The 105,782-nt window shown below is 42.3% G+C and overlaps 4 protein-coding genes and 1 long non-coding RNA gene across 6 annotated transcripts; 3 read left to right on the forward strand and 2 right to left on the reverse strand.

Annotated features, from left to right (window-relative positions):
* Positions 1-23,848: 23,848 nt before the first annotated feature.
* snx33 (sorting nexin 33) lies at positions 23,849-46,100 on the reverse strand. Its single transcript, XM_010735182.3, has 2 exons — positions 43,404-46,100; positions 23,849-27,301 (listed from the first exon to the last, which is right to left on the reverse strand). The coding sequence occupies exons 1-2, from the start codon at positions 44,833-44,835 to the stop codon at positions 27,048-27,050; spliced, it is 1,686 nt and encodes a 561-aa protein (XP_010733484.1). The 5' UTR covers positions 44,836-46,100; the 3' UTR covers positions 23,849-27,047.
* Positions 46,101-47,245: 1,145 nt separating this feature from the next.
* On the forward strand, positions 47,246-53,871 carry snupn (snurportin 1). The gene is made up of 9 exons (XM_010735184.3): positions 47,246-47,378; positions 48,431-48,595; positions 48,878-49,061; positions 49,262-49,366; positions 51,496-51,592; positions 52,269-52,366; positions 52,542-52,619; positions 53,122-53,202; positions 53,363-53,871. The coding sequence occupies exons 2-9, from the start codon at positions 48,438-48,440 to the stop codon at positions 53,681-53,683; spliced, it is 1,122 nt and encodes a 373-aa protein (XP_010733486.1). The 5' UTR covers positions 47,246-47,378; positions 48,431-48,437; the 3' UTR covers positions 53,684-53,871.
* Positions 53,872-58,124: 4,253 nt separating this feature from the next.
* Positions 58,125-59,866, reverse strand: LOC109142538 (uncharacterized). The gene is made up of 2 exons (XR_002042998.2): positions 59,737-59,866; positions 58,125-58,427 (listed from the first exon to the last, which is right to left on the reverse strand). It is a non-coding gene; the product is annotated as an uncharacterized LOC109142538 (long non-coding RNA).
* On the forward strand, positions 58,419-81,297 carry ptpn9a (protein tyrosine phosphatase non-receptor type 9a). Of its 2 annotated transcripts, none has more exons than XM_027289215.1 (13): positions 58,419-59,727; positions 67,666-67,809; positions 72,365-72,454; positions 74,225-74,349; positions 74,483-74,588; positions 75,130-75,240; positions 75,618-75,934; positions 76,238-76,325; positions 76,690-76,759; positions 77,816-77,894; positions 78,007-78,157; positions 78,533-78,740; positions 78,920-81,297. In XM_027289215.1, the coding sequence occupies exons 2-13, from the start codon at positions 67,756-67,758 to the stop codon at positions 79,108-79,110; spliced, it is 1,590 nt and encodes a 529-aa protein (XP_027145016.1). In that variant the 5' UTR covers positions 58,419-59,727; positions 67,666-67,755; the 3' UTR covers positions 79,111-81,297. The 2 variants fall into 2 exon arrangements, with proteins under 2 accessions (XP_027145016.1, XP_010733487.1); XM_010735185.3 differs by lacking the exon at positions 58,419-59,727 and adding an exon at positions 59,983-60,507.
* Positions 81,298-89,036: 7,739 nt separating this feature from the next.
* On the forward strand, positions 89,037-104,686 carry sin3aa (SIN3 transcription regulator family member Aa). Its single transcript, XM_027289214.1, is given in 23 exon segments — positions 89,037-89,056; positions 89,357-89,573; positions 89,855-90,037; positions 90,558-90,664; positions 92,162-92,456; positions 92,548-92,796; positions 93,161-93,313; positions 93,612-93,767; positions 93,873-93,962; positions 94,073-94,191; positions 94,321-94,531; positions 94,662-94,778; positions 94,941-95,179; positions 95,624-95,807; positions 95,966-96,542; positions 97,835-98,004; positions 98,130-98,303; positions 99,213-99,305; positions 101,076-101,170; positions 101,448-101,467; positions 101,470-101,611; positions 101,613-101,637; positions 102,746-104,686. Coding segments are annotated over 22 exon segments (3,816 nt in total). The 5' UTR covers positions 89,037-89,056; positions 89,357-89,387; the 3' UTR covers positions 102,977-104,686.
* The last annotated feature ends 1,096 nt before the right edge of the window (positions 104,687-105,782 follow it).

Genomic DNA, 105,782 nt, shown 5'->3' on the forward strand with positions numbered 1-105,782 from the left:
ATTAACCTTCACAAGCTCAGAAAAACTGAGAGGCACCAAGAAAAAAAATATGAACCACAAAGAAGAAAGAAGATACTCAAATTAAAAGACAGGCAACACAGCCACGCACACGCTGTGATTTTAGATGCAAATCACATTTTATTGCATTTCACATTAAAGCTTTTTGTCATATTTTAGATATACATATACATATATATAGATCACACATTTCTTTGCATTTTTATAAAGGTATAAGGTTTAATAAAGGTCCAGTGTGTCAGATTTAGAGGGTTCTTCTGCAGAATATAGTAGAAATTGTCACACTGCGGTGAGGTCAAGCTGGGTTTTTGTCTTGTCTTGTCACTTCCTGTTTTATTTTGAAAGATAACTCTCCTCTCGTTTCAGGTCACTTGCCCTTCCTCATGTGTCACCGGTCTGATTGTCTTCCCCGCCCTGATTGTTTCCACCTGTTCCCCATTACCCTGTGTATATATTGTCTGCGTCTCCCTTTGTCCTGTGCCGAAGTGTTTTGTCTGTCTCAGCGTACACCAAAGCCTCGTCTCCTGAACCATAGCCATAGCCTTGCTTTTGTGATCTTCTTGTTTTCCTCTTCGTAATGATTTTTTGTTTCTCTTTTTTCAGGCCTACTTTTATAGCCTCACTCTTTCGAGGGTTCTTGAAGACCCGAAATAAAGCTCCTCTCTGCCTAACTCTGCACCTGAGTCCTCATTTGAGTCCCGGCCTGACAGTACACTTCGGCCAGTATGGACTCAGCAGAGGCTGGCCAGTGGGCGGCTACGCTACGAGCTCAGGAAGCCCGCATTGCCCGTCAGGAGGAGCTACAGACGGCGATGGCTTCGCATTTCGGAGAGCTCTCGTCCCAGGTGAGAGAGCTGGTGCACCACCTACGGCAGGCCACCCAGCCACCTGCGGCACCGGAGTCTCCAGCAGCTGCAGCGACTCCATCCCTGGGCGCAGGGGTGGGAATCAAGCTGGCACCCCCGGAGCGTTTCTCTGGGGAACCAGGACAGTGCAGGGCTTTTCTCATTGACTGATCGATCCATTTTGAGCAGCTTCCGCAGGCTTTCGTCACCGACAGGTCTAAGATTGCTTTCATTATTTCCCACCTGACAGGGAGAGCCAGAGCTTGGGCCACCGCAGAGTGGGCTCGTGACTCTCCGCTCTGCTTCTCCCTCATGGACTTTAAAGCTGCCCTCATGAGGACTTTCGATCCGGTGTCCACAGACAGGGAAAAGGCCAGGGAGCTGAGTGGACTGACACAGGGCAGGGACTCTGTGTGCGACTACGCCATTCGCTTTCGCACCCTGGCGACGGAGAGCGGCTGGAATAACACGGCCCTGTACGACATGTTCCTGAAGGGGCTGGCGGCTCACATCCAGGAGATGCTGCTGCCCGTGGACCTGCCTGCAGACCTGGAGACCTGGACTCCCTTATCTCGCTGGCCATCCGGACAGACAACCGGGTTCGTGAGCTCCGGCAACCGCGGCACGGTGGTTCGACGTCGGAGAGGTCCCCACGCTTCTCAGCCCCGGACAGGCAGGCTGTTCGTTATTTGCCGCCTGAGCACGGTCTTCCCTCGTCCACCGCCAGGGAGGAGGAGCCCATGCAGCTTGGCAGGACGAGGCTGACGCCAGAGGAGCGACGACGGCGCCAGCAGGAGGGCAGCTGCTTTTACTGCGGCATACTCAACCACCTCGTCGCCGCCTGTCCGGCCAGAAGACCCCAAGAGGAGAGTCATTCCCCAGCCACAGCCATTGTTACGCGCCGCCTGACTCTGGTTAAGGTAACACACCATGACACCACACTATCGACATTAAGGCGCTCATAGACTCTGGGGCCGACGAGAGCCTGATCGACAGGGGTTTGGCGGAGAAACTGGGGTTAAAATCTAAACCCCTGGCCAGCCCCATCAGGGCCAGAGCCCTTAATGGTAAGGATCTGTTTCTGATCACGCACATAACAGAACCATTGGAGCTGCAGATCCAGGAGCATAGGGAACTTCTGAACTTTTATGTAATTGAAACCGCCTCTCAGACTCTAGTCCTAGGAAATCCCTGGTTGTGTCTACACAACCCCCACATTAACTGGAAGACAGGGGCGGTTGTGGGTTGGGGGGAGGATTGTGAGAACCACTACCTACCTGTTTCGGTCCAGGGGCTTAACATAACCTCCGTTAACAATTTGTCTATCACACCTTCCACAGACTCTGAGAACCCCGACCTGAGATCCGTGCCTCCCTGCTACCACCACCTCAGCGAGGTTTTTAACAAAGCCAAGGCTTTGTCTCTTCCTCCACACCGTCCTTATGATTGCGCTATAGACCTAATACCAGGCTCCTCCATTCCCAAGGGCCGGTTATACTCCATCTCCGGTCCGGAGAAGGCGGCTATGAAGGAGTACATCGAGTCATTGCTGGAGGCGGGGCTTATTCGTCCTTCCTCGTCTGCAGCGGGGGCCGGGTTTTTCTTTGTGGGGAAAAAGGACGGATCTCTTAGGCCCTGCATTGACTACAGCCCCCTTAACGCCATCACCATAAAGAATCGTTACCCCCTGCCACTCATGACATCAGTTTTCGATCAACTTCAACAAGCCAAGGTATTTACCAAGTTGGATTTACGCAACGCTTATCATTTAATCAGGATCCGGGAGGGGGATGAATGGAAGACCGGGTTTAACACTCCTAGTGGCCACTATGAGTATCTGGTCATGCCTTTTGGTCTTACCAATGCCCCAGCTGTTTTTCAGGCTATGATAAATGATGTGCTCCGGGACTTTTTAGACCGGTTTGTGTACGTATACCTTGATGACATTCTCATTTACTCACCAGATCTAGAGTCTCACAGAAACCACGTGTCCCAGGTCCTCCAACGATTGTTGGACAATAAGCTCTATGTAAAAGCAGAAAAGAGCGAGTTTCATGCCGACACCATCTCCTTCCTGGGCTTCATCGTAGCCCCTGGAAGGGTGCAGATGGATCCGGCTAAAGTGAGCGCTGTGGCTGAATGGCCCACCCCGATAGCCGCAAAAAGGTCCAGCAGTTCCTCGGTTTTGCTAACTTTTATAGGCGGTTTATCAGAAACTTCAGTGCGACAGCAGCCCCGCTCCATGCTTTAACCTCCACGAAGGAGCGTTTCCACTGGTCCCCGGAGGCGGAGGCTGCTTTTTGACATCTCAAGACCCGCTTCACCACGGCCCCCATCCTCACGATGCCTGATCCCCGGCGGCAGTTCGTGGTTGAGGTGGACGCCTCCAATGAGGGGATCGGAGCGGTCCTCTCCCAGCGGTCTGAACTAGACGGGAAGATGCATCCCTGCGCCTTCTTGTCGCGCCGCCTGTCCCGGGCAGAGCGGAACTATGATGTCGGCAACCGGGAGCTGTTGGCGGTCAAGCTGGCCTTGGAGGAGTGGAGACACTGGCTTGAGGGGGCGGAACACCCGTTTATCGTCTGGACCGACCATAAAAACCTGGAGTACATTCGCAAAGCTAAGAGACTGAATTCTCGCCAGGCTAGGTGGGCCCTCTTTTTTAACCGCTTCTCGTTTTCCCTTTCTTACAGGCCGGGGTCCCAAAACGGCAAGCCAGATGCCCTGTCACGTCTCTACGACCCCGAGCCTGTTGCCAAAGAACCAGAGCCCATCCTTCCACGAACCTGTGTGGTTGGAGCGGTGATTTGGCAGATAGAAAATGAGGTCAAGCAGGCTAACGGTGAGAGCCCGCCACCTAGTGGGTGTCCTGAGAATCGATTGTTCGTTCCAGTTGAGCTGCGCCCACAGGTGATCCACTGGGCTCACACCTCCTCGCTGCTTACCTGTCATCCGGGGGTTCGCCGGACCATGTTTGTTATCACTCGGAGGTTCTGGTGGTGGTCCATGGAGCGGGACGTCCGGGAATATGTCGAGGCTTGCTCGGTCTGCGCCAGGAATAAGACGTCTTCCGGTCGGCGAATGGGACTTCTCCAACCGCTTCCCATCCCCACCAGACCGAGGGCCAACATCTCCATGGACTTTGTCACGGGGCTCCCGGTCTCCCAAGGTAATACCACGGTTCTCACGGTGGTGGACAGATTTTCTAAAATGACTAGATTCATAGCCTTGCCCAAACTGCCTACAGCCAAAGAAACAGCTGATATCATGATTAACAATGTCTTCAGAGTCCACGGGTTTCCTAGGGACATCGTTTCCGACCGGGGGCCCCAGTTCATATCATGCTTCTGGAGGGAGTTTTGTCGTCTCATCGGAGCCACGGTCAGCCTCACGTCGGGCTATCACCCGGAGGCCAACGGCCAGACCGAGCGCCTCAACCAGCAGCTAGAGACCGGCCTCCGATGTCTGGTCTCCCAGAACCCCTCGACGTGGAGCAAGCACCTGGTCTGGGTGGAATACGCTCACAACTCCCTGCCTACCTCAGCTACGGGTTTTTCGCCCTTCAAATGTGTATACGGATATGAGCCTCCTATCTTCGCAGACCAGGAGCCTGAAGTGTCGGTGCCCTCTGCCCGCGCCATGATCCGTCGATGTCGACGAGTCTGGGCAGCCGCCCGGCAGCTCCTCATCCGCCAGGGGGACCGGGTCAAAAAGGCCGCTGACCAGAAAAGACGACCCGCTCCGGCGTACCAGCCAGGCCAGAGGGTGTGGCTCTCTGCCAAGAACCTCAACCTCATTGTCTTCCCCGCCCTGATCGTTTCCACCTGTTCCCCATTACCCTGTGTATATATTGTCTGCGTCTCCCTTTGTCCTGTGCCGAAGTGTTTCGTCTGTCTCAGCGTACATCAAAGCCTCGTCTCCTGAACCATAGCCATAGCCTTGCTTTTGTGATCTTCTTGTTTTCCTCTTCGTAATGATTTTTTGTTTCTCTTTATTCAGGCCTACTTTTATAGCCTCACTCTTTCGAGGGTTCTTGAAGACCCGAAATAAAGCTCCTCTCTGCCTAACTCTGCACCTGAGTCCTCATTTGAGTCCCGGCCTGACAGAAATAGCATTTAATATTCATAACTTTGTTTAAACAATACATGAGAGTTCAAAGCCTGTATCATTTGCCTTACAGCGTTTGCTCTTCTCTAATTTGTCTAGGTTGGCTGATGTCGTATGAGCACACCTGGAGGTTTGTGCTGAAGTACACTATATAAACAAAATCTGTTGTTTTTCCGGTAAAAAAAAATAGCAGCTGTGGTTGCCAGAACTTTACGGTAATAAATATGGTATCACCTTTTCTAATATTACAGTAATAGCACTATATTATATACTATATATATATATATATTATAGATATATATATATATATTAGCACTGTTGATTTTACAGTGTTTTGTTACATATTTTACTGTATAATTACAAAAAATTTCCATTAAAATATTTCATCTCAATTGAGGATTTTATTTTGTTAGTGCCACTCTGACTACCAGGCGAGATGGAAAGAAACTGAAGAAAGAATGTCAGGGAAAAATCCTATTCAGGCAGGGTTAGGAGATAAAAGACTGACTAGAAACTTCATGGAAACAAGCAATAAATGGATCAATTTGAAAACTTGGCTAGGCATTCTTGGTAAAAGTGGCCTACTTGAAGAGATAAAGATCCTGAGATGGTGTTCGTATGACCTCAACTTTATTCCGAGTAAATGAGATATTAGCTCTAAGAGACAGGCTAAACAAGGACTCTCTTCATATTGCACCTTTTTCATTCAGGGGTCAGTGAACAGCTTTGAGGCATTGAGGAGACAACATGGTTTAAACAACAGACTTCTTTAGATTTCTTCAGGTACGTCATCATATTAATAGTTCAATTCCTGAAAGCCAAAAAGTGTTTGGAATGAATTGTTCAGTGTTTTTATTAGTGCCTACGGGGCTAACTCAGGGCTTTACAAGACTTTAGGCTTTAGGTACTTCAAGGAGTTAAGACAACTAGGAGCACCTACATTAAACAAAGATGGGATGGGGAAACTAACAGCTGTATTACAGAGGAAATATTAAAATATAACAAAATATTGTGAATTTCAATGGAAGATTTCAAGCTCAACCTTTTGGAGAGTGTTTGGCTGCAAGAGTCTCAATTGTAAATGCTTTCTGCCGTAAGATCTACACAGAGTTAGTGACGATATTTGGGACAAAAGTTCCTTTGCATTGGGATGAACTACTCTTTGGGTTTCTACATTCAACATCTGCTAATATTCAAACAAAATACCTGTTTGGCTTACTGAGTGTAGCAGCTAAGAAATCGATTACAAAGAAATGGCTTAAGCCCATCAGCCCATCTATAGAGGACTGGTATGATATTACTCATGAGATCTTTGTGATGGAAAGAATCACCTTCTCTGTGAAAACTAAATTTGAGGAAAAGTGAAAAAGGTATATTGCTCCTAAGCACCCTTCTTTTGTTTAATTCTTTTTTTATATATATATATTTTCTTGTGTAAATGTGAAACACTGCATATCCTTTCTGTTAATATTTGTATATTTCATTTTTTAAAAAGTCCCAGTGATGGGATATAAGGACAATCAGATTACTTCAGATAATAATCACCTTCCACAGAGTCCGACATATTGAACCACCATGATTCTACAGCAGCCCAGAACAAAGAACACTAGCACTACATACTGTAGGGTAGGTTCATCTCCACACTAGGAAGCTGGTGTATACAGTGCAGCATTTAGCAGCTTTAGGAGTTAGTAGAGAGCAATGAAAGCTAAAAGGAGAGTGAATATTTGACTTAAATTTAGGTGGAAACAGACATGACACAGCGAGTACACAGTGCTGTAGATTTGTCAGTAAACTGTTTGGGTAATTATGTTTCCACTTGTTTTAGTTTCCTCAACCTAAAAAGATTCACTGCTCTTTCTTCCCCTAAATGACTGTTTAGCTGCAGTCACAGATCTTAGGCTAAGTTCCATGTTATTATTTTGGTTAGGAACCATGGTGGAACTGGGATAAACTGGAGTCATCTTTGAAAGGTACAAACGAGTTAAAGTAAGACTTCCCAACCTTTATGACATCAAATACTGTATGCGCAGAATGATAATCATAACTCCAGTATAGTTCACCTGGTTTGCTCCACTCAGCTTCTTTATGGGGCTTTTCTAGTGTCTCATGTGGACAGAATGATGGAACTACAGCACAGTTTCTATGTGTTTTCGACTTGTTTCTAGTGACTTTCACTGAATGAAAGTTAATTAATCCAACACAATTTATTCCTCAACTCACCACAGACCCAGACAAGTAAGCCACCTCCCCCGAGGGTCTGCCTAGACACCAGCTTGCTCCTGAAGTCACACAGTTTATTTGGTTTTGTGCCCCAACCAGCGGAGCAGATGATTCCTTGGATCCAGCCCAGAGTGAGACTTAAATCCTCTCCTCCTCTGTGAGAAATGCACTATGGTCACCCTCCATTGTTACTCCCACTGGCTGGAACACTATTGTCATGGAAATCTCTGTTGTGTTTTGCTTGTGTGAATGTGTGTGTGTGCCCTGCTGCAGGGTATTACACACACACACACTGTGTGTAATACCCTGCAGCAGGGTGGGACAGACTACAGAGTTAGCCAAGAATAACATAGCACGGGTCTAATATTGCCTCCCACCCTCCTTTCATCCCTCCCTACATTGCACCTCATCTTTTCTCCCCTCCTTCACCACCCACCCTCCGTCCTCTCCATCCTCTCATCTGCCCCAATGCCCTCCAAAAAGCATGGAGAAAGCCCGACAGTCTGGGCAGGAAATCTCCAGGGTGGACGCCCCATCACCCCTTCCTGCAACCTTTAGATTCATGCCTTCAGATCTGGTTCGTGTTGTGGCTCCTTCCAGCTGATAGGGTGTGTCACTACATGAAGCAGGGAAAGGAATTGCATCAGTTTGAATGCACACATGCATGAACAATGCAAAACAGGTTTTGGTTTCTTTTCCTCATTGGAGAATATGACACATACTCCACACACTGATGATGTTCTGCATGTTGGCAGGAAGTTTTTCATAATTTGCCAAAAGTTCCCGTCCTTGTTATTCTTCACAGGCGGGTTTGTGATTAAGATGAAAAATTGTGCAAGTTCCCCTCTGTTGATTTAAAAGAATGAACTGTAATATGATCAGCATGGTCCTGAGGTGGTCCTGAAAGGTGTATTGAGCAGGGTGAGGTGGTGGTCACATCGGGGAGGGCTTGGCTCTGGCACACACAGAGACGTGGTATGCAGGACTTTACTGGAAGTTATTTTAAGGAAGAGCACTTCTGGAAATTCACTCAGAGCTGTCTGCCTCTGCTGATTTTCATCACCAAGGTTGCTATACAGACCACCACATAACAAAGTCATACAAAGATGGAAAAGAGCTGTGCTCTTCAATGATGTCCAAAAGCACTTTACAATGTGTACAGCATGTCAGTGCGCTGGATAAAATGCACTTCAAAGCAGCTATGATCAATATAATCTTCTACATTCCTTACACATGATGTACTTCAATGTAGCAATAATTAGAGGCAGCACAACAAGCTGTAAACACAACACAGAGGCAGCAGACATGGAGATATATTAGCTTTTATTTAGAGTTGTGTTAGTCCATTATTCACTCTAGCTCTGATTTATTCGCTTCACCAACTTCTAAGAGAAATAGCTAACTTCACAGCTGCTGAATGATCCACTATGGTCAACAGCTAGTTGCTAGCTTTAGCTGACATTTGTTGCTTGACACAAAATTCCTGAAAACAGCTGGCCTGCTGTGGCTGAAAATGACATCGCTGAGAAGAAAACATGTGCGTGGAAGACCACAAAAATGAAAACAAGGAGCTGAAAGACACTAAAAGATAGAGATAATAGATAGATAATTCTCTGTGGGTTTGTTATAATAAATGACACTTTTAAATCATACCATAGACTGTACAGAACGTGGACAAAGTCAGATGTCACCCACAGGTTTCTGAAGAGCTGTTGTGAAGCTCAGTGTTTGGTATCTCATTTTGGCTGTCCTGCCTCTGCTGACACCCAGGTAATGAGCAAAGATGTGGAGCCAGTTCTAAAGACACCCACCTGTCAATAAAATCAGCCACATTGTCAATTCTGTATAACATTAAGCCTTAAAGTCTGTGTAAAGTCAGAATAAATCTGTGTTCTGAGTTTGTCAGACGAAAGAAGAAAGTGTTATTAACCACCCAGTCAAATTTGAATGGTTAAAAATATTAACAAGTTTATGAAATTAGGTGTTAAAATCAGGTAAAAATGAATTCTCAGCTCCAGGACTGTGGGGGCGTGTCCTCTAAATGTGCTGAAGCCCCGCCCACTCGTGGGAGCAGTCAAGCGGCCATTTTGAAGCGACTGAAATATGTCAGATGAGTTCAGAAAATTACATGGCTAACTTTGAAACAGCAACATGAATTCATATCTGTCTCTCTGCTCAGGGTGGCCTCAGCGTGTCATCGAGCCACCCTTTAAGGACCGCCCACAAAATCCTGGACTGAAAACTGGTGGAAAACTGTTTGAATCTCTAACTCCACATTTTGAAAGAAATCTTAGAATTCCTTTTACACAGACTTTAATACCATTTGAACAGGTGAGTTTGAAAAAAAAATCACCCTCAGTATAGTTTGTACCAGGCTGTAAACATGTTTATTTCTACTGTGAAGTTGGACATTTTTACAGTTTTACAATTTTTACTTCTGCATAGGCTTCACTTCACAGCCACGGAGGTTGCCGCTTGAATCATACGTAGAGATTTCCACCTGTTATTAATATAAAAACATTGACAACATTGTTTTTGGAGCTAAAGTGTTGCGTCATATGCGTATATGCGTCATATACTATACAAAGTGCATTATAGAGTGTTTCCTGCTTTTCATAAGAAAAAGATCAAGGACATATCTGACTGTAAAACAGCTGTTAAATAAAGAGCAGTGAAGTAAAAATGTATGTGGACAACATGAGACATTAATGATGTGTCACCAGTGTTTTTAACACAAACTGTTCATCATATGTTCTTCAGATTCAGAGTACATAGTATGTTAGTTGTTGCAGCAGCTGTTTTGCAACATTCATCTTTCTAAGGAATTGTTGGGTGTTCAGATATTCACCAGAATACTTACTCTAAGGGCAAACAACTGGGAATACGACTTGTTGACAAAGTGGGTGGATGTTTTCTTTCAATTTCTTTCTCTGGAAGATTCGTTGGGGTCTGTCTAATTGCTGATAATATCTGTTCACAGTTTAGTCTCCAACTATCCAGGAATGCTTCAAACCACAGTCAGAGAGAATGTGGGGAAGAAAAAAGAAAATCACCAAGCTGCAGACGAGAGGGGAAAAATGTTGGCATGCCTCCACTGCCGAACAACCAGGGCAGAACTTTTTTTCTTTCTGTTTTTTTCTTATCTTATTCCCTTTGCTCTGTGTCGGAGCTCTGACATTTGCACAGGGCATAATGTGAGCAGATTAACTACGTCAGCCTGTACACTCCTGCATTGTGTGCCTGATTTGTGCACTGTTTGATAATGCTATCTTGGGCTTGTATTTCCCTACTTTAAATTTCACCTTTGAAGAGTTATTGGCCAACTCCGTCGGCTTCACTGCGATGATAAAGAGGTATTACGGCTCTGGGCTTGGTCAAGCAGTGTTTTCCAAATCAATGTGTGGGTGTAAATCCTATCTGGTGAAGTAATAACATACACTATTACTTCATACATTGCTAATGGAATATTTCACTTGATGTAACTTTTCCATCTATTTTCATTGCCTGAATACAGTATGTTGCCCTCAGATGCTAACAATCAGGGCTCTACATTTTTGTCTTTCATCATAAATGATAACAAAAACAGGAGAAGCGTCTCATGTGTTTTTCCTCTCGTGCATTCAGACAAGCAGCCTGAAGGAAGTTGAATTAGCACCCTCAGACTTTGTGTTTAGTGATGGATGTTCCTGCAGATTTTCCTCCCAACATTAGACATGCACTATTTCAAAACTGAGTCACACTCTTACCAAAACACTGCGGACGATATTAAATACAAGTGATGCATGAAGTCATTCTTTAGCTGTGGCTAGTCGTCTGTTCTCTGGAAATATGAAGCAAAGTGAGCAGGGAATCACAGTGCATAGATGTCTGTGTTGTTGGAATAAAACCTTTTAATCACGCTTGGCTGTATGCTATCTACAGTCTGATGTTAGTTTTCCACTGTTGATGTTCGCTCTGCCCATTTCACGGACAGAGTAGACTGTCCCCGGGGGGCTGAGGGTGGGGGCAGTTTGGTATGAGACAGTTTGACCAAATAGACGACTGACACCGTCATCCCCATGTTCATACATGCATTTTTCCTCTCCTCTTAGATTTAAATGTTAGAGCTTTTAATGCCTTGTTAAAATATTATAAACCCTTGCAGATATATTATCTACAGGGGTTTATTGATCAGTAAGAGTGACATGGTTTGGCTAATTCCTCAGATTTTTTCAGTTCAAAACTTTTTGTTTTTTTTGGCTGGTGTAAAACCAAAACATCCTTCCCACTTGTAGCACTTGAAGTTGCAGAACACAATGTTACAAGCAAGACATCTAACTGATACTGACTTGCGGAAAGTGTGCATAAAGGATTCACAAAGTCATCCAGAGAACATTGAAACACTGTGCCAATTTTGCAATGGGACATCCAAGTAAACAAACAGTACAAACTCTATGAGCAAGGGAAGACATTGGAACTGCTCCCGTCCATTGATTGCCACCACAGACCCTTTCAATGGGTGCAGATGCGCCGCATTCCATTTGCGCCGTGGCCACTGGAGCCATAGCCGACCTTTCTAGTCAATGTTTTAAACCTCACTAGCCCCACTAAGGTCTGGTTCATAATTTTTGATCTACGCTGAGAGCTGGTCAATTTTCAAAATAAAACACAAACTGCCAGTCATAAAAACTGACAAAAACAAAACAGTTTAACTGTGTAGCATAATTATATATTTAGAAGCACCTAAACCAAAAAAAATAAATAAAAAACCTGTGCAAGTAAACAAAGTTGCGCAAACTGCTTCTAAAACACTTCTGGTGGGCTTTAAAGTTGCATGGACCAAAACAGCGTAAAGGTTGCGATGTGACAGAGATGTGACATGATTGCTGTATTCCATTTAGATGTTCCTGTATTGAGGCAACATCCTGCTATGACAAATCAAAATGTCTGTTGTTTTAAAAGTTTTATTCCCCACTCATCTTCTCTTTGCCCCCACCATAAGCAGCAAGTTCTCTGCCAAATTGTCCATTGTGCCACCATAGCCGTAGTAGTTCAGCCTCTGTTCATGTTTGCCTGCCTGTTATTTAATGACTCCTTCCTGTTTTAGGGTTGTTGTTTTTTTATCTGCCTCCTCCTTTTTTGAATTAATTTGCTTTCACTGACTGCTAACTTGTCAGCGGTTTCTGCCCTGTACCAAAACCAAGAAACTTTAGAGGGAAAACTCTGGAATTTCTCAACTTAGGTCAGTGCAGCTGGTGAACTGCACAGCAATGCCATAGCTGCAGTTAAACATTAGTTTTAGGTGTGCTCAATGGAACAAGAAGACTTTATTTCCATGAATTTCACAGTTGGAGTTTGTGTAGTGTCAGTTCTATCTGACCAAAACAGCCAACCGAACAGTGCAGATGTTAGCTGTGGCCAGGTAGCAACATATGATTTGTAAGAGCATTAGGTGGCTTCATTCATCCCCATGATTAGCAAAAATACTTCTCTAAAGATAATTTGTATCTTTTCACATCCACTCACATCTTTCCACTGATATCACATGCAATCACACTTTCAATTTAGCTCGTGTGTAAGTTACATAAGTAGTACCAAATGCAAGAAGATGGTGCATGGAAGTTTCAGAACTGGACTAATAGAATGCCAAGGACACAATGATGTTTACATCAACTGTAACTCTACAATAAACAGAGACTCCAGTTGTGGATAATTGCTTGATATCAGCTACAGGAAATAAATAACATGTTGTGACCAATGGTCCCATTGGGTATAAGAACAAGCCAAACTGTAAATTAAAGGGTCTCAGTTGTGATTACGTGATTTCATTGTTCTTCCGAGGCTCAGGGACACTGAGGATGTCGAGGGCTTGGAGTCATGCTGTGTCAAAACTAAAGAGGATGTGAATATGGGTTAAAGGTTGTCTACAGTCGAGGTTAGACATTGTCACAACAGTTTTCAATAAATGTTGGAAGCATCCGGAAACAGAACAAAAATCGCTCATTAGTGTAGGACAGAGAAAGATGGTGAAGAGGAGGCTTTTTGGGACACTGAGATAATGTTTTTTTGTGGCTTTTGTTTCCTAAAGCAGGAATGTTGTTTACAGAGATTGGACAGCGTCTCAGGAATGTAGACTGTGTTCTGAGGAAATGGTTGTTGTCTCTAGAGGGAGCTTCTACAGCCAGGCTCGACATCCAGAGGGGAAAGGTTGATAGGGACACACAGAGAACATGTTGAACCTTTCCCTCCACATCAACAGATATGATATAACATACCTGTTTATAACCTCATAGATGTCTGGGAAGCATCCTCTGAGAATCAGTTCACCAAATCAGCTAACCATGGAGAACGTTTAAAGAAGACTGTTTTTGCCTCTTACAAATTGCTATTAAAGTTAAGTTTTACACACATAAAATGAGCCTGAATCTGCAACTTTATGGCCTCAAACTGGCCTTGGATTTATTAAGAAGCTGATCTTCGTAGATAGTTTAGAAGAATTTCCAGCCACATGTTTTTACAGCTTGAAAATTAGAAGCAGCACCAATGACAGCCCAGTTAAAGTAAAGGAAGGCGAAAGGATTTGTGTTTATTTAAAGAAGATAACTGTCAATCACATGTTGCTCAGCCCACTTAGGTACGTAGTAACGTCTGTCTTGGGTCAAATGATCCATGGTGACTTATGTGATGGTTTTACCAGCCTCTGTGATGGAAATACGTGGTTCTCCTTCCAACAGAGCTCAACCGCCTGTTGAAGATCCTTTTATAGGCACTGGTGGATGCTGGTTAACTGGTTTGCTCCTTCATGTCATTCTTGATGATCACAGAGAATAATAGGTGGTTAGAAAATCGCTGTTAATGAGCAGTTAAAGACTTTATAGACTATGAGGACTATGATAGACTATGAGGTTTGTTGCCTTTTATTGAAGTCTATTTTAAACAGAATGCTATAATTTCTTCCAGATATCATGTTTGGGTGTTTTTTATTGTGATTTTTGCATCTCAGTTGCCACTGAAGCAAACTTGTAGAAAGCACTGTGACATTTACATCTTGACTTTATTAGGTAAACTGCGAACTAAAGCATATTTATTAGACATTGCTCCAGCATTACAAGTTGAAATACATTTTTAGGAGGACATGAACTAGCTCTTGGCTCACAAATAGTGAAATGACCCATCATCTCCAGGCAAAAGTCCCTATTGTATCTCTGCAATCATCTCCCTCTTCTCATATTTTCCCCATGTGCACATTGTTCTTTACAAAACAGTATCTTAATATCTTCTTTATCTTTCTTGTTTTCTTCCCCATCATTTCTTCATGCGTGATCATACAGATTCACTATTACATTTCATGACATTTTACAACAACTTTTCAGGCCCAGGATCTATTTTTAAAAATATATTTATACTGAAAACATACATTTTGGATGGAATATCTGTTTCAAATACGGTTGGCAGTCACATTGGATCTTGCAACACTTCATCACTTCAGCACAAATGAGCGATCTCTGGCAGCTGCTCAGAGGCCTTCAGAATGCAGGAGGTGATCAGAAACATCTACATGTTCACAAGCAGTCACACAAATGTTAGAACCGCCTCTGAGTCGTCTCCTGCTGAAACCCTTTACTGTGTGAATCACTTCAACGGATCTATTTATACCAACTGTAGTCTGTTTCTGGATGAAAACAACAGGAAAATTCATCTAACAGGGGAGCAGTCAAGACCACTTAAAGATATCTAATATTTCCACATTACAGTGTCTATAAACTCTAGACCCTGTAGTTACATTACCCCAAATGTTTCCTACATTGTTTAAACCCAGAGAAATCCATAATTATATTCGGGTAATTGTGTGATTCCTTGCCAAGTGGCAACCTGTAAAAATTAAGCCAATGTATAAGTGCCAAAAACTCCAGTTCCATGAATGTCCACTTGAGGCTGGCTCCAGAAGTGAGTCAGTCTCCATGAGTCCCCATGTCCAAATGTCCAACTTCACAGCAGAAATAAACATGTTTACAGCCTGGTACAAAAAACTGTTTTGGTCTCTGTAGCTAATTTCCCCGTTCATGACAACTGTACTGAGGGTGAATTATTATACAACTCACCTGTTCACATTATATTAAGGCTTAAAGTTATGCAGAATTAAGAGTGTGGACACTTTGAATGACAGGTGGGTGCCATTAAGGATGGCTTGTTTAAGCAACCAGACATCTATGGCCCACTTCAGGTCTACCAATGATCCAATTTTTACATTAGCCGATAGGCAAAAGAGGCAGGACTGCTAAAATGGCGATGGCCAGACACACTGAGCTTCCTGTGGGGTAAACGCGGCATACGTCAGATATGTCAGCAAACAAGGTAGGTCTGCAAATGTGAGTACACGTAAGGTGAATAAAACTTGAATTACCTCATTCGTAAACAATTTCAACAGTTGAGGAGGTGGTGGTTGTCACATGGTACACTGTGGAAAGTAAGCATTACTTACAGTATGTTCAGAATTTTGCATCTTTTGAGGAACTGACATTGACAACAGCCAAGTCGATGCAATACCCAGCTAATACTTGAGTATATATCTATGTAATGAAGGTTGCCTTCATTACTTACCTTTCATAGCAATAGGAATTTGATATCACTGTAAGTTAAATATATTAAAGAATGAGGCACAAACCAAAGTAGTGAATGTTTTATTTTATTGGACTTGTGTAACTAATGTGTTAACAATGTGTGTGTGTGTGTGTGTGTGTGTGTGTGTGTGTGTGTGTGTGTGTGTGTGTGTGTGTGTGTTCAGGTTCTGTGTTGCCCTCAGTAGGGACTGATTAGAGACTAGGCCCTGCAAGAAAAGAACATTCAGTTAGTCTGGCTAGTTTGGTAGCCTGAACAAAGATACTCTTTGTGGTAATGTGCAGCTGAAAGTAAATGTGACGTGACTGTGCAGTATTATAAATGAAATGTGTGCGTGTCTCTCACCTGTTGTCTTCTCCCCAGGCTAGCTGAGCACTACTGAAAGGTTCCGGACCATACCATGAGCTGATTGGTGTAGGGGGGAAGTGCACTTTAATCAGATCTTAATAGTTAATAGTTTCTTTGGTAATGTTCAGCACAGTTAGAACATATAGAGTAATTGATAATATAGACTAGTGTAAATGTATTTTAAGGTTCTGTGTGATGTTGGGATGTAATGTGGGGGGCAGATTCATTCACCCATATTGTGTCAGGGCCTAGGTTGGTATCAGCAGCAGGTTATATAAGGCTGCCAGTTCCACCACAAACAGCTGCTGGTAGGACCACTTGTGCCTGGTCCACAGTATGTCTGTATGTCCAATATGTCAATGTCAGTGAAATAAAACACCTGGTTGGTTTTGCACACAACCTCTGCCTCAAGCCTCCTGTTTTGTGAATCCAACAATCTAACATCCAAATCCAAACACGTATGTCTGGAACAGAAATGTAGTTTTAAATAGCACATTTGAAAGGTTGATGGAAGCTTTATAAAGATACAGAAGTGCTCGGATTAGAACTACCACCGCTGCAGTTTCCATGTGATGACACAGCAGTGCTGAGGCTATACTTACTTCATTCTTAGTCTTACTCAATTAGTGTACTTTGGTCCGGATGTAACAGCAGCATTTACTGTAGTGCCACCGACAAATTTGGTAACAAGCCCTGTTTTTGTCTGATCTAAGCCTTAGCTCTCTCTCTATTTTCCCAGCAGTCCCACACAAGTATTACTGCTGCCCGACTTGCTCGCTATCTGAAGATCTCTGGATTTCACAATTATGTTCACTTCTGCAGAAACAAGTCTGCCATGTGACATCCTGTAAACGCTCTGCAGAGAACTTACGCATGCATTACCTGTCCGGGCTTGTGGCAAGGAAAAGATTCATTTTAAGACAAAATACACACACACACACACACACACACACACACACACACACACACACACACACATTTACAGCCCAATTAGACATCTGCTAGGTCCTGGGATTTTTTTTCCTCACCACTTGTGTAGGAGCCAAAAGCACAGGTATTACAGTGTGTAAAGTATGTTGTAAGCACTCACACAGTATGCACTTCGAAGATAAGATATATTTTATTGTCCCTGTGGAAAATTTTCCCCTAACAAATAACACTGTCAGCAGTATAAAACGTTTCATGACGTTTTTGTCAAAAACCTGTCAGAGGAGTCTGTCACACCCTGATGTCACATGAACATACAGTGCTTGAGGACCATTACCTCAAATAAAATATGATTCTGGCTCAGGAATTTACTCCATGAGTCCATAAAATCAGTTTCCTGACAATTGTACGTGGAGCGGCTCCAGGCTGTACCTCAGTCTGACTTCTTGGCTCTTTCGTCTGGTTTTTCATTCTGCCAGAGAATTGTTTATGCTGATTAATGCTGAGTGGACTATCCTGAGAGCAAACTGATGAATCAGCATTCAAACGCATGTTTTCACTGTGCAGCAGAGAGAACAGAAAAATAGGTTTTCATGATACATCCTCTCCTCTGTGGACGCCACTGATGTCACCCAGTGGTGACAACCATACTGAGGCTGCTGTGGCTTGATTAACTTGTCAGGCGATCTACTTGAAGAACAGCAAAACATTTTGGGGGGACTTTCCGGAAGAATGTGGAAGCATTTTGGGCCCAACCCTCTAGAATGTCCTCTCTCTCATAGCCAGGCAAAGGATAAATAAATTGGAATTTTGATCTGTTTATATGAGCTTAAGATGGATACTTTTATTCAACGTGGCCTCCAGGACCATGATCAAACATTCATTGGAACAGTGGAGCCAGCAGAAATGTGACCTTTAACCTCAGAGTGTTGGCACTTTTGATCTACACTGAACAAAATGGAAACTGAGTGGTTGTGTGTGTTGTAATTATACAAAGGCCACATCTTTAAGAGCTCTGTGCAGCTCACCGGCGTTGACATTGCATGTTTTCACTTGTATTGTAGGGCAGGTGACCCTATAACATGTTATAGGTGGCATGACTACAACTGGAATTTTTATTAGGTCAAAACAAAAGCCCTTCAAGCCAACTGATGTGCACTTTGCTGATGGGTCTGGGCACTGAAATGCATCTGGAACCAGTCAGTCTGAGGTCTGGGCAACCCACACTTGTCAGTATGTGTGAGTGGATGGTAATAAGACAGGGAGGACAGGCAGACAGAAAGGCAGAGACATTAGAAAGACATAATGGTGTAAGAAATTAAATGACATACTGACACTAAGAAGTACATCAGATTGTTACAGTGGTAAGAAAGCAATACTTATATTTATAAGTTTTATTGATCTTCATTAAAACCAATAGCCATTTTATCAGCTTTCCTTTTTTTCTAGCAAATACATATATAGAGCAGGTTTCATTTGTAGCCATGCTCGCTACCAGTGTTGTAGTCAAGACCAACTAAACTGAGACCATGTCATGACCAAGACCAGAATGCATCAAGATCAAGACAAGACCAAGACTCTGAGGGGTTGAGACCAAGTTAAGACCAAGACCAAGGGATTGCGAGGCCCAGTCAAGACCAAGACCAGACAGTATATAGCCTACTTAAGTAGCTAATATTCATGAAAACTGAAGCGTGGTTGCTACGTTGAGTCACTTCATGAAGCTTTGCCTTGCAGCATTTACAAACCGCTGTGTGTTTTTTCTCTTTGCAGTTTAGGAAAGCTGATTTTATTCTAGAAGATTTGGCTGATGTCTCCTCCCAAACTAATAAATCAGACGATGCACAGACAATTAAGTGACATCCCTGCTGCTGTGGTCAGCTGGTCCTGAACTAAAATCCAGAGTCCTCTTTGTCTGAGTAAGAATGGGGTCAATTCCGAAATGAGACAGAGGCCTTTAAAAAGTGGTCTTGAACCCAGTGTCCAAGATTGATCTCAGGTACTATAAAACTGCTGGCTACACATCCTATGACTATCTCCTCTAGCGCCACCATGAGGTTTGGTAGAGCCTACTCACAGTCATGGCCTAACTATGTATTGTAGGAATTGTAGTGATCATCTAACATCATCAACAAATCAGTGTTTTGTGTTTTATGCTAAGACACTAAACTAAGAGGGTGCACATTTTACTGGCTAAAAAAATGCATGTTAACATTATATTAAGACTGTGTTAGCATGCTGATGCTCAAAGCACAACTGTGCCAAATACAGCCTCACAGAGCTGCTAGCAAGGCTCGTGTTCTCTGTCTTTCTTTCCATTTATTTCACTGCAGCTGGGTTTGTTAACTCTCGTGCAAAACCTCAAAGTGTTTCATTAATAATTTCCATATGTTTTAAAAGCACATCTCAGCTCTACAGTGGCCACACTCTCATGAGTTTTAAATCCCCTCTGCCTCTGGATATATGCTGTTGTCAACTGTAAATTAAACTATTAGCTGACAAGTCAAACACTGACAGGATTAGGCAGCAGAAGTGATAGTAACATCTGCGTACTGTTTACTCTCGGAGGGCTTTGATTCAGGATAAAGAATAAATGTTCAAGCAAGGAAGAAACATGGTTCATTATTTAGCGAGAGACTCCTTATGAATGTTTGTGTCAAACACAAAGCGATACTTTAGCTTTTCTAAGTTAAACATACCACAATTCACAGTAGCTGTAAGCCAGTGGTTTCCAAAGCAGGTGTCTGGACCTTCCAAGAGTCCGTATTTTTGAGAATTACTACATGATTAAAGGCAAAAATGGAGAAAATTAAGCTTTTCTGTTGCATAATGTTGTAAATTAGTTTTTTATTGCATTTTATCTAATTTTTGCTAATGTTTTTACCTCTTCAGGCCTTCAAAAGTTCTTCAATAAGTACAATAAATGCATTTGAGAACTATTTTACCTATAATTATTAGTAAATATAGTTATAATTATTAACTATTCACAATTTGTGTCCACACTAAAAGGTTTCAAAATAACTCCTCATAAGTTCTCCTCCTCAGAGAGAGGACAGTAAATACCCCCAAAGACCTACAGTGTCAGGATTCCTCCAAACTAACTCAATGGAGCCACAATTCTGCCCTGAAATGTTGGCTTTTAGCCCTGGTGTGACGTTGGCCCCAGCAGAAAGCAGCAAGGAAAAAAGAGGAGGAGGATTACCCAACCCCAACATGTGTGTTGACTCGACCATCTGTTGCCTTTGTTTCACTCAGATGGTTGGGGAGGAGGCCGCTGTAATACTCTGCACGGCGGAGGTCAAGTCCGTGTCACTCAACTGACACTCGTCTCAGTCCAGAAGTGAAACAACAATTGCGTCTGGTAAACCATGAAAGTGATCGCAACAACAAATTCTTAATTCTCGTACCTCTTTAACAACTGTGCAGACGGTCGAATAGCTTTTCTCATTTAAGACTTGGAAGCTCGACATGTTTGAAAAAGTCATGTGTGATTCATGTCTGCAGTCAAACTGTTGATGCAGACAGCTGCACTGCTACTGGGACCTAAACACATATGCTGCTGTGCTCTGGAGCTCAGACTGATTTTTCATTATGGGTAACAAATGAGGACTCTGGGTACGTCGTGTCCTCTGAGGTATGTTGTTGAGGGGCTGGAGGTGCAGTTTTCCCTCCCCAGACTATGCAGACATGAAACTGCGCCTTTCCTTCACTCAGCATTTTGTTGTTTTTTTCTTTTATAGACATCTGCTGGCACTTTGGGCCATAACGCTTTTACCATGTGCCCCTGCAAGCGGTGCTACAGAGAGAAGTCCACGCTTTTCCCCCCTTCAGACCAGCCAAATGAGCTGTTTGGAAGTTTGGGGCAGGAAAAGAAGTTGAGAATGTGCTAAGCGATGTAAATGTGATTTGCCACATGACGCTCAAGCATGACTAAACCAGTAGCAACAGGTACATTACAGTGTGATAGCTGAAATGCTGCTCTGCCTCCAGACATTTTCATGATATAACGTCCTATTTCCGCACCACACTGGAGCTGTTTCAGTAGCTGCTCCCCTCTCCTGGAAAAGAGGTAGGTTAGCTCACCCGGGCTTCACATGTGACTGATGGAAAAAGCCTAAAAGAAGGCAAAGTTGACCGGTTTTTCATCTCACCCACTTCCTCGCGCACACAAATTGGTTGCTGCAGAGAAGTGCACTGTTAGCATTACTTTGGCAATACCTCAAGGTTTTGGAACTTTTTCCAAGGTGTCATTTTACTGCCATTGAGGCTTTTTTTTTTTTTTTTGCTTCACTTATACTCTGCGGTGTACATCGCCGAAGTGTGTGGCAGACAAACTTAATTATTCTGAAAAATACCCTCTAAATGTGCTTTCATCACTGTAATTCGTGCGGTGATCTATGCTTCATATTTAGATTCTCATTCTTCTGTCAGTCCTGGGTTTGTAAGTGAACTTGATGATGTCTCCTCTTAGCACATATCATGAAGATGACATCATCGTCCCGCTGCTCCAGTTGCATACCAAAACCCGAGAGGACCTAAAACATTACAATCAGCCCCGGGCCTGGGGTCAAATAGAAACATCTGGATTTAAAAAAAATGCAAGTCATCAAGTGCATCTGTAACGCACACTGATACTTTGTTCTTGACAGACAGTGGAGTAATTGTGATCCTTTAGCATCACTACATGTCAGCACAAAGGATGTGTTAATATAAATGTACACAGCAGTATCATTAAGATGCCTGCTGTCAGCGTTAACGCAGAAGAGGGAGCTCAATACTCAGAAGGCCCATGCCAACACTTCATTCACTTTAAAAACAAAGCTGTTGACTTGAGCTGTCCAGAAGTGCTTGCTTCTCTGGAACAAATTAAAGAGCAATGCCTTGGTTTCACTGTAACTAGGCTATAGTTTGGCATTCATCAGCTGTCTCAAAAAATCAACCCAGCAGGAGAGCCTCACTTATGTCAGGAAACTTTCAGTAAACTGTTGTTAGACTTTATATCAACTTCAAAAAAGCTCTCTGTATAGTTCTTGCTGGATTTTCCTCCAGATCCATTCATCTAAAGAACAATTCTTATATGTTTAAATAACTAACAATAGAACAGTGTGTAGCCTTGCTAGTGGCTCTGATGGGTACACTTAAGAGTTTAGAATCAGAATCAGATTCAGTGGCAACCTTCATAGCTGTGAAGTGAAGCATCCACTTGAGGCTGGCTCCAGAAGTGAGTCAGTCTCCATAAGTTCCCATGTTCAAATGTCCAACTTCACAGCAGAAATAAACATGTTTACAGCCTGGTACAAAAAACAGTTTTGGTCTCTGTAGCTAATTTCCCTGTTCATGACAACTGTACTGAGGGTGAATTTATATACAACTCACCTGTTCAGATTATATTAAGGCTTAAAGTTATGCAGAATTAACAGCACGTGTCATTCAGCCCGCCTCAGGTCCGCTGATTTTTAGATTAGGCAGAAAATGGAGGACTACCAACATGGCTGTGAGCACGGCAAACACACTCTGAATGTCTATAAAAATAGACATTTAGTTTCAGTAAGTTAACAATGACCTGAAAATTTTTTTGTGACAGTACTCACCTTAAGCTTCCTGCTGTCTGTGGCGCATCAGCAACACTATGTGTGTGTGCGTGTTTGTATGCGTGGTATGCAAGAATGTGCCCGTATCAGTGAAAACGTGGACTGGAGTTTCATTGATTCATGTTTTATATCAATAAACAAGCAGAACAGATTCAATAATGAAGCTCTGACACAGTGTTCTGGAAACAAACTGATGTAGCCTACTGATTTTTGACATGGTAAAAGAGAGGAGGTCTAAACTAATGATTTAAAAAAAAAAAAAAACCTCTGGTGACGTCACACGTATATCGTCCATTCTTTATACAGTCGGTGACTCAGACAGGGCAGTGAGGTAACTGCTCATGTCAACATGCTATCAGTGTTGGCGCTAAACACGTACAGTACAAATGACAGAATAGAATTTGTTTAGTAAAAATGAAAGATTGAGGTCACAGATTCATCCTTTACCCCTTAATTATCTGTAGCACCTCTGTAAGGGTCAACTTCTAAACCAAAGGAACTAATGGAGGAACAACGGTCAGAGCATCACAAACCTCAGTCGACGTCATCTTGTGTCTGTACAAAATGTCACTGCAATCTCAATGCTCGAAGTGTTGAGATAGTCTGGTTGACAGACCAACAGCAGCCACAGTGTTACCATGGCTGAAAACACACACAAAAAACGTGTTTTCTGTTCAAAACACACAGATGATAAACTCAACAGATTGCCTAATCCAACCCTAACGTTGGATTTGAAATATTCTTCTCTGTTTAGCCGCCTGGAACGTGCACACATTGCTTTGTGTCTCATTTATTTTGCTGTAACGTCACTGCGTCACTGTGTTTATATGTGTGCAGAAATGTGGCTCCTGTCCTTGTTTTGGTTATATTCAGGACAAACTGTTTGTATGCGTCATCACATCCTGCTCTCAAATATCCTGCTGTACCGAGTATGGACAGATGAAAACAGTAAGAATATGACAACAACAGGCATGAAAACAAAGGCTCTGATCAGGCTGATGGATGCTTTTTCATTGCTAAATTATTAGACAGAAGTTATACGGGTCACTGTAAATAAAATATGATGCACACAAGCTTCAAATATGAAAGAGAATTCCTAACTTGTCCAGATTGAATATGTGCATGGAAAAACAAGAAATACTGATTGATATTTCAGTTCTATAAATCCACAAAGAAGAGAAAGACAGTCAGCGGTCACCATCATTACTTTTATTAAGATTTTTAAGTCCCCTTCCGTGGAATCAAGTAACAAATGACTTACTGAAAATCACCATCTGTTATTTTCAGAGACTGAAACCTGAAGCACAGTTACTCACCAGGTCACACATCCATGTTAAGAAACAGTCACTTGTGTGAAATGCCTGGCACTTAACTTATCACGCAGCTTTGGAACATGAGAGGGAAGTGTCATTATGAAACCTGATTGGGACAGCGAGCACTTCTTTGAATTGTTTTTCACTCTCTCTCCTTTTGCACCCTGCACATCTTTCTTTTGCCCAAAGATCTGTCTTTTTGCCTTTGGTGTCCTTTTCGAGTTTCTTTGTGGAATGTTTTCCAAATGCTCTCTTCACATGTTCCTCAGATTCAAACAGATTCAATTACAAAACCAGAGAGCACATTTCACTACAAAAAAAAAAAAAAAAAGGAAGCCCAGTAGAAAATGTCTTCTTTGGTCTTAGAAAAACTGCGATGAGTGCAAATGTTGAGATAAAAGAAATGAAGTATGAAAAGTTTGTTCAAAAATAAACAACAGCACATGTAGACAGCAAAGGGTTAAAGGCCGCAGAAGTGGACTAAACAGTACCAGTGACTGATACAACACTCATATCTGAGTCACGCACAAACACACAGGGGCCATTTGTTTACCCAGAAACCTGCTCTCTGAATCAGCACTTCTTTGTTACAGAAGCACCATAATGAGGCTCTAACTTCGAATTCTAAAACTCACAAACACCAGGCACTGACGTCACAAAAACATTTGTCATTTCACTTTTCATCCATGCCCAAACACACCGAGAGATCAAACCCTCTAACCAAACATACCCCGCATGTCTTGAGGTATAATTGCAACGCAGACTGCTCATAAACCTCTAAAGTTAATGTGACGCTAAAGATAGCCTCGTTAAACTTTCTGTTCTGTTCCTGTGAAATTTTTCTCTCGTTAAACAGGATGAGTAATATTACAGGAACAACTCTTATTAGTGACACCCAGCCAAACACGGAAGAGAAGAGTGGGAAGTTCACTAAATGTTAAAAAAGTGACACTTCACTGTGATCACAGCTGAAATAAGAACAAAAGCGATATGTAGGCCTATCATTATTAATATTACTGAAGAAATAGTTCATGGCAAAATTCAAATTTGTTTTCTTGTGAAGAGTCGGATGAAAAGATTAAAGATTAAAGATAACATTCTCATGCCTGCTTAGCTTAGCTTAGCTTAGCTTAGCATGCAGGGGGAACAGCTAGCTGGGTAGCACCTCTAAAGCTCACCGATTGACACATTTTGTTTGTTTCATCCATACATCAACGATGATAAAATGTGGTTCAACACGAGGTTTTGTGCTGGACTACTTCATGGTTGCAGGGTCATAACCCCCCCGCTGCCCCAAAGCCACAAATTGATGTAGAGATGTTGTACAGACTAAACAAATGTCATGTAACATTTTTGTAACATTAGTGAGTATTAGTCAGAGCCAGGCTAGCTGTTTCCCCTGTTTCCTGTCTTTATGCTATGCTAAGTGAATGTGCTGCTTAACAGACATGAGAGTGGAAAGTATTTTCTCATCCAACTCAAAAAGTCTATTTCACAAAATGTTAAACTACCTCTGTAAGTTATTATGGGTACAGTATGAAGATAATCTGAATGATATGTGAAGGTTGATACCACACTCACGCCTGGTTAGCTTAGCTTAGAATACATGGGGGAACCGCTAGCCTGAATTTGTCCAAAGGCAACAAAATCCTCTAAAGCTCACTGACATTAAATTTTGTTTGCTTAATTCATACATAGTAATAGTATAGTAGTAGTATAGTAATAGTAATTCATACACACACACAGTTATGTGTGGACTACTTTATAAACGGGGGCAGTGTCATAACCCCCCATCATCGCAGAGCCAGTTTCCCTCTGGTTCCAGTCTTTATGCTAAGCTAAGCTAACTGCCTGCTATTTAACAGACATACATGAGCATGAGCGTCATACAAGAAAGTGTATTTGACAAAACATTAATCTATTTTTTAGTTATTATGGGTGCAGTATGGAGATAATCTGAATTATATGATGAGGTTTTGTGACATTAGATGTTGACCCGGTCTACATTAAACTCTGATAATAGGAAGAGTCTTCTGTCAACTAAATGAATTAATGTAAATACTGAAGTGCCAAGTTCATGTTCCGCCTCACTCAACCAGTTAATCCACTTCAACTGTCAGACTGCTCTTCATACTACCTGGCTACCACAGAAAAGGGATCTGATCAGCACACTAGTTGACTCATTTCACTCGCTCGCCCACTCATAAACACACCCCAACATACACTATGACCCAATAGTTCATAAAAACATGTGCAAACTTATCTCTAAATATAATTAATTCCAGAAAATGTCCCTGTAAAACACAAGCTATGCTACAGACAAATGGTCCATTTCAAAACGTTTCCATTCCATCAGAATGCCTCAGATCCTTAAAGGCACATGCTGCATGAAAAACAGTAAAATTATGCTATTACACGGTACTGGTGCAAAGTGAAGACAGACATTTGCTAAGAAACTGAAGTGATTTGGAGGCGAGATGAGCACTCTACAAAATAATGGTGAAATTTCACTATGCAGCACTTGTTTGGCCAGAAATACTAATGTTTCATGATCTGTGGAGAAAATCACTGATTTCAATAAAAATCCTAAAATGCTAAAAAAACAAACAAACAACAAACATCTGGAATGTTTAAATTTCCATATTAGAATCCACTTGAATCAGTCCCGGGAGAAGCCAAAGTGCATGATGATGGAGAGGGGACAATTTCAAACCAGAACCCGTTTCATGGCGTGTTACGCTAAACAACGTTCTATGAATTTATAACCTATATTCCTATTTTAATGTTACAAACACCTTAAATTATGTAAAATAAACAATACGCTGTGACATTGCCTATGTGATGTGTATTTCAGAAATCAAACGTACAGTAGGTCATTAAAAAAAACAAAAGATTTGACTTTGAACTCATCAAAGCAAAGGACTGACTGACTTTGTCTTTCCGGTCTCTGCTGCTTCACCTCAATGCAAGTCTTTTCAAACCGATCAAGACTTGGAATTTCCTTTTCCTTCTCCTCTCTGGTTTTTGGCATCTTGAGCTGAGCAGCAGTTCAGGGGTCTTTTTTTTTTTTCTTTTTTTTACAGACAGTCGTACATGCGCAGGGTGCGCTCCAGTTGCTGGACAACACGTTGGTAGAAGGCTATCTGCTCCCTGAGGTAGGCCTGCATCATGTCTTTGAAGTCCACCTCGCGCTGCTGATGGAAGTGGCTCATTTCTGCCTGGAGGGCAAACCCAACCGTCCTGCAGCGTTTCCTAATGCCGTCGGCCTCGTTCTGGTCCATCTTCCCTTCGTCACTCATCCGCTGGCTTTCCTTCACCTTGGCAAAGGCACCTGGTAGAAAAAAATTATAGAATTTTAAAAACAGAAAGCTAGTTAGAAGGAAATAAAACTTTCAGGTTAAAGGCTCAGTTCACCCAGAAAAGGTCTGGTGGTGTATGTTAAGGTTTTCCTTCCCCACTTCTTGAGATCTCCATCTCTGAGGTTTCTGTCACCACACAAATACAACAAAAACACATTTTATCACTAACGCGTAGCGGCATCTAGCCTTAGACATGCAGATAGTTTTGGTTTTATTTCTTAGGCTTTGGGGCTTTCCTCTCTGAAGATTTCTGCCCTCATCCCAGTTGTTTGTGTTGCTCATAGCCCTGAAAAAAACTATATTTAAAAATGTAACAGCAACATGTTTTGACTCTGGATAATCCACAGAACACGCTGTTTTCATACAGGGACTACTTTTTTACCAAAAATATAGTTGCTAAGAAAACTGCTGAAAGCCATCAGGGGATTATCCAGAGCATCAGGAACACTGATTCTTGCTCAATGTCTGTTTAATTTTTGAAATGGTTATGCTGAGAACAACAAACTGATTTCAAGGGTGAAAACACAAATCTTATGAGGCTGACAGACTTGGAAAATGCAACCAAAACTGTCTGAATAGCCAGATACAATAAAGGGTTAGTGAGAAATGATGATGTTTTTTTGGATTTATTTTTATGTCACTGTCAAATGAACTGTCTAATGATGTAAAAGTCTGTAAAATGTGTTTCTGATAAAAGGATCAAATACACAGGCTGTAATAAAGGTTAAATATAGTCTTAAATAAACAGTCTCAGATTTTTATCGCTCTTTGGGAGGCTCTGTATTAATTACTGTATATTGTGATATATGAAAAAAAACTGCTACAGTAATGTTGACCCTGTATCACGGCAACAAAGACCAACATCGTAACTTTTCCCTCAGAAATGAACTACTGCAAAGCTGCACACTTTATAGGTAAGGCAGGGAACACACCACACAATTACTTTTTGTTTCACTGCATACCAAACGTCTCGTTTCAGATGAAGCGATCAAGTTGCAACCACATTCACCCAGACTGCCATGATGTCACTTTCCAAGTGTAGGACATGGCAGCCTGATGGCATGTCGCCACACTGCATTTCCCATCAGATTAGTGACTCTGTCTCAACCTGAACCAGGAGGGACACTGATCTTAGCCAGACATGATACAGATAAGCTATCTAGCAGTACTAGTTTGGACAAGCTGGTTGTTCTGGCTTTAATGTATCCGCCGCAGTATGCAGGTTTTATCCATTAACTCTATCTGTGAGTTCATGCCGTCCTGGATTTTCTATGGAATTCCTGGCAGAAGTCTGGGAAAGCATGAACAGCACTTCCAGTCTGTTCCAGCGAGGAGGCGTGTGGACTACAGTCTGTGGCGCTGACCTACATTCATGTATTCTGTTTTCCACATGAGAGGAGAATGTGCATCACCACATAGCATGTCTGTGGGACATAAAGGAACTCGTGGCTGTGCCTATGTGTGGAGCAGAGGAATAATGGGGGTTTGAAACAACATTTTTGTTCCAATACAAAAATCTCATCACAAAGAAAGCTTTGATGTGCTCTTCTATGTCTACAAAAAAGAAAGAAGTTAGAATTAAAAACAGGGCTGATTAGGTTTCACTCTCAACATGTTTGAATCAGCTAATGACATGTTTGATGTGCTCTTCCTTGTTCCCTAACTTCATGCAGAACTACTCTATTAAAGCTGCAAAAAGCCGTAACCGAATAAAAAGCAAAGCATGTAGATTTCCTTCTGGAGGCGTTCTGCCTCTTTTTCCACAGTTAACAAAATACTCTATGATACACGGCCAGAGGTCTGGAAAGTCGCCAGATTTGTTTATCTTGCCCAACCAGACTGGCTACCGCATGCTTTATGGCTGTGGTCAAAGAGAGAATTGAACTATTTCACATGTGACAGCTTCATGGGTCTGTGCTGGCTAGATATTAGTACTCTGTGGGGAATTAAGACAAGGAGAGGAGAAGAGAGGAAAAGGACAAGAACACTGTGCAGGGGATGGAAAAACACAAACTAGCAGAGAAAATATGGTCCAGAATTATTTATTATTACATCACTTTTGTCAGTACGTCCCAGCAGTACATAAAACTAGTTCCTAATGATAAATTACAGCCTCCTGTGCCTACAAAACACTGCTACAACAATCCAGTTTATAGTTGATGAGTAGTTGAAGTGTGTAACAAAGCCTTTCTTTTGAGGGAATTGAATTTTGGTTTCAGTCTGTTTAGATGGAGGCCTCCTTATTTCACCAGCATTTTCCCATAGTTGAACCTTAACCTCCCCTTGTGTTTCCGTTTCTCTAATTGTGTCTGCTGCTAGGCATGGCCTCCCTCTCACCTGCCTAATCATCATGATACCTGTTACACATCATCCAATCAACCTGCACAGGGTAAAAGACCGGTTCAACCTCCCAACCTGCCAGATCGTTGAGTCAACCTCGTGGTAACAATGTCACAGCCAAGGTAATGAATTTATGGAAAGCTGCTTTGTCCAACCTCTGTGCCTGTGAAGCAGTTCCTCAAATGCCCACTTCAGGCTGGCTACAATACAAATCAATCCCCATAAGTCCCCATGTTCAAATGTCCAACTTCACAGCAGAAATAAACATGTTTACAGCCTGGTACAAAAACTGTTTTGGTCTCTATAGCTAATTTCCCCGTTCATGACAACTGTACTGAGGGTGAATTTATATACAACTCACCTGTTCAAACTATATTAAGGCTTAAAGTTATGCAGGATTAACATGTGTTGTGGGGTGTAGTGAGCAAGCAGGCTTTATTGAGCACACTGCCATGATGACACTACACTGAGCTTCAAAACAGCTCTTCAGAAATCTGTGAGTGACATCACAGAGACTACATCCAGGTTTTATACAGTCTATGATCTAACCCTGATCTCTCAGGAAATCTGTCAGACATTCTCTTGCCACGTCCAGGCCTATCTCGTCTCCACTCCTGTTTTTTGGATTCTTGCCACCAGCAGCCCTGCATCACTGTGGATCACCCTCACTTTGTTATGCTCAAACTATCCCTGCTAGTTTTAAGAAAGTGCTTCAAATGATTTTGGTCTTGGTCTCCGCTACTGTTTACCGTTCAACATAACACTGTCTAGTTTCATAAGTCATATGGTTTGTGTGTGTATGAGACAGAGAGAAATAATGACGGTCCAAATTAATTCTGACCTCAACCCCGTGGCTGACTGAACTCAGGCATCTGCTAAATTCCCCATTCCCAAAGCCCTCTCAGCACATGTAGGGGGAGCAGATGAATTAAAGAGGTGAAGCTTCTTCTTCTCTACATCTATCTTCATCTTCTGTCTGTTCCAAAAACATGAGATCTAAGAACGGAAGTTCCTCTTTATTTGTATTTGTTTACAGCTTGTGTGCTTACATCTTAGTGGTCATGACATTCCCCAATTCCCTATGGCTGGATGGATGTCCTTTCTTTTTTCTTTTTTTTTTTAGCAAAGCCAGAAATATTCTTTTCTCCACAGACTGCAGACTCTTTTAAAATTCAAACACTGGCATGCAATTGTGTCTAATTTGAACTCATCTCATCTGGGACCATGGTTTCCAGTCACTGCTATTTCAATCATTCTTCCTGTTTAATCATCAAAAGGAAACATCATTAAACTGGAGTGGAGCCTCTTGAGCTGAGACTAGTTTGTATAAATCAGCTGACCCCTGTAATCTGTGTGTAATCAATCAATATGATATAACATAGACTGATCGTATCAAGTGTTTGGTTTGACTGTAATGTCTTCAAGCCGCAAGGAGCATGACTTCATTCATCAGAGAAGCTACGCTGAATAAACAGTCGAGTTTATTTCCCTTTAAATTTAATTAGCTCTTTAACTTCCTCTGCATTAATGATTCCAAAACAGTCGTTATGAAACTGTTGGGATGAAGTGAAATGACATGATCATTAAATCACAATATGCTCTTTTGAAAGCTGTACTTCCTCTTTGGAGAAATGAATACCATTATGAAAAACATTGCTTCATAATCCTCTCGAGGTGTGTGTGTGTGTGTGTGTGTGTGTGTGTGTGTGTGTATGTGTGTGTGTGTGTGTGTGTGTACCATAGCCACTAGTATGACTTCACCGCTGCTATGCAAACCACAAAACACACAACACCCCCAGTTTTCCTGAACACTTGGAACTGGGCTAAATTTTTCTCTTGAAAAGTAAAAAGAAAAAGAAAAATCTGGCACGGGACGGTAACAGCATGAAGGTTTCAAAGCCAAGCTAACGTGCTATGGTTTGGTGAACCAAGTGACTGAAACAAACATTTCTCACGTATTCATGATGCTAGAATACAGTTCAGTTAAAGTACAGTGAGTCTGAAAACCTTTTAATCTTTAATGTCCAAATACTGACACATGGTGTAGTATTCCATTTTGGATTTGTGTATTCAGAATGACTCATCAGTCAACTGTAGAATGAACAAACCTGTGAGTTTGGTTCAAAGACCTCAAACACAGGACGAAGTAACGTGACTAAGTAGGATTAGTGGATGTTGTTCACATTGAAGAGAGACGACTAAACAGTGACATTTTTCAATGAGGACAAATGAGGCTTGTCACCACAAAACACTGACCAAAAGGGCTCTCTGACTGTGTGTGTGTGTGTGGAGGGGTTGACGTTTGTGTCAAGCACCGCAGCGAACTGATGAGTTATTTGTTCTCTGTTCTCTCAAAAATGGGAATGAAAATAGCGACAGCAAAAATAAACCAACCAAAAGAATAATATTTCTAATCTGTTATTCTATATGAATAATCAGCGCTAGAGGCCCGCTGACATAGGGAACTGTTAGATGGTGTCAGCTATTTTCTCTGTATTGTGCCACTGTTAGCTTCTTGGGATCCTACAGAAAGCTATGGAGGGAAGCTAGTTTGACTTAGCTTTGCTAGCTAACTGTCAGTTAGCGAGGTTGTTAGCTTGTTCTCCAAGGGGATGATGAATTCACACTGTCAGTAATACAACTATAGTGTTTGAATTGTGAAACCATAAACAGCGTGAACTTATTATTCCATTATTGATCAAGCTACCAAGCTTGCTAGCTGATAGTTAGCAAGGCCAGGCCAGTTTTTGTCATTTACATTTGTTACATTAACATATTTGTATCATTGAATCTTCTCATAACTGTCTGTAAGCATTCCTCGTGTGTGGTGAAGTTTATTACAGTTACAGTTACAGTTATTACAGTAGAGGAAGGTTAAATGAAAGTGAATGGAGCAACACAGCTAGGCTACGATAGCTTCCTCCATTTTAGTATCCTCAAAGGCCAGCACTGTAAAGACAGCACAAATTTCAAGTATCAATGTTTGCCAAAGCTGACTTATATTTACATCTTCCCTGCAAGTGAAATCACGTATTGTGATTATTCCATTCAAGACAAATGATTTCACTGCAAAATGCTGCCACTTTAGTCAAACTCAAACCATCAGGGCAGATGGCCGTCCACCATGATCCAGGTTCTGCTCGAGGTTTTTGCCTCTTTAAGGAAGTTTTTCTTTGTCACTGTCACAAATGGCTTGCTCATGGTGGAAATTCAGTTCAGAACATTCAGTTCAGTCTAGAGCTACTCTCTGTGGAAAGTGTCATGAGATAACTTCTGAAATGATTTGGCGCTATATAAATAAAATTGAAAAATAAATGACAATACAGATCAAGATAAATACTGACATTTAATCTTGATAAGGAGGGAGGAAAGCAAAGGAAAATACAGAACAGGAAAGGAAGGACATGCAGAAGAGCTGAAAATAGAGAAAAAAAGTTTTGATGAGAAGAGAGGAAGAAAAACTGAGACACAGCTTCAAGAATGCATGACAGGGTCAAAAGGACTTCATGTCAGCCAGTGTTTAAAGTGGGCCTAAAAAGGCCTGGAGGACACACAAACATAAAAAAGCCCACTGCTGAGTAAGCTAACTGTAATAATGTTTACAGCAGCCAGTCAGATACACAGATAAAAACAGAGCTGGACTTTATTCCTGAGCTGGAAAGTACTCAACGGATTATAGCCATCTTAAATATGCTTTGTTCATTTATCAAGGCTGATTTTTTACTCTAAAGACTGAAGGAAATATTTCCAATTCTTTGATCCCTTGTTATTTTCAAGAATGAAGAATGTCCAAAACAGAACCCTGTCTACCCTCTCTAGCCTGTACGGGGAATTAGTTACCAGAAATGTTTAATCTGTGACTGCAGTCAAATACTACTTTGGCCACTACTTTTTCGACCATGACTGCAACTCGCAGAAATAAGACACGAGGCTTGCAATAACTCCAAAGCTCAATAAATCCATGAAGAAAGATGTCCAACAGATGTCCTTTTTAACATGAGAGTCTAATATAAAGTTAGTATATTCTTCATTTTCACACAGATGTCTGATCAATGCCGTACTCGTGTCAAACAAACATGTATTTGTTTATTTAAATAGATATTCTCAGCGCTAATCTTGAAGGGAAGCATAATTCATCACTGCTAATCGCTCCATGTTTATCTCACACTCTCTTCTGCAGAAAGGATTTAGTTCATCCTTTGCAGCTCAAGCTTTCTACTTTTTTCTGGGAAAAAAGGGTGTTGTCACAAAGAAATCAAAAGTTGGATTGCATAGGGATAGAAAATATTTGGCATTTCAAGCTGCCATCTGGAACAAAATGACCAGCTTTATGAGCCTGGAGAGTTTAAAATTCAGTCAGCCTGCCAAATCTAGCCATAATAAAAAAAATTGTTATGTCATCACACGTTATGTAAAATAAATAACCACTGTCAACATTAACTGTGATGACATAATTCCTTTGTCTAGCTTAGGCTAAGCTTTGTGAGCTTTCCTCAGATCCTTCTACAGTATTTCTGATTGTGACATTAAATTCATTTAGAACAATTAGAGCTCTCGTTAAGGAACAGATGCATTATTTCCTCCGTGTTTTCTGTCTTGCAATGACCCGAGAGAGGCAGCACGAATACAAAATGATGAAAGGTGTTTACAATGTTGGCTGTCCTTGCGGACATTATGAATTCATCCAATCAAAGTAGATCTCAAACCTCATGTGAGACATCTAACGTTAAATAAATGTCCCAGTGTTTTCACTTCCAGGTCGCTTCCTCACACAACAACATCATGACACGAATGACTACCAGAGAATGCACAGCTAACAATGCTCTCCTCTGAGGGATGGCTTCTCCATGACAACCACAAGCATTGTGTCAGGGTTGCTATGGCTACAGCTACATTGGCAGACGCCCAGAGTCTTTCTGACAGTTAAAGCTTCAACGTAACACTTGTAGGAAAGACAGAGGCAAAGACAGTGATGTGGGTTATATTAGCTGTGCTTTAGCAGCACTGGTGCTCAGCGGACAGAGACAGAAAAACCATGAATCTGTGAGCTAACTGCTGAACGTGATGCCAAAGGAACTGATCAAAACATGAACAAATGCAGATGGCAATGACTTCTGTTTTCCATTTATTCATAATAATGCAAGAACTCAGAGAGTCAGCCTCCAAAAGTTTTCAGTTTTATTGAGGATCGATGGGGAGTGAAGCCTATCGCAGCATGCGTTGAACAAGAGAGTGGGTGCCAGTCTATCACAAAAATAATAGGCGTACACACATTCACATGTACAGGCCTCTTCAGGTTTTGTAATGAATCCAATCTGAGGTTAAGTCACAAAAATCATCCAGCATTCAGACAAAAACAGCTGGCAGAGTGATAATGGCACTGCATTTAATCAGCATTAATTGGCTTGGCTAAAAAGTTAAAAGCTAACATCTCATTAGCTTATAAAGCTGTTCTGGCAAACATGTTAGCAAACGTCTGCCTTTAGCATGCATTTGGAGTTGTGTTTTACTTCTGTCGCGGCCTCACCAGCTTCTTGGTGAAAGATATCTGCCTAAATCCTCCTTTATGATTCTCTCTGATCGAATCCTTGATCCACCTGAAACAGTGACAATGAGAGCAGCAAGAACAGCTGTGAAACCAAAACAATGAGCTGAAGGACACTAACATGCCCTCAGTGCTACCAATGAACGAACGCTTACAAGCACTTTACTGACTAATGCCGCGATCGCTGACTGGTGTTGCACCGTGTGGAGCAAAGTTAAAGTTGGTACAACTCTGGTGTCAATGCAGTGGTCTCATTGAAGTGACTGAGGAGGCTGTACATCTATCTGTTTAACCTATTGTTTGTCTGAACACATGGATTATAGCAACAAACTTAGTAGTCATTAGTCATTTTTTGACAAAATTTTTCAAACTGCAGCCAAGTCAGATCCCCCAAATAATGAAGCATGTTACAGGTTACATTACTTGCTAACTCAATTACTAACACCAAAAATAAGATATGATTTCTGCACCACTCCACAAATAACCATGTTCTCTATTGCAGCCATCACGTTTGAATACTTGACCAACAGTGTTTTACAGCAGGATGCTTTAAACAGCTGTTCTATTCACACTTTTATGTCTTCTTATTGCAATTTTTAATCTATGAAATCAAACGGATAAAGTGAGCCTCTTATCATTTAAGATAAAAATACATCATCCAAACAGCACCAGGACTAAATAACAATAAGAGCAACTTTTGCAGCCTTGCGACAAGTTTCGGTGTGATGGTGAGCTCTCACCTTTCTGCCATCACTGTTAATAATCAAAGGGAAGCTCGGAGGTTTGAGATTTGTAACGTACACTTGTGTTAAAATACAACAGCACTGAGGTACAATCAGGATACATTCATGATTTTGTACAGTCATACCAAAAAAACACAACATGAGACTCTCTGTCTCAGGTGTGTTCTCACGCGTTGACAAAACTTTACAAACCGAGTCTGAAAATGACCACATAGGTCTGTGACAGGACACAGACAGCAGAGACACAGACAGCAGAGACACAGACAGCAAAGACACAGACAGCAGAGACACAGACAGCAAAGACACAGACAGCAGCGACACAGACAGCAGAGACACAGACAGCAGAGACACAGACAGCAGAGACATAGGCAAGCAGCAGTATGCAGCAGTGAGTTCTTCAGACCAAAGCTGAATGTGTAGGTTAATGGACATGGAGCAGGAGAGCATGTGAAAATAGTTAGTTTTATGAGCCTCACAGTCATTGCGTGAGAGTTGGCAGCCCTTGAATGAGTCAGTCAACTTAACAGCGTACCCCAAGTGAGGAGCGAGCAACATTGAAAGTCACAGTGAATGCGTGGCCCCCTCTCTAGTAGTTGTGGCCCTAAACAACCACATAGCCCGCTCAGCGGTTGACCCTGATTGGAGCCATTGTTCATTGAAAGCAAGTCTTTAGCTGAACACGACCTTATTAATGACACACTGATGTGCTTAGATTAAACTTCAGAAGTCAGCTAGGCTTAGCTAAGCTAACCATGATGCTGTTAGTCACAGAATGAACCTGACAACCTCACGATGACATCAAGACTCCAGGAAGCTTTAGCCATGCTGGGAGGCAGATTTCGTTACCTTTGAACAGTCTTTGTGCTAAGCTAAGCTAACAGTCTCCTGGCTCCAGGTCCATATTTACCATTCAGACATGAAAGTGGTAACAATCTTCTCATCTGACTCTCGACAATAAAGTATTTTAAAAACAAGAATAGATTAACTTCATACCAATCAATGGACGCTTACAAACACTTTCAACACCAGTCAGCATTCACTGGTTGAGCTCAAAGGTTACCTAATACAACCCCAGTGCCAATGCAGTGGTCTCATTGAAATGACTGAGAAGGCTATACATCTTACATAATGGACCCTCTCAATCTTATTAACTACAGACTAATATGCCCAGATTCAACTTCAGAGGTCAGCTGATGCTGATAGAGTTACAGACTCTTTGTGAAACATGTTGTTGACACAGTGTTAAGGTGTAACTGAGGTGCCCTATTCCAGTTGTACTTATAACATTATGCAGGGGTCTTTTCTCTCATGTCTTCTTCAGACTAACGCTACTTTGCCACAAACTCGAGGAGGAGGGAGGCAGCAAAGTGTTAAAGACAGAGTTCTTGGAGACATCTGTAATCTCCTTCAGAGTGAAAAAACAGTGCACTGGGCCAACACAGTCAGGAATGCAGAAGAATGAGGATAGACAGTGTGTGTGCATTTGTGTGTGTGTGTGCGAAGACGAGGGCCTAGCCTTTGTCAAGATTTATGAGTAAGCAAACAGGAGAGAGAAAACATTTGCTCTCCATAGTCACCACAGTTAGCAAACGGGTTCTGCTGTAGCAGACAAAATGACAGAATCAGCGTTCAGAAGGTGACCTAACTGGGACACTGCACGTTCCTGACACCAAAGACCAGTCTTTGGTTTCAGATTGAGGTTTATCTACCTACTGACAGTGCAGTATTTTGTCGTAACTGGTGTATGGAATGTTAATCTGTAGCATGTTGCATGCCAAACAATACAAACATGGCATGAGCTCCTGGTCAGCACTTAGAGGAGTTAAACAGTACTGAGAAGGTTATCGGTGGGCATTTGGCGCACACATTTCCTCCAAACTTGCTATAAAATATCCTTCAAACTGACGGAGGCTGCATGTGGTTTTGTGATGTGTTGCCATATGGAGGACAACTCACCTCTTGTCCAGATTAAAAGTCTGGCTGGTGTGCTGGAGGCGTCCCAGGGGAGCTAGCTCATTCTCAAACTGAGTAATGCTCGGCTCTGGTGTGGCTCACGGACAGTCTTATCTCACTATAAGCAAAGGGGGGAAGACAAACTACCAAATAATCTAAATGGCCAAACTAGCAGCATTTTATTTTGAAAAATGCGTTGCAGATTGACCACTATGGTTTCATGTCACTTCTAACATTACTTCAAACTGAAATTAATCCAATGTGGCATTTTCTAGCTAACCACAACTTGAGAGTTCATTTAAACATAGAAATCCATCATTGTTTGGTTTGTCCACAAACATTGAACACAATCTGTAATCTGTTGCTTTTTCCAAACCATCCTGTTCTGGGAACACAGGTAATGCCAGGTCAGACCTAAGGCACTCAGATTTCATCTTACACAACATACGATCAGATTAGATTGGACAGCGGGGCGGGTTGGTTTCACTCCATTGTGTACTCCTTTGTGTTTATTGAAAGCTTGAACAGGTGATTATATCTCAGATCAGCGCATCAAAATCTACCCAATCTGCTTTGCTTTCACGAATACCTGTTAGGATTACTGACAATGTTCCTTACTTCAACAGAAAACACATCTGATGGCCTAACTGATGCATTATTCACATTATGATTCTGTGTGCAGTACTACTTATTGAACAGGAAACAGTACAATACATTTCAGACAGCAGGATTTCCAACAAATACGTAATTGTAACAGGCAGTGTGGTTGTACCCAGCAGCGCTCACATCTGCCTCTCACACAAAAGCCTCAGAGGCCCTTTCTTCTACAGCAACGTAATGTAATTAACCCCTCAGATCAAGACTTTCAATTGTATTCAAATGAGATCAAGGTCTGACTATTGCATTTAGTTCTGGCAGAGGTTCAAAGTACAGCAGCTAGACAAGTCCAAGCATTCGGACCGGACTGGATTTACGTTCTCCGTTACTGAAAGCAGGGCAGCTGCCCAGACAGACAGTTCTGATATGGGCGTCTTTAGGGGAGGGAAAAGATGAAAAGAAGAAAAAACAGATGTGAGGTGGATAATAAAAGAGAGGTGAAGCTTTTGTGACAGACTGGCTTGTGGATTGATCAAACGAGAAGAGACCCCGAGCCATAACAGGACAGAGAAATGAGACAGACATGTCTGAAGCACACCCTGACATTTTTCTAACACTACCCAAAAACTTCTCCTCCCTGCATCCATTTTTTTACGGCCACAAGCAGTTGCTGGCCAACACCGCATCTCAAAGACAATTAACATTCCTGCTGTTCAACATGCTCACCAGGATCACTTTTTTTTTTTTTTTTAAAGTCTCAGTGAAGGGGAAAGTCAGACAGGAAAGAAGCAATGAGGAGATGAAGAGGAGGAGGAGTGCACCGGAAAAGGTTGACCTCAGTTCTGTGTGTTCTGAGTGTTGCTACAGCTGTATCTGGTTCAGCCGAACACAAGTCACATGAAGGAGAGTTATCTGGAGCGGCAGGGAAGACTCAGCAGAGGGGAAGGGTCTGCACAAATTCCCTGCTGCACATCCTTCGAGTCTGTTCTGATCTGTGAATACTATCATATAATTCAACTTCTTTGTCTCCTCTGGTTACCCGGTAACCTCACTATGACAACAAGACTCCAGGAAGTTAGCGCACACACCACGTAACCCAAAGTTGTAATTTTAACAATTGTATAACATGCTAATTATCAAGCTTTAGCAGCGCTGGTAGGTTCCAGGTTAATTTTTTATGGTTCAAATATGAAAGTGGTATCAATCATCTCTTCTAACTCTTGGCAAGAAAGTGAATAAACGTACTTCATAAAATGTGAAACTACTTCCTGTAACAAAACACTAAGTACTTCCCAAATGTTAAATACTGTCTAAACACAAGCATTTGCACGCAAACACAAAACGTTTGCTGTAATAAAATAGTCTAAAATTAGCAAGATTTGAGTCCTCTTCACTCATGAAAAGTTTGGAAGAACCAAACACAAAGGTTTTTAAATTTTTTAGGCAAAACCAAGTAATCCATACCCAGCGCTACTTTTGGCAAGTATCTAAAGAGGCTAAAATATAGCCGAGCTTAAAAAATATAGGTTGACAGCATCTGCTGCAAGATAACCAAGGTCAGTAAACTTCAAGTCACTACTCTCCATAAAATACTCAGAAGTATTAGATCATCACTCTGTATTCTCCCCCTTTTACTTCTGGACTGCACACAGATCTGCAGTATTAAGTGATTCTAAAAAAAAAAAAAAAAAAAAGAATACTTTCAATTATCCTTTAAGAGTGACTTTTTTGTTGTTGTAGCCAAACATAACTGCAAAAAACATTTAAAAAATGTCTGTTGTTTCCTTTCCTTTAGTGTTGGGACTGTTCCCTTAACAGTAGCTCAAATACAGAAGAGTTATGAAGCCAGAAAACTGACTGCAGCGATATCCAGATAAAGTTAGTCAATATCGGCCAATATCGAGCTGTATCAAATTAAGCAAAAGTGTGTGTTATTGCTCATGAGCTGAACTTTACACTTTAAAACTTGCATGTTGTTTTAAAGGGTCAGTTCATCTAAATCAGTGGTCCCCAACCCCCGGGCAGCGGACCGGTACCGGTCCGTGGATCAATCAGTACCGGGCCGCACAAGAATTAATGAGTTATTTCTGTTTTATTTATTATCTAAGTCTCCCGCAAGTGAGGAGAATTTCGAAATAAAAAAACGTTTCAAAATAAAAGACCGCTCGACTTAGACTGGGACTATAATAAAGGGGGACTTACTACTTCATCTACAGTTGGTAGGAGAAGAAGAAAATATTAAGTATAAATGTAAATTACAAAAGATAATTAATTGGGCCCCCCCCCCCGGTCCGCAGTAAAATTGTCAAGCGTTGACCGGTCCGCAGTTAGGAAAAGGTCATCACAGAAGTATTATTTTTACGTACTCACTCCAGCACCATGGTTCAATCATAATATTCATTTGGGCAGACTGATCCTTGAATATCGTTTAGATGGTTTTGTTTTTCTCATTCATTCCTGGGTGGAGTGGAACTAGCTGGATTATATCACGACTGACCCCTCTGATAATGATCACCAGCTGTTTGAAGGAGAGATGATAAGTCACTGGTAGCTGCCTTTTTCCTTCCTCCTTCACTAACTCCAATCAAGTGATACGGTTATTTTGCTCGAGAGCTGACACACACTGCTGATATGCCAGCACTCTGGGCCAAAAATTGAACAAGTGTCACAGGAAAAAGATATCTGCAATGTGATGTGCAGACTGGAGCAGAAACTAAACTTTCACCTCTGGGTTTATGAAAATCAGCCATCGCAAACACAAATGGAGTGAGTATTCAAATCAGGAATATTACCGTTACAGGACAACAGCATGTTTCATGATTTCAGGCCAATACTGTTACTGATTAAACGCTGATATGTTAATACGTGAGAGTAAAATAAGTCATTGATTTCAGAGGTGGTACACAGTTTTCACTGTTCGACTCATGCTGTCATTGACAGCTGGGAGTAATAACGACTGCCAACAAGCTGAGCCACTTCTTGAAAACTAATGCCCGAAAGAAACATACCCTGACTTTATGTTTCCACTTGTAAGTTGTGCAATTCTTAAAGTAGGATTTCAGAAAGCAGTGACAACAAAACAGGGAATTTGCACTGAAGGACACTAACATGCCCTCAGTCCTACCACCGAATGTACCATTACAAGCACTTTACTGGCTAATGCAATGAACAACAATTGGTGTTGTATTGTGATGAGCATGGTACAGCAATGAGTGAGGAGGCTGTACATCTATCTGTTTAACCTAACGACAGACTAATAATGCCTAGATTAAACTTTAGGCCTCAGGTCAGGTTCTAAGCTAACCATGATGCTGATAGAGTCACAGTGTACGTGGTATATTTTGCCTCTGCTGAGGAGAATATATTTAGAGCTAACAAGAGATTAAATGGGTGGTAAGCATCAGTATCAATAAAAAGTATACATATACAGTGTATCTTGGAAAGAGGATAAAGATGTCAACAAGCTGTGTCTGAAGGATCCTGCCCTGCTGTGATCCTTTGTGTTCACGAAAAAACTGAACTGTGAATTTACCATGGTGTCATTAGTTTAAGTGCATAAGTCCTCCCTGCCTGTGTTCCTCAGGTGACACATGATGGCTGATGCTTGTAATGTTACACTACAACAAAGCTTGTACCCATTTATCTCATCAAACTTTAAAGAGGCCAGCTGAACTACCCCAACAAAAACACCCCAATATGAACATAATATTAAGGGTAGCTTAAGCTTAGCTGTTATATCACTACAGGACAGATTCTTTTCAGTTATTGTAGACACAATTTGTATAATGTCAGTCACATAATAGCTTTTGATATATATAAAAAAGTGACAAAGATCTTTGATACATCAACAGTTTGGATTGCAAATACTGATTCAACATTGTTATGAAAGTATTTGTTAAACTGAGAGAATGTGGGAGTGTGTGTGTCTGTGTGTGTGTGTGTCTGGTTGGGGCGAGGTCAAGGAGTTGAAGTGAATGACCTCAGTTTGCTTCGGGCAAAGATTCTGACCTAATATTCATCCCAGACTGACACATAAATCATAGAAACACACTGTTTCATTCTTGGTTCAGATGGGGTATGTCTGCATGTGTGTGTCTATGAGGGGAGGGGGGACCCTGGAGGCAAAACGTGACCTAATCTGTCATCCGTGACTGAGCAAATAGCACAGATTGAGAAACAAAAACGCGATCACGGGCCATGAGCTTAGTTTGATCCCATGTGTGTGTTATTCTTAACTGTTACTAAACTTTTGCAACACTTTCCTAGTACAGCTGCTGCTGAGAACCCGATACAGAGTTTCACTTGTAACAAAAATATTATTGGTGGTTCTGTCAAGAGTACTTAGGTTCAGTAATAATCTGCTTCTCGACTTCACTTATCAGAACTGGAGGTGTTAGACCCCTGACTCAGAGTCTTGTTTCTTCTTTGAAGTGGTTCCATGGACATATTACAGAAATATCTGAGGATACTAGATTTCACACCTAAGATGTATGTACTGGGTCATGCTCTACAAGTTGCCCACTGCAGTCTGGCTAATTAGATTTGGATTTGGGACACGGTGTGTAGACAGGTTCCTTTCTCGATTGGTCTTAGCTTGGGTAAACTTGGGTAACAGGGATTGACTCCTGCTTGTAGTGGTAGCACTGCTATTTGGATGATGTTAGTTGGAAAATCTGGCATACTAGTATTCCTAAAGACCTGTGGCCCCACTTTGGCTCAATTAGTCATTTTAAACAAGGAGCCATCTTTGAACATTGAGTTAAAATACAAATGAAGCTGCAGAAATAGTTTCTGATTACACATCCAAACATCTGTTTGATTAGAGATGTACTCATCATTAACATTCTATAAAGGAGACATCTCTAACACACTGAAACTACTCATGGATGATTTTACCTTTCTGTAGATGAATAATGTCGGGGAAGTTAGCGAGCAGGCCTTGGTAGAGCGACAGCTTGTCCAGCATATGGAAGAGGTCATACTTAGGTTGCTCTGCAAACATCTCCCCAATGTTCTCATAGGTGCGGCCTGTATGGGAGATGGCGTTGTTGAAGGTCTCTGAGCTGTGGGGTGGGTCCAGCATGAACGCCTGGCTTACAGACTGGAAGGCATTCCCCAGCCGCTGAAACTCCTTCCTAAACCCACCCAGGTGCTTACGCACCAGCTCTGAGGCAACATGTGTGAGCTGCATCACGCTGTCATCCATCTTCTTCGCAAAGGACTTGAAGGAGTCGATCCGCTCCTCTACATCCTGAAGGTCCTGGTGCTCGTTAGGGATCTGCAGGGTCAGCATGAAATGGGCGCCCACCATCTCATCCTTCTCTGCCCGTCTCTTTCCCAGTTTCCACTGCTTGTCATCAGCACACATCAGAAAGTGCTCGAAGCCTTCGTACTGGGAGAGGACCGGGTGACTGGTCATGTGGTTCATCCACAGTATAAGTCGTCTCTTGCGCTTCTCAATGAAGTCTTCCTCAAATCGCCCCGTGGCCTGCTTCTCAGGCAGGTGAGGCACAGAGATCACAGTGAACTTGTGCAGTAAGCGGTTGTACAGCCAGTCAAAGTGTTTGTAGCGCCTGTAGACAGGATGCGCTGTGTGGCTCGGTGTGACGCGGTATGAAATGTACGTCTTGATGCCCTTGAACTTTGTCTGTTTCGTTGGGTCTTCGATGGAGCAGGAGAAAGGCTGTGGGCTTTCCATCCACTTGGGCCCCAGGGGACCCATCTCGATGGTGTATGACTCAGCTATCTTTGCCATCATGGGTACATCACCCAGCACGAACGCTTCCACCCCTGAGCGGACAAAGCTGGAAAATCTGTTCAAGTTCCTGCCCACCATACTGCCTTTCCTCGAGCTGGAGATGCTGTCCTGTCTCTCCATGTGTGGTTTTGACCGGAAGTGCACGTTGGGGTTGTTGGATAGTGGGCTCTGATGGGCATGTCCATTGGCCCCAGGGCTCCTAGTGTGGTCGCCATCGTCCACCACTGTTGATCTGTCGTCCCAGTCGTCCCAGTCATCATCATCGTCATCATAGTAACTCTGCTGCGAATGCAGAGTGGTGTTTGGGGTTGAGGGGAAATAGGAGGAGTCATTTCCTAATGATCCTGCCGGGCTTATGGAGCAGTCAGTCACATTAGAGTTTGAGCGAGTGCGAATAATTTCCACATAGGAAGCAGGGAAGAGACCCCTCTCCCCTCGGCTGTTCTCCCCCTGAAACCAGCCGTCCACCGAGTTCTCGTCAAAGATAATCAGTTCCTCGTTCTCCTGGATGCTGATCTCCTCTTTGTTCTCACTTAGAAAAGTGTAAATTGCTTTGGCTTTCGCTGACATCTTGATACTCCAGTGGGTCCTAAACCAACAACAAACTCTACATGCACATTGTGCCTAGATTATTATATGGATGCTACTGTCTTGATGCATGCTGTGCTGGAAACATTTGACACTTAGCTCACTGTAATATTTAAACTCATCTCAAATTACATGGCAGCTGTGGGATCAGGTGTGCGACAGCACGGGATGTAAATTTAATGATATGACACTTGGTAAACACAGGAGAGGTTGCGCACAACTATCATTCAATTCGCAAAGAAAAAAGTCTAAAATATGCCTACTGTGACCACAAGCATCCTCAGCCCATTGAGGCTACAGCTCTGTTGTCTTAAAGTCTATTCTACCTAAAAAACTTCAGGCTATAAATGCTCTGTAACACATCAACTCTTTCATAACAGAGTCTCTACCTCCGTTCACATCACAAACACAACAGGTTCAGACAACAAAACTGGTTTCACCAAAGATCTCCTCCAAAAAGCGCAGACGGTGGTTTTAATCCTCAGAAACCGGAGCTCGGCCTCGCGTTGTTCCCTTATCGAACACTTGATTCTCCTTCAGGGACAATAAAAATGATCCTTGATGAAGATATTTCCAAGACAAAGTGGCCCGGCGCGAAGAAAAACAGAGGGATGAGTAATGGTAATCCCTGTTTGCAGCCTGAGCCCGCTCCGCATTCCCTCACACTGAAACTTGCTGCGTTTCGCTTGTAAACAGGTCCCTGCGCATCTTCAGCGATCCTTTAAAGCAAACAAAAAGAGCACGGTCAGCATCCACGCAGTTTCCTCCTCCGTGGATCAACATCAGCACGGAGCACCGCTTTCTTTCGGGCTTATTCCTGTGCGCGCTGCAACAAAGTAACTCTTTCCATGACGTGAGGATCGGACAATTGAAGACAAGTTCGCCTTTTTTTTTTTCACCAGCTCCTTTCTACTCTTTGAAAGAGGAGAGGGTGGCTCCACAGCGCCCCCGACAGGAGGAACACAGCAATGCAACACAGAAGACAACATCCAGGAAAGCTTGAGGATGATGATGATACTGCTACTAAGTACTATACTTAAGGGTCCAGTGTGGAGGATTTAGTAACATCTATCTGTGAAATCTAGTTAACAACAACAACACTGCTCACCTCCCTGTCCAAGTGTGTAAAAGAACAAATGGCAAAAGCTGGCAGTGTTTGGTTTATCCGCTCTGGACTACTGAAGAAACGTGCCAGCATGGTGGACTCTGTGGATGAGGAGCTGCTCTCTCTGTTATAAAGTGCCTATTGTAAGGTAACAAAAATACAATTATTCTAATTTTCAGGTGGATATATACTAATGAAAACATAGTCATGAATATTATATTCCATTTCTGCACTAAATCTTTCACCCTAAATCTTACACACTGGACCTTTAAGTAATTTAAACACATAACAGTGTTCTTTTTTTTTTTTTACAGTACTGTATAAGTAGGCCTACTTTTACTTAAGGATCAGAATACTTCCTCCACCACTGATTAGTAGTTGTAGTAGTTGCTGTAGTGTGTTTTTCCTAAATATATTTGCATATTATAGCGTCCATAACTTACTGACTTCTTTGGTAAAGTTACTTAGTTTATATCATAAACTGTCAACTGACACTGGTGTAAAGTCTACTGACTCAATGCATTGCTTTAATGCACACCTTTAGATAACGTCTTTTGGATTACTACATTTTGAAAAATAACTTGCACACTTAAATGTTTCACTGTTCATACTGTCAACTTATGCACACTACCTGATGTACACTTTGCACATCCCTGCACATAGTGTACAGCTCTTTTCATTTTAAAAACATATCGTACATGCAGTATGTTTCTATCTTTTAGTACTTGATTTTCATCTTACTATGTTTTACTTGATGTTTGTTATGCACCAAAACACCAAGAACAAAACCTTTTCTGTATTTTACTTTCCATTTGATGCTGTTTTATACCTTTACTCTACTTTAATTCTATCCAGCAGACCCAGTTTAAGTTTTTACATATAAATCATATGATCAGGTTGTAATAATTATTAGTAAAATTAATAATTGTGTGTATTGTAATATTGTAATTTAACTCTCCAACAGTATACTAGTCCCAACCTACATTATAATAGACCCATACTGCTCATATCAGTACATCAATAATAACAATAATAAAATAACTTCCATGGGGGCATTCTGCATAATTAATACTTTTAAATTTGATACTTCATGAATATTTATGTTGGTAATAATTGTACACTTCAAATGCAGGACTACTTTGTGGTATTGCTCCTTTTACTTCATGGCCTGAATACTTCATCCACTACTGCAAATATGTATTTATACTCAGATCTATAGACGTAACAAACACACTTAGCTGAACAGAACTCATAGAAGAACGCTGCTGTGTGAAACTCCGGGAAAGTTTCAGGAACGCTGCTGTGTGAAACTCCGGGTTAGTTTCCTACATTTATCGGCCAACTGAAAGTCGCCGCTGGTGGGAAAGATGGCAGCGTGACGTCAGAGCAGCAGCAGCCGCAGCCTCCCTGCATGTCCACGGTATGTCTGAACTAATATGAAATATTATCTGACACAGCGGATGTCCAGCAGTTATTACAGGCCTCATAATCATGTGCAGCAAGTGGGACGTTTAAACGCCGACGTCACGTTCACGTTAACTAACGGCCGGTCGGCCTACGTCATGTTAGCGGGTTTAGCATGCTGCTAGCCGCTAGCTGTAGTTAGCGGTGTGCTATGAACAGACTGAAAGAGGCCGGGGTGTTCATTCTGCACCAGAGGAGCACCTGGGACAGGAGCTGTCTGTCGGCTGCTTGTGTTACATAATAATAATAATACATTTTATTTCATAGGCCCATTTCTGTCTCCCAAGGAAACCTTACAATAAATGAGAGTAGACAGCAAATCACAGAAACAAACAAAAAGAACCATAAAAGTATCAAATTACAAGAATACAGCATTAAAAACAGGTTAAAATAGGACAATGCAAATCAGATGGAAAAGGCGATTTTAAACAGGAGGGTCACAATTCAAGTGCAGACTTGAGGGAACTTGAAGTCATTTCCAACACGCTGTGGTGCAAAAACTGCTCCATAAAGTATGCTTCTAACATTTAAGCACAAAAGGTTGAGTGAGTGTACTGAACGAATGGATGAGTGGATGACGTGAAAGCGAGCTCGTAAAACTGCCAAAAACTGCCCCAATTACTGATCCCCTCCAGCTCCAGTCCCCCCGTGACTCCCCTATGTAGCCTATACGTGACTCCTGTGTCATCAGGTGCTCAGGTGACATCGCAACAGCAACATACACAACCTACCACACACACTACCTATGGCACACATCAAAATTGGCTACAACACCCCACTTTCGTTGTCATAATGATTTTGCACACCATACTTCTGCAGTGTATAACCAATAATACAAGCGTTTCCTGAAGGTCATGAACGAGTGTGTTTCTTCATGAACTCATCGACCACATGCTCTCACAATATAAGCACCCACGGCTGTGTTACAGGCACCTTCAGTCGTCTCAGGTGAGAGGGGGAAGAGGGGGAAAATACTGTACATAACCTTGCTCGTGTTTGGTTTAACAGAGTCCCCATGGATGACCTGACCAAAGCCCTCTCGGCCAGCTTCGCTGTGTCCAAGGAGCCCAACAGTACGGCCGCCCCCCATCCTCGGCTGGCCCAGTACAAGAGCAAATACAGCGTGCTGGAGCAGAGCGAGCGACGCCGGCGCTTCCTTGACCTGCAGAAAAGGTTCAGTTCAGTTACACAGTACACCACTATGTACTACAGAGCAACCATTTCCCAGTCTTTCTGCTTTGTATTGTTCGTATGGCATTATTAAGACTGCTGTAACAGTTGTCAGCTACATCATAAACATGATAATAATTGATCTGTTTGAGAATGCAGACTTGCTGATGTCAATTTAAAGCCATCATTTCATGTTTTGAATGACTACTTTTAGGTAGTTTCCATTGTTTAAAATAATACCTCTCTGTATCTGAATGTGCCTTTTTTTTCCATCTCTAATCTCAGCAAAAGGTTAAACTACGTCAACCATGCGCGGCGTCTGGCCGATGGGGACTGGACGGGGGCAGACAGCGATGGAGAGGAGGACATGGAGAAAGAAGACGAGGGGGAACGGGAGCAAAATGGTGACACAGAGGAAGAGGGGATGGAGGTGGAGAGGAGAAAGTTACCAAAACATTATGCAAACCAGGTCAGTGCTTGATGTGGTATTACCCAGAGATGTTATTCCTGTTCACGTGTGAAGGACGGCACGTTCCACTTTCCTGTTGCATTCTTCCTGTTAGCCAGCTGAGGGCGCTTGTGTTTCTAGAATGACAGCCCAGAGAGCTCATTTGAACAGTAACAGACTTGACTCGAAGATGACATGGTGACTTCTTCTCCCTTCCTCAGCTCATGCTGTCAGAGTGGCTGGTGGACGTGCCATCAGAACTGGACACTGATTGGCTGATGGTGGTCTGTCCCATGGGGAAAAGGTCTCTTATTGTTGCCTCGAAGGTAAGAACCCTGTCACCGCTCTTCACCTTGATAACTCAGCAGATATGGAGCTGTCAGTCAAATACACTTGGGATTCTGCGAGTTGCTTTTCAACTAGTTTCCGTCTCTGCTGTTTATGATGCATCATCTTCCAGCCCCGATCGAAAGTCTTACCGTTTTCACATTTGATTAAGATGAACGGCAGCATTCAGGATCTCCTTTGATTTGAATGCAGCATCACAGCAATGCTGAATCAGTATTTTGAGAGGATTATTGTACTGTCTGCATTTATCATCAACTCAAAGCTGCGTTCCAGTTATCGGAGAGAATGAGACGAGTTGTGCCGGTGAGTAAGATGAACCACCAAAACACATGGTTAATAATGTGGTTCTTAGGAAGAAAAGACCTGAACCAGTGATAGAGAGTTTATATTTTTTTTATGAGTGACTCAGCGACATGTTGAGTACATTAATCATGTTGGTGCAATCTTTGGGGTTTTGTACCTGTACGCCTGTCACATTAGACACACCACACTAATACACAGCTGGCTAAGACCTGTGTCTGAAGGCATGATAATGCTCAGAGGAAACAGATGAACATTATAGTTGATCTCATTAAAATTACAGCTGATTTCATAATACTAAGGTGCAAAATTACCAGCATGGGTCACTAATAGGTGGACCGCGGTCCAGGCTCGGACCCATTCTCTGAGTTTTACTCATTTTTGGCAGAGATTACATTTTGAGTAGCCACTCTTTTTTGCTGCTTCAATATATATCAAATAAGTGTTTTGGCCTCGACACCAAAGAATTGTTCAGAAAATTTCCAAAAAGTACCAAAAGCATGCAGTAGCAGACACGCAGGCAGCACAGAGTTTGCAATGACTGTATGTTGTATTGCGCCACATTGTGTGTCATCATTCATTTGGAAATGAGAGGAGTCATCATCATGCTGATGTAAACATTAATTATGTCATTAGATTGTAAAACAGAAACAGAGGACTGTCTGTCTCTGAGCCGGAAAGATCCCCGCTGTAAAGAAAGTACGTCGTTTGTGTAATATTTTACCAATTTTCTGCCCCTCTGAGCTGCGTTCAGCCAAAAGACCAAAGGTTTGTGCGTGTCATTTCTAAAGCCGGAGTATCTGTAGCAGTGCCTCCAAACACCACGGGTTGAGGACCGTTATCAGGCCTCAGAGTCGGGAGCTCGGAGATTAAACTTACACTCATCACTACCTCGTTAGATCTTGGAAAGAGAAGTAAAAGTAAAATTAGCATTTGGTAACTTCTTGTGAAAAAAAGAACTTTCTCATCATTTTTGGGGTTTTCCAGTTTAGTCACAACATCATGAGTGTTCTGTGGCCGTGTTGAATGTTTAACAACGGCCTCGTTCGCCTCATATTGTGGTTCATGAGTAATCAGAGGCTTATCAGCGTTAGATGCAGATTGCTGGTAATTCTGGTACGACGTGCCCGTCCTGTTATTCTGGCCCCGGGACTACACTTTTCCTTTGTTGCCACACAGACTTGTTGTATCTGTGTTAACTGACATCGACACTGTGACGCAACCGCCTGTCACGTCACGACGACAGTCATCTGGTTGCTCGTTCATTTATTCAGACTTTGACCACAGTGATGACTAAACGAGATGTGAAGCCAAAACAGCAGACGCTTTCTGCTGCTGGAGGAAGAACCGGATGTTTCATCTGTGACATTTATTTTTGTGAGAGAGAGGGAACTTTGTGGCACTAATTCTGTCATGAGTTAAACTTTAATGTGTTGAGGTCCTGTTATTCTCATGACCCCGGCAGTCATGACATCATGCAGTCTTGTGAAGTTTTCCTACATAACCCACATACATTCTGACATATTTCAAACAGGGCTTGGCACAAATACGGTTTTACACTTATGTAAGTGTAGAATAATATTTGCCATATTCATCCAAATCATCAGCTTTTTCAAAGATGTTTCACAATGCTACATAGACAAATATCCAAAAGGTCATCTAATAGAAGGAATCAAATGAGCCAGTATTCTGTTCGTCTTTCTTTCTCGCCAACAGCTTGAACACACGACTAAAGTCTTCCAATTAGAATGAGCTGAAGCTAACAGTGGTCTCTTCCTTGTGTGTCCTCTCTGTCTTATTTGTGAAGGGTTCCACCGCAGCGTACACTAAAAGCGGCTACTGTGTGAACCGTTTCCCCTCCCTGCTTCCCGGTGGGAACCGACACAACTCAGCCATGGGAAAAGGTAGGTGGGCCTGTTGCATGTGGAGCACAGTGGGAGTAACACAGGGGAAGGGATCCACCAACATTAGGCTCATTCACTGGCCTGCATTCACCTGCCGGTTTATTTCCATTTCAGGTTATGTTGGAGCTGAGATGTAGTGCAACATAAAAACAGAAACTCTTAAACCTATGTGCTTGTGGAACAGTCAGTACAAACGCCTAGCATGGAGACAGACTTTGTTCACACTTCCAGAACTTTTTTTTGAATTAACATGGTGATCACAAATTTTCCAAAGGTACCAAACATACTGATAAAACTCTGTTTCCCTTTGATAGAATAGTGATTTGTAGCATCTTTAAGGGGAAGTAAAAGGGACAAACTGGGTTTCAAGGAGGTCTATTAGCAGAAATAACAGGCTTCTTCCTTGTAGCTACAGTTGTGTTGGGTGGGGGTTGTCTTGAAATGTTTTCCAAATCATTGTACGGGACCACAAAGTGATTTGCACAAGGGAAGATATCAAAATATGATAACCTTTGTGCCACTGGTATCCTAACTGATCTCAGTAATCCTCTGCAGATCGAGTATTTTGAGGTTATTCTTAGGTAGCAAAAGTGTTTTTCCTGGTTTTTATTTGGTTAATAATATTATGAATGTGTTTTATACTAGTGTGTGCTGTATCTGTGTGTGCTCCGTGCAGACTACACGATCCTGGACTGCATTTACAGCGAGGTGGACAGAACGTACTACATCCTGGATGTCATGTGCTGGAGAGGCCACCCGGTCTACGACTGCCCGGTAAAACTGGCTTCTAATTCTCCAGCAATCCAGGAATGCTTGTCTAAATGCTTAAGTAGCAAAGTCTGGGCCACAGATGTGCTTTTTTTGCCACGTTGCCCATCCCATTGGCTCTGGATTTTACACAAAAAAAGGAGGGTTTTTTTGTTTACAGTGCTTGTTCTCTCGTCAACAGACCGAATTCCGTTTCTACTGGCTCCAGTCCAAAGTCCAAGAGACAGACGGCCTATCAGAAATCGCCAAACGTAACCCCGTGAGTAACAACACCAGGAACAGAGCCTCTTCACTTCATGCCCTCTTTTTCCTTCCTAGTTTCCAATGCTGAGTATTGTTATTGGAGACACTGTGACATGTTTATATAATCTTAAGTTTCTGCATGTATGTTCTTGCTGCACCTTATTTCCACATATGGGACAAATAAAGTCCTGAACCTGAATCTCCTCAGGGGGGAAACGAGACAAAGGAAAATAAAAGGCAAAGTCCTGTTATCGCCTTCAGCCCTAATTGTGCTGTAAAGTCTCAATTACACACAATAATGAAGGTTATGGTGCTTTTAGGAAACCAAAGTGAACTCTTGAGTTCAAGTTCCACCTCTCTAATCTTCAGTGTTTGCGTGGTACAGCCCAGTAGGAGCTAAATCAGGCTTAGTCCTTGAAGAATAAACTCACCATTGGAAAGCAATTTCTCACATTTGACAAGAAGACAAATTGTTTGGAAGTAACAACCCGGCGCTCTGGTTTTGTTTGCTCCAACAGTTCCGGTTTGTGAGCCTCCAAAGCACCGCCTGCACAGCAGACTTGATTCACAAAGCTCTGGCAGCCGAGTACAGCTTCAACGTAAGAAAAGTTCTCTTGTCTTTCAACTGTTGGGAAACACACTGGTGTTAGTCACATAAATGCTATGAATGTTCCATAATGCATTATATATTTATGAAACAAACAGAAATACATTCTCATCAGGCTGTGGTTCGTTTGAATTCTGAATTTCTGGCTGCAGGTGGACGGCCTCCTCTTCTACCACCGACAGACCCACTACACCCCTGGCAGCACCCCTCTGGTGGGCTGGCTTCGCCCCTACATGGTCAACGACATCCTGGGCATAGAGGTTCCCGTAGGACCCCTCACTACAAAGCCTGAGTACGCCAGCCACCAGCTGCAGCAGATCCTGGAACACAAAAAACCATCGTGTGAGGTCCGCCCGGCCAACAGAAGCGGAGGCTACGAACTAGAGTACCTGTCCACCCCGAACCAGGAGAGTGGCGACACCGTGAACTTTCTGAATCAAAAGCCAATAAGGGAAGCACACATGGAGCCCTGAGTGGGAGGCTTAACAAGATGCAAATTGCTAACTCAGGTTCTCAGTGGTGGCAGCCCACATATGGCTCTTTAGAATGTCTGCTGAATGGTTCCACAGATCTGACCAATTGCAAAGCATGGCTAATTCTAATCCGGCACTGCTCAGGATGCCCTCAGAGTGCAGATTAGTAGAGCTATGATATATATATATATATATATATATATATATAGAGATATATATATATATATATAATATATAGAGATAGGTGTGGTGTGTGTGTGGGTTGTGTGGTGTGTGTGTGTGTGTGTGTGTGTTTTTATGGCTGCCATTTACATCTTCACTTGTACCTGCTACAGATCGGCTTCCTTGAATAATTGCAGTGTTTGGCCATGATAATTACACAGTCACAGTCTCTTTCATAACACCGTAGAGGATGAGAGGTGTCTGTGAGATGTAGTGCAAAGTGCAGCACAGTGTTATTTTGCCGTTCAGCATTTTAAAATGGATCTCTCATAAGAAACATTGTTACTGTCAGTTGTTTGCAGGTTTTCTCCTGCCGTCACCGACGCTTACTCCACAACATACTGATTTTGAGCAGCAATGGAGCGTTTGTAGGACGGTGCTGCTGACCGCTCAGAACCTGTGAATTGTGGTCGGCAGCCGTTATGTGGACTTTTACAATTTAATGTTAAATTTAATCTTGCTTAGATGTTTTAAGGTATATGTTTATAATAAATAAATGTTTTTTTATTGGCCTACACTGTGTTCCTATAGGTTAGTGGATTTTTGCCTTTTATAAGTAGTACAAATCATAATACTAAAGTGACTACTTCATGCCGCTCAACATTAACAAAAGATCAAGTCAGTACACCTTTGTGTGATTCATAAAGTTCACGCTTAATAGATTGTCAGTTAAGTTGATTCATAGTTACTTCATATGTGTTACATCAGACTTTATTTCAGACGCATGTATTTGCTCAGCCTGAATTTCGAACAGTGCCTGTTCTCAGAAATATGATTAATTGATTACATTAAACTGGTCATCAGGTACAAACATTACATAATATACATGGATACAGTTACACTATGTTTTTGAATGGATTACACCATTGACAAATGCATTTTAGGTAAAGAAGATGTAAAGTTAGTCCATTAGGAAATATTAGTAAAGAAATGATATTTAGCTATAAAAGTAGCCTAATTTTATAGAAACAAACTTCAAGTTATAAAACATTTGCATCATTTATGCTATGTTAAATCCTTTTAAACTGAATTTTTAAGAACACCTAAGCCATGCTCTCTCAATAAAACTGCAGTAAGTAGCTGGTGTTCCAGTAGATGGTAAGACATGAGTCACAGTGCTGATACCGGCGCTCATCAGCAGAAATCATGAGCATCTCTTCCCCCTCTTGCGTTCAGCGCAGTCTTGTGCGTAACTGTGAAGAGCTGGGCGGAAATCAACAGGAAAAGACGTGAAAGTGTTTGGCAGGGCTGTGAACTTGGTTTCAGCGACCTGTACCATCGCATCCTCTGAGAAAAAAACAATACCTATCATTTCCTTTACCAGATCTTGACTGCATGAAATAGTCGACAATATCTTAGGAAGGGAGGCGACCTGCTTTTCTTTGTCCTCGTCTTTGTTTTTGGTTCAGAACTAAAGCTGTTGGTGGTTTCAACTCCAGAGTCCACAGTTTTCAAACTGTGGACTGTGGAGTTGAATCTGTGTCCACTTGGACATATTGTGTAATTATCTGGTCATGCGACTTTAGCTGAGGTAGTTGTAGGAATTATCCACCTAAAAACATTGTAATTCTTTTGAGCCACACAAGAGGCTCTACAGATGACAATGTCAGTCCACTACCTTGGTCCAAACTGAAATAACTCAACCATTTGGTGGATTGTCATCACATTTTGGCATGAGATTCATGGTCTCCAGAGGATATATACAGATAAATACTAAATTCTAATAGCTTTGGTGAGTGGTGCAGTTTTCTTCTAGTGCCATCATGATCGTGACATTTCTAGTTCTGAGTAATCACTATTGCAGGGGTGTCAAACTCATTTTCACCCAGAGCCACATCAGCGTTATGGTTGCCCTCAAAGGGCCGGTGGAAACGGTGAGATTCTATCAAACCTTCCAAGTAAATAACAAAGACAAATATAATCAAACACAAGTTATTACATTAACTTCGTTAGTCCAACCACTTCTGTTTTTTCTCCACACGTCACAGGTCACTGGTAGTAACTTCTTGGGGCACAAAAGCGGCATTGTGGGAAATGTAGTTTATGGTCAATATTCTCTTTAAAACAGCATAGACATTTTATTTTAATTTTACAATCATAAGCCTTTTAAGCTCTCATTGACGTTGAATTTGACACGCACACTATTGGATGGATTGCCATGAAATTTAGTCAGTCAGGATTAATTGTAATCACTTTACTGATCATTACATTTATTAATTTGTCCAATTAGCAGATGGTGCTATACTCATGTTGGCTTTAATCAAATTTATTTTGTCAACAGGTTCCACGTAATTGTATTAAGTTATTTCAACTCAATAATGTTATGTTAGGGCTTTAATTACAAAACTTGTAATTAAAACTTTTTTTAGTTGAAATAACTTTAAGTGGAACCTGTTGAAAAAAAAAATTTGATTAAAGCTAACTTTACATTTTTTTGAGTATGCTAACAAAGACAGTGAACTGCATACCACGAGCTGTTGACTCTTAGTCTTGCTTAATTTCAGAGCATTTTGGGCTCTAGATTACACATAGCATGACATAACCACGTCTCAGGATATGTTAACTTCCTGAACAGTACAGATCCAAAAATCACCCAGTAAGAACTCATCTTCACCACACTTACTAGACCAGCATGCATTGCAACTAAAAGATATGTTGTGTCCTGTGTTTGTGCCACTACTCACTTTTTCTACACTGGAAAATAAAAAAATCTTGTTTTCTCCTCTTTTTGTTCTGACAGCGGTATCGCTATTACTCTCCCCACCTACACAGAACACCACCAGGTGAAAATAACATGTTCACAACACTTCTGTGGGGATTGTTGTAACTCATTCTTGGAAACATGAGATCAGTGAAGTGGAGGAAGGTGCTCAATGCAACTGTAGGAAACTGTTTAGCCCACAAATACAATATCTCATCACGCAGTAACTCTTGGAAAGCATCAGACATCACAGAGTGAGCAGTCTGAGTAGATGAACAAGATTTAGAAGCAGTACTTCTGATCAGTTTTGGTGATCTGCTTTTTGGTGAGATTTCAGTTTTTCCTAAATGTAGACAAGGAAATGAAATGACATAACTGATGTGGTTTGTGATAAATCAGATTTAAAGCAGTTTGATTTCTATGAACGATACTCAACATGAGGAACGTTTCAACATTTTAGGTTTCATTTCCCTTTTGTTTCATTGCATCTGTAGTCCAAACGTGCACTACGTGACCCCACATTTCTGCTCTTTTGAACGTTTGTTCATCGAGTACAGTCAATACAATTTTTTTCTTTCACACTGAGTCACCCCTAAAACCAAGAGATCTGTGAAAGACAGCAAAGTCAGGCATGTGGTTACTGCAAGAATTCAGTTATTAGTCAGCACGACCGATCACTTTCCAGGAACTGAGCACCTGTGAGTCCACACTTCGACTCTTCAGAGCGCTCTCAGTCTCCCCCACACACACACACGCACATGTTGGCCTATCTTATCTCTATGAAAACCTTGTCACAAGACTTCTAAGGAGGGAAGGAGATTGTGTGTGTGTGTGTATTTTTTTTTCCTGCAAGTCTCCAGCACCTGACACAAGTTTAGCCTACTTGTTTGGTATTAATGTGTGAAAAATGTCTGTCCTCTGAAGAAATGTGGACTAGCCACCAAAGTAGCATGCATATATATCATATAGCAGATAGATAACATGCCAGGTTCTGCCTAACAGCACCTCTGAAGCCCACTAATTAACATTTTTTCATTGTTGTTTTTATAAATGGGCAAGCTTTAGCAGTGCTTGTAGGTGGATAGAGCCAGGCTAGCTGTTTCCCCTGTTTCCAGTCTTTGTGCTAAGCTAGGCTAAGCTAAGCTGCCGGCTGCTTGTAGTTTTACATTTGAAGTGCAAACAAGACTCTTGGCAAGAAAGTGAATATTTATATTTTCCGTAAGTTCTAAATGTGGGTTTAAAGTCTTCTTCACATTGCCACAATGTAGTGGTTATAGGTAATCCTCCATTCTTCAATTACGTCATAATTTAACTTTATATTTTTCCCAAAACAATTAAATTGAAGTCCAAAAAAAAGAAAAATCAACCAGGTCATTCAGTCATTAATGTGTGTGTGTGTAATTATAGGATGTAAATTCCTCTTAGGGTCATTAAACGCCCCCAATCCTGTTAAATGTGATGGAGCCCATGTTGAGTCAGACACCACACACAGACACACACACATTTGACATCTTGTAGAAAACGTTTTATTTGTTGTTGTCCTTGATGTAAAAAACTATAAATAACTTTATCTCTTTTGTGTCCAGCTTTTTCAAACCAGACCTTGGTCTCTTCAATGTTTGATGCAGTCAAAGACTTTTTGGTCAGAGTTGACATGACGTGGGCAGATCTACGGCTTCACCAATCACATTTTCCCAAATGACATGATGTCAGCTGGTTTGACAGGAAGTCTATTGTTGTCCACTCCCTTTTCCCCTTGGTTTTCAAGTCGGACTTTCTCACGCCTCATTATTTACAATTGGCCTATTGTGGGGTCTTGTTCTTTGTGGAAACAAAATATACACAGCATGTGAATGTACCTATAATTTCCGACCTTTTCTTGCAAAAACAATTCAAGTCAGAGACATGACCAGCCTGACTGCCTCAGAATGCTTTCTTCCTTCTTTTTCTGCAGGTGTAAACAGATATCTATGAAGTGAATATTGTGAAATCACACCGTCTCACACACTCTCCCTGTTTTGCATTAGATTACCTTCATAGACTCATTAAAAACACATCAATATATGAATTAAAGGCCATCAGTAGTCTTGCAGGAAATGCAATCTCCTGTCTGCACTTGAACTAACCTCCCTGCTGAAATATATCTGCAGCCTGTAATATTCCTGTGGAGACCTGCAGTTTGTTGCATGGGTCATATTACACTGACTTTATCGTACTGTCGGGCATTTTCTGTTTCCTATGATGTCATGCCATTCCTGTAAAGTGTACCAGATTATAATGTAGCCTGGGGGGGATGCATGAGTCGAGAGTTTCACTAATTAAATTGCTATTCTTGCAACCAACTATCAAGGAAGGGGCCTGCTCCTATGATTACTTGTTTCCTCTCACTTTATTTCATGCATTAGTAATGTGCTGTGATAGTTAGGATGGGCGGTGTTGTGATGTAGACATATAGCTAGTGCAAAGATGTGCAAAAAACAGAACATTTTAAAGACAGACTACGATGGTAGATGGAGCTATGTATTAAAGCTGACCTTCTGACATGTTTTGTTGCCACAAAAAAAGTTCAATACTTACAAATTATAAAAAGCGTCTGCAGAATGTGTGAATATGCAAACATCTTGAAAGTTGAACTGCTGTTTTCATGTCACAAAATCATGCTAAATGCACGTAATAGTTGCACAGAGAAAAAAAACTGGGTTGTGTGCCATTCACCTACTATTTCTTGGCTATGAACTAATTTCCTGTAGTTTCTGTTGGTTGCCTGGCAACTTGCTCAGAGCCAAGAAATAGCCTGCCGCCGTTAAAATGGCTAAATGTTGCTTCACACTTGTCATTAACGAGCTTTAAGAGCGCTGACGGTCGTGTTTGTGCCTTTGGACAGAGACAGGATAGCTGTTTCCTTTATGCTAAGCTAACTAGCTTAGCTTTAGCTTCATAGTTAATGTAAACAACTGTCTTCGTTTATGCTACAGCTGCTTTAGCTACTGCATTAGCTACTAGCTGCTCACTTGTGGCGCGACAGGTTCGCCCCAAAATGTCGAACTTTTAGCTCGGAAGGTGAGAGCAGACTGCACACGACGTTCAGCTTCAAACGGAGGCAGACTTCACTTTGACACGTGTAAGTTACCTTGTTTTTCACGTTCATTCAGCTCGTGACCTCGCTCGGAGTCCTCCTCGTGACACTCAAAATGGTGATTTTGAGTTCGGTTTCCTATTTTTATGAATGAAGGCGGAGGTCGTGGGCTTTTCTGGTCTTGACCACCAGGGGGTAGAGCAACACGAGAGAACAGCCTCCAGTCTGAGGGCTGTGTGTGTGTGTGTGTGTGTGTGTAGGTAGGTGTGTGTGTGTGTGTGTGTGTGTCTCCCCTCACAACATAAAGGCGACGTTCAGAGCGAAAAACTTGCAATTCATGGCATGGAGGAGTCAGCGGGCAGCCGCAGCCCTCTGATCCGTGTGAGGTTAGCCGGATGAGGAGCAGCAGCAGCAGATCATGGTCATCATCGAGCCGAAGCACAGCCTCGTCTAGCTGCTCGAGTTTTCTCTCTATCTCCCCCCCTCTTTCCCCGGTCTTCTTTTTTCTTGTTGCTCGGTGAAATCTGACACAAGAGCCGCGGATTTCTCCTCCTGTCGTCCCGGATGGCACATTGAGGCTAATTGCGGTGCGTGTTATCCGGAGAAAAAGACGAAACACTGAGCTCCGTGCTGCAGCCTTTCTGATGCGTTCAAGTTAAGAGAGCCAGCGGGACAACCCCTAACCCCGTTTTTTTACACGAGGGACAGACAGACACGCAGACATCGTCATCTTCACTTCATGAGAACGACTTGTCTCGATAAAAGGTGAACGGAGAACCGACGGGGGGAACCATGGCAGCTACTTTATCGGCGGAGGAAGAACAGGTAGGCCTTAAAGAGTCTTTTTCTGCTTTTACACTTATAACTCCCCCTCCTCCTCCTGCCATACATCGCCCTCGGCCCCAACTACCTTGGAGGTATTTTGGCCCTGTGCGTTGCGTGTGCGCACCGAGGCGAGCGGGGCTGGCTTGGTGCGCAGCCAGTTAGGCTTTTTGTTGCGAAACGGTCCTGAAAGCGGAGCGGAAATGTATCGATTTGTGGCGCTTTATTGCCGCCGTTGCATCACTGTCAGATCCTTCCCGGCGGCTCGAGCTCAAGTGTTGCGAAACACAGGCCGATGTCGCCTCGATCCCCCTCCACACATGTACGACATTCACCGGGGCTCTCTGGAGTTGGTGCAGACCGTGATATTACAGCGGGGTCGGGGAAGACAGAGAGAGAGAGAGAGAGAGCTGGAGACGCTGTCTGCTTCCACATTTGGCCCATTGAGGAATGTATACAGTAGAAACTTGGTTTATACAGACACGCCAGTGATGTGGCTCTGAAGAAGTGGCAGGAGTGTAACATCATTCACAAACCAGTGTCAGCCATAGGAAGTGCATTTTCCTCCATTTAGCAGAGCCTGGCTGCTGTGATGTGAAATATTGATGGAAGCATAAAAAGCTGTAGAGTTCCCCTTGGTACATCCATGCATACAAAACATACAGGATGTTGTCTTCCAGACAGACGGTGTAATAAATAATCAGCTTTTAAAAAGTCATCACATCACTACTCTTTGATATTCATTTGCAGCTCGTAGATCTGAGTTTAGTTGTTTTTTCAGTGTATTAGTTCATGTAGACTTCCTCCAATCCAAACTTCTTCAGTTCACTGTCAGAGTTGAATTTCGGGAGCAGTTGCAGACCAGCTGATTTCTGATGATGGATTTAATGAAATAATTTCAGTTTTCATATTATTCTTCATGGATTCACATCACGATGAGCTTACCACACATCTAGATCTAAACTTATTAGCACGCCCTGCAAAGTATCAGGTTAATGAGGTACACCTAAAGTAAAGAGAGCTCCAGTGATCGTGAAGGACTGTTGCATTAGATCATGTACCTCCATAATCTGGCAGCTTAGTGTAAAATCTAGTATTTATAAACCTCTAGCAGCACAAGCGTTACCAAACCAGAAGAAATCCAACACGAGCAGAGCAGATAGACGACGCTCAGTGCTTTTGTAACATTGTTTAGTTTGCTCTGAACTCCGATCAGTCACTGCTGGAAGATTACAGTCAGTTTGCAGCTAGATTTTGAATCTGTAGGATTTCTCCTTCTGTAAGTGCTCGTCATGCTCGTGCCTTCTCTCCCCCGCTGACTCCTCATCATCTGGCCAGCAGAAAGCTTATCTGGCTACTCCATTTCCTGTGTGAGCCAGGGCCCCCGCTAGGGTACCGGACGCCCTCATTACATCCACAGCCTTGTGGGGGGTGTTTGGGTGGATTTTGTGTGTGTGTGTGTGTGTGTGTGTGTGTGTGTGTGTGTGTGTGTGTGTGTGTGTGTGTGTGGTAGGGTGGCTCTCTCGGGAGCACATACGGGTGTAGTGGAACTTTATTCTAAAGGCAGCTGTTAAAAGCATTTCCACTAGACTCGGGGGAAGGGGGGTTTATGAGTTACAGAGTGTGTGTGTGTGTCTATCATGTGCTTTAGAGAAAATATGTGTGTGTGTTTGTGTGTCGAGTCTACTCCCAGGAAGCAGTGGAGTGAGAGAAATTGGGGAATAGGGAGAGAGTGACGTTATTGACTTCCTGTTTTGGTATTGACTCGTGCCAAATGGAACTGGCTGAAGTGAAGCGAAGGCGATTGGCAGCAGCAGCCCTGTGTTTGTAAATAGATTAGCATAGCATCTGTAATCAGATAGATTCCAGAGAGACAATGTCAAGGGCAGACATGATTCCTCTTAAACACATAAAGTGAAGCATCAACCCCGCCTGGGTGGAATCATGACGCTGCAGTAACCCACCACCACTTCCCATAACCCTTCAATAGAATTTCCTACAGCTGAGACATTAATACAGTCACTGTGGTGTACTACGTGATTCCCTCTGGCTGGAATGTGAATACAGCACGTCACACACTATGCCAATACTGAGAAATTCATGACCAATTCTTGTAAGAAAGGGTTCCGATGGTAGTAAGTGAAACTATGAAAGAATGTGTGCCAGGAAGCCCCGACACTGACACATGTGAATACAATGCAGCTATTAATACAGTCTCCACCTGTGTTTAATAACTCAGAATGTGCACCACGAGGATGGTCTGTAGAGCTGTATGCAGGGTTAGTAATATGGATAGAAGAGTACAGAGTAGAGGTAGAAATTGGTAGAAATTCAGTCGACAAACTGTTTTGAAGATGAAGTTTTTGGCTAATCCAGTGCTGTGAATCTTTGACAGTCATGTTGACCATTAGTCAATTAAATGATGAGTAAAAAATATTTGGCAACAATGTTGACTGAGCACTCTTTCATTAAAGGTAACATGCCAAAATGAGCTGGTTCCAGCTGCTCAGATATTTCTGCTTTTTTCCTTTTTTTTTTTTTTTTTTTTTTTTTTTTTTTTTTTTTGGTCATAGTTAACTGAATATTATTAGTTTTTAGTCAGACAATAATTGTAACAAATCTTTCAATATTTTTGAAATGCTTATTAGTTGCAGCACTAAAATCAATGTACTTCATCACATTACATCCTGTAATGATTTTTGTTACCTCTGTATAAACAGTACCGTAAAATCAGTTGACGTATCTTCTGTCTCATGGATGTCCAACTGTTGTCCAAAAATTGTGCATTATGATGACTGTCTTTAATTTTTGAATCAGAAAATACTTTCTGCAGTGTGGAACATACCACAGTATACCTTTTTATAATATAAACTATGACTATCTCACCACACAAACCAAAAATATGTCCTGTGATCATGACATTAATTCTGTTTAGCTGTCACTGAGGTCAAATTTTGATTGTTCCAGCCATTCAGATGTTTTTTTCTTTGTCTTCTTTTATCGTGAATTGAATATCTTTTTTGAGTTTTGGACTTTTGGTTGGACGGATGACAAAATTCAAATAATAATCATAGCCTGGGTTTATGGTCCATGTACACTACTTTCAGCTCACATATCTTCATTGAAATTGCTGGCAGGTGTGAAATTTAGTGGTGGTGTGACACTACACACTATTGAGTGCCTATTAGCATTTACCTCAGGGTAGTAAACAAACCTATAAGGGAATTATTGTGTGTTGTAATGTGTTTTTCTGTGACGTAATGGTTGCGCCCTGTGGCAGTGAGTTATCTGGGTCATGGTTTCTAACCTTTTTGGATTTGTGGACCGGGCTGTTTGGCATAGAACCGAGCACAACCTTATCCACTAACTCACAGCACTGCAGGCACATACCATAGTGAAGCTAATCAATGAGCTATTGACAGTCACTGTCAACCACCAATGAACAACCCCTGAAAACAAGCAGGATTATGTAATACCATCGCTTGTGTTCAAATGTTGCACTCAGCATTTCAGAACAACAAGCTGAGAACATAAAGTCCACAGAACCAGTAAATAAAAATACTTGTGATCAGATAATAATTCTGTACTCGCACCAACCTCTCAATCTAAAGATCCATGTCAGGCAGTGTAAGCCAGAATTAAGTGTTTTAAAATGTGTTATCAAGAACTTTGAGGAAGTATTCTTCCATATCAGAGCGGGAGCAAGTCAAGCAAATATTTATGTATCCTCCAGGAATTGAATAAGTCACTCCTCCGCAGTGAGTCTTCCAATGCAGTCTAGTGTGCTATCATGAAAACAAACTGGTTCATCCTCAAATTTCATCCTGGCGGATATGGCCCCTAGTGCAGAAAAACCAAACATAACTGGCTTCTCCAGGAACAGAGGGTCACTGCGTGGAGTTGGCAGGCTCTCCTTAAAAGGCTAAGAGAGGGAGAGCAGCTGTCAGACCATTGAAATCTTGGAAACTCGAGTGTACCTGACAGCAATCTGACAGGAAGTTGTCTTTGGCCAACACGGAAGGATTAATGCTTCACAGTGCAACAACAAAGAGCAGACGGCCCACGTTCAACAGGACTTAATGTCGAAAAGACAGTACCACGGAATACTTCATCTGGTAAAGTCGAGTCCAAAACAATTTGATGACCATAAACAACTCTGACATTGTGACAGAGACTGACTTTGTAGATCCACGCAACTACAAAGCAGAAATGAAATATGCATTCTTAAACCCAGAAAAAATACTTAACGTGTTCACCAAATCCAATTTCTGCTGTAGCTCCAGATCTGATGTCTTGTCAACATTCTATTAGTCTTACTGAAGTCTTACTAAATCATTTTGCTATAATAAGACAAACTGTTGCTCTGGGTGGATGCAGTATCTACGATTCTTCAAGTTTAGTAAGTTTACAGAGCTTGATTTTGCAACAGACCAACTTGAAGCAACTTTTAGAGCAGAGAAGACTTAAGTCACTAAAGTTATCGTCTTTTTTGTGATTTGAAATAAGATCAACAGCCATAACTAATCGCACACCCAAGATCTTGGACAGTCCCCCATGTCCTCACTTCTCAGTGGTGTTCTGTAAATGGAGCTGGCTAAGATTCAGGATGTGCATTTCATGGTGTGATCAACATGTGGTCATATGTTCAGAGGTGGTCTCTGGTAGGACATGGATGACTTCCTTGATCTTTCTCTGGTCGTCCACTTGTTCCTCATCAACGGTTCAGAAACCCTTTCTCAGTCGAGGCTTTGACTGCTTCTGGTCCCAGTCCACAAATAACCCAACATCTGCCAAATAAGTCCATGAGGTGTGGTTGAAACTCTTACAAATGAACTTCCTTGCTTAAGATTAGCATAACTAAAAAGAGATGACCTCTCCCAGTAAAAGCAGGCAAACTGGAACAAACAGTGAGGTTGATCATCTGTGTTATGAAACATTTCGGGTTTATGTTTAGTCAATATTTTATGTGAAATCTGCTCAAAATAATCAGATCCATTTTCTCTGCTGCACGCTTTCCTCCATGAGAATCGGATATGAAACGACGTCAGCCCTGTCAGGTGCACTCGTCCCTCATCCCTTGCATGTTAAGGCGTGAACAGAGCAGAAGCTGCAGGCCCTCCTGTCTGTGAAAGCATTGGCTTTTCCTGAGGAGACACAGTGGCATCCTGTCTTTTAGGCTCAGCACTCGTCAGTGATCGTTTTGTATTCCTAAAGAGCCGTGGGCTCCCAGAACTTGACTTCCTGTCTCCCATGCATGCCCCACCGCTCCTGTGCCTCACCAGAGAAGCGGAGCCCTGTGTTTTTTAAAGCGCGAGCTTTCACTGCCTCCTCTGTCGTCTTTTGACGATTCCCTGGGTGCTGACTCGCTAACTCTGCGGGTGCTGAGGATGGTGGTGGTGGGTTCCTGAGGGAGTGTATAATAAGAGCAGAGGGGAGGACAGGAAGCCCCTGAAAGACTGCTGGCTACATGCATAAGTTATTTGCAAGATGGGTAGAAGGCCTTTATGGTAAACACATTTTCCAAAACACGAGTGCAGTGTATGATGTGAATGGAACTGGCTGTTTTCAGATATGAAGCAGTATCTAAATGTGTTTCATCAGGAAAAAGTAACTTTTTAACTTAATTCTGCAGTGGACCTAAACTCTGTAGTTTTATAGTGTTTCGGCTCATTGTTTTACCTATTCAGGCTGCAACTTTACTCTTTTAGGTCACTTTTCCTGTGCTCATATTGTCACCACATTTGTCAGACAGGTACAGTTGGTGAACATAGATGTACATCCAGTAGTTAAAGAGCCAGGTTTCACCATAACTGAAGACAAGATGACCAGAAATAGACTCTCTCTGGGTGTGAATGATGTTTTCTGTCTGCTGGATGTGTCAATAGGCCAGCACTGATACCTTTCTGGAAACTTTCCATGGGCAGTAAGCAGTGTGCTATTTGCATGTGATAGCAGGTATTTAAATGTACTTGCATGAAATCTGGTTGTTTTAGTCAGAATTATGCTAAAATGTATTTCACCCAACTATATTTAAGTTCCCTGTTAAGGGCCAACCTTCAAATTTTAAAATTCCTGGTTTATTCCCATGAAAAGTTTCCAACTTTTAAAATTCTCGGAATTTTGCAACCCTAATTTTATTCCAATTTCAACAATCATTTTTTTGGCAGTGGAAACAGAATATTTGTCATTGCAGGTTTTATGTTTTGAAAAATATCCCACGTACTGTGAACTTCTGCATATTTCTGCATAGAACTGTTCTTTTTATTTGAATATTATATTGTACATACAGTATTTTTAATTCATGTTTATTTATTCACCAAAAGACAAGACAAATTGTGTGTGAAAATCTACATAGCAAGATAACTCAGAAACAGTCTTATTGTTACTTTTTTTTGGGTTTTTTTTATGTTATATGGGGGTATCTAATTTATGCCAAGTAATCAGCAGTGATCCATCACAGCTTCAGTTGCACATGTGTAAGTCTTTCCATCAGTTTGATGGCCAGTTAATCATCATCATCAAACCTAAAACAGACTTGATATCTCAGCACTCGATAACAACATGTTCTGGCTTTACACCAAGTACAATTAAAAGTCTGAGGATGTTGCCTTGTCATTATTGCAGCTTTGTGTCATAAAAAAACGGTTCAACAGTATTCCATCTTCCTCCACTCTCATGCTCTTGTTCTTTGTTAGTTCTAAACTGGAAGTTCTTTTTTACTTCTAATGCGTCACTCCTTGTTCTTTTTAGCTCAGCCATTCACTGGAATTTTTTTTGTCCCTTCATGGCTTTCACAAAGTGCCAAAACATTCCCCAAGATAGCTGTGGTTAACACATGAGATGAAGCAGCAAAACTGAGGAAGATTTTGTGTAAAACCAATCGTTTCAGTTGGGCGCACAAATTACAGTTCACACATTTTTATTTTGTACCTCCCTGTGTATGCACGGTCGCAGTGAGCAGCGCTCTTCAGACTATACAGCAGCATGTGAAACTATTGTAGACCTCTTACCGGGCCATGAAATTGTCAAATATTCTGTGAGGTATAGAATAACACTTCCTCTGAGGATGTATCAAGTTAAAAGCCCAGTTTCACTTCCTTCCTTTTTGACCTCACGATGATGGGAGTACAAAGTTTGTGACCACATCTGTGTCTGTTTCAGGCTACCAGGCAGTTTCTGGAGGAAATCAACAAGTGGACCAGTCAGCATGGAGTGTCACCATTGTCCAGGGAATTGGCCGTCAAGTTCCTCATGGCCCGCAAGTTTGACGTCCTCCGAGCTATTGAGCTATTCCACAGCTACAGGGTAAGAGAGGAGTCATGTAGATGAAAACTAACTTTCTGTTGCCATGTTGGAAGTTCTCCAACAGTGGCTATGAACAGCTGAACAGCTATCAGTAGACTCAGGGCGTTAGCACACTCCCCAGTTTTTGCAATAAATATTTCATGTCAGCATATGAGTGTGAGCTAACCAAGTGGGCTGCTATTAGCTACTATTATCACTTTATGAACGCCTATGGACTGCACAGCAGGTCACAGAATTTGGTCGAAGCAGCCTTTGGTAACATCAAGTTTTAGTTGAGCTACTTTTTTTAGTTTTAGTTGAGCTACAATTCAAGTTAGCCAGTAAAATTTGCTGCTTGTGAAGGCTGGGATTGTTTGAAACCTGACCAATCATTACCTGAGTTAAGGTTATAACATCAGCACCTTAGTTTGGGATATATTAACATTGTAATCCTTTTTTCATTTAATAAAATACCCCAGGCTACACTAGACATTGGTCTAGATACAAACTTGTTTTTAATAATTTTAGTTTTTAATTAAAAGATAATTTTTTGGCCTTTTCAAGCTTCATTTTGATAGACAGCTGAAGAGTGACATGTGGGGAAAAACCACAGGTTGGATTCAAACCCTGGGCTTCCGCAGCAAGGTAGATACAAACTCTTAAAGGTCCAGTGTGTAGGATTTAGTTGCATCTAGTGGTGTAATAGTGGCATTGCAATCTACTCACATCACCCTCACCTTCCTAGTGTAAAAAAGAAACAACACTTTAAGTACCCTGTCTAGAGTCAGTATTTAGTTTGTCTGCTCCAGGCTACTGTAGAAACAACTGTTTCAACATGGCGGCCTCCATGAAAGAGGACCCGCTCCCACTGTAGATATAAAAGGATCATTTTTAAGTGAAGAAAAAATATATATATATTTATTTTTTTCAGGTGATTATTGTGTTATTAACACATTTTGTCTCTGCTCTTTAAGTATTTAAGGCCCAGTGTGTAAGATTTAGGAGTATGTATTGGCAGTAATAAAATACAGTATCCATAAGTGTGTTTTCATTATGTACTGTGTGTATATGAATAATCAGCTGAAAACGAATTGTTTTTTATGTGTTCATTGCTTTAAAGTAAGCCCTTTATATGAGAGAGCGGGTCCTCTTCCATGGAGTCCGCAATGTTTTTACAGTAGCCCAGAACAGACAAACCACATGCTGGCTCTAGACTTTTTATGTGTATTTCGCAGCCGGACATTTTCCTACATGTGTGGAAGGAGACAGTGAGGCGAGTATTCAGTCGGTTGCAATCTGCCACTAAATCTTACACACTGGCCCTTTTTTAAAGTTTGATACTCGGCTATGTCATTTTAAAGTTGTGAATGTTAAGAGATCATTGGCCTGTCTCATCACTCTCAGTGATGTCAGTCAACAGGTGTCAGAGGCAGAAGAGGCAAATGTCACGACGTGTAGAAGAAATAGTTTCGGAAGAGCTGATTCATCTCGAGCAAGAACTCAGGTTGTTTTGGTGAAAACATAGTTTCCAGTTTTCTGTAACCTAAATTTGGAAACATATCTTAAGTCATCAGTATAAACACTTTCAATGTTATCAGAAGGATCTCCACCCACACTGGAACAACCTTTATTCTTTCTTTTCATGCTCCTTTTACTGAATATCAGCAATTATTTCCACAGAAATAATTGTATAATATTAGACTCAAAGTCTGTAACGAGTTGTGTGTGACACATAACTGCAGTTTCCCACCTGTTCTCATTAGTTCACATGGACAGAAATAACTGACACGCTGCAAAGAACAATGAGTAAAATCAGGACAGTGTATGATGTTACATCCTACGTCCGTATTTGAAATCGATCTGCACCTAATGCAAAAGTTCCTTTTCAAAATAAAAGACATCAGTCAAAGAACATGGAGATACAGGTTCACCCGGAGGTAGAAAGGTGGAGGACATGTAAAGCATCTTTACCACACCCTCTGCACGGTAACACAAGGCTGCCTTCATTGAACAAATGTTCTCAGAAGCCCGAGCCAAGGAAGAGATCGCCTAAACAGATGCACCAAAAAACCTGGAGCCAGACACACACACTCGCACACTCACACCAAATTATACACCGGGGGCATATTTCAAGAAGCAGCATGCAGGCTTATTCAGCTTTTCAGAGAGCTCGAAGCTTATCACGAAATAAGGTTTCACTGGTAGCTACAGCTGAGAGTATGAGTTTAGAGTAAATGAGGAACATGAAGTTTCAAAGGGAAGGGCTGCGGCTGCATGCAAATTAATATTCAACACAGAGAATTTAATATTTCTAATGTATTGATGAGGTGGAATTTAGTGTGTCTGCATGAACTTCTGTTTTTTTATGATTTTTAGGATTTTTTTTTTTTTTTTTTTTTTTTGCAACATTCGAGGTAGACAGCAGCTGTTCATCTTCTCCTTTTTGTTTCCTGTTTGTTGGTTATGCTTGTAACCACCTCCCTGGGGAGAACTGTAAACTGAAAATGGCCAAGTTTGAAAGATCTACAGCAGCTATCTGTATATCTGTAAGTGTGCTCCGTAGGCCGCCTGACTGTGTGCCACAGCTGAGAACAAGATGGAGTCTGAAGACTCACTGAGGGCAGATCATAAAAGAACATAGCAGAGAAAAGATGTATGCCCCCTACATGTCACTGAAATAGCAGTTGGTGACCTTGGTGATATTATTACCATCAAACCGGAAAATGATGATCGTGATGAACCCTCGAGGATGGGGCCAGTGGATCAGACAGCAGGTCTCATTTACTTTATGGTCTGAAAATAGCATCGAGATAATAACATAATCAAGACCTTCTCCTCCGAGCCACGTAATAACTACCAGTGAGTTAAGGATAATGTCTCGTTTTCTCCCTAAATGGTCTATACTGCTGTAAATTGCATTCTGGCCAAATTTGAACAAGCAAAATGGGATTTATCTGCTCCGATCTGTTCCGGTTTATCCACTGCAGCAAACGGAAAGTTCCCAGACGTCTCGCACACTCTAATGACCTGAATAGCTTCAAGACGTGGCAGGATTTTACCACCCACCTTTTCAGTAAAGTCGCTTCAATCACCAAGGTGGGTTCTCATTTCTGCAGCAAGTAGTTGGCCCGCATAAACACGACTCATTTATGAAAGCCTTGAATGTGACTTTGAGAAGGATTAAACCTCCCCCGCCACGCCACAGTTCATTTAACTCAGTTTAATGCTGCGTCAGCACCGGGACAGAGGCCGGGCACAAGTCATTTGTCAGAACAAACTAAAGGGGGGAAAGTTTCCAGTGAAGTGCTTGTTTGGTCGTGGGGGCAAACAGACGAAGGTGCCATTCAAACTGAGGAGGCTGGTTGTGCGAGTCTAAACTCAGTGTTTTTGTCTTGTACCACCTACTGTAACTGACACGTGAGCAGGCTCAACCGACACCTTCACAACTTTATGAATAAGAGCTCTTAGATGTCACATCATCATCCAGAACACTGTTCATACTCTGCAGAACAGACTTTCTACCCAAAAGCTGCATTTTAATGGCCAGAAACTGTAGTTTATATGTTAGATCATGTTCTGGACACTAAACCGTGAAATACATTTTCAAATATACTTATGATCAGTGCTGTTTTTTTTTCTAATAAATAAAATATGACTACACTGTTTTTATTGATTGAGTTCTGTGGCTTTATTCACAAACTGTAGATGGTGTCATATATTGTTTTTCTTTTAATCTCAGGAGAAAAACGTCTTAAGAGTAAACCAAACAAACGAACCAAATTGTAATGTTCATGTTATATGCCTGATATGTTAAAAGGAATAGTTCACTTTCTTCCAGAGTTGGATGAGAATATTGAACCACTTTCATGTTAGCTTAGCAAAAAGACTGGAAACAGAGGGAAACAGCTAGCCTGGCTCTGTTGGAAGTCCCTCTAAAAGTCACTGATTGGCATGTTCATATCTTGTTTGTTTGATATGTGCAAAAACTATCATGTAAAAACGACAATGGATTCAATACATAGATTAAATTAACAACGTACTTGTTAATTAGTGAGCTGTAGACGTGCTGGTGGATCAGTTAACTCTATCTCAGGTGTTGGGTAAACGTCTTTAAAGTAAGGCATTAGTCTGTCTGCAGGGCTCTGGTGTTACTTTACATCTGTACATATTAGTTTTTCTTTCATATTTGTCTTCCATTACAAATCTTTAAAGAAGCTGGAACAGGAGAGCTGTAGTAACTGTGATCATGTCTTCTCTATGAAAGTAGAAGCAGTGTGATAGTAAAATTATAAAGGAAAGTATGTTGTTATCACAGTAAACACGTCACATTATTGAAGAATAGTCAGTAAATGGAAATGACACCATGCTTGGTCCTTTTTAGAACGATTTAAAAACTCCCACACGGCCTCTTTGGGGCGTTTAAAGGAATGGAAATCTTGCAGAGCGGGATCCTCCTGGCAGGAAAGTTAGGCGTGTAATTGTCTATTGTTCACAGAGAGGAATTCACCTCAAAGTTGACGGCCTGTTCTAGTTACTCGGCAGCCTGACTTCACCTGCTGTGATCTGTTCTCTTCAGGAAACACGTCTTAAAGAAGGAATCGTCAGACTTCAGCCTCAGGAAGAACCTCTGCGCTCGGAGCTGCTCAGCGGAAAGTTCACTGTGCTGGTAAGAGTCTTCTGTAAATCTCCACTACGCCTGGCATCTGCTTGATGGAAACTTGTCATCGCATGTCATATTACAGAACAATCAAAGGATAAGGCAGGCAATATTCTATCATTTCCCCATTATAAACAAATTAAATGAAAAGGCCAACACTGAATTAATCATACTGACATCATATTGTTCCTGTAAACCTCCGTTGTTGTCCAGAAACTAGTGAAACCACATGACCAGTGAGCTGCCTGCTAGAGCACCAGATGTGTATTAGTCCCCAGTGTCAAATAGTCCCCAACAAATGCTGTTAAAAAGAACTACAGTGACCAGCTCTTTTACGAAATGACTTCGCCTTTATTCGAAGTGAAACGCGATGCTCATGACCTGCTTTTAAAGATTTCTATATCTTGAATAGAAAACCAGTAGGCTCGGGTCAGAGTGCCACAGGCATTGTGGGGGAGTCAAAGCACTGAGACCGGCATTGTTGCTTTTGGTATTTGTGGACAGGAGAAATATAGAATAACACAAGTTTTATCCTTTAGCCTGAGCTGTTAATGCCGTATACAGCTGATATTGTGTTTTGTTTTTTGTTAATTAATGTTGTAGAAGGCTGCTTCTGTACAGTTTATCCTAATCTAAAACATGCTTCAGTGTATTAAATGGAATTACACAGGCCGTGACAGAGCTAACAAAAATGCTCCCTGTTGGACATGTTCAGACCGTTCACTCGTCTTGGTTTGGATGCGTCATAAATGTCGGTTCTTCTTGACGTGTAAAGGAAGCGGCACCGTTCAAGGATCAATCAAGTCAGTAACCTCAAAATTGCTAATGGAACGAGTTAACTTGACACTGACAAGAAGGTTTGGGGTACAAACTCTGAAAGTGAGCTCTCCTAACGAGGAATGAAGGGTCATTTCTGGAGTGCAAGTTATTGATTGACTGATGTGCCAAGTGGATTTCCTGTGCCAGATAAATTTAGCCTTTTGTCAGCCAAATCTCAACCACAAAAAGATACCCTCCCCCCTTCAGTACACACACACACACACACACACACACACACACACACACACACACACACACACACACACACACACACACACACACTTGCATTTCCCCTCTTCCTTCCTCATTGACGTGCCACAGTGGCATTGATGCTGCACATCCTCTTGTCTGACGTCGGAGTTCTCCAGTCTCAGCAGCAGGCTTCATATCCTGTCTGAGGTATTTTTATCCCCCGTGCCCGAGAACACAGGCTTATTTGCTTACAAAGGACAGCGCTGTAGTACCTTTTGGTCAGTGACTCTATTCATGTGAAGAGCCTCTAGTTTCTTTTGACACCAGCAGCCTGACCACTGATCAGGGTTTGACGTGGAAAATATGTATGAAAAACAAAACAAACAAAAAAAAAGCAGTAAGAGCTGCAGCATCATTATTGACAAGAAATGGTCGTCTGCTGAACTGTTGCCAGCCCTTTTTGGCAGAATGCCAGTAACCAGCACATGAACTTAAGTGCCCCCCTGTGGTCATTGTACATCCTTCATATTTGCAGACCTTCCATTTCCACGTAATTTCTATGAAAAACACACTCACTAACTGATGCATGCATTTTATTTTTAAATAAATTATTATTAAATAATTATTTTTAAATCACAGGAGTTCTTGAGAACAGAGGGGATTCCTAGAACCCAGTGCTAGTATTGTCAACAGTCGAGTAAAGAGGGTAAAGCTGTGACACTAGGTTGAATGCTGGTATAACCTGTTAGTTTTGTGTATTCCTTCCAGAGTGTGCGGGATCCTTCGGGGGCCTCCATTGCCTTGTACACAGCCAAACTTCATCACCCAAACAAGACAGGCAACCATGTGGTGCTTCAGGCCCTCTTCTACCTCCTGGATCGGGCTGTGGAAAGGTGAGGACGCTGGTTTCAGGTAGAAACTGGAAACCTCAACAAATACACGACTCAGTTCATTTACACACAGGTCAAATTTGCGTTCACAGTGCTGAGCTGTTTGTTAAGATATCCAGCTTGTGTTTGCCCACAGCTTTGAGACCCAGAGGAATGGCTTGGTGTTCATCTACGACATGGCGGGTTCCAACTACACAAACTTTGAGCTGGACCTGAGCAAAAAGATCCTCAACCTGCTCAAGGTGGGAATTTTTCCATATCCATAAATATATGATGTATACAAATGTATGTGAGAGGTTCTGAGAAACAGATGGTGTGTTATTCACAGGGTTAGATGTAAACTTATTGTAAACACTACAACATATTTTGAGATTTTATTTTGATATTTTTTCCTTGGAAGAAGCAGATTGATTAAAATGGGTTTAGTGTCTTCCAGGAATTCAGTGCCTGTCCAAAGGGCAAAATGAATCACAGGACGAGTTGACAAGCATAAGAATGATTAAAAATCATACGCCGTGTGGCTGTGTAATACTTATTTTGTACCTGCAAGTATGCTTACATGTGAGTGATATGTGCCGTGAGGAACTACTTTTTTGTCATGCGAGTCAATAATGCACTTATTAATACCAGTGGCATGTTTTTGTGTCCACATATTGATCTAAAAAATGATCATCATATGTTGTGGCACTAAGTGACTTTATTATTTCTGACTGAAAAAACTGGCACATGAAGAATTCAGTAAATTTTGTTTGTTTATACATTGTGCCGTCCTCTGTCCACCAGGGGGCGTTCCCTGCCAGGCTGAAGAAGGTGCTGATTGTCGGGGCCCCTGTTTGGTTCCGAGTGCCCTACAATCTGCTCAGCCTGCTACTCAAGGAGAAACTTAGGGAGAGGGTAAATGGAGGAGCTTGTTTCTCGTTTTTTAATACTTTCTCTGTTTATGATGAAAGGATTTGCTTTGTTTATCTGGACTGGCCTACAATGAGTGAACAGGCAATTCGCTGTCATTGATTGTTACCAGTGATCATTTGATTAGGGTGTTCTCTCTAACCACTAATCCACGATGCTGCCTCATCTATTCCTGGGATGTTAATGCTTCAATCACCAGGGTCGATCACGCTGCCACATTACTGTCGCAGAAGAATTTAATTAGTGTGGATCTCCATAGAGACGGAGTCACCTGATGGCTTACTGTAACAAACAAAACAAGTTGACGTCGACGTTGTTTTTGGTACTTACACTGCGGTGGGTCTTTCTCTTTCTCACTCCAGGTTCAGATGGTGAAAATGGCGGAGCTGCGCCAACACCTCCCCAGAGACTGTCTCCCGCAGCACCTCGGCGGCCTGCTGCCGTTGGACGCATACAGCTGGAACCAGCAGCTACTGGCGGGTCAGAACGGCCTTGTAGACCCAGTGGATGAGCTGGTGGGTATCCCAGTGGAAGAGGCTTCCATTCACGTCCCTGGACCGGAGTCAATGCGCCCGCAGGAGCTGCTGACACACCTCGGCAGGCTTCAGCGCTCAGGCATCCATCAAGAGTATGAGGAGCTCCGCAAGGAACCGCCGCCTGGAACCTTCCACTGTGCACAGTGAGTTCACAGAAGCAGACCTCCTGTATCTGCTGAAGACTTCAGGGCAGACATCTACTGCTCCGTTTTTTTTTACGTTTAACTGATTTGATAATTGTTTCATCATTTAAGCAAAAATGGCAAAGATTTGATGGGTTCAGCTCATCAAATGTGAGGATTTGATGTCTGTCTTTGTCATTTTGACAGTGAATTGAATACATTTGGCAGAAATGATTCAAATCATATTTCTAGATTGTTATTGTTAAGTATTGGCTCCAGCAGTACGTGTCATTGATCATTTCTGGGATTATTTTCATTCTACAGAGCAGCCTACAATCAGGAGAGGAATCGCTACGGAGACGTGCTGTGCCTCGACCAAACAAGAGTTCGTTTGAAAGCTAGAAGGAACGAGGTTGGTGCCTTTTTCAAATATTGCAGGTGTCATTCATATCAAAAGAAAAAAAAGACTGCCAGTTCCATTCATGCTAAATCTCAGCTGCCAAGAAATGTGCCACGCTTGAACATTTTGAAAGGCTGCCACATGGCCAGTTTTCTGCTTTTCAAGCTTGCTGCTGTTTGTCCAGCCTGAGAATGAGCGTAACCAAAGTATTTTCATTCCGTTGTGTTTACTCCTCTAAAAAAATGTAATACTCCATCAGCTTCTAGAGGACAGCTGAGCTTGTACAATCTCATTAAGGTCATAGCACGATTTAGCTTTTAGTGTTTTCTTCTTCATGATGTATTTCAGATGTTGCAAAGCTTTGTTGTTTCCACAGAGATCAGACTACATCAATGCGAGCTTCATGGACGGCTACAAACAGAAGAGTGCATACATTGGTACTCAAGGTATGTCACATAATTTTAGTTAATGCTCTCTGGATACTTAGAATTAGGCCTGTCAAATTAATGTGTTAATTTTGATCAATAGAAAAAATAACGCAGATTAATCAGGCTGCGTCCACTAGCTGAATTAGGAAACTTTAGGCCACTCTCCAGCACAATAGGTGGCGGTAATGCTCCTTAAATGCTCGTTGCCATCCGAAGAAGGTTTGTCCTGAGATGCTTATATTGAATATGAACAGTGAAAACTTTTTTAGTTTTTCAAATACAACATATTGAGCTTTCATGTTTTAAAATGTCTATTCTTCATTTATTTATTCAGCTACTCAATTCAGTTTGATTTGAAACATGTTTGAATTTGTTTGGATGATTTTCACATAAAAAAAGTGATTAATTTAGATTTTAATCTCTTGACAGCCTTACTTATAATAGTATACTTCATTTGTGTTAATAGATGGATAGATAGATGGTTATGTTTATATTATATTAGAAAATCAGTCATTTTGCAAACAGATTTAATTTGCGGGTCTTAGAAAAAAGTTAATGTCATTGGACCAAGCACTGAACCTTGTGGTATGCCGATATTAACTTAAGAGCATTCGGAGACTTATGAAATATAGCAGAACATAAACCAGTCTGTTGAGGTGAGGTGAGGTGGAGAGGAGAATTATTGTGGATATCAGCATTCAGCTCTGTGTTTATACAGAGATTTAATAATCACTCCTTTGAGATCAGATGCAAAATGTATTAAGAGAGGCAGGTATGACTTTTGAGCAGAGCAGGGCCTGATGATCAGAAGGCTCGCCTTAATGAGTTTGTCAGGAGGAGACAGGTCAAACAGAGTTAAGTACTAATTTTCTGAAGATATCTCGGGAGAATTTTCTCAAACAGACATAGATCACAAGATGCACATGCAGTACATTATATTATTTTTTTACTACCATGTCAAAAAGTATTTTAAGTAGTTTGCTACTACTGTAGCTTATTGGGCTGCTGTCCCATACAATGAAATGAATATGACTGAACTGAATTCATTTTAATGTGATTTGAATCTCTGTGTAGGACCACTGGAAAAGACGTATAGTGATTTCTGGAGAATGGTCTGGGAACAAAACGTGCTTGTTATCGTCATGACAACCAGGTAATTTGGGTTCATTCAAACTTGGTTGTTGAGTAAAAATAAAAGTGACTGGTTAGTTAATACCTGTGTTTTAAATGTATTTAATCAAGTATGTCCTGTCTTTGTGCTGCAGAACAGACGAGGGCAGTCGGAGGAAGTGTGGACAGTATTGGCCTCTGGATGAAGGGGGACAGGAGGTCTACGGCCATATGGCAGTGGTTAACCAGAGGGTTGACCACCACACCCACTACAACCACACCACCCTCGAACTGCACAACACTGAGGTATAACCATGGACTACTGCAAGAACACATATTGCAACAGGAAACTGTACAATGTAGGGGTTTCCCATGTATCAGTATCATTTAACAACAACAACAAACAACGTGATGAAGCATACTAGTTACATACACGCTATATACATACACGCCAATAGTGTACTATAACAAATTGTTATAGTGAGATCTCTTTATCTGGCTTGGATGGAAGCAGGACAAGCAATATAGCCCAGATAACCTTCTTCTTCTGGACCGTAGTGAAAGTATCGCTTGGCCGGGTGCAGTAACATCTTAAAAAAAACTAGCTGTTTCCCCAAGTTTCCAGTCTTACGAGTTACTGTTACGAGTAAGCATAACTAAACCCATCTTTTATCCATTCAGACATGTGAACAGAGACAAGTGAGTCATTTCCAGTACCTCAGCTGGCCTGACTATGGCGTTCCCACCTCAGCAGTGACCCTCATCGACTTCCTGGGAGCTGTGAAAAGACAACAGAGGAAAATGGTGAAGGCTTTGGGACTTCAGTGGGCAGGCCACCCACAGGGACCCCCAATGGTGGTCCACTGCAGTGCAGGGATTGGGAGAACAGGTGAGACCCTGAGAGTGTATTTTTCCCAAAGCTTGACATCTGATTTTTAATACTTAGCACTATGAGATTGTAAAGCTTTAGACATGTAAATATAGAAAGCCTCAACTTTAAAATGCCATTGATTGGTATAACTGTGCTACATGGTCAATGTCTCTGCTAACAAGCCCTGTTGTTGGCAGGTACCTTCTGTGCCCTGGACATCTGTCTGTCCCAGCTACAGGACGTAGGCTCACTCAATGTATACCAGACGGTGCGTCGCATGAGAACACAGAGAGCCTTCAGCATCCAAACCCCGGACCAGTACTACTTCTGCTACAATGCCATTTTGGAGCACGCCCAAAGGCAGGGTCTGCTCCCAGCCAATCAGTGAGCTTCAGCCCTGACTTCCCAAACCAGTCCATGAGCCCTGAGATTTCTGCAGTCGATCTGTTAACCCCAAGCCGTGTTGTGTGACCAATTAGTGAGCCTAGGAAAATAAACTTCCTCAAAGAAGCTGTCCTTTGAAACGAGGCCATTCTTCTTTTGCAAGCCAGACCAAGACGAGACAGTGACAAGAAACGGAGTGTTGACATTATGATGTCTCAATGTGATAACAGTCTCGCTTCCAACAATGTGACATTTTGTTTTTGCTGAACATATCTCAGATAGTATGTGGTAGCGTGAAACAAACTGCTCTAGTTTTGTACAGTTTTGTCGTCAGGCTCTTTGGGAGAAGTGATCGAGACAACGTTCATTAACCTTTTTTGTTTATCTGCCACTTTTAAATCGATGGTTTAGGGGACCTTTTTAAAGGAGGAGTTCACCTCAAAATGAGAATTAAATCATTATGTGCTCTTTCCATATCCTTAAAACTCCACAAAACTTTGTAGACAATATCTTGGTTGGCACCAAACTTAATTTAACTTTATGTGTACAAATGATATTTATTGGAGTTTTAAGTGAAATGAACAAGATGCAAGTAACTGACACAATTTGAATTTCGGGGTGAAATGATCCTTTATTTTTATTCCAAACCAGGAGATTAATCTCTACTGTCATGCGACAATAATAGGTTTTACATCATTACGTCATTTTATGGTAAGTTAGGTAAGTTTTTACACTACGTGTGTTCTCGAAATATTGCGGTCACCGTAGTGCATTTTTAGCACATGGTATATGTCCCGTAGCTGGTACGAGCTAGTTGTGCATAGTCTCAGGAGTGTCATACTGAACACAAGGAGGTGAAACTGCCTGACTTGTTGCCAAAAAAAAATATTTAGTCAAAAAGCATTTTGCCAAGTTGTTGTCTTTTCCTGTGAGGTTGCATGATGCATTCTCCTCTGCCTCAGCAAATATCCCCTGAATGGTAGTAAAGAGGGGAAACTAAAGCACATCCAAAATGATCAGGCTGTAAACTCCTAACCTCCTTTGTGATCACTCATTAAATTGTCGTCCATGTGAATTCCTCTTCCGTTTTTTGTTTCTGTATCCGCTGAAAGCCAACCCTTCCATCTCTCCTACATGTTGAGATTTCCTGACTTGCAGTACAGACAGGGATCAGCGTCTGGCCGCCTTTGCTAACTAGCAGTGCCATCATGCTTTAGTGATTGTGGCAATGTGTTGCTAAGTGCCCTCACATGTGCGCGCACACACACACACACACATTTAGAGCAGTCTGCAGTGGCTATGCCATCGACACGTACATCTGTGGAAGTCATCAGTTAAGACCTCATGAGTAGTGCAATACTTTGTTTTGTTTTTTTTGTTGTTATACAGATCACGTCTTAGCACTTTTAAATTACTCTTCCCAACGTGCTCTGAGATTCGCCGTCACGGCGACAGGATGGGACAACAAATTAAACTTAATAGTAATTCTGTAGGTCTCCATGTGATGCTGGGATAACTTGATTGTTATTGTTAAATTTAGCAATGCTTAAATATGAAATATTTAGTGACATTTTGGACTTACTGTAAACATCTGCATAGAGCTTTATTGGGACAAATCAAGAGGATTTTACAGGGAAACCAGAAATGAACGACAGAGTAAGTGAATAAACTGGCACAGATCTGTGCCTACACCCTATAAAGTCCTTCTTGGGCACTTGAGAGTCATAAATTTTTGTCTGGAGTATATTTTCATTATTGTTGTGTTACTTTAAGTTCTACAGACTGTGGTTGTGATCAGTGCTTTCATCTGGTCCCAGTGTCTTGCCATTATTATAGAGTACATGTACAAAAAAGTGTCTGTGTCATACATTACATTATGTTGTTGCCGGGTGAAAAAAAAAATGTGTTCTTTACTACAGAATTCATATTGAATTTGCTTGTAGTGAAGCATTTTTAAGTCTGCCATCCTCATGCACTCTGATTTTAGAATTATTTTTCCTTTCAATGATGGACGCAAAATGTGCCCTATTTTATTTTTCTATTGTATTCAACAACTGTTTTCATACAATTACCCAGGATATACAGTTATCTACATTAATTTTATATTTGTTTTATTATAACCTATTATTTTATCACTCGTATGACTATTGAATCAAGCTATACTGTATTAAATACAAACTATGTCAACATAGTAAAAGTGTGTGTTTTTATGGCATATTTAGCCCATTTAGTTCCAGTACCAGTTTTGGGGGGAATAAGTTTATCACTTTTTATTTAAAAGCTGAATTTATACAACTCTAAACAAAGATGGTGTAAACCTGTAAATAACAAAAAACAAAGAAAACATCCACATTACTGTTTATGGAGAGACAATAAATTAAGTTAAATCTGAAACAAAATCAAAATGAGGCGAGATGAACAATGTATGAAATATTTATGTTTTAATAAGTAACTTTAAAGCTGCACTTGTAAATATTTTTATTATTTTATTAACAATGGGTCAAATGAGAGGCAACAGAAATACGTGACCTCCATAGCATTTTAGTGTCTTTGAGCTGGTTGTTTTGGTTTTACAGCCCACGACTTTACTCTTCTTTTTCACCCTCACTGCTCTAAACTTCATTTCCAGTTGCTACAGGAAGCTGTTTTCTGCAAAACTGTTTAGAAAATCAACTACGTTTTACACTAATTTGTTGCTCTTGGTCTCAGTAATCCAGATCAGGCAGCTTCTGTGTAGTGCAGACGGGACTTTAAGCTTTCAACACATCCTACATTGAATCTAAGCTAAACCAACTCTCGTTACAAGGCTACGTAATGATTTCCAGTCATTTCACCTGACAGTCCAAAACATCACTTTCCTCTTGAAATACAGAGTTGGTGGTTGCACTCCTACTCCTAAAACCGCTGCATTCCCTCAACAAATGCGGTGAATTTAGCTCGACTGTGGACTTCACCACCACACCAAAGTGAGCAGCTTAAGCAACAGCGTTGAAAAGGGAATGCCCACAAAATCGTGTACACCCTGTATATTGAAACACTGCAGCCGTGAAGCATGCTGGGAGCTGAATTCAGCAGAGTGTGGGTATTTCTCTCTCAACAATGCTTATTTTTGGGTGTGGTATGATGTCCTCGGGCAAATTACTGCTCTCTATATTGCAGCAGTAAAGCTTACCAAGAGCGAGCTTCAATGTATGCAAATTTCTTCCATTCAAGTTGGGTAAATGATTATTGGCTTATAGAAATGTTGTTTCGCTTTAGCAACATTAAAGTATGGAATTACAAAGAACCCTTGACAGTATCCTCTCAGACTTATTACAGAGCCCTGTTTGTCTTAACGGAGCTCCTTTAGGACCTCCGGCTTGACTCATGGCAGGGTACGCTGCAAACTGGGGATTCTTTCAAAAAAGGAAAATCAAAAATTATCTACTGCCGCGTTGTCCCTCTCATCTAATGAAATGGGAAAGACTAGTCGAAATGGAAATCAAGACCTGGACAAACAAAACGGGGTGACTAACAAAGACGAGATTTCACAAGAAGCTAATGCTACAAGGACATGTACACCTCCGGAGACTGGAGCCAACATGGAGAAGCTCCTGCTGGGCACGGACGGAAGAATATTCTCCAAACTATCAGTCCAACTCTCACACAACCAGACGATTCAGCAGATGGAAACCTCACTGAATGTCCTGTGGTGTGTTAATTGGGGAAAATGTAGCTCCTTTTAAAAGGACAGTTGTCAAACTCATTTCATTATATGATGCCAGTATTCCACGTGTCACTGCATCAAAAAACTCTGAATCCAACACCTGATGATATGCTACAGACTCAACGAGGATGATTCATTTGCGATCTGAGACCTCTAATCATCGTATGTCCTGCATCAAACTAAGAAAACAAACCAAGAAGTATGTTTTTACTGCTTCATACTTTTACTACTTCATCCAACACTACACAGAAAAAAAACTCTTTAATGAAGTGACACTTCATTTAGTCGTTTTTAACAACCTAATAAAACTCTTTGCAAATAGCTTGGGAATTCTTCTACTTGAGTCTAATTACAGAGAAATCAAGAGGCCGGACCTAAACTGAATTCACAAATGACTTCTCTGTATGAGCACCTCACCACCCCGCCATCGTTTTCAGATCAGTGTGAAGATTTTTAAGGACTGTAAAACTTCTATATGTTTTATTGATCTAAATAAATATGTCCAATTTATCTTAATTAGGTTTACTTGGTGTGATTGCAAGTAAGAAAAGTAGAAGCTGACACTTGACCTTCAGGAGAAGAGAAAAGGCATCATTTATTGTATTACAGTTCCATCTGTGGAGGACCACCTGAACTGCTTACAAGGGCTCATATAGGAAAACCTATTTGAAGAGAGTAATAAGAGGGTAGAGAAATAAATAAATAAAAATCATCTGACATAACAAAGACTAAAGCTACAAGATGCACAAATATTTGATATAGACCAAGATCTTATACTAAACCTTCATATGTATGAGAATATAAAGAAAAATATAGAATTATATTAGAAATAATAATACAAGAGTGCCAAGTAGCTCACCTGGTAGAGTGTGCGCGCTATGTACAAAGGTCCAGTCCTTGCCACAGCAGGCCAGCGTTTGATTCTGACCTGTGGCCCTTTGCTGCATGTCATTCCCCCTCTCTCTTTTCAGCTATCTTTGTCAAAAAAATCTTTAAAATGGAAATAATACTAGACAACCATAATATTTATTTAGCATATTGTACAGGTATATGAGTACAGGCCACAACAATGGGAGGACCTGAGGACATTTTTTTCCTTATGCCTTTGTTGACACCAAAAACAAATAGAAACAGATTGTTGGAGTGAAAGTGTAATACATGTACATACAGCTGTCACAGTGTTATGAGGTGACAGACAGAACAGCGATTGTGAGAGGTACTCTGATCATTTACCTATAGAAACGTCATAACACGTGTAAAAATACTTCATACGATTAAAGTGAAAAAAACTATCTAAAGTAAACGTACTGTTCAATCATGATCATAAGTATCTTTACTTTATATTATTAATGCGGTGTACTCTGTTTACATCCTAGACTTTGACACCACTGTGTTTTACTTAAACTGTCTACTTCTAGTCTTTTCTTTTTAGTGTCACATTATTATTATTATTAAAGTGTTACTTTGTCATTCATCTGGACTTCTTCCTTTCCTGCTGCACAACTGAACAACTGCTCTTAAAATAAAGCCTCATGTTGTCTGCTTTCTCATCCATTAACACACACAGAGCATTTTAAGGATGTATCTGCTCATGGTGGAGCTCACTTTGTCTTGCACACGATGCCATCACAGAGATGTATTCACAATAATGCCTCATACTTATTCTCTTCTATATGTCCAACCTTAATCCACCAAGTAACTGTCATCAGAGGTAGTGGAGTAAAAAGTATTTAAGTACAGGGCTAGAGTAACAGCACCTGGATCCTTCACAGCCGTGGTGTCCACGCAGTGTACAGCTGTTGGGTGCAAGTGATAGTCGTGCCTACACACGCTCGGTCCAAATGGAGTCCGTGCCGCTGCTTCCTGCCTTTTAGCGGGCGATATTTAAAATAAAGTGACGTAATCGCAGTGTGCGCCAATGCCAGCGGAGGGGGGCGTCTCCAACTATTTTGTTACAAACACGATTCCGGAGTAAGGAGTCTTTTTCCTGGGTATGTAACAGCTGTTTAAACTCAATAATACCGACAGTACGAGCGCTTTAACGCGGTTACGCTGTTTGTTTGGCGGGGTTGGAGGTGGAACGTGTGGCCGGTCAGCCGCTTCTTTTGTGTGTGTGTGTGTGTGGATGAAGTGAAGAGGCTTTCTCGGCTCGTAATCGGCTCCAGACTACACAGAAACACAGCGCGGTAATGTGCGGGACGTCGTTTTGTAAAGCTAGTAAACAATCCGTCCCTCCTCCGGGCTCGTGTGTGTGTGTGTGCTGTCTGAGAGTCGAAACATTCCGCCTGCAGCAGAGTGTGTGTGTGTGTGTGTGTGTGTGTGTGTGTGTGTGTGTGTGTGTGTGTGCCGAGCATGTCGCGCTAATGGATGAGGGTGAAGGGGGAGGGAGTTGTTGTGGTGAGGCAGGTTAGACATTTTACTCCCAGCTATTGAAGTAAACAAAGAATAGGATTTGTTAACGCGCGGTACTCTGCGGGGGAAATGGGGCTGCGTGTATTTTCTTGCGGGAGAAGAGGGTGGAGGGGAGGAATGGCGTGGCTCCGCCGTGCCGATGTTTCCATAAAAGCGACGCCGTAGTTCCCGTTTCGTTTGACTTTGGCATTGTTTAGTAAGGGCAACTGGATCCGCCGCTGCTGGCCGTGTTTAACCGGCCGGGCCCGCCTTCACCGAGCCCCGCCAGCGTCCTGTGCATTTACTACACGGTGCGTTTTTAGCGCCGTGGACCTTTTGTTTGGAGTGCAGCCTGTACATACACACGTCGACCGACGCTCCGTGTGTGCACGGAGCCTCCTCTCCGTGTAGTTGAGTGTTGTGGTGGAGGAGGAGGTGGAGCAGGAGGAGGAGGGGTGGGATCTGTCCACAGCCCGCACTGCGTTGTCTTGCATGCTTTTGCACAAACTTGAACAAAAAGACACACTTGTTAAACCGCCGAAACACGGTGACTCAAAGCATTAAAGTCAGGCTCCGTGTTTCAGTGTGGGGAGTGTGTGCCGCACACAGTCACGCAGTTACGTGGGGAAAGCAGTCGGACTCGTGGAGTACTCTGCGTGTCTGTGCGCTGCAGCCTACGGTCGCCGCTGAATCCTCCGCCCGGGGTTGGAAGGAGGAATCCCGGGTTGGTGTTGCAGCTCCGCCTGTCGTGGGCGATGGTTTATTTTGGAAGTTCCACCTTTTTGGGATTTGTAATGACGGCCGCGGGTTGTGATTGGCTGAAATGTCCACAAGGGGGCGGGGACACAAGTGCAAAGACAGGCTCCCTCCTTACAAAGTCACGTGTTGGCAAACTCCAGGAAGTGGATAGTTCTGTAACAGACCTTAACACATCTAATAGACAGGACAGTCAAACTCCAGGTCTGCCCTGTGCTAATCGGCTGGAGTCTGTGGATTCATAAAGAATACGCAGATATGGGACACTCATGAAGCTGATTACAAACTACACAGAGTCAGCAACAGCCCCAAAGTTCAACATGTTTGCTGTGTCCATGTGTGGACAGGAACAAAGGTTCTGTGAGAAATAACAAGTAAAGTACACACCATTATTGTGCAATCCTAGCTTTAATACCTGCATCATTATAGTTAATTAATATTATGCACTGTGTTCAAACTAGCACAGAATAACTGACAAGCCTGTGACTGAAGTTCACTTGTGAGTCTTTGTTGGAATATGATGAAGCTGCCGTCTGCAGTGTGCATGCTGTACTTCTTAATCAAAAGTCTCCATACATTAATCAAGCTGTGACAATATACACAAAAGATAAATTTCTTGTGAAATTACAGTATTCATTTAGTTCTGAATGATAGAGATAGAATGAATGTTAACAGTTTATCTTTGAGCAGACACTTCACTGTCAGATGAAAGATGTTCTCACTGACACAACAGTTATCTGACTACAACTATGAGTTTAGCTATTAATACATGCAGAGTGTGTGTGTGTGCGTGTGTGTGGGTGTGTGTACTAGGAGAGAAGGGACAGTGAGGTGTGATCTTGCAGTCCACATCTGTTTCATACTTGCTCACCATACCTGGCGCAACATTATTATTATTGTTAGAGGGAAAAGGCTTTCAGGAGTGTTTCAGTTCTGACTGAGTCTTGTGTTACACAAGATAATGAATAGCACTGAGAGACTATGTAAACGAGTGAATGCACAGATAACGAGAAATGTTGATTCATTCTATAGTTAAAAACAAAGATAAAGTATGATTTGAAGACGTTTCCATCATAGTTACCTCCGCACACAGTTATACAAGCGGGACTCTCTGCTGGCATTGTCGCGCTTCAAGTCAAAATGGGCGTACTTGGTTGCTGTGCGATAAAAAGCCTTGATTGACAGCTCAGATTCACAACCCGGGTCCGTCGCCCCGCCCTTCAGTTGATCCTCTGAATGAACTGACCAATAGCGGCGGTCAGGGGGCGGGAGTAAAAACTGGACGCCCCGCCTCCCCCCAAAGCTAACCGAACGGAGATTGTTTTCCTCTCGACTCGGGGAGATTTCCACTGTGCAGCCCACAGCTTGTTTATTTTCAATCACACGCCGCCGATAAGTTACCTTTTGCACATACATCACTTTGGTAACCGTTCCCAGCCAGAGGTGTAGCGGCTGACCCGCATATAACGGATTATCAAAGCACCACTGGGATCTCCAGCTTGCTGTTTAGGAGCGGGGTGAGTTCAGCTGAATTCATTGAGCGAGCTAACACGGCTAGCTGCCTACCTGCCGTTAGCAGACGTTTTAAGTAAACCCCGCGGGGGATCCACGTTTCTTTGCCTGTCACTCACTCGTAACTAGAGCTGCTGTGAGCACACTAATAAGTCGATAGCTAGTGCTTGCTCGAGAAAGCCTGTTTGAGCAACAGCGAGCCAGCTCGCTAACGGTTAGCTGCATGTGCTTCCCTGCTAGTCCCGGACGGCGCTCGGTGTCTCATGTTGTTTACATTAGCTAGCAGCTAACTGGCAGCTCACAGCAGCTGGCGACTGAACGAGTTCCCGTAGTAGTTAATTGTTCAAAACGCCTCGGTTTACTTCTAATGTGGACAGGCTGTCAGACAGGTGGCGAGTCAGCCACTTTTCGCGCTTACCTGCTTGACACGGGGCGGACTTCGCTGCACTCCTGCGCCACGCTCTAAATGGCGGGCGTGGGGCGAGCGTCGCGCTGTAACTCGAGGTCGGTGCTTGTGTTGCCAGGCCATAAAGGGGATGGTGAGCCGCTGCTGGTCGGCTAGCGGCTGTTAGCATGTAGCAGACAAAACGGTGTTCGCCCGTACGTGACGGTAACGTTACTACACCGAGTGCAGCCGAGGCGGCTATAAATACCGCAGCCTCGCTCTCTGTGGCCGCGAGCGTTTTTGTTAAGCACACAGCTCCGCGGTGGACACACCGACCGTCACTCGGCACACGTACGCCTCGCTCTGACAGTCATGGTGTCACTTTTTGTTCGATATTCAGATCTTTTTTTATTTTTACAAACGTCATTTATTCTCCGCCGTCGAGTTTGACGCTTTGTTTGTCGGTGACGCCGCTCATTCAGGAGTTGTTGGTGTCTCGAGGAAGTTGTGAATGGCACACTGACTCCCACGTTCCCACAGCAGCACCTGTTTGTTGCACCGGTGACGTAGGCTGTCTGTATTTCATTGGCTACGGAGAGTTTTACATTCAGTACATGTTAACCTTTAGAGGCGTTAAAGCTGCGCGTCCCCTCATCACCGCACCTCACTGACGGTGCAAGGAAGGCGCTGTGGCAGATTAGTTGTTGTTTTTTCATATTAGTGCAGCATTGAGCAGTATGAACTCAGTTACAAGGGCTTTTCTGCTCTCTACAGCCAGGAGGGTGAAATGTATAGAAGGTGATCTCTTAATAAGCAATCAATTTGAACTGCCTTACCCGATCAAATACATCAGTTACACAAAAGCAGAGACTTTACATAAAAGAACAAACTTTGTACTTTTCTTTCCGGGCATTCTGTCCGGTGCACACACAAAGTTTCTTCATCTTCATACCGTTGCATCACCGTCTCTGTGGTTGTGATGTTGCTGCTCTGTTATGTACGCAGCTGGACAATCAGCACATCTCATCATAGAGTATAGAAAAAGAGTGGGCTCAGGACATCAGCAAGTTCAAACTAAATTGTAATTGGACACTTGAAGTGAGTCTGCAGTGATGCACACACACTCAGCCTCCTGTCAGTGTAACTTTGGCATAGTTCCCGGAAAAAGAGAAAGTATAACACAAACACAAACTATCACAGGTTAGTAAATCAGTACAAGTAGTTGACCTCTATAAAGCCCTCTGTGCTGCTGAAAGCATTGGCTATATGGTCAGAGAGCATGTAGTAATCTTCTTCCTATGCCAAACAACAAAAGTGGCTGGTTGGCACCGTGTGTATCCATAAATTTACAGTTCAAGTTTAAAAAAAAAGAAAAAAGATTGTTGCCATATGTTCCTCAGGGAACTACTGAATGAAATCAAGCAGCTGATTTAATGGATTCTGATAACTTGACAGATATCTGCCAGTGTGAAATAAGGTCCATATGCTCTTCATATCCAGGTCTCTCAGCTCTTACAAGAATGAGTTCACAATGAAGCGGCGACTGGAGGATCAGGAAACGGTTTTTGCGTCCCAGCAGCGGCGCCTCGCTGGCAACGCAGAGGCTTTCCAGCATCGTGTCCTGGCCCCTGCTCCAGCCCCGGCAGTGTATGAGGCTGTAACCGACAACATGCAGCCCACAGCAGGCGTCCAGTACTCCGTCCCCCAGGGATACCAGGTACACTCTATCTGTCCATTACCACTTTGCTTTAAGCATGCTGTGTTTTAGAGTTTACGTCACTTGTTGCTCATAATTCAGTACCACCCTTAAGATGTCAGACTGAACCTATATTTTCTCTCTGAAAGCCTCCTGCGTGTTTCACCTTTTCTGCAGGCTGTACACTCATCGCATGTGGTGATTCACATGAGTCCTCCTTTTAACACAAGGCCACAGTCAGACATCTTTCTACTACAGTTAACTATATTCCATCATCATCAGACGTGTCTCTGCTTTTCCAGGTTCCCACCGTGGCCCAGAACAGTGGCGGGCATGGACACACTCCCAGCCCAGCCGTCCATGGTGGGTCCCACCACCACAGCCCGGCAGTCCAGTCCCATGGGCCCTCAGTGATGTCAGGGCACAGCCACACGGCTGCTCCTCAGGCCTCTGCGCAGGGCCAGCAGCAGTTCCAGAGGCTCAAGGTTAGCCATTTTTTACAGCTGTCCCTTATAAAGCCTGTAAATGTTAAGGTGTTTTCATGCCAATAAAGTTGGTGAAAACTAATGTAGATGTATTATAAGAGGTTTTGGGGAATTTTGTGTCTTTTAAGTCAGCTGAATGTTTGGTCGATTGGTTGTTTGCTGATGTTTGAGCACATTTTCTGGTTAGTTAAACAGCTGGCTCATCGTAATGACAAAAACCATAGTTGTATTGAGCCGTGCAGATTGTTCATCGTGGCCCCGGGGAAGGGTTTAAGCAAAAGTATGCTGTTGTAGAGAACTTTTAATTGACTGTTTAAGACCTGATGTATGCTCTGTTTAATCCCCTGTGACAAGATTTCACAATGCCATCGTGGGTTAATGGTTGTTGGTGTCTTGTTCTCTTACCGTAATAATGTTTTGTGTCTAATCAGAATCCGGACACCGCTGCCAAAAAGGAATGCAGTAAACAAAAAAACATGTTAGTAGATTGATGAAATTGACTTTCTTCTCTGTCCCTCAGGTAGAAGATGCTTTGTCCTACTTGGACCAAGTGAAACTGCAGTTTGGCAACCAGCCTCAGGTCTACAATGACTTTCTGGATATAATGAAAGAGTTCAAGTCTCAGAGGTGAGGCCACTGTTTGACTGTTCTGACAAATATTGTGAGTTATTGGGAATGTTCAGCCAAAGTTGGCCAACTTTCTAGTTCAAAATGTTCAGTGGAGTGTTGGACAACAGTGTCACGATACAACTAATGTGAACAATGCATTACTAATAATGATAAGAAGAAGAATTCTAAATATTGGCTGCAGCTTGCAGAAACAGAAGGAAAAACTAATATTTGATGTGTAAACATGAAATGTCCCCGAGACGGGACATTTATAAAAAATAATATAGCATATTTTTACCCTCCCCATTCACAGAGAGGGAGCGGCCTGTATTCCTCGTCCCAGATGACAGCTAAAAGTTGCTATTTGTTGGTAACAATCAAAAGTTCAAACGGGATGAGCTGCTCTTGCTTTGGTAAAACTCTTAGTGCCTCACAGGGTTAGGATTAGTGTGTTGGCAGCCTTTGAATGAATCCCTCAGTTACATCCCAGGTATCACAGGAGAACAGATGATGTGAGGGGAAAAAGCCCTATTTGTCAGACTGGGGAAATATAAGAGGAAGAAATAGAGACTAAACTCTAGAAATGTAAGTCAAGTAAGTAAAAAGACGCCATATTAAAGCAGTTATTCCTCCACTGACAGTTCATCAAGAGCAGTTTTGTTCATTATTGTTTGTTATTCAGCAGCTTCAATTCTTATTTTGTCATTTTATAAATGCATGTATGCAAAATTTTGTTTAGCTGGGATTCCGTCATTTTTCAATCACCGTCAAAGCTTTTAGTATCATCAAACATCTGAATACATGAACAAACCCAGGATCTTAAGGCAGTTCACAGTGACATGTAACTCCTGACTAACTACTCATTTGAGCTCAGTTGGACTGCAGGGTTGGTTTGATTTGATGCCTTGTGTTTTCTCCACCTGTTCCACATGCTGACAGTCTGAAACATTCGTGGTGAATATAAATGTGGGAGTGATCTGACTGGCTAAACACTTCACTGTGGGAATCATTCAAACTTTTAAGCAGTGTCGTCTCTTCCTTCAGCAACAAAAGTTACACACTAACAAACTCTTTTTGTGAAAAAACTGAGGCTTAATTTAAGTTTCTATATTTTCTTTTCCTGTATTAGATCATGCTCAGACATTCTACATGATAACTGTTACTGTTGTTCGTCTGTTTTTACCACTATGACGTGTGCTGCTGCCTTTCTTGGCCAGGTCACCCTTGTGAAAGAGGTCTTGATCTCAATGGGTTTTTTATCTGGTTAAATAAAGTTTATAATAATAATAATGATGAACACAGCACACCATGCTTCACTTAGAGCTTTGACTCACCACTGTGAGCTTTGTGAGGTTTACGGTTTAGCAATCTGTATGCACACACAGGTATTTTTTCAAAGGGTACCCAGATGGGATGGGTTATGTGACGAACAGTACATGTTGCGGTCATGTTTTATATGTTTTTGCCTGATGTTTATACAGAACTTGGGAATTGAATTCAGTTTCTGTTTTGCAGTATTGACACCCCCGGGGTCATCAGCAGAGTGTCACAGCTCTTCAAAGGTCACCCCGACCTCATCATGGGCTTCAACACTTTCCTGCCACCCGGCTACAAGATCGAGGTCCAGACCAACGACCTGGTCAACGTGACCACACCCGGTCAGATCCACCACATCACCCCGCACGGCATTTCAGTCCAGAATATCCCCATAACAGGAGCAGCCACCCAACACCAGGCCCAGCTCCCGCCTGTCACAACCACTACCGCTCCGCCCCTGCTGACACAGCCCACCCCTGCCAAGATGAGCAAGGTGAAAATACAAAGAAAAATATTTTCCATAAATGAAGTGATGTAGCATCTAGTTAAACTCCTAATACCTTTACTGTTGTGGTCTCTCACAGCCTCTTCAGCCCCAAGCATTGACACCGAGCAGTCAGAGCAATCCGTCCATCCCCACGTACACCTCACCTCGCTCCCCGCCCATGCAGCTCCACCCGCCACTCAGCGGGACCCCCACTGGGCCGCCCATTCAGAACAACCAGCCAGTGGAGTTCAACCACGCCATCAACTACGTCAACAAGATCAAGAACCGCTTCCAGGGCCAGCCCGACATCTACAAAGCCTTCCTGGAGATCCTCCACACGTACCAGGTCAGATCAGCAGCTTACCGGCTATGACTAACTAGAGCCTCTACCAGTGTGTGTGTGTCTGTGTGTTGGTCGCATGCACATGGTGTCATATGCCCGTACCCACTCTAATTGCTTTAATTTCTGGGGACTTCAAATGATGTTTTAGAGAGTGAGGAAGGAAGTCTGACTGAACTTTAATGCACCACCTTGTCCATGATGGTGGTTGACAGCAACTCCCATCTTTTGGGAGTCTTTTGTTGTTGTTTGATTGAGTGACCCCTAGTGGCAGAAATGACAAACTGTGTGTTAAACTGCCCTAAAACCTCTCATATAACTCAAGATCTCAGCAGCGACTTGACAGTAAACTTGTATCAATCCACTACAGAAGGAGCAGCGTAACGCTAAGGAGGCTGGTGGGAACTACACGCCGGCTCTGACGGAGCAGGAAGTGTACGCTCAGGTGGCCCGGCTCTTCAAGAACCAAGAAGACCTGCTCTCAGAGTTCGGCCAATTTCTCCCAGACGCCAACAGTTCAGTGGTGAGCCAAGTCATTCTATTAAGTAGACTGAGGTGGACTGTAAAAGTTCATTTTGTGTGTTTCTTAATGTATTTAATAATGAGAGTTACCAGTTAAACAGTCCACATTGATCTTAACAATGACCTGCTGGAATAATCCTATTCTGTGTGTGTGTGTGTATGTATGTGTATGTATGTGTGTGTATGTGTGTGTATGTGTGTGTGTGTGTGTGTGTGTGTGTGTGTGTGTGTGTGTGTGTGTGTGTGTGGAGATCCAGTGTATCCCCTAACATTAATCAGTTGTTGTGTATTCCTCATAGCTGTTAAGTAAGACCACAGCTGAGAAGGCAGAGTCCGTACGGAACGACCACGGCGGCACTGCCAAAAAGCTGCAGCTCAACAACAAACAGAGGCCCAATCAGAACGGCTGCCAGATCCGTCGTCATCCAACCCCTGGAGCCACACCCCCCATCAAGGTACATACGCACACCTGTTTACCTTTTAATTAGTTTGTTTCATGTCTGACATCGTTGGATTGTTTTTCGTGTCTTCTCATTGCTATTTTTTTGGTAACGCCGCAGAAGAAGCCAAAGTTGCTGAATTTGAAAGATTCGTCGGTGGCAGAGGCCAGCAAGCATGGAGTCGGGACAGAATCTCTGTTCTTTGAGAAGGTACTGTGTTTGATCTTCTTGTTTATGGGAAAAGGAAACAGAACTGTAACTAACTCTAAAGTATTATGGTCACTTTACGTTCCTCGCTGACGTTTATTTACTTGCCGCAGGTGCGCAAAGCCTTGCAAAGTGCAGAGGCCTACGACAACTTCTTGCGGTGTCTGGTCATCTTTAATCAGGAGGTGATCTCCAGGGCTGAACTTGTACAGCTGGTGCTGCCATTTCTAGGGTGAGTAGTCTTCACAGTGCTCTGTAACATATCATACACACGTAATGTCTTTATATCACATGTTGTTTTGATCTTTTTAAGAACCGTGTGACATCTCACATCCATTTCTCACTAAATTCTGTCATGCAGGAAATTCCCTGAGCTGTTCAACTGGTTTAAAAACTTCCTGGGATACCGGGAAATGTCCCACATCGAAACGTACCCCAAGGAGCGAGCCACCGAGGGCATCGCCATGGAGATTGATTATGCTTCCTGTAAGAGGCTAGGCTCCAGTTACAGAGCCCTGCCAAAAAGCTACCAGCAGCCCAAGTGCACCGGCAGAACTCCACTTTGTAAAGAGGTAAAAGAAAATATCATAAACTGCTTTATCATTTGTTTTGAACCCTGCGACTCATATTCACTGACATTACTTGATTAATAAAAAGTTTCGGCCTTGAAGATGACCCAGTGTTTGTTTCTGCGGTGTCCAGGTCTTAAACGACACCTGGGTCTCCTTCCCCTCCTGGTCTGAAGACTCCACGTTTGTCAGCTCCAAGAAGACTCAGTATGAGGAGCATATTTACAGATGTGAGGACGAACGCTTCGAGGTGAGCAAGAACATTAAACATTTATGACGTGTCTATTGATGCTTGTTTGTAGCAGCTGACAATATTTAATAATCATGAAACATCAAGAGCTTCTTATTGAAATATAAGCAGCATGCACACACACTGATGGATATTGAAACGGCTTCATTGTTTTGCCTACAGTTGGATGTTGTACTGGAGACCAACCTGGCTACCATCAGAGTCCTGGAGACAGTACAGCGGAAGTTGTCCCGCATGTCTGCGGAGGAGCAGGCCAAGTTCCGCTTGGACAACACGCTGGGCGGCTCCTCGGAGGTCGTACACCGCAAAGCCATCCAGAGGATATATGGAGACAAGGCGTCTGACATTATCGACGGCCTGAAGAAGAACCCTGCTGCTTCTGTCCCCATCGTGTTAAAGAGGTGAGAGTCCAACCATTTTTCAAATTTCCTGTCATATTAGCCGACCTGTGTATTTTTTTGCCTGAGAGATTTATCTTTAATAGAGGCTCGGAGTGGCATTCACAAGCTCCCTGTGTACACAGTGCAGTAAGTGTGTGTACAGCAGCTTCTTTTGAAGCCAGACTGAGGTTGTGAAGCACAGCTTATAAAGCCTCTAATCCACACAGGGGAGGAAAAGCCAATATGATGTCGGAGTGATGGGATTTTAAAAATGGCTCCTGAGACTTAATGTGTGCTTTTATATGCTCGACAGAAAAGAGGTCAGTTTTTTTATTCAGCACTCCTGCATAAACTGCCTCATGTCTGCTGTTTGTGTCGCGATGACGCAAAGTAACAAAGTGAAAAGGGCGGGGGGGGGGATTACGTGCATTACTTGACCTTGCCTTCCACTTTAACCTTTAACAGGTTAAAGACCAAGGAGGAAGAGTGGCGGGAAGCCCAGCGAGGCTTCAACAAGATCTGGAGGGAACAGAATGAGAAGTATTACCTCAAGTCTCTTGACCATCAAGGCATCAACTTTAAACAGAACGACACCAAAGTGCTTCGATCCAAGTCCCTGCTGAACGAAATCGAAAGCATTTATGATGAGGTACACTTCTTTCCTCTTCACGGTACCAACACCAACTCACATTATGGACTAGAACCTGAATTTACCAGGTGCTGTTGTTGGCATAGTCTGGTTTTTATAGAACATACCATATTTCTGTGCATCTGGAATGTTAACATGAAATTGTTCTTGCTGTCCAGCGCCAGGAGCAGGCATCCGAAGAGAACGCCACTCCACCCACAGGTCCCCACCTGACGCTGGCGTACGAGGACAGCCAGATCCTGGAGGACGCAGCAGCGCTCATCATCCACCATGTCAAGCGGCAGACCAGCATTCAGAAAGAGGACAAGTACAAAATCAAGCAGATCATCTACCACTTCATCCCCGACATGCTGTTCTCTCAGCGGGGCGAGCTCTCCGACGTAGAAGAGGAGGAGGAGGAAGAGGAGATGGATCTGGAGGAAGGCGCTTCCAAAAAGCACAATGGTGTCCCGGGCGGCGGGAGCCCCTCCAAGTCCAAGCTGCTGTTCAGCAGCGCGGCGGCGCAGAAGCTGCGCGGCTGCGACGATGCCTACAACCTCTTCTTCGTCAACAACAACTGGTACATCTTCCTGCGGCTGCACCAGACGCTGTGCTTGCGCCTGCTGCGGCTGTACGGGCAGGCGGAGCGGCAGATCGAAGAAGAGGTCCGAGAACGAGACTGGGAGAGGGAAGTGCTGGGACTGAAGAAGGAGAAAAACGACAATCCTGCCATCCAACTGAGACTGAAGGAGCCCAGTGAGTAACAACAGACACGTGTTTCTATGTGAACTGATGTGTTGTGTTTGTTTCCTGTCGAGGTCGCAGCAAAAATCCTGTTTCCACAAACGTTTTGGTCCAAGTTCTCTGGCACATAATTCAGATTCCTCTTTTTCCTAGAGAGAAATATTTAAAAAATGTCTGTGGGCTCATGGCAAACAATGGACATTGTAAGAGGTGGACGTCAGCAGGTTTAAACATGAATACAAAGTGTGAAATTCACTTGTTAGAGCAGCTCACAGAATACAAGGTGGATCAGAAAAATACTCACTGGTACTGGTAGAGTTAGCTCTCCACATACGAAAGGCTGAATCCTTGCTGCTGTGACCCGGTTCTGACTCCATCCTGTGGTCCACGTATGTTTCCTTTGCTTTGTGTTGTTCTTAGGGTTGCAAAATTCTGGAAATTTTCAAAGTTGGAAACTTTCCATTGGAACTAACAGGAATAAACTGTGAATTTACAAAATTGAAGGTTGGCCCAGGAAACTTAAATATAGTTGGAAAATATGTTTAAGCATAATCTTGACTAAAACAACCAGATTTCATGCAGGTCCACTTGAATCTCTGCTACTCCTCCATCACATGCACATAGCACACTGCTTACTGCAGGGCTATTGGGGCCCCCCTACCTGCACAAGTGATTTCTGTACCTGGACCACACTTTAGAGCCCAGAGCACACAGAGACTTTTGAAGACACACATTTGAGCTCGTGGACTACATAATATTGTTCAATAAAATAATTCAAACTTGATAAAGTTCTACTTAAAAATAAATCTGTTGAAATGTTTTTTAAATGTTATTATTATTATTATTATTATTATTATTATTGCATGTCTACTGTCTGACAATGTTTAGCTTTGTTTTGTTTGGATATGATACAGTTTGTTTAAATTACGCCCAATTTCCTGTTAATTGCCATACATTTCCATAATTCCCCTGGAGTTTCAGATTTGGAATATTTATAATTCCCCATCTTAACTTCCCATGGAAAGTTTCTGTAAGTTTACCAAAAACTTTCCGCCCCTTTGCAACCGTAGTTGTTCTCCCTCTCTCTCTCCCTCTCCATGCTCTCTGTCTTCAGTGCTCACTCACACAAAGCGGATGAAGATTGGTGTCAAGAAAAAGTAAAAATACTTAAAAGTGTGCATAGTTACTGTAACTGGCTGCAAACCAGGCAGCGCCATGGCAACAGAATGAAATGCCGCCAGTCTTCATGTCATGTTGCTGATCCACTCAGCCATCTCATGTTTGACCGGATTTCTTCTCTCTAGTGGACATCGAGGTGGAAGATTACTACTCAGCCTTCTTGGAGATGGTTAGGAATCTGCTGGATGGAAACATGGAAGCTTCTCAATACGAGGACTCGCTGAGAGAAATGTTCACCATTCACGCGTACATTGGCTTCACCATGGACAAGCTCATCCAAAGCATCGTCCGGCAGGTGAGAACCCGTTCATCCTCTCACCAGCGTGTTTCTGGAAGACGCATTAAGCGCCTGTTTGCACAGTAAAGGTCATTCTGACAAAGCTGTTTTCAGCTTTAACATGATTCCCTCTGTCCGTCCAGCTCCAGCACATCGTAAGCGATGAGATCTGCGTCCAGGTGACGGACCTCTACCTCTCAGAAAGTGCTAACGGTGCCAGTGGGGGAACCATGTCCACCCAGTCTTCACGGAGCTCCGTGGAGGCCATCTACCAGCGGAAAGCTGAGCAGCTCATGTCTGACGAGAACTGCTTCAAGGTAAACAATATGGAAAGTAATGAAACTATGGAAACGAGTGTAATTAAAGTTCATTCAAGGAGAAGTACTGAAGTGACTGCAAGAGCGTTGTAATTAATCCAGATATGTAGTTTGTTTGCTCCCACCTTCACCAGCTGAGACCACGAAGATTTCTCTTCCTGGGCGTGTTCACAAGCAATAAATCTTCTGTGAAAATTCAAGCTGTGCTGTGCTAAAAGCAAGTCAAAGCAGACAGACTGTCTGCAACTCAGCAGTTATCCTAACATGATATTCATTTTAAAGTTACTTGCTCTCATTGGGCACCACTGATGTGTAATGCAACGTAAAAGCACCACAACCACTCGCAACTTGGCCTGTTTGAACATTTGATTTTATGGTTGATGACCTGCTCTGTTGACGAATGTTACAAATTTAGAAAATGGTTACTTACAAGTCATTATTCCACAGTTCTAAAGTTATGTGCACTTTAGTTCAATGAACCCAGCTCGTTCCTTTCTCACTCATGAATGAGAGGCAAAATGTCTTTACATGGGTACATGAATTAAACACCCATAAGACAGAAGAGCTGATGACGGGCCCCCCAGCCTGCACAGTGAAATCCTTTTAGAACTCTGCGGCACACCTGGTTTTCAATCAGCCCAAAAGGTCACATGTTCCCCGCTGCTCATTGAGCTTCACGGTCTGTTTGTAGCAGCCTGCATTAAATTCAAATCTCTAATGCTGACTACAGAGTAGTCTCCGCTTCTGCACCTACCTACATGAATGTCCTCGTACTGACACATGTTACCTCCTCCAATGAACCCGTACGCTCAGGACAATCCAGACTCTCATCTTTTGTTCCCCGTTGGTGGAACACACTAGCAGTTCCTACCAGATAGTTTCTCACGTCCTGTCTGTCACTTCTCTTAGGTGATGTTTTTGAGGAACAGAGGGCTGGTGCAGCTCACGGTGGAGCTGCTTGACACGGACGAGGAGAACTCCGACGAGCCCATGGAGGCTGAGGTAAGAAACCGTGACACTCACTTGAAATCTGCTCACAGGCCAACAGTGTTCCAACAAACACAGGAAAGTAACTTTTTAATACCCAAGACACAGTACAAGTCCAAAGTACACATGCGCCTTTTGTTTTTACTGTTTTCACAAGCCAGTGAGGATTTCAAATGGAGCCTCTGTGATGGTTAAAAGTGCCAAAATTAAGAGGAGTTGTGTAAATTCCCAAACACAGTGTTGGCTAGTCTTAAACCTCCACTGAAGTTTGTTGGCAGTCACAGATATAAGATATGTAATCTCATTCTAATCTTCATATAAAATGAAGCAGACATAAAGCAGATAACTGCAAATAAATACAGCAGCCTTCCCACACATCCTGTCACCGACAAGCTCTCGTAGATCTCAGTGGAGGGCTCGTGGCCAGCTGGAACGTCCTGAGGATGTTCTAAGATGTCCCAAAGGTTATCAATCTGTGAAGTTGTGGTCTGCATGTTGTGCGTGGAAGCTTTGAAAATGGAGAGAAATAAACCAGGCGGAAGGTGGATGATGCACCCAGAGCTCATGGCAGTCGTTCCATGACTCAGCAGCAAGGCAAGAAGACTTCATCGACAGCTAGCCTTTGACGTTCAGCGTCCAAGCCGAGCAGGTGCAGCCCGCAGTGTATCTGCAGTCATGTGTACAGTAAGAGAGAGACTGCTGATCAGCATGTTTTAGCCTAAGCTTTTTTTTTCTTCTTTGCGTTTATTGTGAGACAGCTGAAGCCTGTTTTTGGAGACGTTCCAGGCAGATGCCCTTAGTGTGTTTCTTTAGCAAAGAAGCTTCAGTGAGTCTTTGCCCAAGGGGCCTGCTGTCACGCTTTATCAAACAGGAAGAACCAGAGAAGATGAAGAAACCCGTCCAGCTGCTCAAACAAGACAAAGCTATCCATGTGGCACTCAAACAGCTGGACATGGGATTTGTCTTGTGATCAGCTCCAGTGAATCTACAGGTGTGCCACCATCCTCACTGTTACCTGCAAGAAAATCACAGAGAGAAAGTGCAGCACATGAGCTCCTGCGACCCCTGTAACTATGGTAACAGAAGCAAGGAAGTGAAAAAGTGCAATAGCAACATTTAACTGGCTGACATGATCTTGGTCAGATTTAGTTTACAGTTGCAGACTTGCAGAGGATGAACGATTGTTTCCTTGTGGCGTCTCGTGGATGAGCTGCAGTAGAAGAAGACACTGTCTGTGCACTGCTGCTGCGTCGCACTTGTGCAGGACGCTCACAATGAATGAAGTCCTGCCACAAACACTAATTCAACAGTGCAAAGGAGCAAGGATGAGTTATGTGCCGTACCTGAAAAAGCAGGAGGTCACACCTCTGCTTTGTCTTCTGACCACGGAGCAGGATGGATGTCAGTATGTATGTGATACAGCAGCTTTATTTTGACTGGGACATTTGGATGTTTGCTCTGTCATGTGAAAAGCTCTGATCTATTAGAGTCATGAACTTGTCAGATACTTTGTTGGCTCTTAATAAGCTGAGCTTAGTATACTAACACAGTGAAGTTTACATGTGCAGGTGTGTTTCGTTATTCCATGATCAATTTGTCGTCGTTTCTTAGCACTTTAAAAAATGATGGTCCGTGTCTGTCATACCAGCTAGATCATCTCTGAAAATGTCCTAAAAAGTTCTGGAAAAACGATGAGTGGAAACCCAGCAAGAACCCATTACCAGCCTTTTGGTACTGCTGTTATAATGAACGTCTTTTGTTGGTGTGCTTATGTTTTGTTTGCAGCGTTGGTCTGATTATGTTGGACGCTACTTAAACCCAGACTCCACCACACCTGAGTTGAGGGAGCACCTCGCTCAGAAGCCAGTCTTTCTTCCCAGGTGAGGTCTTACTTTTTTTTTATTAAACAAATTATAGTTTTACAGGATTTCTTGGATATCTTGTTATATATTACTATTATTATTATTATTATTATTATTATTATTATTATTATTATTATTATTACTAATATACATTACATAGTTCTACTTTGAAAGTCAAATGTGAACATGAAGCGGATTCTGTTTGATTGAATCAGCTGTAACGCTCTGTCTCGACTCGGCCTGCTGGCTTTCATTAGTCGCTGTCATCATGTTCGTCTTTGCTCTCATATACCAGGAATCTGAGACGGATCAGGAATACCAAAAGGGCCGGGAGCAGCTGGACAAAGAGACCTGTGAGGGCGGCAAGAAATCCCTGGAAAAGGAGAAAATGGAGTGCATGTTCAAACTCAACTCGTATAAGATGGTTTATGTCTTTAAGTCTGAGGATTACATGTACAAGCACCGCCCTGCTGCGAGCTCACCAGGTATTTACTGCCTCTTTGTGTTGCCGTTATTATCTGGACTCCATTATGAACTCAGGCATTGTGCCAAATGTATGTTACAGCCTTCATGTTTTTGACACACACACATAGTTTTTTTGGTAGGCGTGTTGGACTAAATTAGTTAAAACAATTAAATGAACAGTTAAAGTTCATTCAGCCAAAGAGCCCGAAAACAAAAACTCCCATAAAATGATGTTTTTGAACTTTGACATCAGTTTTTTTATATATATATATAATATATATATATAAATAATATAATATAATATATATAGATATATATATATATATATATATAATTCATAAGATATTAGTTTTGTTTTATTTTTTTTTTTTTGTCAAAAAGGTATTTAATATTTGTGTAACATGTAACTGCCAAATGCAGACTTAAATCTAATATTTGCGTAGAACTGTCGGCAGGTTGTTCCACAGTGAAGCTGCTTGAAGCGTGCACCGCACTTCAGCTCAGTCTGGTCAGAGCTTTTACGTGAACTTTATAACCAGAGGATGAAGACTCTTCAGTTCACACTGTTAACTCTTAGCTCTTAACATCTTAGCTTAGCTTAGCATTAGGGATGAGTGAGTGCACCATATCTTTTCCACTAAATCATATTGTCTGTGCTGTCAACAGACAGAGCTTAAACTGGACAGGATTAATCACAAGCTGTTGATTTAAGCGTCAAATTGATACGAGGAGAAGAAAAAATCAAGTTGTATGAAATATTGAGATGACCCTCAGCAGAATGCTCGTATCAAGACTGAAAACAGCTCTGTCCAAAGCTGACTGACAGAAAAGATCTAATTCTCAGCAAGGAAGCACATTCTCCAAAATGTCAAACATTAAATTCATCATGAACCGGGCCTTTATAAACACTGTTTACAGGACTAAAAGCTTTTATACTGTATATGGGCATAAACTACTGTGGATGTTGAGGCTTTTAGTCACCACTGAGAGGAGCTGCTCCATCAATGACAGTTTAAGATCTCTTCTTTTATGCACTAACCCTCTACAATCACTATGGAGCCGTATCTCCCTGTGGTGTATCGAGTATACTGACAACTTGATGACAGAGTGTCATTTTCTTTCCTCCAGTCACACGAGAGGGTGAGCACGCGGCTGCACAAACGCTTCCAGGCGTGGGTGGACGCGTGGGTCAAGGAGCATGTCACCCGCGACATGAACGCCGAGACCAACAAGTGGCTGATGGGCGAAGGCCGCGACGGCTTATTGCCTTGCACCACCAGCCGCCAGCCGGAGGTCCTTCACTTCATGAACATCAACAAGTACAGAGTCAAATACGGCTTGCCCAGCAAGGCGCCGTAGCCGAGGGGGAACGGGAGAGAGAGACTGATTTCTGGGTGTGTTTGGTCTGAGGTCAAACAGGTCAGGAGTAGAGGGAGGGATGAGGGCTTATTAATGTGTTTTTAAGGCCGACATGGGAGCACAATTAAGCTAGCGACCATGTATGTTGCACCCCGGGGCGGCAGGATTACTGATTTTACCAGCGTTTTTAGCTGGGCCCATTTTTACGCAGGGCCTTCGGTGCCAAAACTTAGGAATCATCATGATCCAGTCGCAGACCTGAGCTCTTACCAGCACTCGGAGCCACTTCTCAAACTTCCCCCGAGCCTTTTTTTTCCACGGGGCTTAGCAACGCAGACAGTGAGCCTGTGAGAGATAGAGTGGTGCTTTTTGTACTTTTGTCATAACAGAGCTTCGGTTTTTGACCATTTTTGTCTGAAGCCATGAGAGTCAGAACTCCATCGGAATCAATCGTACAGGGATTTCTTTACGATAGTGTTACTCTTCAGCATCCATGGAGAACAATGTGGTGGACAAGTGCACTTATTTAGAAAGAGGAAAAAAAAAAAGTTTCAGAAGTTTTGTTTCCCAGATTGAAGGTTTGGTGGGAGCACAACAAAAGTCTGAGAGATCTGGTTCAGACATTCCTGCGTTAAGGCCAAATCACAATTATGTACCTATCACGAGCCGGAAAAGGGGGTTCCACCTCCTGTTCCGACACACATGGCAGCATTATTAGAAACTGTGCCTGAGCCCCAAACAGTTTTGTTGGGTTAACAGCAAAAGCACTGTTGCGTTTATGTAATAAAGAAAATTTAAAAAAAGAAAATAAAAAAATTAGCCTCACAACACTGTTTGGTCTCAGACTGTAAAATTGTATAGCTTGTGAATGTCAGATACTGACATGTATTCCAGTGTATGTGTTGTGTATATATATTATATATAGTTCTATTAACACAAATGATCCTCGCCGCCCTGGAAGTCAACCTTTTTAAACTGCCCTCTGCCAATACACCAGCTTGTTCACACACACACACACACGCGCACACACACACACATTCAAACACACGCACACAAACACACACACACACTTGTCTCATTCTGGGAGGACTGTCCACACGCCGCTCACCTTGTAAATACACTGTATATAGTCTCAGACTTTTTATGACAGATCTGTGTTGTTGTGTTAGTAATACTTTCCAAGCTTACTGTGGACTTTAGTGATAAATGGCTAAAGTTAGGATGTATATGAAAAAGACAAATGCAAGACCATTTATCACAGTTTTTACCAAAGGGAGTTGATTATAAAACTAGCTGTTTTCCCCCTTTGTGTGTACCTTTATGTCTTTTCTTTTTAATTTCTGTAGTAAAAACATGTGGAAAAGTAGAAATGTATCCAGGTCTTTCAGTTTTTATATATGATTTCTTTTTCTCTCTTCTGAATGTGACGTTTGGTTGGTAAAAATCACTGCCCCCCACCACGACCCCCTTTTGACAACCGACACCGTCCGTGGTGATGGTGGGACTCATTTTCAAAAGTCTTCAGATGAACGGACTCCACAACAGCTTGTGACACATGCACCCTCCTCCCCCTGGATAGATTTCTGCTACAAACATCACCACCACACCATATTTTTGATAATGGAAAGAAGTCACACGAGCATGTCTTTAGTCCCTTTATTTAGACATTATTTAAAGTAATAATAAAAATGACATTTGTAGCCTAAGGAGCCCTGATTGGAGTTGACTGATTTATTTATTTCACACTCTTCATTCATTCATCTTCTGTTAAAGCGGCAGGAAACACGGAGAACAACCTAAATTGTACTTCCTGATGCTCACACATAATTTGTCCACATCCAATTAGATTAAACTAAATGAATTATATATATTAATGTTATAATATGGAAAAGTTTCTAACATAGTTTTTTTTAACCAGCCAGTAGGTGTACAACAACTGGTGAACACCAGTGCTACAGTTACAGTCTGGGTCGTACATATACATATACATGTGTCTTGAATGATTGAGGAGATGTTACACACTTATAAACTAAAAGAAGTTCAGACTGTGGCTCGTGCTGCACGTATGGAAGCACATTGCATTCACTGGATAAAAAAAAATTAGACACCTTAACTCATAATTACGAGAAAAGATCAAGAAAAAGGAAACATCTGTAAATCTCTCTCAGTGGCAATGATGCCGCTGTCGCAGTTAATCTGCTATAACTACCTTCTCAGTTTGAGACACTGTGAAATACTGATGTTTCTTTAAAATGAGGATGGTATTAATATTATGTCAACACTGCGCAGGCAACCATTTCCCAGGGGAGTTTGTTGACAAAAATCTCATACAGTTCACATGCTTGGAAATAATTGAGGTAAGTCTTCCTCCTCTTTTGGTTGAATTAAGATAACAATTGAAATGAGTAATGAATTAAGTCTACACTACACTGTTTTTTTATTCTGTCAATAACTAATTATAACAATGCTGTTCATATGCCCAGTTGTGCTAGTCGTTTACTGCAGCCGTGATCATTTCTCCTCTCCATGCTGTTCATATTCACAATTCCAATGTGAATATGAATCCAGCATGTTCTTCCTGAGCTGCTTAAGAAATTTTGTTGCAAAGAGACTCACATTCTTCCACAGCTTAATTATTTCTCTGTTCAAACCTGGTATGAGCTTCAGCTGAGATTCAGAATGAATATTACACAGAAAGACTGTATTGTCCCTCTTCACATTTCTTAGAATGCCTTCATTGCCTCTTTGGGGAGGAGAATGACTGCAGTATGGATAGTATGGGATAATTGAAAAGATGTGAAAGTTT

The sequence above is a fragment of the Larimichthys crocea genome, chromosome XVI (genome assembly GCF_000972845.2).
Source record: "Larimichthys crocea isolate SSNF chromosome XVI, L_crocea_2.0, whole genome shotgun sequence".
In the NCBI taxonomy this organism is placed as follows: domain Eukaryota; kingdom Metazoa; phylum Chordata; class Actinopteri; family Sciaenidae; genus Larimichthys; species Larimichthys crocea.

Bases quoted from the DNA above. Each gene is read 5' to 3' on its own strand.
- snupn (XM_010735184.3), top strand. From the start codon at position 48,438: ATGGATGACCTGACCAAAGCCCTCTCGGCCAGCTTCGCTGTGTCCAAG. The intron at 52,367-52,541 runs GTAAAACTGGCT...TCTCGTCAACAG, and splicing joins ACCCGGTCTACGACTGCCCG to ACCGAATTCCGTTTCTACTG. The intron at 53,203-53,362 runs GTAAGAAAAGTT...TTCTGGCTGCAG, and splicing joins CAGCCGAGTACAGCTTCAAC to GTGGACGGCCTCCTCTTCTA.
- snx33 (XM_010735182.3), bottom strand. From the start codon at position 44,835: ATGTCAGCGAAAGCCAAAGCAATTTACACTTTTCTAAGTGAGAACAAA. The intron at 27,302-43,403 runs GTAAAATCATCC...TTTTTCTACCAG, and splicing joins CATTATTCATCTACAGAAAG to GTGCCTTTGCCAAGGTGAAG.
- ptpn9a (XM_010735185.3), top strand. From the start codon at position 60,475: ATGGCAGCTACTTTATCGGCGGAGGAAGAACAG. The intron at 75,935-76,237 runs GTGAGTTCACAG...TTCATTCTACAG, and splicing joins GGAACCTTCCACTGTGCACA to AGCAGCCTACAATCAGGAGA. The intron at 76,760-77,815 runs GTATGTCACATA...ATCTCTGTGTAG, and splicing joins TGCATACATTGGTACTCAAG to GACCACTGGAAAAGACGTAT.